Source organism: Melozone crissalis, unplaced genomic scaffold (assembly GCF_028551555.1).
Source record: "Melozone crissalis strain CALT ecotype California unplaced genomic scaffold, PUWL_Pcris_2 ptg000045l_1, whole genome shotgun sequence".
Lineage (NCBI taxonomy): Eukaryota > Metazoa > Chordata > Aves > Passeriformes > Passerellidae > Melozone > Melozone crissalis.
The window spans coordinates 4,044,505-4,183,939 of record NW_026535823.1 but is presented as its reverse complement, the minus strand read 5'-3'; the positions used below and the strand labels follow the sequence as shown (position 1 = coordinate 4,183,939).

The 139,435-nt window shown below is 42.4% G+C and overlaps 5 protein-coding genes across 6 annotated transcripts; 2 read left to right on the top strand and 3 right to left on the bottom strand.

Moving 5' to 3' along the window:
* Positions 1-11,181: 11,181 nt before the first annotated feature.
* Positions 11,182-14,039, top strand: LOC128943089 (14 kDa phosphohistidine phosphatase-like). The gene is made up of 3 exons (XM_054285882.1): positions 11,182-11,360; positions 12,193-12,317; positions 13,870-14,039. The coding sequence occupies exons 1-3, from the start codon at positions 11,231-11,233 to the stop codon at positions 13,960-13,962; spliced, it is 348 nt and encodes a 115-aa protein (XP_054141857.1). The 5' UTR covers positions 11,182-11,230; the 3' UTR covers positions 13,963-14,039.
* A 4,175-nt stretch (positions 14,040-18,214) lies between these two features.
* METTL18 (methyltransferase like 18) lies at positions 18,215-19,398 on the bottom strand. The gene has a single exon (XM_054285881.1). The coding sequence runs from the start codon at positions 19,304-19,306 to the stop codon at positions 18,266-18,268; it is 1,041 nt and encodes a 346-aa protein (XP_054141856.1). The 5' UTR covers positions 19,307-19,398; the 3' UTR covers positions 18,215-18,265.
* A 615-nt stretch (positions 19,399-20,013) lies between these two features.
* FIRRM (FIGNL1 interacting regulator of recombination and mitosis) lies at positions 20,014-36,989 on the top strand. The gene is made up of 24 exons (XM_054285883.1): positions 20,014-20,145; positions 20,664-20,703; positions 21,385-21,473; positions 22,708-22,812; positions 23,345-23,482; positions 25,257-25,419; positions 25,746-25,830; positions 26,351-26,489; positions 26,930-27,010; positions 27,349-27,413; positions 28,756-28,904; positions 29,408-29,516; positions 30,025-30,211; positions 30,528-30,610; positions 30,989-31,040; positions 31,309-31,398; positions 32,115-32,300; positions 32,941-33,063; positions 33,962-34,057; positions 34,472-34,585; positions 34,986-35,090; positions 35,364-35,444; positions 36,148-36,261; positions 36,540-36,989. Exons 1-24 carry the CDS (start codon positions 20,047-20,049, stop codon positions 36,723-36,725), a joined length of 2,679 nt encoding a protein of 892 aa, XP_054141858.1. The 5' UTR covers positions 20,014-20,046; the 3' UTR covers positions 36,726-36,989.
* Positions 36,990-37,068: 79 nt separating this feature from the next.
* On the bottom strand, positions 37,069-54,068 carry SCYL3 (SCY1 like pseudokinase 3). Of its 2 annotated transcripts, XM_054285875.1 has the most exons (14): positions 54,005-54,068; positions 49,974-50,248; positions 48,997-49,182; positions 48,270-48,383; positions 47,102-47,158; positions 46,319-46,421; positions 45,688-45,799; positions 45,287-45,364; positions 43,780-43,919; positions 43,308-43,495; positions 42,147-42,318; positions 40,219-40,362; positions 38,948-39,675; positions 37,069-37,802 (listed from the first exon to the last, which is right to left on the bottom strand). In XM_054285875.1, the coding sequence occupies exons 2-14, from the start codon at positions 50,136-50,138 to the stop codon at positions 37,740-37,742; spliced, it is 2,250 nt and encodes a 749-aa protein (XP_054141850.1). In that variant the 5' UTR covers positions 50,139-50,248; positions 54,005-54,068; the 3' UTR covers positions 37,069-37,739. The 2 variants fall into 2 exon arrangements, with proteins under 2 accessions (XP_054141850.1, XP_054141851.1); XM_054285876.1 differs by lacking the exon at positions 47,102-47,158.
* A 5,737-nt stretch (positions 54,069-59,805) lies between these two features.
* On the bottom strand, positions 59,806-125,711 carry KIFAP3 (kinesin associated protein 3). Its single transcript, XM_054285884.1, has 20 exons — positions 125,566-125,711; positions 121,781-121,912; positions 120,430-120,584; positions 119,295-119,350; positions 118,670-118,811; positions 117,477-117,576; positions 116,617-116,741; positions 116,091-116,189; positions 115,231-115,409; positions 112,978-113,140; positions 100,373-100,473; positions 96,048-96,156; positions 94,917-95,029; positions 93,823-93,988; positions 93,480-93,605; positions 93,159-93,257; positions 92,291-92,376; positions 83,730-83,919; positions 79,221-79,320; positions 59,806-60,178 (listed from the first exon to the last, which is right to left on the bottom strand). Exons 1-20 carry the CDS (start codon positions 125,595-125,597, stop codon positions 60,070-60,072), a joined length of 2,382 nt encoding a protein of 793 aa, XP_054141859.1. The 5' UTR covers positions 125,598-125,711; the 3' UTR covers positions 59,806-60,069.
* Between the last annotated feature and the right edge of the window lie 13,724 nt (positions 125,712-139,435).

The following is a 139,435-nucleotide window of genomic DNA, read 5'->3' as shown; positions in this document are numbered from 1 at the left end:
GTATGCACAGAAAATTTATAGACAACTTCAGGAGAGTTTTTATGCTCCCAGGCACCAAAAGGCAGAAAATGCTACGCCTTTTCCTGGAGATTCCCTTTTCCAAGTCATTTAATGAGCTTCCTACTGGTAAGCACTCATCCTTGTCATGGCAGAAACTGTGAAGAAAGCTCTGAGGAAACTTCATCAGAGCTCTTTTGCCAGTGGAATCTCCGGAGGAAGGAAGAGTTTATTTCATAGTTTACAGTAGTCTTCCTTTGCAGGGGCTGTCTGAGACCTCTTGTCTGCAGCAGATAAAGAAAGCCCCACAAAAAATAACAGAACACCAAAGCCTACAAGCAATGTGCTTGTAAAAACTCCAGCCTAAAAAAAGATCTGTTTCTTTTTGTTGGCTGTATTCCCTTGTGCATCATTGCCATGGGGCTCTTTTTGGTTTTTCCCAGGGAGTTCTGCTGTCCACTGATTGTATTCTTATTTCCCTCTAATGTACTGGAAGATGAAGGCAAAATTTTCAGGGAAAAAGAAAGCCTGAAAATAATTCTCAAAACCCTACAATAGAGGTTAAAACCTCACTATTAAAAGTCAAAGGCCCTTAAAAACTTCAGGGGGACTGGCATTCCTATGAGCTAAAGCTCATCTTGGATGCTAAACTACATTTGTATATCAGGAAAAATACCTGTGATACATTTTCTTAGGTTGAACTGGAGATAATCAAGCTAAAAATGCCATTTCTGATTTCTGTGTTACTTATTTATTCTCTTCTCAAAGTTATTTCACATTCATGCTTTTTTACTCTTTTGCCAGTTGATTTGGGGATGTAAGATCCTCATTTCTTGTGCTGTACAGAGCTGGATGAAGTTGTTGCTCTCTTCTTCTATTACATGAGCAGAGATGTAGTTTCTTAAAATTAATACAATTCCTCTCTGCCAGAATAACAGGAGATTCCAAAGAAAAGTTTTTAGAAATGCTGAACACTTCTTGTTCCTGTACACTCCAGAATTTCATTTGCACAAGTGAAGGCCCAGCTTTTTATAGGGAACACTCCAGATTGCCTCTTTTCCCTTACAAACAGAGGTGAATTAACAATTATGTTGCCACAACTGATTTTCCAGTTGAAAGGTGCACTTAGGAGGCCACTGTGAGACATAAAGGGTAAGAAAGGACTTTATAATCATATTAGGAATAAAAACAAATAAAATCCAGCCAGGTCTGCCATTTAAAGGACAGCAATTGACAGAGGACATGTCAAATGTCATTTCTTTCTATTTAAAGTTAATATTCACTGCAATAGTGTGGGAAAAGAGAACAGGTCAGATTATGGAGTGAAGAATATTTAGATTGGTTACAACCAATCAACCTACAGTTAAAAGATCCAAACCCTGAGTAATTAACTTTGAGAATATGAGCAAAAAGATGTAAAAAAATGAACAAAAAGCAAATATTGCCTCTCTGTATATCAGAAAAGAAGATCAAGGTAATTAGAGGCCAGACCTTCCATGTGAGCACCTAGAAAAGACATTAGAATATTGAAAAACGTTAAAGAAAACCACTGAAAAATTAGCAGAAGGCAGCTAGGCTGTCAAGAACAGCTGACATTGAGGTCTTTGATCTGTTCCTGGTAGATCAACCTGGCTTGTGCCTCAAGGCTGTGTCAGTAATAAAGAAACAATGGTGCACTGGGGTTTGTAATAATTAAAATTTTTAATATCGTCCCATGAGACATTCTTATGAGGAAACAAGTGAAACAATGCTTAGCTGAAGTCACCATTAAATGAGCACACAAGGGATGGAATCAGAACTCAAAGGGCAGATTTTCAAACAATTCTGTCCAAGAGAACTGTTTTATTCCCACCCCACTGTAAAAAAAAGGGTGCTGGAGGAAAGAAATCTTTATATTCTACTTACAAAGAAAGAAAGAAATCTTTGCAATCTTCTAAAACCCAAAAGGTGTTTTAGAGAATTTAGGAGGCAAGTGATCAACAATGTTTCACATCCACTTGGTGCATAACAAGAAGTGGTGGATTGATTTGTAGGGACAAAGTTTTAATTGAATTTTTTTCAAAGGGGCCATGAATTGCTAAAACATGGGTTTTGTAGAGTCTGCCTTTCTGCTGGAAATTTGTAAGTTTTGGTTTGAGAACCATTTTTTCAGTATCTCAAGAAAATTTACCGCAGTGAAAAATTATTTTACTTTATCTAAAGCTCTGTTGGACTTGAAGAAATCACAAATTCAAGACAAACAGAGAATGTGGTGGGATCTCAGGTAAACAGAGTATATAGATATACATTTGTACATGCAGAAAAAGACAGAGATTAATTTCCCATGTGTTTTTTAAAGACTGGTTCTTTATCTACAAGATTGCATCTGCATTTATATATCAACAGATAAAAATATACCTTTAAGTGTCTCTGAGTAATCCAGTTCCATCTCTCCCCTAGAAGATATTTTTGTCATTCCTAAACTAAAACACTTGATAGGCATTTATTTCAAAGTGCTTTGTATAATGGACATTTATCCCATGGCAAAGAGTCATAGAACCATTTGAAATTTTGAAATAGTGGAAAAACCTCCAGCTTCACCCACAGTAATACTAGGAGAGGCAAAGTAAGAGATTTAGCCAGCCTGGAGGGGGGAAAAGGAGTTCTAGTGCCAGTAGTGAAGGTGTTTCCTGTTTGGAGAGGAGCTTGCAACACTTAATTCTTTAGAAATTAAGAGACAAAGGGTTTAAATCACAAGTTTTCCCTGAGGTCCAGATGGGAAGAAAAGATAATTTCTGAAAACATACTCATCCCTCAGCCTCTGTGTGTGATTAAGTGTGAATAAGGTAGGCAATGCAAGCGCTCCAAAGGCGCTGGAATTTCTCAAGGCTGCCTGAGGCAGTCTCCACTCTGTCTGGAGTGGAACCCCAGGAGTCAGAAAATCTTATCTCCACTTCTCATTTCGGGAATTCTGATGTGACTCAGAGCGCTCAATTTCCTCCAAACAGGCGAAAATACACACTGAAGAATCTAACCTGGGGCTGAGGGGTCACTTGCACTGGCCAGGTGTGATTCAGAGCATTGAGACATGAAACAAGAACCAAAAAGCAGAGGAAACAACAACTCACACCTCCGAGTTAAGATAAAAGCAGGACCGGCCTTAACACCACACACTGGCTGCCTGCAAGTGGAACTGATCCCATGCAGAACTCGATTCTTTCTAATTCCAGTGCTGGAAATTGTGGCACAGAAGCTCTTGGAGCCTTGCCACCCTTCATGTACAGATAGAAAGAATAGAGACAGAAAAAGATACAGATAGAGATAGAATAGAATATATATATAATATGATATGATGTACTATAATAATAATATACTAATATAATAATAATATACTACAATATATAATAATAAATTGATATAATATTATATAATATAATAATAATATGCTAAAATAATAATATACTGCAATATATAATAATATATTGATATAATATAATATAATATAACATAATATAATATAATATAATATAATATAATATTGTATTATATTATATTACTATATTGTTATAAAATTATATGATATTATATTATATTATGCATTATATATAATAATATATAGAATATAATAATAGCATCTATAATAATATATTGTATATAATGATATATAATAATAACACATATAATAATATATTATATAATATATATAAAATAATATAATAATGTATATAATAGAATTCTATTTTATATATATATATATATATATATATATATAAAAATATAAAAAATAGAAACAGAAAGAATACAGATAGAAACAATAAGAATATATTGCATAAAAGTGGTCATCATGAGATGCAGTTTTTGTTTTGCAGATTCTTTGCAGAGCTTCTGCCTAGCTCTGTTCCATTAAAATATTGTGTTGACTTATCAGAGAGCATGTGAGCTTATCAGCAGCACTGGATGGCTGACATGACCCACCAGTCCTCATTTGCTGTATCAGGAGGAAGAGGCTGCAAAAAAAAGGAAGAAGATGCAGCAGCTTTACTTCCTTACTAATGCATTTCACCATGGGTTTATGGATTCCAAGCTTCAGGTCTGTTCTCTTCAGTGCTCAAGTTCAACTTCATTTTTATACATCAATGGACACAATATTTAACATGTTTGAGTCCTTAACTACAGCAGTATTCAAGAGCAATGATTAAATTATTAAACACAGCATTCATTATAACAAATATAACAGTCATGAAAGGTCCATCACCAAAATTAATGGAATTCTGTGGAATGAGAACTTGCCATGGGGTATCTGAAATCTTCAAGGCAGAAGACCAAAGCACAAGGAACAAGCACAGCACTGAGAAGTAAAACCTGACCCAAGAACAGCCATCAAAGTGTATAATTTATACCACTTTTGACTTTTCTCAGTCAACAGACCATGAGAGAACAGAAGTTGAATTCTGTTCTTCTAGAATTCAAGAGTCCTTGAATTAAGGACTCTTTCAGAATTTTTTTTTTTTTTTGCCACAACCATACCATCTATGAATTATTCAGAGAAAGAAATTTATTTCCATCAGCAGAATAAGTAATTACTTTTTAGGACAGGCATTTTAAACACAGAATTATTGGTGAAGTCTACTTTAATTGCTGCATATAACTGTTGTTTCAAGAACAAAGAACTCTGCACTAACTTTGAAAGCAATAATGTTAAATTACTTAATTTTATCACTTCCCACAAAAAAAACCCCAAACAAACTGGCGCCACAAAGCCTTTTAAAGTTCCAGTTAACTGCTACCAAAAAAATTAGGACTTCCCTTACTTCCAGGGCTTGAAAACAATACTTTAACTTTTCCAACAAAGATTTTGCACTTCCAACACTTTTAGATTTCTTGACTCATCAGGAAGGATGACCTGTCACCTATCCTGAAATTGTTGCACTTTTATATTTGAGCCTAAGAAGAGATGCACAAAGTGGATTTTCTCAAGTGCTGAGCGTGTACCCCACCCTACAGACCCTGTTAATAATCTTTAAATGTTAATAAAGGGTTGTCAAACACTGGAACAGCCTACCCAGGGAACTGGTGGAGATATTTGGGTGCTTAGGCACGTGGTTTAGTGGTCAATTTGGAAGTGTTAGGTTTCTGTTTGGATTCTGATCTTATAAGGCTTTTCCAAACAAATTACTGATTCTGTGATTCTGTATTTATCCTTCCTGGTGCATACTCATTTTGCTTTTTTCCTCTCCTTATCAACAGGCATTTACCCATCATTTGCAGCCACATGATGGCAATCAGTAGCAGAGTCTGGTTATTTGGCCCACAGAAATAATATCACTTTCACAACAGATATTGTGTCAGCAGGAAGAGAAGGAATTGCCATTTAGCAGCTATAAAATAATACTGGGCTGGCATAAAACATTCTTAAATCAGGCAGTTAATCTAAATCCCCACAATGGGGGTACACAAATACAGTGGGGAAGCTACCCTAGTCTCAAAATAAAGTGAAAGATCCAGATTTATGGATCTTTCCATAAATCCCACCTGAAGATAAGTAAATTAGGAGTGCAGATGCTCTCTATCCTCTAGAGTCAAAGACAGACAAAGGTATATTTAAAGGTTAAGTCAAAGGACATAACTTCAATTTATATCCAGAATTATACTGGTAAGACTTCATACCATTACACTCCCCATCCATCTTCTTCATTCTGATTTTTTCTTAGGAGCTGCCATTCCAATACCATGACAAAAGGAGGGCATGATTTCCCTGCTGAATGCCTCCAGCCCTAAATCTACCAATCAAAAAACCCCTCATATCACCAAGAATGCAAAATGTGCGAGCTTATCTTGAAGAAAGGCAGCTGAAAGGCCCATCCTGATATTCAGCATGTCACATATCCCACATGAATGAACTGTGATCAATTAAACAGCTCATTCACACTGTTTGTCTCTGCAGAGCACAAAGGAACAGCTGGGCCTCAGGAACCATCACCTGCTCACTGCTTCCATCGTGCCCCCAACATATGGAGAGCAGGGAAGGACAACCAAAGGACAGCAGAGCCCTGGAAACAAACCTAGAAAGTTGTTTCATTGAACAAGGGGATTCTGGGCATGTCCTGTTCTCTCTCTTCAAACATTAACAACCCTCTGACAGGCTGGTGATATTGATGGTCACTCAGAAGGAGAGCCAGGAGAAGGACGCCTCCTGGTAGGAAAGTCCAGGTTTTCAAGGAATAGATACATGGCATGAGATCCCTTCTGAAGAAATACCTCTCCAGAAGCCTATTAAAAAGTTGTGTTTGGGGAAGAGGAAGCAGCTAGGAAGGCTCAGAAAAGTAAAGAAGGTGCTCAGAAGTTTTCTGTATATGGACAGATAGAGCTGGTACAAAAAACCCCAAATGGATAAAAAACCCTTTTGTGAGTAAACCTAGACCAGAAATTAGAGGGGGTATGTCACAGACATCTTTTATGAAAAATCCTTTCCTTAGGACTTTTCCTCCTGAGAAGCTGGGAGGCCTCAGGAACAAAATGTAAACATTGATTATCTGCTGCTGTGGAATGCAACAGGCGCATCTGTGATTGGTCTCATGTGGTTGCTTCTAATTAATGGCCAATCACAGTCAGCTGGCTTGGACAGAGAGCTGAGCCACAAACCTTTGTTATCATTTTTTCCTCTTCTATTCTTAGCCAGCCTTCTGATGAAATCCTTTCTTCTATTCTTTTAGTATAGTTTTAATACAATATATATAATAAAATAATAAATCAAGCCTTCTGAAATATGGAGTCAGATCCTTGTCTCTTCCCTCATCCTAAGACCCCTGTGAACACGGTCACAGGGGTTTTTAGCCAGCAGAGCAATGGGGTTATAAAACTGCCTTCTATGAGGAGCAGAACAAAACTTGGTTTTCCCCAGATCTTGTTCAGTTTCCCAAACGGATCATTATTTATGTCAGCAAGATATGAGGGGTCCAGAAAAAGCCCTTCACAGATGCCAAAGATGTTAATCCCAAGAGAGATAATGTTATTAACCTGCATTTGTTCTGGCCTCTTTGCTAATCTGAGGAGCTGCTAATCAACAGCTGTAGAAGAAGAATCTTTATTAAATCCTATTAAATTGAATGGGCCAAGCAGCAAAGAAGACCTGTGATCTTTGATGTCCATGGCAAAATTTAGAACAGTGCATTTCCTTTGTACAAGTGTGTTATGATCAATCTAATCAATCCCAGGGTTACTCATGCTCTGGAATAAAAAATAAATTTGCAAGTACAGCTAAACATCAGCCTTCATTTTACTTTCTCTGTTGTGTGAGGGTTACATGGGATGGAAAGCACCTACTTCAAAAGCCTTTCCTTAATATTTTCCTGTAATACAAGCATAGGCTAAATGTATCCTTACATCTTGTGCTCTCTGTCAGAGAGCTCAATAAAGGAGAAATTTATACACCTGGAATTCAAAGTGATTGCTTCCCTTTTCCTGATTTTAGTAGCCTGGATTGATCCAATGGCTTGAGAGAATCTCATGTTGAGTTTCACTTCAGTACAGTGTATAGTTAAGAGCTTTGCAAAATAATAATATAGTTTTTCTAGTCACTTGCCATTTAGAGTTTAAATTGCTAAAAAAATGAAGATGTTTTGGCATTAGGATATTCCTGTCTTACAGGATCTGATGATAGGAAGGACATGAACAGAGCAATTTTATTCACTTGGGTGAAATCCAAATCCTGCAAACTGCAATGCAAAACAAGACCCAAACAATTGTTTTTAGGACTCCTCTGCAAAGAGACAAGATGTCCCTTGACCAAATAAATAAAAAAAACCCTCAATTTTTTCAAAAAACAGTGCCAAGCCCAGGACAAAAGGAAAGTCCCTGTGTGCAGTTTTGTTGGAGACAGGCTGTGTCTGGCTGAGGACCCCTGTCACCCCGTGCCATCCTCTCTGCACCCCTGAGGCCCACAGAGTGACACACCAACAATTCCCACCAGCAGCGGGGAATTTTTCTCTAAAAATGGCCTAAAAGCCAAGAGGAAGCTCCTGTACCTGGGCATGGCATAGGAAACTACTCTTGGACAAGATGGGTGCTCGGGAAGGGTGAAGCATTCAAGAGAAATGGACAAAGCTCTGCTGGGATTATTACTAAATCACAAAATTATCATGTAGGGTGAAGCCTGACGCCTGTCCTCCTTGTTGAGAGCAAATTCCTTTCAAGTTTAGCTTCTGAGGTATGCCACAAGTATTTCCTTTGCCATCCTCACCACTATTGTTTGTTGCTAGTTCCTTTCGTGCATCATAACTGAAATGGGGCAATAAAAGTTTTCACAGCCACGCAACAGATTTCTGTGCTGGAGGAAATGAAGGAAATCATTCCAGTGAAAAAGAAAAAAGAGGTTTTGCGCAAACAAACAACTTCCATAAGCTGTGTTAGTACAGGATAAATCAGAACATGAGATATTAGGGGTGGTTTGTAAACAAAGTAACCAACCACAACCAAACCAGACCTTCCAAGATTACTGGAAACAAAACACCAATCCTACAGGCCTTTAGGGCCAGATAAAGCAAGTTTAACAACCACCTCAACTCCACAAGACTCTCTAAGCCTCATTATCCTAACTAGGCACTGATTTTATCACTTTCTCTGCCGGCCTTGAAAATCCCAAACAGCTGAGGCAGGAGCTTGGTTTCTACTTAAAGCCCTTCACACCTTTTCATCCCTCTAAAATTTAGTTAGCAAGGGTTCAACTCCCTAGGGCTCTGGGCATTTTTTTCTTTTTTCCCTTTCCAGATTTGCTGTTGCTCTGTGCACAAACTAGGTAACTAACAACAGTTTCTGAAATAACCACATGCTTGAATTTTTTAAATTAAGGTTTATTGCAGTGAATAAATTAGCTCAGGAAGCAGCTATAATTGTAAAGTAACCAATAATAGTCTAACTAACCACTAGTCTAATAACAAAATAGTCTAACTAGCCACCAATTTACATTTACCTTTGCAGTGTCTCTAAATACTATATTTAGATGATATGTACTCTGTTTTACTGATGTTTTTCAGTCTCTTAATTTATGTGGCATTTTGTTTGTGTATTTAGAGGAAGTACTCAAGTACTAGTTTTAGATTTTAAAGCTACTGTTGATGGAGAAATTAATTTCAACAATAACTTAACTATTTGTATGCATGAAAAGAATAAAATAGTTTAGTTAGAAGTGATCTACAATGTAACAAAATGTAGTTATGTGGAAGTGCCTGATGTTTTGAAGTTTTAAAAAAAATTCTAGTCTTTAAAATCTGAAATTTGCCAGATTTTGGAGTAACCACTTTGTGAAAAATGCGTATTTTATGATTGGCTTTTTGCAAATATTAGAATGAATATTATATGTGTTGTTTTAGAAAGCTATGCTGTATTAATTCTCCTAAGTAGTGTGTTAAATATAGTTTTAGGTTATAACAAAATGTTAAAATACAAACTATGCTATGTAGGATATTTGTTTTTCTAAAGAAAGGAATCACACTGAGATAGCAGCCACAGGACACCTGAATCTTTCAGAGAAAGAGAATTTATTGCTCCATTATCAGAAGAAATGAACTTCTTCCTGCCTGGCTCAGCCCTGGAGATGCTGTCAGTATTCAGAGCAAGAAGCTGACACTGACCAGACAGAATCCTGTGTTTGAATGAAATTTATACATATGAATATGCAACAGACTGTTGCTTTTAAGGGTTAATCCTCTGTGTCCTTTACTGGGCTTATTTTGCCCAGAAAAAGGTACCCGGACATCCATAACGCTTTGTTTCTATTGTCTCATATTGTCCTAATTCAAATTGTCCAAATTATTATTACTCTAACTGTATTACTATTTTTATAACCATTTTATTACTATTAAACTTTTAAAATTTTGAAAACAATGATTGGGTGTTTTTCACAAGTCTATGCAAAATACTTCATTTCTCTGCTTTTGGTGCCTTGATGATCACAGAGGAACTCAGGTAAAAGCAGAGTTTTATTGCCATGACGGGTTTTGTCAGGTGGAGATCCCGAGGTCAGATGACCTCAGTCACAGGTCAGAAGTTAAAATATTAATTATATTGGTTTAACGCTTCTCTTGACTTGGGGATTTGTTGTCAGACTCTGTAACAGAACCACCTTAGTGTTTTATTGAAACCAGAGAAATGGTCATTTACTTCTTTTTAAGCAGATCCTGTGCTGCTATTTTTAAAGCTGGATGTGGTGTGAAAAACACCAATCACTTGCTTTTAAAATTTTAATAGTTTAATAGTAATAAAATGGTTATAAAAATAGTAATACAATTAGAGTCATAATAATTTGGACAATTTGAATTAGGACAATATGAGACAATAGAAAGTTACAGACATCTGGGTACCTCTTTCTGGGCAAAATAAGCCCAAAAAAGGACCCACGTTAACAGAGGATTAACCCTTAAAAACAATAACCTGTTGCATATTCATACACATCATACATGATGCATAAATTCTATTCAAACACAGGATTCTGTCTGGTCATCGTCATCTTCTTCCTCTGAATCCTAACATCGCCTTCGAGGCAGGAAGAAGTTCATTTCTTCTGATAACGGAGCAAAAAATTCTTTTTCTCTAAGATTTAGGTGTCCTGTGGCTGCTATCTCAGTGCGAGTCCTTTCTTTAAAGAAAGTATCTTACATAGCACAGTTTCTATTTTAACATTTTGTCATAACCTAAAATTATATTTAACACACTACTTAAGAGAATTAATACAGCATTACTTCCTAACACAACGCATATAATACTCATTTCAATATTTGCGAAAAGCCAATCATAAAATACATGCATTTTTCACAAGGAGTATCAGGTAAAAGCAGAGTTTTATTGCCATGAGGGGTTTTGTCAGGTGGAGACCCTGAGGCTCAGATTACCTCAGTCTCAGGTTAATATTTTAATTATATTGCTTTAATGCTTCTCTTGACTTGGGGATTTGTTGTCAGACGGTAACAGAACCACCTTGGCGTTTCATTGAAACCAGAGAAATAGTAATTTATTTCTTTTTAGGCAGATGCTGTGCTGCTATTTTTAAGGTTGTATGCAGCTACACAAAAGTGATCTGCAGCTTTGCAATTTGACATAACGATGGAACTCGGCTCGTTTTTATCGGCGGGCACCTGAAGGCGCCCACAGCCGCTGCCGCCCGTCCCCTCAGGGTGGGCCGCCCACAGCCCGTCCCGCCTCACGGCCGCCATGGCGCCCGCCCCGCCCCGCGCCTTCCCGCCCTCACGGCGGCAGCGCCATGGCGGCCGTGCGGGACGTGGAGATCGACCCTGAGGGCACCTTCAAGTACATCCTGGTGCGCCTGCAGCGCCCGGGCGGCGGCGAGCAGCGCGACATCGTCCGCGGCACCAAGGCGGCCGAGTTCCACAGTGCGTGACAGCCCGCGGGGCCGGGCGGGCAGCGGCCGCAGCGGGGCCCCACCGGCGGTGGGACGCGGCCGCCGGACCCCGGCGGGTCTGAGGCGGAGCGGGAGCCCTGCCCTAAACAGCTCAAAAATTCCCTTTTCTCCGCTTTCTGCGTCCCCTGGGTGATAGGAAAATTTGGGGCTATATATCTGTCATGTGCTGTTTCGGAGCCCATTTGAAGGGAATGAGGAGGTGTCTTTGCAAACCGCGGGCCTGAGGGTAGATTAGGCAAATACTGAGAGGTGAAAGAAGGAATGGAGGGGGAACCATAAATTCCTATGGAATTCCACTCATTGACACAGACTTGCTCAAGACTGTGTTAAATCCCTGGATGTGCAGAAAAAGAACAGAGACAAAAGGAAAAATAAAAAAGGTGGGGGGGGTACACATTAGAAGGGGCATCTGTTAGGTGACTGGGCAAGTCTGAACCTTTCAAGGGAAAGCGAGAAATGGAAAAATTAGGATAAAAAGGAGGCTGTGTCTTCTAACAATTGGGGAGAACCCCACGGGAACTGCCCATGACCTCTCCCTCCATTCAAATAAAGTTACAGGACTCCTCTGTATCCTTTGTGAACATAAACCTCTGGTATTAGTGGATTAATTTTCCTGTAAAATCACCTTAATTTTGGAGAACAACATACTAAATAACAAACTAAACAGCTTTAACTGCAGCTTTTCTGTGCCTCTGAAGAGAAAAGGTGCCTCATAGGTGAAATAAGAAAGTAGCCAAAAATGAGTTCTAGACTATGTAATGCCTAGTTCCTGTTCTAATGTCTCTCACCATTCTTTTGTGCAGATCATATATTTGAAAAAGTAAATCCTGAGATGGAAAAGCTGGGATACGAATGTAAATGCCTTGGAGGAGGGAAAATTGAACATAACAGCAAAGACAAGAAAATCAGGGTATTTGGGCTCTCAACAGTAAGTGCATCTCTCATTTTCCTTCAAATGCTTCTGCCTCTGATGCTGTGGGATTTTTAGTTAATAGCATGATGAGTGTTGGCAATTTACATCACATTTCAAACATTAGCTGGAAAACTTACCTGGCTCACTTGTGAGTTAAATTAGAAAAACAATGGTTTTAAGGCAGGAGAGCCGTATTATTAATCTAGCTGCCAAATTAAGTGTTAGAGGCAGCGGTCAACTCATGCAGTCTGAGAAACAGACCTTATCCTCTGCTTTTGGTGCCTTGATGCTCACAGAGGAGCATCAGGTAAAAGCAGAATTTTATTGCCATCAGGGCTTCTGTCAGGTGGAGACCTTGAGGCTCAGATGACCTCAGTCCCAGGTCAGAAGTTAAAATATTAATTTCATTGGTTTAATGCTTCTTTTGACTTGAAGGTTTGGTGTCACACTCGAAAACAGAAGTACCTTGGTGTTTTATTGAAACCAGAGAAATAGTTACTGACTGCTTCTGGAGCTGTGCTGCTATTTTTAAGGCTGGATGAGGTCTTCAAAGTGGTTGCCAAGGCAAGAGTGAGCCATGGATCTGTTGCTTTCCAACTGACATAACTGTATTATCTGTTATTTTTGAAAAGCTTGCATTTCATAATGCATCAACTTTGACCTTTTCAGTTTAAATGCTTGTTTATTTAAGCTGTTCCTCTTTGGGGCTGTCACTGATGAATAAGAGTATGTTTTGTTTGATAATACAACCTTGGACTCTTTTTTTCAGTGTTCCAAGTAAACTTTCATGTGAAATGTTAGGGGGGAAAAATAACCTGTAAATCAGAGATTTCTATCTGTGTACTGCACTGTTGTTATGTGTAGTTCTGAAATAAGAAATCCAGATAACTCTGATCATGTAAGACAGTAATGGAGAGGCCACTTGGACCACAACTGCCTTAAATTTCAGTGAAACAGTAACACTGTGACCAGTGATTTTTAAATCCTAAATTTTAGATTTTTAAATCTAAAATTTAAAGGGCTAAAAACCACATGGGTCATCTGACCTTACCTGGGAGTTGCAATGGCTGAAGAGCACAGATACTTAAAATTGTGCTATTATCAGCTGAGGCAGGATGGGAAATAAATAAAACATGAAGGCTGTGATTTGTTTAGTGGCCAGAGTAGTGCTCAAATGCTCACACTTGTTTGCTTATGCCCTTTCCCTTCAGCTGAGCCAAATCAGTTGTTTGTATGCTCACACATTAAAGTGGGTCAATGCAATCTCTGTGGTTTAAAGCAACATTCCATAAATACAGTGCCTGATGGGTTGGGAACATTTTAAAGCAAACTTTCTGCTGGAGAAATTGTGTAAAAAATGCATTTTATATGTGACTCTATCTCATTTATTTTCTGGAACTTCAGTTTGGGGAGGAGGGAAGTGGAGAGGATAATAGAAAAATAAAACATAATACTACAAGAGTATCTATTTTAGAACTTTTGATTTGCATGTGAACAATTTTGTGCTGATAAGAACTGAAGGGTTCTGAAGACTCAATGTCCATGTGCAATTTGTTCTGTCTTGCAGGGCTATGGAAAAGCAGATCACTCAGTCACTGTAGAGATACTGAAGAAAGAATATACAGATTATGAAATTACATGGTCAGATGACAAGAAATAATCTTGTGAGCACAATGAGCAGTTCCAACCTGGTAAATGTGAGCTGCACTTCGATAAATAAAATTGAATGTGTGTTCTATGTGTGTAACCATCAATCTGGAGTGAGTGGACTCTGCTATAGTTTGTAATATAATCCTCAGATATAGCTTATTTTTTAGATCATTGTGCAGAATCTGGAGTTCTAACCCTTTTTCCTTTCCTTTTCATGTGCCCTTTAGTTAAATACCCCCACACCACCTTACCTCTAATTTGTTTTCATCCAGTCCCATTTCACTGATCTGTTGTAGGATACTTCAAACACCACTGGGCCAAACCTATTCACTGGTCTTCAGTGTTTTCAATTTGTTTTTCTATTACTCTTTAGGCTTTTCATCTTTCTTACCCACATTTTTTTAAAAAAATTGTTGTGGAGGGTGCACTTGACTGTTACAGTTCTTCAATGATCCAAATCTTTGATTTACTCAATGATTTTAAAATCTAGTATTCTGCAGAAGTAATAGTCAAAATATTTGATTTTCCTGTAATAACCTTCCCTAGAGCAGACTGGTGGCAATGTAAAAATTCTGACAATGCTTCTTTCATTCTGATTCCCCTGGACTGCTTTGATTTGTGTGAATTTAATAATGCTTTTTTCTTTTTATTTTCTTAGCAGTAATTATTTTAAACTACCTCCTCAGTACACCTAGACAAGTGTCTGAATTAGCTGACATCACCCTCCTGTTGTGACAGGATGTTGCCTTTTGTTTGTTGTAAATTTACTTGTTAGTTTTCATGCTTTTTGTTTCATGATACTTTTCATTTAATTCATTTGTGGATTTATTGACTTGCTGTCTTGAAGGCTTGCTGACTTCCAGAGGTAATTCTGGATGATGATATATTCTGGGTGATTGATATATTCTTCCCTTTTCTGTGATTCCTACAGCAGTATCTGGTGGTAGAGGGAAGCCTTTTCAGCATGCAAGTGACTCTAACAGTACAAACCAGGAAATCTGAGACACTTTAGGCCAGTTTCTATCACCAAAAATCCTGCTGTTACTCCCCTCTTACAGTTGTGATCCTTCTGTGCTTTTGTTTCAGTTGTGGAGAGGAATTTTCTGTTCTCATCCTCAAACCTTTCACTCCAGTCCTCACCAGAGGAGTTCCAGGGTCTCCACCCCAATAATCTCCTCAGAGCAGAAATTCCTAAACCTGGTGCTCCAGGTCTCTTGGTTGGCACCACATTCCCTCACTTGCAGCCTGGATTTTCCCCTCCAGCATCCTTGCCTGCTTTTCCATCTGCTCTTTGTGCTTCTCTTTGAGTTCCTGGTTGTCTGGCTGCACTTCAGATACTGTGGTAATGATGACAGGATTGATTTTACTTAACAAGATTTTGATTTGAGTGCCTTAGAACCAAGAATAGCACACAAATCAGTAACCTGCAAATTGGGCACTTCCCAGTTCCATGATCAAGGGCTTTTTTTCCCCTAAGCTTTAGTAAAACAACTGTAGCTGCCAGTATACAGACCTGAGTTTTAAATAGCCTCATTTCCCAAAACTGGCAAATAGTCTTCAAATGGAAGTCATCAGTCAGGGATAATTGTGTTAAAACAAACAAGCCTTTCAATTTAGTTTCCTGAGGTATTTAATGACTGATTTTAATCTTTGTCTCTACAATAGTTACAGGAAAGACATAACTTACACTGGATTTATTATTGTAATGACGCGTTCAAAATGTGAGGGGAGGAAAAACAGTGATGATTTGGAGTGAGCTGATCAAAATTGAGTTACCAGCTGATCTCTACCTTTCATTTCTTCATAGAAGAAAGATTTTAATGTGTCATTAAAAAAGAAATACTTTGAGGGACCTCCCAATCCAGTTATTTTTTTAGTGCAATGTCATTTGAGGCAATTTGATTTCCTGGTCATTAAGTAATATGTACAAGTGTTACAAAGGAATGAAAAGTTTATTTTCTTCTATTCCAGTTTTTGAAGAGGAGCAGGACTCTGGTTACTAGGGTGGTGAGGATTTCTCAGATAGTGCCAGCCTTAACATAAATGAGGGAAATCAGTATTATTTGAAGTTAAAACATCAACAACCTACAAAACTAAGTGTTGAATTCTGTTTCCTCTCAGCATGTACCTGCTGAATTCTAACAACACAACTCATCTCAGATATGGAAATCCCAATGCTAATTGTGCTGTTTTCACCTGAGAAAAAGCATCTTCCATTTTCTAATCAGATTCTGAAATTGGAAGCTCATTATACTGTGTGGGGGTTATTTGTTTTGCAGGTGTGCAGTCACAATAAGATTGTGGCTCTGCCCTTGTGGTTCTTCCCTTGAAGTCCTAAAAATTCTGATTCTGTATTTGCACAAAACCAGCTGCGTTTGAGCCAAATACTGAGTGAAGGCACAGTAATTAAACCAAAGATAGTGAGTTTGATAGTGGAATATTATCAAGAGGAGATATTATACAAGATTTTAAGTACCTTCTTCATTTATTCATCCAAAATTACATTATATTCTTGTTCTAAACATGTTCTTTGTCACAGAGGTCAATATTTTTTATTACTTGAGGCATGGTTCTCTGGAACTGCACTAGACTAGCAGGTGTAGAACAACCTATTCAGTGCAAGCCATGATTTATCTTAGGATTGAGTTTCAAAAATGACAAATGGTAATCCATTTGTTTCCAGCTTCTCTGTTTTGACAGAAAAAATAAAAAGAGCTGTTTACAGTACCTTCTTGACTTGCCAAATCTAAGACTTTTTTTGTTCCTCATTCTGTAGTCAGCAGTTATCATTACTAAGTTTCAGAGCTGGTGCAGAAAAATTCCAAAGCACTGTGGCAGTCATGGCAAAACTGACTTTGTTCCTCCCTCTCCTATCCTGAGAGGCTAAATTCAGTAGTTTCCAAAGCATCCCTTCAAAACAGCCTGAAACAGTAGTGAAGGCTCTTCTGTGAAGTACAGGAAATCCTTTACAACTCTCTCTTAATAGCAGCAGGTTCAAAATAGGAACCTTGGGATTGACTTTGGGCCCCTTCAGTGATGGAAACGTGATGGCATAATTAAAGTGATTGAGATCACTGCTGTACTAAGTTCCTTTCCATCCTCTCACACTGTTTCCTTCTGCTCTACACTGAAGATCCTTGCATCCAATTCACAGCAGTGGTCACTGCCTCCAAATTTATATTTCTGCAAGGGCACATGATAAAGCAGCTAAGAGCTTTCTGTCTGGTTTTGGCCAGGGCAGAACATGCAGTGGATTTCCTTTTTTTTGTTTTGTTTGAATTGCCAGTGGCAGTGAGTGCTCAAGACCAGGTTGTGTAGTTCTTTGGGGCTTTGTCTGCAGTAATTTCTTCAGCAACATCACTGAAGAAATTTCCCACTTCTTCAGCCTAGGGAAGTGCCTTGTATTTGAGGCTTTTCTGAGTGCTTTCTGTCCTGCCAAATTGTGTAAAGATTGAAGAGGTGTGGATGGATGTTCAGTAGTACTCCCAGCAAGTTTAGACAAAGGGGAAATTAATTTCTGGAAAAATCATGTTATCTATTAAACTCCTGTAATAGCACAGTTTATCTCCTTTTCCAATTATCTCTAAAGCTCAGTTCATCATCCTCCAGTATTTCAGTTGTAGGCTTGTTGGTTGGTAGAAGGAACTTACCTTGTGTAGAATATTCTTTCAAGTCAGCTTCTAAACCAGCATGGCTTTTTCTAATTCCTCACTGAAATTTTCTTAGCCCATGACAGAATCTAAATATAAAAATTTACAGACTACACTAGTTAACATTGTTACACTCTTTAAAGGGCTTGAATAAGTTATGTGTGCATTACACATGGAAATATTACATGGATTTCTGAGATCCCCACGAGTGATAAATACAATCACAACTCCCTCTGCTGGCAAAGCAGCAGAGCTCAGAGGAGTGTGGTCCCTGCCTGAATCTGGCTGCAGATTGAGAAAAGCCCCTTGCACTAATTTTGGATGCTAAATTTACCTCATTCAGCCACAATATGTCATGTATGTCATTCCTGTGATGTACAGTTCTGCTGCTGACAGAGAATGTGAAAGCCTGGCTGGAGAAAATGACTTGCTTAATCTTATATATAAATTAATTATCATAAACAGGTGCTGCTTTAAATAGAACTCCATGCAGAGTTAACACCAGAAAAGTCTCTCACTTCTAGTCAAACACTAGAATTTGTCAAACATTTCCACAACCACCATCCTTAATTTGTTAAACCAGAATAAGAGAGGAAAAAGCAAAGAGAGACATGAGGGTTAAAACATTTTTGAGTTCTATTTTGGAAGATCATTAGTTTAATTTTAACAGGAATTTTTAAAGGCAATTTCCATAATGCATCGCTGCAGGCCCTGATCAATTGTTTTAACCAAACTGGTTCTAAACACATTTTTATCTTCAATGAACTTCTCAAAGAGATAGACACCACCACCAGCCCCAAAATAATGTACTTTGCTTGCTAAATACACACGGCCATTTGCATCCAGGAGCTGAGCCAGTGTGTCATGCAAAGCACTGTAGTAGTCAGGGTTATAGATGGTCTCAGAGGTGAGAATTATATCATACTTCAAACAGGGTTTGCTGTTTGACAGGAGCTGGCTGACTTGAGACCACTCTCCAGAAAAAAATCTGCATCTGCTGAGCACATCAGGTGAGCTCTCTGCTTTCCTGGGCCTCTTTGAAGGAGGATTGCTGGCTTTTCTGTCCTTCCCACTCCTGCCTTCACTGATACAGTTGGCCACCACGTTAGGCAAGGTTATTTCATCAATCACTGTGCTGTTGTAGTCCTGAAAATGGACTCTGGCAGCTTCACCCTGCAAAGCAACAATTCCCAACAATCCAGCCCCACAGCCAAGATCCAGTACAGTCTTGTTGGTAAATTCTATCTCAGCCTCAGACAAGTAGTCCATGAGATCAAAGGTGCATTCCCAGATTTTCAGCCCTCCTTCGTAGACTCCTGGGATGAGATCAGAGTGAGAAGAAACACTTTTGGACACAATGCCTTCGCTGTCAGCATCACCTGAACACGTCCTTTCCACCACAGATAGCTTTACATGAGACAGGCCCAATACTGTTTCCATGACTTTATTTTCCAATACTTTGTTGAGATCTTGGGGAATGCTGTGCTCCTTGGCAGCTTTCACATAGAGGTTTTTCTTCAAAGCTGCCCCATCCTGGTGCTTAGCAGCAGCCAGCTTCGGGCTGGGTTTTGCTGCAAGATCAGCACTTTGCCTGCTCTTTTCTGTAGATTCCTGCTTCTGTTCTGGAGAGCACAGCAGCAAGAAGTGAGCATCTGCCTCGCTGTTCTCATTTTCATCAACAGCAAAATTAAACTGAAAATCCATTTTCAGGAACTACGATTTTTAAAAGCTTAATTTATTACAGCCAAGCTTTTATGTAGGTATTGTTGCAGGACAGAGTATTTCACTGGTGCAGTATCAGAGGCGCAGTATCAGATGTCTTGCCAAGAGCCAGGTGAACTGCTGGAAATAAGAGTAAATAGTTTTATGTATCATTAATATCAGCACAAGTCTAGTTTGTCTAGTTGTAGCATCCTGATTTTCATTACCAGGCTTCCCCGGAAAGCCGTGGAGTCTCCCTCTCTGGAAGCATTCCAAATCCACCCGGATGCATCAGGGACGCTGCCTTGGCAGGGGGGTTGGACCGGCTGATCTCCAGAGCTCCGTTCCAACCCTAACTACTCTGGAATTTTAAAAACGGCTCTCTAACCACTTAATTTTATTAAAACACAGCGTCACAGCTGACCCCATCCCACATACCAGGCAAGGGAATTAGGACAGCTGCCAGCTCGCGTTTCAGACTCCGCGTTTCAAAGGGGCGCAAACCCAAGGCTCGGAGCGGCCCCGCAGGCCGGGCTGGGGGCTCCGGGAGCGTTTCCCACCCCGCTTTCCCCGCGCCGTGCCCGCACCCACCCGCGGCCGCCGCTCTCTCCGGGCCACGCTCCACCATCCCCGCCGCTCCCTCACGGAGCCGCTTCCGCTTCCTCGGGCGGGCGCGGGGCCTTGTGGGAGCGAGGCCGCCGCTCCCGCCGCTGCCCCGCGCTGAGGGGAGCGCGGCCGCCGCCATGTCCCAGGCGGACCCCGAGCAGCTCCTGCGGGAGCTGGACGGCTGGGACTGGGAGCTGTGCCGCCGGGAGCTGCCCGCTGTGCTGCCCCGGCTCCTGATATCCTTCCCAGCGGGGCTCGGGGTGGCTGTGGGAAAGGCATACGAGTGGTGTTGGAGGGGGGGTTTGCTTCCTTCGGAGTTCCACGGTTCGAGAATGTGTGTGAGGGAGAGCGGTGGGACCTTTGTGAGGGGCCGGGTACCGGGAGTTTCGCTGGAGACGGGTACAGCCTTTCCCTGGAATAAAAGATTTACAGAGTCTGGAACATCGCGTGTGGTACTTTAGGTAATCCCCACACACCTCTCGCCTACCCCTCCGAAAACAAAAGAAACCCAACCCCTTAAAAAAACCCAAACTACACACCACTGATAAAAAAATCCCATGAACCAACCCCTCAACACTTACTCTCTAATACATTTTGGAAATACTTTGTTGATCCTGTGGATACTCCGGGCTGTCAGCCTACGTTGATTGTGGAGCATCCCCACCAATTTCAATAGAAATCACTGTGGTTTCTGCAGATGCTTTAAAGTTAGCCTTTATAGCAGAATAAGTTTGATTTTCTTTAACGTTTTTACTCAATGTATGCAGAGTCTGAGGACTGGACTGAGCATATTCGTAAGTAATGGCTAAGAAATGCCTCTTCCTGTGGAGCCCTGTATTGCAATTGCATTAAAATTAAAATCACTGCAGTGCTTAAAATGTTTCTGCTACAACTTTTCGGAGCCTTCAGCAATCCTGCTGGGCCTTGTATATTCCACTAACTGCACATTGAATAAGCTTTATAAATGCCCCTATAGAAACTCTGCATCTAAGGCTGCTTTTTCCTTTCTGCTACTTCTGATCTTTAAATACACAAAAAAAGTGTTTCTTATCTAGTGTTTTATTGTCTTTTGGGCCGTTATCTTCCCGGTGACAAAGCTAATAGTTAAAAGAAAATTAGGCTTTTTTGTAACTGTTTATGAGTGTTGCTAAAATTGTTACATTGCATATTATGTTGCATTATAAAACTTGCTACTGTTTGCAGTTTGGAATGTGGCAAATTGTGGATCTGCGGGCTTGGCAGTTGTGCTCAGCCTTCAGCTAAGTTTAGTCAGGTGTGCTGCTATTTTTGATGGGTTTGTGCATGTTCGAGCTATTACAGGTCCTTGATTTTTCAGGTCATGTATGTGTGTTTTCATGCATTTCAGATAAGGCAAATGTACCTGATTTGTTTTTGCTTTCTGCAGTTCTTTATTTCCTCTGGTAGGTTGCTGTATTTTTCTGAGAGTTACACATTGTAAATGTTTTTCTTTGCAGGTATTTTGAGGATCCTGGCTGAAATGTTTTTGCCACATATCAGCCTTGAAGATGTGGAACAAAGTTTTTTCTCAAAAGTATTACCTAAGGTAGGACAGCTTCAGTTAACTGTGGAATTTTCTGTCAGTCCAATGTTAGAACCTGCTTAGATTGCAATGATTCTTCTTTGGAGTTGCAAAATATCCATGGGATACAAAAATTGAAATTTACTCGTTAAGATTTCACAGTGTTGTGTTGAATTGTTTGTGTGATTGTTCTTGTTCTTTACAGTAGGGAGAAAATCAAATATGCAATGTTCTGCTTTCTGTATTCAGCAATAAACTTGGCTTTTATTTCTTTCTGAAAAAATTGGGCTTTTTGTAAAATGACCAAGGTGGAGAATTTTTAAGTGAGGGAGCTTCTCAGGACAAGTAAACTGAAGAGCTCAACACTCCCATATCACAAATGAATGTTGTGAAATTTGTGAATTAATATAGTGAATAATGTTTTAGACCACACTGACCTCACAATATGTATTCTTTTTTGATTAATTTTTTTGAGAATTTTGTGCCATAGGTGTAGTAAAATCAGTGCTTGCATTTTAAATGGAATAAAGAAGTGCCAAGTTACTGATTTAAGTTCTAAGACTCAGTTTGTCCATTTTAAGAAGCCAGTAAATGCACTTGATTTTCCTTTCTCATATTTTATCTCAAGTAACAAGTTTTTGAAGATTACAAGAAAATTGTCTCATAATAGGCATATCCTGAAAAAGGATCACTGTTTATCCTGCATGTGCCTCACTGTCTTTGCAGTCTCAAAAGTAACACTCATCCAAAAACCTCAATTAAAGTAGAAATAAATGTTGTCTGTATGTCACAGACATTTTTTTAATGTATTCAAAATGTTAATAATAATTTTCAACAAGCAAATATTTTTTCTGAGACAAAATGAAAATATTTTTTAAATTATGTGGTTTTAACTAAGTAAAAATCTTTGGTAGAATAATAGAATATATTATATTTAATATATCATAATAAATAATATATAATATTATTTATTATACATTATCTGTATAAATTAAATATATTATTAATAAATAATATATAAGACAGCTAAAATGTCTTCTGTCTATAATATATGCATAAAAATGGTTTTTGCTTCTTGTTATATCATTCTTTATGACTGACATGCTGAAAAGTGTTTTCTGCTGTGAGTTCTCTCTGTGCCTCCATGCCAAGGCAGCAAGCAGGTATAGAATGGTGTTATTATTTGTTTAATCCTATTATTTATTATTATGTGTACTTTTGTAAGTAAAATGTTTCATTTTTTGTTGTGTTTTGCCAGACTCTACAGTTCTTTGATAACTTGATGTGTGAATTATGCAGCAAGGCCAAAGGACTGACCAGCCAGAGCACAGAGCTATGCAGTACTGTAAGGAATCTGCTCCAGGCAAGTCCCATCTCATAAGCTGTCAAAATAATATTTACATCACTCTTTGCTTTTACCTAAACTGCTAAATTACTAATTACTAAAAAGGTTTTAAGATGTTTTTGGTGGTTAAAATGTGATTTAGTCTTCCTTTGTAGTTGAAGTTCAGTTAACATTCTGTGAATGATTTGATTATATCTAGCATGTGATGATAATAATAATTTTAAAAAATCATCTCAAATTCTGCTCCAAGTCCCTCCTGCTGATGGAATGTGACTCCCCATATTTAAAGAGTGAACCTGGCCCCTGTTTATACATATGTCACTTCATTTTGAATTTTAAAATTCAGAATAATAGTGAAAGAAACAGGAGTTTTCATGAAGGGTATGATGGGTATGGAGAAAAGCTCTGGAGCTTCATTCATCTTTTACAAACTTATTTATACAAACAGCAGTGAGCTTTAAATGCCATAAAACCCAGGTGTATCTCAGCTCAGAAAAGATGCTTTTGGAGGCATGGCAGGAGTGTTGATGTTGTTCAGTGTTGATCCCAGACGGTGGTGCAGCTGCTGGAGACGCTGACGGGCTGCGTGCGCTCGCTGTGCTCGGTGCAGGAGCTGTCCCTGCGCAGCGTCCGCTCCCTGCCCTCCTCCCTGCTCTGCGTGGTCAAAAGCACCTTCACTCACTGCAAGGTAGGGCTCTGCTGGCAGCACAGCAATCCTGCTGCTCCTTGGCTTTTGGGAATGTAAGAATCCATGTCTGGGTGGCTGTTTGGGTCCAGGCCAGCTAGCTATGGACCCCAGCCCGCACCATCTTACATGGACAAAGGTGAAAGACCAGAAACTTTTCTCCACATGGGGACAAATGTCCTCAGTTTGTTCCCAGGAGAACCACCAGATGGAAAGGACCCACAGGGAAAAAAGAGGCCAGGCCAGCTGCCTCTAAGGGGTTTTAAGGGCTGGGAAAGGGGGCTGGAGGAGAGGGACTACAGCCAATGGGATACAAGTGAGGAGGGGTGACAGGAGGGGTAAACCAGAGAGAGACCACACTGACACTTGGGGTCCATGGAAGACCATGTGGTGATAGGATACAAATCACTTGGATAGTGCAAATTACCAAACAGTCAGTGCAAACAACTAAATAACTAATGCAGTACAACAGGGAAACACTCCAGAAGATGATCTTATTTTGAAATCATGCTGTTGTTGAAGTATAGTTGTAAGGTGACTCCAATGTGGGGAATAATGTGCTCTGACTCCATGATTCAGAAGGTTAAACAAGGTCTTATTAAGGTATACTATATTATACTAATACAATACTATATTGCATATTAAAGAGATACTATACTAAGGAATATAATTATGATAGTTTTGATATAGTTATCAAAAGAGATACTAAAGAAAAACCTGTGACTGTCTGAAACAATCAGGACACAGCTTTGACCCAATTGGCCAAGGAATCAAAACAACGTCCACTGGTGTCCAATTAACAAATCACTTTGGGTAAATCTCCATAACACATTCCACATGTGCCAAACAGGAGTAGTGAGCAGAGATAAGAGTTGTTTTCTCTTCTTGTCTGAGGTTCTTAATGCCTTTCCCAGGAAAAATCCTAGGAGAGAGAATTATGTCTCTCTCTGTTCAGAGAATGTGAATACCACATTAAAGTATTATTCTTTAATTTTAGCTGTTAAGTTGTTTTCAGACTGCACTGAGTGCACAGGTACAGAGATGATTTTTCATCTGTCTGCCCAGCAAATCTGACCTGCTGGTGAGAAGCTCACACTGGGCTGTTTCCATCCTTTGCATCAGTGTTAACTGAACATTCTGCTCATGAGCAGAGTGCTCTGAGACATCTGTGCAGTGATGGCTGCAGTAGTTACAGAGCTACAAATGGCAAGTTCCAGAGTGGATTGAAAGCTGAGATTAGCAGGTTTATGTTGGTTACAGTGAGCAGTGTGTATCAGTTTCTGATATGGACTGATCTGGATTTTCAGGTGCAACAGTAATTCCCTCCAAGCATTGAAAATAAAACAAGATTAGCACACACTAACTTTTGGTTGCCTTTCATTTTAATATTTTTAATACTTCTTTCTTATGGGAGCATTTACATCAGTTTTCCATGTCAGGACTCAAACTCAGGTGCCATATGTTTATATGGTAATTCTAATATGAAAGTATTGGGAAATCTTTGGAATGCTACTTCCTTTGCTGCTGACATTGTCCTGTTTGGCTCAAAAATATGGAGGCCTGATCCAGCCAGACCTCATTAGTTTCCCACAAGCTGCAGGTGAACATATTTTATATTGAGTGCTCAGGGGCTGTGTATTAAGCTAAAGTAGGTACATCTGTGCTTTGTTCTTTTTCTCCAGAGAAATGTATGGCAAAGCTCTTGGTGTTTTCTGCATGTGAAAAATCAGGCTGTGAGTCCTGAGCTGTTTTACAAACCTCTGCCTCCCCATTTCAGGACAGTGAATCAGTGTACTATGGGCACCTGCACTTAATTTCTGACCTCCTCCAATCCATGTTCAAGGAAACTTACTCCCTTCAGAAACAGCTGATGGAACTGGTTGATCTGATTTCCATAGACTCTGCTTCCACTGAAGATGACATCACATATATGGTGTCAGGTATGCATGGATTTGATACTTTTTTAGTCTTACTCTGTCTTTTTTTCTTTGGAGAGCATGTTTGAAATTTTAAAATAGGTTTCTGAATGTGCTCAGTTCCTGCTGTCCTGACCAGTTTTTCAGAAAGCAGCATTTTGAACCTGAAATATTTCCATTTTTCTCCTGAAGCTGTAGGAATGTTGTGTAGATTTTTAGGACAGGGGCAGCACCTAAACACTGAGCCATTTTCCTAATTCTTGTCAGTGTGCTGGTATTCTCTCAATATTCTTTTGGGATTGCTGTGAACTCATAAATCTGATTTAACTCTGCTGCTGTTATTTCCTTAGTAATCCACACTGTGCTGGAGATCTGCTCTGTCATTTCCAATATGGACCATGCTCTTCATGCCAATACATGGAAGTTCATCATCAAGTATGTAGCTAAACTCTTTGGGTTTTATTGTGGTGTAGTTTAAATAATGAATTAATCAATTGCTTTGTGCTCAGAGGTTCTAATAAAATTAAAATGAGAGAATTCAATGTAGCTATTAAGGAAATTTAGCTAGGAGGAAATATTAAAGCACTGCCAGTGAAAGTAGGTAGGAATTGGTATGAAAAGTAATAGAAACTTGATTTTCTGGAATTAAATGCACAAGAAAATTTGCAACACTGTTGTCTGAGTGATAACATGAAGAGGTCTGACCTGCAGTTCTGTTGATGTTTTTACCTTGATTTGGCTCTTTCAAACTTCCATCCTGCCTCTGCCCTGGGTTTCAGTCATGGCCATGGAGAGGGTTGTTCTCTCTGAGTTTCTGCTTTCAGTGCTCACAGGTATTGCACCAATCACTGCTGTATAAAAGGCTAAATTGAATAATTACTCATTTGGATTTGTTAGAACTCATTGTATGATCACTTCTGACAGTTAAATACCTGGTGATATTCCTGTCTTTCAGGCAAAGCCTGAAGCATCACTCCCTGCTGCAGTGCCACCTGAAGCACAGTGACATCCTCAGTGGCCTGTGCAAGGACATTCTTCTTTCTTTTGACTCCTGTTTGCAGCTGGCTGAGCAAATGAAGGTGTCAGAAGTACAGGTGAGTTGAAAAGCTCCCAAAGCTGCCAGTGAACTTGAGGAGGAGAAATTCTTTGTGCTGTATTATTGCTTGGAGTAAATTGGTTTGGGTTTTTTTGGGATTTTATTTATTTCATGACAGAATATCTTTGAAACCACATGAAAATGAGGCCCACAGCTTTGTGTAGATTGAGGATGTACACTAAATTTTCACCATACTATGTGAGAATTTTTTAAAATTTCCTAAATTGACAATATCCCAAGGTCAGGCAAATCCTTAATATTGCTCTGAAAGTGCTGAAGCATGCACACTAAATATTTTTAAAGTTTTCCCCCCTTAGCTGTAGAGTCTGTGAAGAATCAAATGTGAAATAGGGTTTGAACACTGTTAGCAAGCTAACTTTTATTTTACTCTCTATTAATTACTCTAAATTAACTTTTACCACTGCTTCTTTTGGGCAGGAGGGCACTGACTTCAGGCTGTTCCAGAAGACAGTGAAACTGTGCAGGTTCTTTGCTAACTCCCTTGTACACTACACCAAGGTAGGTTTTAATACTTCAATTCTATGTTAGTATTAAATTTAAGCCTCTGGTCTGCAGATGGAATAATTTTCTTCTATAATTATATAATATCTTAATGATTTACAGCTATCCCATATGGGCAGTATAATTAACATCCAGGCATAACCTGCTTTAGTTCTTCCACCTGTAAATACTCACAAGTCTGTGCAGGGTTACTGTTGGGATTTCCCAGAAAAATAAACTGGAGCAGGTTGTTTCATGCAGTAGCACTGAGGAGTTGGCAGGAGATGTGCAGTAATTCATGTAATTAATAATGGATTTTATTTTAAAATATCACTCAATATTGATGGCTTTTGCAGGAATTTCGTGCCTGCCTCTCTGATTCCTGTTCTCAGTTACATCAGCTCTTTCTTCAGATCTACAGGTATGTGAAGTAGAAATAATTGATTATTGATAGTATCTTAATAACATTTCAGTATTACATTCTTAAATTACAAATATTTTGATGTGTAAAAATGCACTTCTCATTCCAGAGTTGTTGCTATCTTTTTTCATGTACAGAAAGCTAAAATATTTTTAATAAATTTGGTGGTTTAGAGTTTTATAGTTACCTTAAACCCTATTCTTCATCAATACTGTGCATGTCCCATAATGACAAACAATTAACTTTGTTTCAACTATTTCTGCAAGATTTATTAACAAATTATGTGTTGGATATGCAGAAAAAAGCCTCTACAACTAAATGCAGGAGTCAGCAGTGCCTTTTGACAGATTATTTCTACTTTAAGACAAAGTTTGGGAAAATTTGTCCTGGAGAAAGAGGGGATCAGAAACAGAGTGTCCTGAAATTTTTCAGAACTTTACTATTGTGTTAATAGTTTTGTGGAATCTCACAGAAGGACTCTGGTTCTCCTGGAAGCAGATACTCTTGTAATGCCACACTTATAAATGGCTGCAAGAGTTTTATCACTTTTCTTTCAAAAAGTTTGGTTGCTGCAGTGGTTGGGAAGCATAAGAGAACCCAGACTTTATACTAATAATTGTTTATTTTATGAAAGGGCTGATTTCTGCCCTTTGTTGGATTTCAAACCAGGCTCTGTGGTGAGATGTGCACCTGAGTTCACTGCATGTTCCACTGCAAGATGGGATGGATGTTTTTTTTATGAGTTTCTTCTTCTAAGTTTACCTCCCCTTGTAGGTTTTTCCCAAGTGGAAGGTTGTAAACTTTTATTCACTCAGGGAATAATGAGCAGGATTTTTGAGTAGGAAAGCAGCATTTTTACAGTTCACTTTATAAGCTGCAAGTGTATAAGGTTATTTCATGATCTTTTCCTTTATTCTCATATTGGTAATTTTTTTCTCTTATTGCTCAAGGTGTTTTTTTTCCTCTTCAGAGAAGCTGTTTTAGGGTCATGTGTTAAGTGTTAGTGCTGTGATATTTATGGCTGTAAAATCATGTATAAAGGTGTTTTCTTGGCTTTTCCCTTTCACTTGACTCTTTGTGGTCTGATATGTTTCTTCTGAGAGATTTTATGTATTTTACACACATTTTTCTGTGAGCTTGTAAGGTTTTCTTTAAATGTTAAGTAAAATACTGGATTGTGATGCTTATTTTAAAGGCTGGATGAAGAGTTGTTACTCTTCATAGCATTCTAAAATGGGGAGCCTTTTCTGTCTTTTATTTCACAGGAACAAGGAAATAATGAATTTGCCTAAAAATGCTACTGAGAATATTTAACTTCTTTTTTTTTTCCATTCCCCCTCAGCAAATTTCCTCCCAGTCTTTATGCTCCAGAGATCTTGGAAGTTCATCAAGATGAAATATCCCAGGTTTTTCTTGTGGCTCTGGACCCTCTCATCACCCAGCTCCTTCCCTTTAGTCCTTTCATGGAACAAGTGTTAAGTGAAAATTTAGGTGGGTTGAAAGTGCAATCCCAGCATTGACATTTTGACTTTCTGGACCATAATATTCTGTACTCACTTGCTTGTTTCTGCTTTTTCTGTTAGTGCTGTGGTAGAGCTGATTGCCTGCTAATTTGGGTGGATTTTATAACAGATAATTTATGTTGTGGCTGGATTCATCTTTTCCAAAGTACTCATAGCAACTGCGCTGTTAATCTGATTAGCAGAAATCCTGTCAATTCTGTTCTTTTGCAGAATTTCAATCCACATTTGCCACAAACTTTCAAAGATGGATTTTAAGATGGATTTTAAGACAGCTTTTTTTCATAAAGTAAATATTTTCTGTGAAAAGTAGCATGCCTGGGGGAAAATATCAGTTTTTTATTTCAACAAGCTCTTCTTGATTTCTGCCCTCACCAACATCTCACAATTGTGAGATAGCTCATCAATTTGCCTCTACACTTGCTTACAAGCCAGTTTACACACTTTTCACACTTGAAACCCAAATTTCTACAGGTCTCCCTCCTGAGCAGCAGCTGCCCCAGTGTCTCCTCCTGCTTACCATAATGGACAAGCTGTCCTCTCAGCCAGAAGAAGTGCAAACTCTCTGGAACACAGGAAAAAGGTACAAAAAAGGTTTTTGCTGTAGTTCTATCACCACAGCAGTCAAACAGGCAAACAAAGGGGCTCAGCTGCTGCAGCTTCCTTTGCAACTGAACTTGGAAAATTGTCACTATGGATTTCCATCCTTATGCCAAGACTAACAGGATCTGATCATTGCCTCAGGAGTGAAGGATACAGAGACAGAGATGGCTTTGTTTTTTCAGGGAGGGAGTGGTATTTAATGTACTTGTAGGGTAGGAATAAGGCTCTGAATGGAACTAAGTTAAAGTCTCACACTTTTATGCCTGAACCCTCTAATAATCACCTGAATTGGTAAAAGAGGAAGGCAGTCAGCAGCATGAATCTGGCATAAAAGCACTGAAGTTATTGTTATCTTTTCTGGCTGAAGACAAAGATTTTGTAATACCAATGTTGCTTGCAGGATTTGGAACTCAATATCTGTAATTAAACTGTTCTCTTTTTCTCTTTTTTGTTTTTTGGTTTGTTTTTTTTTCCTTTCCCCCTTGCAGCCTGTCTTTGTTGTCAGCTCTCTTCCTCAGTTTCCAGCAGTGTTGTGGGGAGCTTTCTCTCCCTGTGTGTTTGCCACAGGTGCTCAGTCCAGGACAGCCAGCAGTTCCCATCAGCCTCTATCACTATGTCTGTGTCCACCTGTGCTCCTTCATTGCTTCCACACTCCCATCACACTTCCCTCAGCTGGTAAGATTGGCTTTTGCTTATCAATTCTTCAGCTGTTGTGATGCATAGGTGCTGCTTAAAAAGAATGGGTTCTTTCTAATGAAAAGATGCTCGGAGAGAACCATCTCAGAGATGGTTTTGTAGAAATCAGCAGTTGCATGGCTGGAGTTCAGTTACACAGCAAATGTCACTTTTGGGAAAAGGGAAAAGAAAGTTTATGAGGACCTCAGTGGTCTTGCCAATTTTTATTCTCTTTCAGAGTAGGGAATGTTATAAAAGTTGAATGCTTTCTTTTCTGTGGTATTCAGGCTGTGTTGATTTTGCTGTTTCTCCTCAGGAGCATGCCCTGCTGGAAGCTGTGCTGGGTTCCAGTATGATCACATCTCTGCTGGCAATGGACTCCTGGTGCTTCCTTGCCAGGTAACATGCTCCTAGCACAGTCAAGCAGGTTTCTCACAGATCCAGTTCATTCTCTTGTTGTTGTACATAATTTGCAGTTTGCTTGAGAGAGATTTTTGTAAGACAGAATTGTCCCAGACTTGGATTATTTTCAGATACAGAACGTATTTTTAAAATTAGGAGTAGAAGTAGCTTAGCCATTTTTATGTTCTTGCAAGCAAGAGGAACACAGCTTCTCTCTTTAATAACTGATTTTTGAAATGGTTGTCTCAAGTAAATTGTGTCTGCAAATCAAATTTAAATATGTTAGAGGAAATTGCAATTTCTCAGACCAGATTTATGCTATTTAGTCTGCAGAAGAATAGGAAGATTCACAAGCTGCTGTCTCTCATGTTTCAGGTATGGAACAGCTGAGCTCTGTGCTCACCACGTTAATGTGATTGCCCACTTGGTAAGAACCACAGTTTTAAGTTTCTTGAGTTTCTTGAGTGCTACCAGCAAAGATTCAAATAGAGATTTGAATTCTTCAAACTGGCTGAATAATTAGCAGAAGCAGTACAGTGAAAATACAAAGCAATATGCCCTGCTTATTTCATTTCCAGTGTAACTGCTATGATCCCACACAGCAGCTCTCAGAATATCCTGTACAGAATTTGTTTGCTCAGTGGTGATTTTTCCCTCAGTGTAATGAGGTGCATTTCTCTTTTACCCCAATGCAGGTAAAGGCTTGGCCCAGTGACTGCTGCCAGGTCCCTGCCCTGGCTGTGCTGCTGAGGAGAATGCTGTTCCTGATGGCTCCAGAGCATCAGGCAAGTTCAGCACCAGCATCTGCTGCTCTCACTAGAAGAGATTTGAATCAGTGCCCTGTGTTCAAATATTCCCTTTCAGTTCTGGACAAGTGACAAGATGTTGAGTGCTCACTTGCTGCACTTGTTATTACTTAGTCTAAGTTATTAGGTCACTAAATTATTACTTATTGTGTGTCCCATTTTGTGCAGGTGTGTTCTTTAAAACAAGAAAAGCACATTGACGTTTCTAAGAGTCTTGCTGGGTAGCAAGAAAGTCTTTTTTAAACAAAGTATGAAAACAGCACATCTCCCCAGATTGGCTGAAACTGTGTCCTGTCATTGCATCTGTGACATCTCATGACATCAGGAGTCAAGAGGAGTGTCCTGTCCTGTCCTGTCAGTGCCTCTCTGTGTACCCTGGAGGGCCTGAAGCCACTTCTACTCACTAGGGCCAATGCTTCAAGCAGCTGAAAGAATCAGTTGCTTAATCATTCTGATGTCTTGTGTGTGACAAGTGGCAGTTTCTAAATGTTTTTCAAATAAAAAGATGGATTTTATATGGATGGATTTATATATGGAAATACTTTACACAAATTGTTTAGCATAATTAATCTGAAGCAACCCAGCTTTTTTGTTTTCTCATCTTTTTGGTTTTATCATTTTGGTTTGGTTTCTCATCTTCCGGGCTACCAAATTGTTTTCTGGTCTGTTTAGATTCTCTTGCCTTTTGTTTCCAGGTGGAATTTGCTCATGAATTTCCCCCTGAAGAGGTGCAGAACTTGGCCGTGTGGCAGCACGTGTCCCTCAGAGCCCTGAGCCCTGACCTCAGGGCACAAGTGTTGTCTCAGCTGTGCTCGGCAGGGCTCCAGCGGTGCCGGCAGTGGCTGAACAGCGGCCGAGCCTTGGGAGGGCTCCCTCCTGTGGTAAGGAGATTTGCTTCTCTCTGGAAAAATGACTGAACTCTCGTTTTTCAAAGGATTCTGTTGTTGTCACCTCAGTTCTGTTATCAGTCTGCTGCACAGCTTTTTGCCATGCCTAGCTGGCATGTGCATAAGCAAGATCTCTCATTTTAATGTTTTCTTGTAGCATGCAGCACCTTAGGAGCTCTGCTGTGCTAGTGGAGGTTCTGTGATTCTCTGTTTGCTCTCTGGCTGAGCAGATCTATTTTTCTTCAGAATTTCTCATTTATGCTGTACCTTAGCATACAATTCCTCTTCAGTTTTAAAACCTGCTGGTTTTATGCAGCATCAAATCTGAAAGATGCTCACTGGTCTCTTTGATGAGGGAACATGAGAAGCCAGAAGCTTCCACATGAAATTTCTGCTGCCAGTGCAGCAAATGACCTGCAGTGTGTGTGAAACTCACAGGAGCCATGGATGGTTTCCCAGCTCTGGAATCTTTGCTGGCTGCTCTCCTGCTAGATTAGCTGTTCTGAACAGCTGAGGCAGCACTTTGGGCTTCTTGCCACCTTGTAGCACTTTACATGTTTCCTATGAGCCTGGGGTTTTGGGTTGGTTTGCATGACATGTGTTCTGGTTGGTCTCACACATTTTTTCCTCCTAGAACACTGCCCTTTCTGCCCTGCTGGCTGCCTGCAGTTCTGCTGATGGCACTCTGGAAGCAGAACTTCAGACATCTGTCCTGGGAGTGCTCAGTCAGTTCTGGTCTTTTCTCCAGGCTAAGCAGGTAAGAGAGTTTGCTGCTCCAGCAGTTAAAACATGTCTTGGTGCTGTTTCCTCAGGTTGTTGTTAGTCATTTGTTTCACTTGGATTGGGCTGTTTCAGTAGTGTACCAGTGCTGCCCATCTGCTCTCAGCTGGTTTTTCTGTAGGGCAGGATGAGCTCTGGGAACCTTGAGTTTGAATTTCCTGACTGTTACATATTTGGTTCCTTGTCACTCCATCTGTTACTCAGTGTCACATTCAGACCTGCTCAAGGAGAAGCCTGAAATACCTGATTTTGTTTCATACCAGTTACAAATTCAGTGTATTTTAAATATTCATCAGAATGTGACCAAAACTCAGGGTGATCTGATTAGATCACAGACCAGCACATGAAGACACACAGGGACAATCACCCTCCTCCCAAAGTGGTCAAGCAGTGTCCTTGTCACCATGGACATGTTCATGGCTGCAGCTGCATAAAGCAAAGAAAAAAAGGATTGTCAGGGTTTTCATGCTCCAAATTAAAAAATAAAATTTGTCAGAGGGAGTGAAGAGCAATCAATGTGCCCCTTCACAGGTCTTTTCAAACCTCAGCCATTCCGTGAGGACATTTGGCAACTGAAAGTGAAAAGAAAGAGTTCAGATAACCTTTAGGTGCTTATTTTAGTGAGTGGTGCAAGGAGAGGAGGGTTAAGAAATGTTCTTCACAAAAATCAAAGAAAATGGGCTCATAAAATATGACCCCCTTGAAATACTGATATGATTATTTCAATATTTTCTTTGCTGCTTACAGTGCAATGTTTTACATCTGTGAAATCAGGCTAACAATTTTGGAATGCTACTCTAACTTGACATTCTCTCCTAAGCAGTTACTCCATGAGCTAAAATGCAATGTTACTCATATCTTGTGCTCTCTTCAAGGTCTCAGATGAGCCATGTCTCCAGAAGACACTGTGTTTATTGCTTCACCTTTTGGAGGTTTTCATCCAAGCATTAGATGCTCAACTGATGACCCAGGTAAAAAAAAAATCCTAAAACCCCCAACACCACCTTATGAATAATTCACTACATGAAAACCAAGTTCTTTGTGATTTGTTGAAATCTCAAATGAGTTATTTCATGCTCTGGCCTTCTCTTAACAAGGAAATAATCTTCCTTGATTACTTTCCTGGCCTTCAAACTGAGCACATGGCATTTTGGGAATGCTTTTGAGAATCTCTTTCCTGTGTAAGATAATTGAGATCTAAGTGCTATAGGGATCATACTCATTTCTTCCTAAGATGCCCCCTGCAGCTTTATCCTGGCCAGTTCTATTGGAGGTGCAGCAATTCCTTCAGGTTTCTGAGCTCCCTGTGTTTGGATTTGAAGATGAGCTGCTCAGTTTCACCTGCAGTCAGTCTGATGGGCTCTGCTGGGGTTTGTGTCCTGCAGGTGTTTGCACTGCAGTCCTCCCTGCTCCAGCTGCATCCCCCGGATCATGTCCGTCTGGCCATGCTGGATTTTCTCTCTTCCATGGGAAAGGTGTTTATTCCACAAGAGGCACAGGTAAATGGAATGGTGGCCTTAGTGAAATTGCCTTGTCTTTTGATAAAAATACTTTTATTTTAATATACAGTTAAGGGATCAAGTTCATTAAATAGATACAGGAGTGCCAGGACAGTTGTCTTGGATTAACAGTCTGCAGCAGGTTTATTTTTCATCAAGGTGTGCTGAGTGCATGCAAGATGCTTCAAATGTCAGTCCTTTCTCACTGGTGAGAGGCAACAAGAAGTGAGAATAGAATGTCACCTCCCTCCCAGTGGTTCTTCAGCCAGCCAGGGCAGTAGCACTCTCACATTTCCCAAACCTGTCCCTCAGTCTGAAAGCCAGCCTTTAATAATAAATCGTGATGGTGAGATATGCTCAGCGAACTCTTGGGAACTGCTGGCTGTTTGTTCTGTTGCAGAGGCAGGTTGTGCCCCAGCTGTCCTGTCTGTTTGCCTCTCTGCTGGCTGACCAGACCTGGCTGATTCACCAGCACGCACTGGAGGCATTCACACGTTTTGCAGAGGTGAGCAGAGCACAACTCTGGCTGCAGGCATTTGGTTCTTTTAACTTCTCTTGTACACAAATTCTCCTGACTTAAATGTTTGCTGCTCCTCGCTGCACAATCTGGATCTGGGTTACACACTGAAAGTGCTGGGGGCTGGTGCAGGTGGAAGAGATTTCAGGAGCTGGAAGTGAAGAAGGGTTGGGCACTGGGTTGCTTAGATTGGTTACAAAACATCTATTTTGTTCCCTTGTTAGCATGAATGTACTGAACAACCAATAACATTTTTGACAGGAAACAAGACATGAAGATGTTGTTCCTTGGTGCCTTAATTCTGAAGAAACCAAGAACAAAGTTGTTAATTTTCTGGCTAAGGTATGTGTACTGTTTAACCATTTTACTGCTGTCTTAGTTGATGCTGTACATGTGCTATCAGCAATACACAGCATGGATCTACACTTGCATTATCTGCATGGCCATTAAGTAACTTTAAAATAAACTGAATGGTTGAACTTCTCTACTTGCTTTCATCAGCAGAATTAGCAACTGCCATTCCTATGCACACTGGTCCTCCAATACTTTCAACAAAAGCAAAGCATTTATCATCCTTAATCAAAAAATACTTACTAAATTGCACTGTTGTTTTTGAAAGAAGTTGCCTATTAAAAAGACAGGATTTGATAATTTGGTTTGATTTCCTTCCCCATTTCTCTTGGATCAGTTTCTGAGATCTAAATGAGCATGTATGAAACATCTCAGTGCCTTTTGCATATTAGGAGAAATCCTCTCAGGGCAGGTGGGTGTTCCTGCAGAACAGTGGCATTGGCAAAGGGGGGACAGCTGCAGCTTGAGACAGGGCTCTGGTTGAGCAGCTTTTGGCAAGCAGATAATTTACAGAAGAACTGGCAGTGATGCTAACCCATAGTTGTAGATAACCTCAGTCTCTGATCCACAAGAGTGTGTGAGAAATAATATTCTTTGAACTGCAAGTTGAAATCCCTCCCTCTCTCCCTTTTGTTCTGACCTATAAATTGTGCCTGTGAAGGTTTAGTTACCTCTCCTGGGGCTTTCTCCCCAGACAAGGCAGGTGGAGGAGACAAGAGAAGCACGAACAGAACGCCTGAAGCAAGAAAGGATTACCTGGAGTGCACAGGTTTTGAAAGTGGATGGAGAATTGGAGTCAGCAGGAGAGGTATGTGTGATTCTGTTAATTTCTGTCACTTCTGGGGTGTCTCTGAAAAGCTGAGCTGCTCTTGCTGCCCTCCATGTTCTAAGAAAAAGGTCACGTGTACTGCTGGCCCTTTGTATGATATTTTAATGGTCTGTAGTGCCTGCCAGGCAGCAAGAACCCTCACAGGACAAGGGACTCTTGCAGCTCTGCTCCACCTCAGGGCTTTCTTGCATTTGGATGAAGACTGATCCCTCAAGCACAGTATTACATTGATGTTTCATGTCTGCTTAAATCTGCAGCCTGTGGCCAAAAGAGCCTGTCACCCACCCTCTGAGGAGCAGTACAAGGCAGCAGTAGGCACCATGGAGGGAGCAGTGGAGGCTGTGAAGCTGCTGCTCCAGAAAGGGCCCCCCCCAGGCTGGCTTGCAGGGAAGCTGGAGGCTCTGCACGCAGCCATTGCCACCCTCAGGGACAGCGTGCGGTAGGTGCTCCTCAGGCCTTGGGGACAGTGACACAGCTCAGCTCCCTGGGGGAGGGAGGAGGTGCCTTTGTGCCAGGAGTGCTGCAGGGGAAAAAGCTGTGCCATGGGGCAGTGCTTTGTGTGCCAGGATGGACTGAGGGGGGCAGTGCCAGCCTCTCCTGCACGGCCTGATGGGTTTGAGTGCACACTACTGGACATGGGAGCTGTGGGTTTGTGTATTGCTTGTTCTTCTACTGTGTGGAGATAAACATTCCATGACATTGGATTCTGAACACTGAGAGGTTTGAATCTCTTGTAAAAGTAGCAGTGATCTTGTTCCTGTCACATGTAGGCACTCCACACTAGGGTGATCCTTTAAAAATAATCTTTATTGTTCTGTACAGTTAAGAGCAGAAAGAACATGGTGCTTAAGCAGTTTCTGGTTGTTCACTGAATGGTTCCCAGCACCTCTTGTGCCATCCATTGACAGAACTATACAAACAGAAATAAATAAGTTGAATAAACTGTACATTCATCTTAAAATCATCTCTTAGCTGAAAAGTTAAAAGGAGCCATTTCTAAGGGCTTTATTTTTCTGGGAAAGGGAAAAGAAACCAAACAGGAAAACCAAAGGAAAAAGGCACATTAACCAAGAAGCTCAGTGTGACTTTCATTTATTGTCAGCAGTTTTTCAGGGAAGGGGTGAGTTCTGGATCAATCTCCTCCACCCACCACTCTTGGCCTGCAGTAGCACATCAGCACCATCACCACCATCAGCTCTGTCTCTGGGAGCAGGGGCAGCACCACAGCTGGGCCTATTGCTGGAGTGCAGCTCACCCCTGCAGCTTTTGGCACACACTGGGAAGGAGCAGCCCTGGCAAGAGCTCAGGCCCCACAGGATCTTGTGGCTGTGCAGCAAGTGCCTGCCTTGTGGCAAAAGCAGTGCTGAGGTACTTTAATATCCATTGTACTGGGGAAGCAGCAGCTCCTGTCACAGGATCCAACACACCATCTATCACCTTGGTCTCCTTCAGAACTGTTACCAGTTTGTATCATCTTCCCAGTTCAACTCCTCTTCTTCACCCCAGCCTGTAGCTTCAGCCTAGAATCACATAAAATTATCAAGATTAAGGGATGTGGAATGTACTCGTGTGCTTAGCACAGCCCAGGAGCCAGGCAGGAGCCTGTGGGGCTTGGGATGGCAGAGCATGCATGCACAAGGCCAAAAGCCCAAAAATGAAGTGTCAGTATCTGCAGCTGATGCTCTTAAAGAACTTTGTCTTTAAGGTGATTCCTCCTGTAGTTCAAAAGCAGATTTAGCATGGAGTCTTTTTTTTTCTTTACTGTTTGTATCAAAACCCACTTCCCACTAAAAAAGGGATGCCATACATTAGATGATTTCTTTCCCCTAGGAAAGAGTTGTTTTCAGGTTGTATTCTAACACTAAGTTTGATCTCCCCACTGACACAGATCTCACTGCCTTCCCCCCACAATGGGGTTGGGGTGATGACAGTCACAGGACACTGTGCCACTTTCAAATGTCATAAACAACCTCAGTTTACAGCCCAGGCTCCTCTCCCCATGCTCCCTGCTGTCCCTGGGGTAGCTCTCTTGGGGCTGAATGAGCAAAACAACTTCAAGTCAACACCTGTTCCCCAGGGGAGTTACATGTTCAAGTGGGAACACTGCCTTCCCCTCCTAGCAAACAGCACTGGTCTTTGGAATCTCCCTGATTGGGCTACAGGGATTTATCTGCTTAAACAAACTCCAGTTTTGTGACTCCCCCATCTCTGAAACAGGGAAATGTTTCAGCTACTCTTTCATGAAAACAACACACCCAAAAAGCTTTACTCTGTAATCCAGAGGTTCAGGTTTCCTGGGCCTTAATTTAAATGCTATTATGTTTTGCTAGAAGAATCAGGAAAAACACTTCAGTCCTGAGCACTCTGTGCCTGAAAGCCCCTTCTGTCTGTGGATGGGACCATGTCTGTTCAGCAGCCAGGACCCAGCCTTGTTTTACCTGACCAAACTCTCCTTAACGAATCACAGGATTCCAGGATACAGCAGCACAGAGTAAAAGCTGCAGCTGAAACTCCAGAGTGCTTGTAGTAGTGTGCAAATGGAGCCCATTGCCTGTTTCCTAACAGAGCTCCCTTTGCTGTACCAAGTGCCCACTGCAGTACCTGTGCCTGCTGTGTGCTGAGGAGCCTCTCAGGGCTGCAGTCACCTAAACCTGGAGCCTCTTACCTCAATCACATCAGCTGCTGCAAATTTGGATGAGAACAGCACAGTCTGGGAGGCTCCTTCTCTGCTGGACAGCCCACCTGAGTGGGTGGGAATAACTGCTTCTGTCCTTGCCTCAGGTAAAATCAAGAGGGAGGAAGAAGGTTTAATGTCTGGGATCATGTCAGCAAACCAGTCCAGCTCTGGGTCTTGCACAGGTTTCCTCTTCACTTTGATGGTGAATTCTTCTCCCAGGCCAGACTCTGATGACGACTTCAGCCTTTCCTGAAAGGTTTTTGGCACCACAGTTTCTCCCAGTGGTTCCTCATGGTCCCACTTGTCATTGCTCCAGCTGTTCCCATGGCAAGGCTTCGTGGGGGGACTCATTCTGAGTTCTCTGAATTCTTTGCTCAGCTGCTGGGTTCCTGGCAGAGGCCTTTCAGCTGCACCAGCCTGTGTCACAGTGGGGCAGGTTCCTGAGGACAGTTTGTGACTGGGGCTCCTGGGTTCAAAGTCATCCCAAGGCTTCTCATCCACATCATGATCAGCAAAGTAAGGTCCTGTGCTGCCCTGCAGCTCCTGGGGCTGGATCTGGATGTTCACAGTTTTCTCAGTGTCTGCCTCCTCTGGCTCACTCCAGTCTGGCCACTCCTCTGCTGCCTTTTCTGAGGTAGTCAGAGAGCTCCTGCTGCTCCCCAGGGTGTTCATGCCTCCAGGAATTCCATTCAGGGGGGGCTCAGTGCCTTGCTCACCTGTGGAAGACAAAGGTGTTACACAGTCATTTAAAGAGAGCAGAAGTTCTTGGCATTACAGGCACCACCTGGCATGGGAACAAGCCAGTAATTGATTGGAAAGAAAGCTCCTCTTGGATTAGAAAGCAGGGACACCTTCCTGCTGGCAAAGGAGGGAATTCACCTCAGAGCCCTGGGGCAACACAAGCTGATTGCTGATAAGCACGAGGTGGCTGAGCAAAGGCCATGGAAGGAAACAGAATCAGCTCTGTCAGAATGAGCTGCTCTGTAAATGCAGGGTATCTGCTGAGCTGGGAGGGGTGAAAGCACAGCACAGAATCTGCCATAAGAAAACAAATTCAAGCCCAGGCACTCAGTCTGTGTATGTCAGCTTCCCAAACAGCCATTCCCTAGCATGCTAAGGATCACAATCCCCCTCCTTCACTGTGGCCTTCTGTGGTTCACTTTCAGATGAGCACATGGGGGCAACAGGCACATCTTTTCAAGCAACACTTCCTTGGTGAACACTTGATTTCTGAAAGGAAGCACTAGGGCAGGTTTTACCTGTCTGTGAAGCCAGGGGATTGTCCTGTTGCACAGGAAGCTTTTTGCCAGGTGCATTTGCAGAGCTGGGGAACGAGCTGGGACTGCTCTTCAGGGGCTGAGAGGTTTGGTTTCTCTGATTGATCACTCCATGACTGGGGGAACCTGCCAAGATAAAAGAAAAGAAAGGACACGAGTGCACAAGGTGTGCTGTCAGTCTGAGCTGAAGTGCCTGCAGCACTGGAATGTTCTTTTTGAACAACACTGAGGCCTGGCACAGCAATCCAACAGCTGCACCTCCTGATCCATATAGAACACAATGCTCCTCTGTTCCTGCTGCCTGCAGCTCTTGTCAGTACAAAGTTATGGCAACTGTACATGGTCAGCTTTGCTGAGATGTTCTTTCAAGAAACACACAATGAATAAACTGATTAGGATCAGAACAGATGCTTTAAAAATGCTGTTTGCCACCTGGCTGGATCCAAAATCCCAACTGCATCACAAATCCCCTGGTACCTGCCTTACACAAAAGCACTGCACTCACTCACAGCAATTCCAAGCATAACTCATGACAGTACACAAACCCTTCTCCGTGCCTGGGCATGGGCACAGCAGCTCCCTGGAATGAGAAATGAGAGTCTCTACTCTGAAAGCTGCCCTGGCAGTGAGGTGGGGTGGGTGGTGGGCAGCCCAGGCCATGCTTTGGAGATGCCCAGGGCAGGTGTGTTTATTTCCCTGGCTCACTGATGCCAGCTTGGCAAGCACATGGCTGCAGGCCCTTTTTGGGAGCTGCAGGGTATGATCAGTGCTAGTGATGGGAGCCTGTGCCACCATTTCCAAATGGCACAGTTTGGGCCAGGCTGCACTTCCTTGCACAGGGCTCATGTGTGTCCCCAGCCAGCTGTGCCTGCCTAGGCTGGGCATCACCAGTGCCACCAGACACACGTGGCCCACAGGAAAGGAACACAGGGAACCCACCCCCTCCCCAGTGCCCTTCATTAAGGGCACATCCTCTGGGGGGCTTGAGCAAACAGCTCAGTAAGCATCATAAGCTCAGCCTCTTGTGCTGCTTTTTGCAGATCATCACTCACTGCTGAGGACAAAGGTGGGGTTTTGTTGTTTTTCAATAGTTAAATCAGATCTGATTTTAAGTATGTTCTGAAAAATAAACCTGTGATCCAAAGTGGTTTATTTACTACAGTCTACTACAATAAATAATTAAAGAAACTAATGCAGTGAGCCATCCACAGATTTTAATGAAGGGTGGTAGCTGCCAGTACACACATTAACAGGAAGCAAGCACTTAAACTGATCTGTCATGTATTTCATTTGGTATCTCTACATCTAAAGTTGCACAGATGCTGACTTTTCCCTTGTCATAAACATTCTGAGTTTCAATATCCAGAGAAGCTTTCCCTTAGCACACTTGGTTCCAAGTTATCTAGCAGGTGCAGGGGCTACTGTCTTCACTTGCATTAGCTGAAAAGCCTCCAGAGAGCTGAGAAAATAGGGAAGTTGGTATTCCTTTTCCAATCTATGAATAGAAATTGGGGGAAGAACATGAGATTCACTGGTTTTAAGAACAGAAAGGACAGAGGGAATATTAAATAACTGCCTATGTAAGTCCTTCAGAAAGGAAATACAGTTTTTCCACAAAAGACACACTCACACACATACACTATCTGCTTTACTTACAGGGATTCTTAAAGAAGAGGTTTCACTTTTTCCCAATATATTTGCTATATTTAAAATACTTTTATATAACTCTTCTTCTGATATCAATTCTGTATCTGCAAATAACCTAACTTAAAATCCAAGTTTGGCTGCAAATTAGCTTTTTTTAAAATTAACCTGTCACCAGGAACAGATGAATAATCCAAGAAATTCTGCCTACACTGCTTGGACAGAACAGGCCAGCACCCCAAGAGCACTCTGACTGTATCTCTTACCTTCTGGGGAGAGATCAGCAGTTTTCATGAAACTTGGTGCAGAGCTTTTGAAGATCTTTGTTCTTTCTCCACCCACAACCACTTCAGGCCCAAGCAGGGAGACAAGGACAGCCAGGCTGTGCAGGGTTATGGCCACGATGGAGTCACTGGTGTCCCTCAGGCCCAGCAACACCTGCACCAACAACACACTGATGTCAGCACAGCACAACCTCTGCTTTTGCACTGCTTGCCTCCTCAAGTGCTACTTTTGCAGCACATCTCATTTCTAATCCCCTGCAGCTCTCAGCAGAGACTGGATGTTGTTTCAGAGCATAAAATTCCACTTTGTGCTACCAGTTAAGTAGGGTGGCTGATGCTAGGGGACTCTGAGCAACCTGGTCTAGTGGAAGGTGTTCCTGCCCATGGCAGGGGGTTAGGTTAGGTTAGATTAGATTAGATGGTCCTTCAAGTCCCTTCCAACCCAAACCATTCAGTGATTCTGTGAAGTCCCATATGTTGGGCAAGATGAAACAAGAAAACCTTATAAATATGATTGCCTGGCAAAAGATTTTGAGAATACAGAAACTATAAGTGAGATTGAAATGAAAGCAAGCTTTGAGATACCTCAGTTATTGAGCAACTGGAAAACAATGGTGTGGCCAGCTGAAGGTAATCCCCTTTTGATGGAACAACACCCTCTGCTTGCAGACAGGCCCAAGGGTCAGAGCAGACCCTACAGCTTGGCAGAAGGGGCCCAAAGAGGAGTTTTTAGGGTTTAAAATGTAACACAGTTTGGTAATGTAATGGATTATGTAATGGATAATGTAAGACTTGTATCTTGTATTAGACTGGTTAGTGAGAATTAGAATATTCAACACAGAAGATTTATGGTATTGTAATGGGAACTTCTCTCTCTTTTACTCTTCCTCACTCTCTCATCCTCTTTACCATGCTCTTGATTTCTCTCTCTTTACCTCTCTCTCCCTCTCTGGGGCCTGCTCTGAGCTGTGTTTGGCAGCTCCCAGCAGGGCCCTGCCCCCAGGCCCTTTGCAATAAACCACAAATTCCACGACCTGGCTGCAGAGATCTCTGCTCTCCATCCATCCCAACCATCCTACCCCCATACTCCAGCACACAGCACCCAATTCCAGGATGCAGCACCCCAGGTGTGCTGTCCCTCACCTGGGGCAGGATGATGTTCTTCAGCTCCTCCCGAGAGAAGAGCTCGGCGTAGGCGTGGATGTGAGACAGCAGCACCATCCTCACGTGCTCCTCGTGCACCTCAAAGAGCTTCAGCAGCACAGGGATGACGTGGGCCTGGAACAGGGCTGGTGACAGCAGGCAGCTGGGCTGGCTCTCCCCACTTTGCTCTAGGGAACAGAGGTGAGGATGGGAAAAGGCTGCTTCACCCAGCAGAGACAGCTCAGCCAGCAGCTGCTGAGTGGTGACACCAGATCACTGCTAATTCTCCCCCAGCAGCAGCAGAGCAGTGCAAAGGAGGAAGCACAGATAACTGTCCTGTCCAGTTCTGTCTCTTACAGCATTTGTTCTGTCAGGGAAACACCACTATTCCCTTGATGCAATGAAACAACTGCTCTGAATTCATTTCAAACTTGTCAGGAGTAATTATGATGAGGAAGTATTTAAAGGTCACCTTTCTTTGGGCCCAGCAGATGAGGAAGAAAACTCTTGACAGCTACAGGTTCTGCAAACACGAGCTGATTGAGCAGGAGAGGCACCAGCCGTGATGCAATCAGCTCCTCTGACAATCCAGCCACCCTGTCCAGCAGGAATCTGCATTCCAGGAGACAGCAATTAGTATCAAGGCAGCCTCCCATGCATTTATGCCTGTTCCCCTTAATATCATTTTCCCCTTTTTGTGTTTGACTCATCCAGAGTCAGTGTCCCACTGCAGCTTCTCCCTCTCTCTGCATTCTGACCTACAGAGAGAATCCTCTGCTCCTGCCTGAGGCAAAGGCAGCACAGAGCAGGAGCCAGAACCACATCCTGAAACACCCCACACCCGGACCACAGGCTGGCACAAGCACATCCAGCTGGCACAGGAAGCTGCTGGGGCATCAAACTGCTCTGAGCTGCTGGCATCCCCTGTGAGCTGCAGTCAAAACTGCAGCACAGAGTTCTCCCCTCACTCCTCACCCTGGGCCATCACAAGGATTTATTTTGCTGCTGCTTTGCAAAAGGCTGTTCTACCTGCCACACAAGGGAAGTTTCCCTTTTGAAACCACTTCCATCTAATGAGGCCAACAGATTGGGTTTATCAGAGCTTAATTTTGTGCAACTGCTCCTGTCTGTCAGATTTTCATTTTAAAGTATTAGTTATCAGTTACTGTTGTCTCTCTGTGCTTGGAGGAGACCAAGAGAAGGGTGCACATGCTGGGAAGGCCCCTCTGCCTGATGGAAGGGCAGCACTCCCTTATCTTTAAGGAAAGTCTTCATCCCCTCCCTCAGTAAACTCTACTGACACAGAGATAGTGAGAAACTCTCTGAATGCTCCTGCTAAGGATCCCCATTCTCCTCTTACTTCACCACTTAAACCTCAAATTAATTAAAAATAACTGATGTATAAAATAGGCAGGAAAACAGCTCTGTGAGAACACCAAAGGTCTTTTATATGGAGAAGAAAAAATCAGCTTCTCCCCTTTTCAGGCCTAGATAATGCCATGATTACACAGAAAATTCCCTGACAGAAAAATTCTTGGGGACCACAACAGTGGGATTTACTGCAAGATGTTCCACTACTGCAGCTGAGACATCCATTACAGGCAACAGCTTTACTCTTGGCACCACATGATTAATTCACCCAGCAAGTCTTACTGCAAACCCTCTCACTGGCAGCTGCATCCCTCTGGAGGCTGGGGAGCATCAGGGTGATGCAGAGCCCAGCAGGAAATGCTCCTCCCAAACACCAAACCAGTCACAAGGAACTGGGAAATGAGAGGTGGAGAGTCTCCTCTTTGATAGAGCTCTTACTTTGGCTGGAGTACCCAGAGTGTTACAGAGTGACCAAGGTTCTGCCAAAGCCACTAAATCTGCCCCCTGAGGAATTGCCTCTGGCCAGGAGCCTTCCCACAATCCATTTGCAGAAGGGTGCTTTATCATTCTGAAATAAGAAGCTTCCACATGACAGTTCCTTCACTTACTTGAAAAATTCAGTTTTCTCCTCCTCAGACTTTAGCGTCAAGGTCTTCAGAAAATTCACAACTTCCAGAAAATCATTCCTAAGCACAAAACCAAAAGCTGTCAAGTGTAATCCTTACTGATGCTTACACCACCTACTGTGAAGAGACTGAACCCCCCCCCCCCCCCCCCACCTTTAGAAGAGAAAACAGAGGGACCCACGTCAAATGCTGCTGGAACAAGAGTGCCAGCAAGGAGGTGACAGCCAAAGGCTGCTCAGCACCTCTTTGGGAGGGCTGGGAACACCTTCTTCATTCAAGTCTTTGTCAAGGATCCCTGCAAGAGGCAGGGATAAAGTCTGCACTCCCATCCCACCTTCAAAGCAGCATCAAGACCAAGAGAGGCCTGATATCCCTGTCCTTACCTGAAGAACTCGTGAGACAACAGGCTGGACAATGGTGGGCGACACTTTGGGTCTGGATTCAGCAGTGTACAGTGCAAGGTTTGCTGAAAGCTGGAGAGAATATCTGCTGAAACTGAAATCCAGAGCACCTACTGTTAGATTCCTCTCTCCACACTGAACAAGACACATTCAGGACTCCTCCATCCCCCACCAAACTTATTTTTAGCAAAAGTGCAAAAAAAGGAAGGGGAAAGTAGCATTTCCATTTCCCTTCCCAACCTGCCTGGCTACTGGGCCTCCAAGGAGTGCTACTGTTCTCCCAAGAAATTTCCTGCTGCCTCTCTGCTGAAGTGGCAGCCCCTGCTCAGCTGTGGCTCTCAAGGCCCCCCTGCCACATCCACAACCCTTGGCAGGACCAGAGCAGGTTTGGGAGTGCTCGTGTCACAAGGGCTGGTGACCTCCAGTCATACCTGACAACATCCTCACAAGAAAAGGGGAACACAGGAAAAAAGTCTGCAAACAAGGAACAACCCTGCCCACTGAGCCCACAACACTGCTGCCAGCTGCAGAGCAAGGTGGGATGTTCAACCACACCACGAGTGAACCACAGGGCCTGTCACCAGCAAAATAAACCAGTGTCATTCATTCTCACCCTGATCATGGAGAACTGTCAGGAGATTCTCAACTGTTGTCCCAAAGGCGTAGGCGTCCCTCGCGTGCCCGTAGCTGCTGGGCAGCATTTTGAAGTCTGCAGACTGAAAACAAAACAAAACACCAAAAAAAACCAACCCAGCAAGGCAGGAGCTTATGAAATATGTGGTGTTTTCCATAAGTCTTTATTCCCACCCCCCACTATATACACTCTCTAGTTCTTTTTATAGCACCAAAGCTCCACTGTGTACCCTACAAGTAGAATATTATGCTAAAAAAACCTCCACTGGGGAATTTATAACCCAAAGGAGCAACTCTATCATGATGAAACAACTCCCTGATGAATGCAGGCAGTCAACAGCTTTCAGCATTTCTATGGAAACAGGCAGTAATTAGAGAGCAGAAGCTGCTTCTTCAGCACAGGCAGCTCAAGGATTCTCAATGGCTGGGAAGTGACTGACAGGTAGGGAAAAGCCTGTGCTCAGAGTTACACAACCATGGGACCACAGTGATGTGGGCACTCTCAGCAACTACTCTGATTTTTGCAAAATTTTGGTGATTTAGAAGCAACACAAAGAGTTTGAAAAGTAGCATCACCTGTGCCCAACACCATTCTCAAAGCAGGGATGGGACAGAGCAGGGACAAAAGGAAACCTCAGATAATATCCAAGAGCCACTTCCATGCCATATAGGCATGAGGAAATACAACGTGAATGTAAAACTATTTCCTGCCCACCAGGTTTTTCTTTGCTGGCAGCAGGGAGCCCCTTGAGCTGGCACTCACCATCTCCTCGCAGGGGATGCACGACTGGTCTCGCACCGACCTCACGTGGCACAGGAACTGCAAGGACAAGGGGGGCCCATGAGCTGATCCCTGTCCCCTCAGTGCCAAGAGACAGCCAAGAGCTGATCCCTGTCCCCTCAGTGACCAGAGGGGCCATGAGCTGATCCCTGTCCCCTCAGTGGCCATGAGCTGATCCCTGTCCCCTCAGTGCCAAGAGGGGACCATGAGCTGATCCCTGTCCCCTCAGTGCCAAGAGGGGACCATGAGCTGATCCCTGTCCCTTCAGTGACAAGGGGGGACCATGAGCTGATCCCTGTCCCCTCAGTGCCAAGAGACAGCCATGAGCTGATCCCTGTCCCCTCAGTGCCAAGAGACAGCCATGAGCTGATCCCTGTCCCCTCAGTGCCAAGAGGGGACCATGAGCTGATCCCTGTCCCCTCAGTGCCAAGAGGGGACCATGAGCTGATCCCTGTCCCTTCAGTGACAAGGGGGGACCATGAGCTGATCCCTGTCCCCTCAGTGCCAAGAGACAGCCATGAGCTGATCCCTGTCCCCTCAGTGCCAAGAGACAGCCATGAGCTGATCCCTGTCCCCTCAGTGCCAAGAAGGGGCCATGAGCAGCCTCTGTGTCCCCTCAGTGCCAAGAGGGGACCATGAGCTGTCTCTGTGTCCCCTTAGCAGCTGTGCCCCTGCCCCTTCTGCTGGCACCCAGGGCAGGCTGTGCCTCACTGCACAGCAAGAAGCAGAAATCAAAACAAGAATTGTTCTCTCTGCTACCAAGCAGTGAAAATGCCACCAGCACAAGTTAAGGAGGCATTTAAATTATTTTTCTTAATGGCTTGTTTCAACCTGACTCTTCCTGCTCTTTTTTTATATCAGTCCAGAAGGCAAAAATTTCTCACTCTCCAGTGTGTGAGAAGAGCCAGCAGTGTCCCTTAGAAAAGCAGCTATGTTTTGGCTAATGGAGAATTAATTTGTGTGGACATTTTGTTTATAGTAATGGTGTCCTCAGAGCAAAGCTCCAGGACAGGGCTGGAAGTGAGCCAACACATTTAATAGCAAATCCAGCTCAGTGAAGGACTTGGGCCTTCACCCCCATAGGTGGCCAGATTGCACAGGCCAGGAATCCTCCCCTGGCCATCCAGGGTGCACTTGGCTTGGCTCTTACCTCTGGGGTGGCTTCACTGAATTTACAGACTGTTTCCATTCCTCCCAGCTTCCAGTGCCCGTCCTCACTCACAAACACAGATGACAAACAGACGTTGTTATGAGTTAGGTTTCCCTAAAACATAAAAACAAAAAAAAAGGGTTACTGACTTGGGGGATAGATGAAGATGTAGAATCTTAATCAGCACTAATTAGGTACTGCAGGGGGCTGAGGGAAAGCTGCCAAAAGACCACACAGCTCCTCCGGGGCTTTGTGGGTGAGCAGCAGGTGCCAGGCAGGAGGGCCAGGGTTTTAGAGCAGACAAAGCTTTAATTGTCACAGCCCTGCAATGCAACTGTAAATCCAACTGTGAACACAAAACCCCAGAGCTACAGTCTGAGCTGGGATTTACCTGGGCAAACACACAGTGCCCAGACAGGGCAGCAGTGACACCAGCCTCTGCCATCAGCTGTACACAAACACCGAGGCCTTGCAGTCCCTAAAGCAAGAAGTACAGGCAGATCCATGAACTGAGAACTGCTTCTTCCCTCATTTCCACAACATTTTCAATTAGCCTTCCCCCTCCAAAGCAGGCAAGTTGAGCAGTTTCAGCCTACAAGCACTGTGGGGCACGTGTCTGTCCTTTGGGAGGAATCAGCAGTGAGTCACCCACACAAGGCCAGGTACAACACTGTCACACTTCCTCCATGTCCCAGCAGAGCCCGATGGTGCTGCCAGGGGTACCTACCCTGTCATGGAGGAAGATGAGTGCCAGCAGCACATCGTAGATGCCTGCACAGATTTCTGCAGCAGAGAGTGTCTCCAGGACCATCTCCAGGGGCTTCACCCGCTCTGTGACCAGGTGGATCCCGTTGGCCTCCACGGTGCAGGACAGGAAGCGCAGGAGGCAGGGGTGGCGCAAGGTTTTCAGGTGCTTCAGGAACAAAGACGTGTCAGACCTGCTCTGAGGCAGCTCCTGCAGGTGCACAGCTCAGCCCTGCCCCCTTAGCCATGGCTTCTCATGGAATTCACACAGCCCATCCCTGCTCCTCACCAAGCACCCTGCAAGCTTACTCACTCAGACTGCAGAACTTTTTAAAATACATTGAAAACAGAATCATAGAATGGTCTGGGTTGGAAGGACCTTAAAGACCACCTTGTTCCATCTCCCTCCCATGGGCAGGGACACCTTCCACTATCCCAGGTTGCTCCAAGCCCTGCCCAGCCTGGCCTTGACACTTCCAGGGATCTCTGTGGGCAACCTGTGCCAGGGCCTCACCACCCCCACAGAGAACAATTTCTTCCCCTATATCCAATCTAAACCTACTCTCTCTCTCAGTTTGAAGCCATTTCCCCTTGTCCTGTCACTACGTGTTCTTGTCTCTCCATCTGCCTTGTGAGCTCCCTGCCAGCACTGGATGGAGAAAAATCTTACACAGAATAAAAGCCTTACTCATAGTAAATATGGTACTTTGGGTGGGATTCACCCAAGAAAGATCCTGACTTGCATCTGCAGGAGGAGACAGGACCTTGCAAAGGTCTGAACTGCTGTCTGAACATTGCTGCCCTCAGCACGACGACTTCTGCAGCTGCCAACCCCCTTCTGCCCCATGGCCAGGCCGGCTTCCACGTTCCTCCTGCCCTCGCTCCCAAGGGTTTGACCGATTCCCACCCTGCCAACAGAAGGAGGGGGAGCTGTGCAGCGCGTCCCAGGCCAGGCAGTACCTTGGCAGCTTTGTTGACCTTGTCCTGGCTGTCCCTCTTGTACATGAACACGGAGGCGCGTTTGCCATCCTGCAGCACGGCCGGGTGGATGCTGTGCCCGCTGGGCAGCGTCAGCGGCGGCTCCTCCAGGCTGTAGCTCTTCAAAGCACTGTTCTCTGAGCCCATGCCTTGCACAGCTGCCCTGCTCACCACAAACAGGCCCTGGCTGCACGAGGACTTGCTTTGGGCAGCTTTAGTTCCAGCAGGTGCTGTCCAGGTCACCTTCAGAGCATTTTCTGCAAAGCAAGGAACAGACATGAAGAATCTCCTCCTGCCAGAATCTGTCAGGACCCAGGACATTCCTCTGATTGCCCTGGGTGATTCCAGACCCTGGCAGGGGGCTCAGAGACCTTGGCACAGAGTCACAAACACCTGTGCCTTTGATTTTAGCCCATGGAAACAATTACCAACTCTGTGTGAGGATTTACAAGCCACAAGAGTTTGAGTAGAATGATAGTGAACTTGTCACAGGGTGAAAAAGTAGAATTTTGGGGGCTCAAGAGGCAAGATGGAGGAATCTGGCTGTGTCCTGTCGTTCTTCTTCTTCTTTTTATCCTCCATCTTCTGCTGTGATGGTGACACGTTTGGATTAGTTTAGAGTAGAGACAGAGTGTCTAACATAGGTGATAGGTATTGGAAAATTATTGTAAATAAAGTACACGTAGTTCTTAGTATAAAAATTTATCTACAGTCAGTTGAGACTGACTGTCTAATAGGTGATAGGTATTGGGAAATTATTGTAAATAAAGTACACATAGTATAAAAATTTAACACCACCCCAAGGGCAGGGACTGTGCCACAACCCGACCTACTGGACAGATCTCAGCAGGTCAGAGAAAGAATGGAACAGATAAGAGAAAATAAGCTTGAAAACCAGAGCTGAGGAATCTCGACTTCTTTGGTCATGGGGCAGGGGAAAAAAGACTTTTTAATAACTCAGGAGCCACTCCAGCAACACAAAACCCAAGAAGTATCCTCTCCTTGAGTTTTAAGGACAACAATGAAATCCCCAAAGTTTTAAGGACAAGAATGAAATCCCCAAAGTTTACTTTGTAAAGGAAACCCAGTGTCCACAAAAGGGTTTGGATCTACAGGAGCAGCTCTCAGCAGTGGGGCTTGGACTGCACTGGCACCTGTGTCAGCATCAGCAGCAGCTCTGACACAGAGCAGCACCCACAGCCCATCCCTGCCCTGGCTGAGACCCACCAAAAGCAGGATCCAGCAACAGACACCCACTCCAAGGGTTAAACTGACACTAAGCACAGTTAGGAAGTGTGACTGCCACTCCACAAGCAGCCCCTGGCCTTCTTAAAAACACCATTCCTCAATTCTCCAAGGCAGAGAAGAATTCAGTGAAGGAGGAAGGGTCACAAGCTGGATTTCAGGAGGTTACCTATAGCCAGGTACCCTGCAGGAGCATGTTTTCCCCCTTGATTACCTTCTCTCCATGTGACAAATATTCCTTCTGCCTGCCAACACTTCCTTCCTCCCACAGCCTGTCAGGAAGAGGCTGACACAGATTTCTGTGCCGTTTCCTCACACACAAAACCGGTAAAACAAACACACTGATTGCAGAGGCTTTTTTGGAAAACACTGACCCAGCACATGCTCTGTCATCAGGCTTGTGCTCACAGGCCAGGGGTGAGACCTGAACCTGTCTGCACACAGAAGCCAGCAAAGCCTCCTCAGGAATCAGAGGGACAGAGAAACCCTCAGCTGTCAGGAAAAGTGGGGGAAACTGCCCACCCCAAGCTTTTTATTTTTGGCAACTGGAGAATCGCTTCATTGTGGTTGTTCCCAGCCATGACCTGAGGCTTCAGGGAGGCAGCAACACAGGAGTGTCCCAGCCCCCCAGCAGAGCTGTTCCCCCCAAGCTGCTGCTCTGTTCCCTCACCTGTGTCTCCAGCTGGGTCTCCCAGGAGCCCTGAGCTCAGAATTGCTCAGAGCCTTTGCAAAGAGCTGCTTTGTTACAGTTCCCTGGCTCCTTCAACCCTCCAGAGGGTACAACCACCCCTGCAGCCTGAAATGGGGGGGGGAACAGGGGCTTTTAATTAATTCTGTGTCCTGATCCACCTAAAATCCGAATTAACTACAGAACTTGCAGCTCTCTCCCCTCCGGTGTCAGGCAGGGATCTGCACCTTTTCAGCACTGATTCCTTAAATGGCACCTTTAGGACATAAAGGGAAAGTTATGGAAATCTAAACTGCAGCTTCCCAGCACTACACAGAGGGGCTGACAGGTGAAAAGGAAACAAAATGCAGCAATAACACATGCCTAAAAACTGGATTTTTCTTTGGTGAGCTCCCTGGCACAAAAGCATTCATGCTGCCCCCAAACAGAACATTCTCCTCTCCAGACAGAGCCTGGGAGCTCTGCCCTGGCTGCCCCAGCTCCTCCTCCTCACCTGTGTGCAAGGCACCAGCTGCTGCTCCTGGGCACAGCCAGTGCACTTTTCTGCATTCTGCTCTTCCCAGCTGTGCCTCATTTAGCTGTTCACCTCAATGATTTCTCACTCAGGACACCTGAAAGTATCTGGGCTCACCTGATGCCTCAGGTTCCTCCAAATGCACACGGACATATTTGTCATCAGAGACACGCACAGTTCAGGAACAGAACCACAGAATGGTCTGGGTTGGAAGAGACTTTAAAAGCTCATCCCATTCCACTCCCCTGCCATGGGCAGGGCCACCTTTCATTATCCCAGGCTGCTCCAAGCCCCATCCAACCTGGCTCTGGGCATTTCCAGGGATGGGGCAGCCACAGCTTCCCTAGGCAACCTGTGCCTCACCACCCTCACAAGGAAGAATTTCTTCCCCACACCTCACCCAATTTTCCCCAGGTTCCATTTGCAGCCATTCCCACCTTGTCCTGTCACATTTCCTGATGAAGAGCCCCTCTCCAGCTTCCCTGGAGCCCCTTCAGATACTGGAAGGCTTCTGTGAGGCCTCCACGCCACCTCCTCCAGGCACAACAACCCCGACTCTACCAGCCACAGGGGAGGTGCCCCAGTCCCCTTATCAACTTCATGGTCTGCTCTGGACTTGCTCCAACAGTTCGGTGTTCTTCTCATGCTGAATATTGCAACACCAGAGTCATCCTCACGCCTGTGATGTAGCTGAGCCCTGCTGTACCAACAGCCAGCTGCAAACACACCGCCCCTCTCCAGGGAAACTCCTCTGGGGATCAAACACGAGCAGCCTGCGGCACCCAGGGCTTTTTTTACGGCTATTCAAACTCCAGCTGGCAAAAACATCGGCAAAGGTCTGTGCCCAGGTGTGGCTCTCCGGAGCCAAAACAAACCATTACTCACGCAACTATGAGTTAAGAGCATTAACCCTTTTGGATCTTATTTCCAACTAATTGTAAACGTGAATGTCAGATGTAATACACAGAACACCCTGGAAGAGACAGGAGCCCGGCAGGGAAAGCCAGAGCGATTGGTAGTAAAGGACAACGTGGATTTGCTACCAGAAAGAGATGGAATTCCCATTCAGCTTCCCTGCGGAGTGAATGACAGCCGCATACAGAGCATTCGCCTGGAACACACACACCAGCTCACGGAGAGGTTGTTCCAGGCTTTCCCGGCTTTCCAGGCGCCCTCCCAGGCCAGCAGAGCCTGCGGGAAGGGCTCTCAGCGGTGCCGGGGCTGCGCTCCCACAGGCTGAAGTGTCCCAGCGTGACAGCCCCAAATGCCCGCCCGCACCCCGCACAAGGGCCCCTGGCAGGCAGGGGGACCAGCAGCAGCCCCCTGGGAAGGAAGCCCGGCTCCACCGCGCTCCCCGAGGCCGGTCCGACCCCGGGCTCCGGGCAGAGCGCGGTGTGAACGCCCGGGAGTCCCGGAGCAGCACAGCCAGAGCCGCCACTGCGGGAGCTTCGCCCGCTGCCCGCGGTCACAGCCCGGTCCGGGGAACGGCACCGCGGCTGGCAGGGCCCGGCCCGCCCGTCAGACCCCATGGCAGCCCCCACTCTCGGCCCGCCTGTGTCCGTTCACCTGTGCCCGCCGGGCCGGGGCTCCGGTGCCGCTGGGCCCCGCCGGCCGCTCCGCCTGTCTGTCCGTCCGTCTGTCCGTCCGTCCTTCCGCCCGGCCGGCCCGGCAGCGCCGCCCGCCTCGCGCGCCCCCTGGCGCCCGGCGGCCGCAGCGCCCTCAGAGCGCCGGCCGCCATTTTGGGTGAGGGCGCGCGTCCCTCCGGGCCCCCTCAGGAGCGGGAGCTGTGGAACCGTCGGGGCTGGAGGAAACCTGTGAGATGGAACAGTGCAGCGCCACTGGAACCGCTAAACCCAGCGTGGGGTCCGGGCTCTTCCTAAACACCGCCGGGCATGGTGACTCCAGCACCCCCCTGGGCAGCCTGTTCCAATGCCTGACCGCCCTGACAGGGATTTTTATTTTTTTTTTTCTCCTCATATCTAATCTCAGCTCCCCTCTTTCATCTCTGCCATTTCCTCTCGTTCTCCCACTGCAGCCCGGCAGAACAGACCGAGCCCCCTGAGCTTTCCGACCTCCACAGCCCAGCTCCCGCAGCCGCCCCTCACAGGCTGTTCTGTAGCCCCTTCACGAGCCTTGTAGAGTGACACGCTGCTGCCCCATAATATCCAATTTAAAATAAATTTTTAAATACCCTTGCCCTCCCTGTGCCCCGCTCAAGCCCGGGCCGCAGGGTGGTCTGACACTGCGGCGTGAGGCGATCCATTTAATGCCATTAAATGTAATTGCTGTCCGCGCTGCGGCGTAAAGCGACCCGGGGGAGAGATTTCACGTGAGTGTTTTGGACGGCGGAGCCAAGGTTGAAAGGAAGGGCTCCAGGGCGGTGGGAGGTCTGAGCTGTTCACACGCAATTTTCATATCGCCGGTGTTATTCCAGTTTCCTGCAGCGCCAGGACGTGAGGATGTGGTTTGCTCGGTGGCTCTGAACAGCAGCACAGCCCAGCCCCGTGGCCTCGTCTAGACGCGGGTTTAATGGCCAGGGCAGAGTGTTTAACACAGGTGGTCTGAGCTCTGCAAACGCCTTGGCTTTCTGCAGTAACTCAACTCCACGAGTTTAACCTGCGCTGAGTTTTGTGCTGCCAAATCCAGCACGAACTGTGTAGAGTGTGTTCTTTATGCTTTCCCCCTTCCATTTCTAGGGAAGCCTTCCAGGGCTTGGACAGCACGGATGATCCCAGACACACAGCTCTGCTGGACATTGGCTCATCAATGCACAGCTACAGCTCTGGATAGCAAAAGGGATTCCCTCAGATCCACAGCACAACCCTGCTCAACTGAGCCTTACCTGAGAGAGGATTTCTCCTGTGACTGCAGGGGAAGAGCTGTAAGGTGGCACATCAGGATATGCTGGTAGATTGATGATCTGGGGCTTTTTTAAAAAAAGAAGACATATGATGGGAGGAGCAGGGTGCAGGAAAGTGAAATGGGTCACAGTATGTAGTACATCACACATTACAGGGTAATATAATGCACACAGGAACAGAAACTAAATGAAGTTCAGGTACACCACCTCTATCTGTCAAAGGTAGGAAAGATCCAGAGTCTTTGGCCCAAATGGGACAGACACCTAAAAAGATCCTAGCCCCAAAGTACAAACTAAAAGAAACTGTGTAATGTTCATTAAGGTGTACATTAGTCACCAGTTTACTCAAGGTGCCAGGTGTGGGTTTGTATGTCCTATGTGTGTGTGGCAGGGCAAAGGCAGAAGGTCAGAAGACACGAATAACTGGAGGTAAAGATAAAAAATTCTTAATAAGCAACAACTGATTTCTACTCACAGCCCTTGGCTCCAGCTTCAGGCTGTGGTGTGATTCATGTGGCTGTCAGGAAGAAAAAGCAAACTTTGGCTGTTGTGCATCATTTCTGGTGTGTTTCCTTTGCTGGGCTGTCTCTGTGGAGCAGCATTTCTTTCCTTTACCTGCTTCTCCTGAGTGATCCTGCTGTCCCACACAGGCTGAAGTGGCACTGAGGAGTGTGCCCTGTCCCCAGGTGCTGCACAGAAACCCCAGCTGGGTTGCTGCCCCAAACTTCACCCTCTGCCTTTCCCAAACACAGCCAGCGTGGGCTCCTCCAGAGAACCACCCAGGGATTAGGATCAGGGAGGTGTGAACCCCTCAAGGGCAGAGATGGAACCAGCAGGATTACAGAGCTCCCAGCAAATGCCTCATCAGCATTGGAACTGCTTCTTTAAATCAGCTGTGCAAGAAAAGATTGGCATAATGGACAGAGAGACAGCTGGTGACTGCAGAGGGGGATGGGGCCAAAATCACTTCAGTGGAGTGGAGCCTGTGAGGCCTGAAGGCACAGCTGGGGAGCACTGCCTTAGAATCCCAGAATGGTTTGGGTTGGAAAGGACCTGAAAGCTCATCTCATTGCAACCCTGGGCAGGGTCACCAGGCTGCTCCAAGCCTGTCCAGCCTGGCCTTGAGCACCCCAGGGATGGGGCAGCCACAGCTCCAGCCTGCCCAGCACTCAGGGCAGCTCTCAGGAGTGCAGAGCTGTTCCCAGCTCTTTGGGAGTGGCACAGGAACAAAGGCTGCAGTGGGGCTCCCACTGATGCCTTCTCCTTGATGTCCCACTCCTGCATGGCCATGTGAATGACAACTACAGCACAGCAGCCTTTTGCTTCCAATGATATTTCTCAATTTCTTAATAAACAGGAGTGGATTTCTTTTTTTTTTTTTTTTTAGGGGGAAGGGACCCCAGCATATTTTTTCCAGCTCTGGAAAAATCCATGTTTTTATTCAAGTGGGTGTCCAGACCAAGGGGCTGCCAACACCACCTTGTGAGTATGAAACCCATGCAGGGGAGTGCAGCCCTCCTCTGTCTGTGCAGCTCCCACACCTCCCTTGGCACCTCAGAGCTCTTTCAGAAAAAAACTCCACAACCTTAACCTGAAGGAAAAAATGAGCAGATCACAAGAGCTTCAAGGCAACACAAATTGCAGCAGAAATCAGCTCAGGGTATTCCATGGGTTCTGAGGATGGCCACAGAAGGAATGGAGGCTGTTGTTCCTCTCAGCCTCTGGCCATGGTGAGTGGACAGCTGAGGGCTGCACTACAGGAATTCCAGTAAAGAACCTGCCAGAGGAGCCCAGAATCTCCTGTATCTAAACAGAGCTTGTCCTGCTTATTCCAGAGGAAGATACATCTTGTTCCTGTGTCATTTAATCCAGAGTGGATACAATTAAACAGAATCAGGCAGTCTGATTTCAGAATGAAATGCACATGTTGAACTGCAGACAGCTCCACAACGTCCTGGTATTTGCAAGACCTTGACTCAGGTCCTCCATAAGCTCTGAGGGAGGAGAATATTTGTTTACTTTTGCTTTCCCCCACCCTGTTGCCCTGGAAAGCTCCTAAGCACTGGTGTAGCACAAATAATAATTTAACACAAGATCTTAGGTGGCTGCATGGAGCAGATTGCTCCTCGAAATGAGCCTGTCCATGTGCACAAAGCCTCTCTAATAGCTACCAGACACAGGAGCTTCTCAGCCATTGCTTATTTCATTGTGCTATTAACTTTACAGCCTCATTATATCTAAAACACTTGCCTAACCAAACTCATTAATTAATTAGCAGCAGGCTGGGAAAGAGGATACTCCTAGGATGGGTCAGGATTGCTGCTGTAGGGAAAGAAGAGAGATCTACAAAGCCTGGAGGAGAAAACAGGAAAAAGAGGACAAAAGTTGCAAAAATTGTTAAAAGAAAGCAGATCCCTCCTCACCCTGTTTTGTGCAGTGTACAATACCCAGGGACTGAATCCATAAAATACAGATAATTAAACAGCTCAGACTCTCCCATCTTCCTCTGACACCCACAGGAAACATGATATAGGAAATGTGAAAAGTCTATGTGCTCCTATCTTTTTTTTCCCCCCTTTCTGGCTCAGGAACTGTAATTAAAGGGAAAACCAGCCTCTCTCCTGCCTTGGAAGTGCAGTGGCACAGCTGGTTTTCATCTTGGCAAGCAGGCTCTGTCCTCAGGCTACTAAGTGCTGAGTAATTTTTACCAAGCTCTGTTTGCAGATAAATGATGTTCTTTTCTTAGCTGCTGCCAGGCAAAGCTACAAATACTTGATCTTTTATTCATTTCCCATAAACTCCTAACATTGAATACTAAAATTGCAGCCAGAGATTTTTTTTTTTCCACTGCCATTTATGCTCAGCATGGTCACAACTGTATTACAATTACAGACACCCAGCCTTCACTGGAGCTCCACTGCAGCTCCTCGTTAACCTGAAGCTTCCAATTAAAGGCTCCTTCAGTTTCATTGATAGTTTGCATATACTCCAAGGACCCACTTCATCTTGGTTTTCCCCCAAAACACATTCCATGAGCAGGGCAACTGCTTTAAATAACTTCACACTAATTTCTGGAAAAGCCTGACAAGTGAGTGCCAGGCTCAAAGAATAGCCTGAGTGTGCAATTTGGGGGATTTCTCTCACAGCTCTAACTATAAAAATATCTGAAAGCTTTTGACTGAACGTGGCACAACTTCTGGGCAAGTCCAGTGTGGACTCAGAACAAAGGAAATTATCTAGAAAGGTACAACACTGGAAATCTGTTTGTGTAGTTCAAGTTTTCTGCCATGTTTCTTAGAAACTGTGTAAGAATTAGTTAATAGTGGAGAAAACAATCTAAAAAATACTGCCTAATTTTGGCAATGCTGTTCTTCCATCTACCTCCAGTGCGTGAAGCCCTGAACAAGAGGCCAGCCCAGAGAGAAGGCTGAAAACTGCTATGAAATACCATGGCTAATTTTAGACTCATTTCCAGTCATGCAGCTTGGAACACAGGGAGTAACAGTGCTTATAAAAGTACTTGCACACTTTGGAAAGATAACACAGGGTTTCAAAACAATTTTTATTTCAAAGGTATTTTTGAAGTATAAGACTAAGAGTTTGTCAGATTCCCCAAACAATCCCATGCCTTTGAAGATCACCTTCCCAGCACAGACCTCATTTTTATGGAATTACTAGTGACTGGTTTTGTAGGCTCAGCCCCTGATGAAAGTCAACTTTCTGTTTAACCCATAAAGGAGAGAGGAAGAAGGAGACAAACAAATCTGCAAATCAACAGGCATTAACAAAAGAAAAAGGATGAGGTAGAGGTAACTTTTCTTTTAAAAAGTGAAAATTTGAATTGCTGCCTTGGTAGCTGTGGCAGAGGGGGCATTATCATCCCTTTTTCTGTCTGTTACAGTGGGCATGCACAGCTGAAGAACAGCTTCAGCCTGAATTCTGTTTGCAGGTTGTTTCAAAGCATGACACAAAACAATCACCACACTGGGAGTGCAGCATGAAGGGGTCCTGGCCTGACTCTGCTTAGGTCCAGCTTAAAGCCCAGAAACCAGCAGGACAGGATGGATTTGTGTTTCCAGATAGAACAGCTGGGGTAAAGGCTCTGCTCTGGGTTCTGAACCAAGGTACAATGTTTCTTGCTCTTGCTGGCCCTCAGGATAGATGTGGCTGTATTCTCTCAGCCCACAGAGCTCTGTTTAAACACTAGGGTAAGTAAAGATATTCTCTTGGGTAGTTTCTAATTTTAAGTGTTTTCAAGCATTTTAAATGGACTGTAAATGTCTGAAGCTCCAGGGGAGTGAATCTGTGCCATCTTTCCATTATTGAAGTGGTGACCAGGACTGGACTTTGATCCAAGCTATGTGTCAGGGCAGTGCCAGGAGATGCTGGGGCTCAGTGCTGTTCTGAGAGGGAAACAGTCCATGTTAAACACGCTGCACATGGAGCACTCTTCTTAAGTGCCTTGTAAAACCCACAAAACATCTCTTAGAAACACATTCACCACTGCTGACCACACAGGTTTTTCTATTTAATAGAAATTAAATTAGTAGCTTAATATACACAATGTGACACTTTCCAGTCCGGCAGTTTCCAATTCCCGCTTTCAAGTCGCAGTCACTGTACAAAAATAACAACAACAACAAAAGCAACCCAAGACTAACCACGGTCACAAACACACGGAGCCAGGAAGGCTAAGTGGAGCTACACATGCCAAAGGATACAGGTGCTGGAGGCTGGGGTGCAGCCATGCAGGAGCAGCAGTGCCTGGCCCTCACCGTGCCCCGTAGCCGTACAGGAAGGGCTCCTCTGGCCGGTAGCCGTAGGCGGTCGCGGGGCGCCCGGGACCCCCCGTGCTCGGGGCAAAGCCATCCACTGCAAGGCTGCAGAAATGAGAGAGAGAGAGAGAAACTGCACAGCTCTGTGTGCCGTGGGAGGAACAGCAGTGCTGCTAGCTGCAGGTGCTGCTGGTGCCTATTTGGGCTTGCCTAAAATAGAGGTCACACAAAATAAACAGCAGTTCTATTTATTGAAGGGCTTTCAGGTGCATTTAAGGCACACAAAGTCCCCCAGAGGCTACACCCAAAAATGGACCACGGATCACAGATTTTCACACTTTTATAAGTTTAATTCCCAATACGGAAATGGACCAATCTGCCAATTACAGCTTCAGCTAAGGAAGTCATTTACCCCAAGTTTGCTCCCCACAACTCACTTTTGTTTCCATTTCTTGTGGCCTGAGGCAGTGAGGCATCCTTGATTGCCAGGCCTGGAGAGGAATTGTGTCTGACCAAAATGTGAAGCCAGTAGCTAGCACTGTATATGGAGATAGAGCTATACACTAAAGAACTGCAGGATTGCAAATATATGAAAAATACACAAGCCAAAATCCTAAGGCATGATGGTTTTGTGAGGAAACTTTGCCAGCTGCGTTCCCCTTCTGGACACCACTTCTCTGGTGGAAATGAAATGCTGTGGAGACATCAGTGCAACTCTAATCAGGGAAAGGCTTTCAGGTCCAAGAGGAATCCCAGGAGAGACCAAAGTCTTCTCTTCCCTCCTTTCACAGCTTTACTGGCCAAGCACTTTCTTCCATGACTCAGTGTCTCCCTGTGTACATTACAGTTACCATGTCCTTCAGGCTCAGGCAAAACCTGCTGTAACCCTGCCCTGCACACACATCTGAGGAGTCTCTTTCCCTGCCTTCAGTCCATTTCTGAGGTGCATGGAGAACACCAGCTAAAAGAAAGAATATGTGGTGAAAGATGGTGCTTCTGGTGGGATACAAGAGTGGCAGCAAAATGGCAGAAGGAATTAAACACATACTGAAAAGCTATGTACTAATGAGACAGAGTAATTATTTTTTCATGTAAAACAGCATTTTTTACACCTAAAAAGTCCCACAACAATGAGTTAGATACTAAAACACAAGAACTGCATAGGGAAAAGTGGCACATATTTCATGCTCAACAATAATTCATGCAGGAGGTAGAGTCAAAATGAGCATTGCCTAAGACACTGGACTGCTGCCTACTCATAGCTATGTCACTTCTTAGCTTCCCCTTCAGTAGGGGACAAATGGAAAAGGATCCTGATTTATTGTCTGACTAAAGATGCATTGAAAGGAGCCGAACTTCCCCTCTGAAGACTGTCAAAACACAAAGAAGCAAAGTGCTTTAGGAGTGGGGAAAAGCTGAACCTCATTACTGCCAATTATCCATATGGAACATGGGTTATGCAAGAGGCAAGGCTGGGAAAGAAGGACCCCTGCAGAAGATGTACAATGGGTGGGCCCCAGGCCCTGGCTCTGCAAGAAGCTGGCACAGCTCAATTGGTTGGGCTGAAAGGGCTCAGCTGCATGGGGGGGACCACGTCCATCTCTGTCCTCACAAAGGCACTTTCCTTGGATTGTGTCTCAGTGAGGCCCTAGAAAAGGATCCCTAGTGTCTGTTTCTCAGAAAACCAGAGATATCCTGGTATCTCATGGTATATCCTGATAATCAGGTGAAGGTGGAAGGTCTGAGGCTGAGATTTGTCCTCTGAGATAGAAGAGACACAATCAACAGCCAAGCTACAGAAAAAAAATAAATCACTGTTTTACTTGAAGTATCTTGAGAAATGCTGTGAGCTGAAAGTGCTTTTCATTTCCAGTGTATCTGAACTGGCAGCACCCATCTCCTCACCCCTGCACAGAGCCCTCAGCCCCACCCTGCAGGCTGAGCAGCCCTTCAGCACAGCAGAGAGCAGCAGAGTGGCCCTGGTGGATCCTGCAGTGGTGCACAGCTCTGTGAATGCATTCCTCTCACCACCCATTCCTGCCTGTACCCACTCCAAAGCCCTCTTACCCTTTTCCAAGCCCATTAGGAAATGAGCTGGTGACCTCTGAGGCACCTTCCCCAGATGCCTCCTTTGTACCTGGCAAACAACAGCTTTCTCATTATCAGCCCTGAAGCTTTGAAAGACTCCTGAAAGAAGGGATTAAGAGAAATCCTGTTACTTTGTGTTTCTCTCTCATCTCCAGAAACCCCAAACCCAGCAGTCACCTCAGCCAGCCCCTGCCTCTCCTGTGTCACTGCTTTCAGTGTGCAAAGGCACTGACAGACAGACAGACAGACCTCACCCAGGATGCCCTGGGCTGCAGAGTCTCCATATCAGGCCCAAAACTCTTGTGAACAACCCAACCAGGACAAGCATGAAGCTGACCAGTTTGTTTGGCACTTCAGAAAACAAACCATTTAACAAACTTCTATAAACCAATGCCAATCCTTCAGGGTTACTGTCAGTGCCACGAGTTAACAATGTCCTAAAAGGAGGCATAGTGGGAATTGGGACTGCAGGCTCTGGTTCTGCTGTGCTCCTACAAATTCCCAGTGACACCAGAGATGTTACACTGCAGAGAAGCAGGACCCTTTAAGGCTACCTTTAAACTTAGGAATTTCATTGTTTGATCCTTAAAACATCTACAGCTGATTTGTAACGAAGAGCGATTTAAACAGAAAATGCTTTTCTGGGTTTGTCTTTCCATGATGTTTTCTGTGAGTGTAACAAGGTTAGTTGTGGGTAAGTTTTATTACAAGTGTGGTAGAATAGGGCCTATTTGCATTCCTGCAAAGCTCATTGTGGAATGATGTTCAGGTGAGTGAGGAGGCTGTGGCTGCCCAGGGCTCGCAGCAGCCATACCCAGGCTCACAGCAGTGCCACCCTCAGGTTTCCTGTGGCAAAGGGACACATCAAAAACAGGAGCCTGGAACCTGTCCCGAGCTCCTTTGAACCCCAAGCTGAACCACCACGGGCTTTGGGGTGAGGTGCAATAACGCCCTGAGCCACGCGGTGGCAATGGGCCTCCATCCCTGCAGGCCACTTCCAGCTCGGTAATCCCCACTCAAAGAGCTTCTAAATGTATTTAACCTGATAACGAGAGCAGGGAAAATATGGTTTCAATCACATTCTCAACAAATCAGGTTTTTAATTTTTTTTTTATAAATGTGTAAGTAATTAGGTAAAGATCCCTAGAGTTTAAACTTTGAGGAGTATCAGTTATTTCCAAATGGTTCAGACATATGTTAGTGTCCTGAAGAAAACTGGAAGAGATGGATCAGCTGATAACTGCTTTGGACAGTCAAAAAAAAACCCTCAAAAAAAACCCAAAAACAACCACAGAAAAATCACATTAAAACACCTTGATCAAATCACTACTCCCTCCTATCGAAATATTTCCTTGAAGTAAATGAAGTCTTGACCATGCTTGAAAAGCACTGGCTTCATTTTGCACATTAGTGCTCCTGAAGCACAGCAGCTTTGCCTGCTGGATTGTTTGCACTGGCAGCCCGCAGCAGGGAGCTGTGGGAGCTGAAGGGAAGGGTCCTGAGCCCAGGAGGTGACACAGGGTGGGACAAGCACAGAGCCAACACGGGCCTGGAGAGAGAGCCTGGCTCACTCCCGAGGCTGCCAGGCCAAGGGCACGACCCACCGAGGTGAGGATGGATTTAAAAACAAGTCCTGATGAATCCCTGCCCCTTCTGCCAACAACAGCAGAAGGGGAGAGCCAGCAGAGATGGCAGCTCCGTGGCTGTAAACACTTGCTGGCCTGAGATCATGATCTGTGCCATGTGTGCTCAGATTTATATCAGCAATCAACCTCAAGACTTGCTCCTAGGAAAAACATTGTTGGTTTATGCTACAGCATCTACCAGGAAATTCAGTGCAAGAACCAAGCCTGTCTCTCATAATAATGATACCTTGACTCAGTCCTCACAGGGATGATTATTCTTGCTGGGAGTTTATGCAGAAGAGGAAAATCACCAAGAAAGGGACACATAATTGTCCATTGGGGCAACAATATTCATGCCTGAGTTGGTATTTATCCTCCCAGTGCTCACTGCTATGTATCTGGGCAGGCAGAAGTGCATGCAGCCCTGCAGCTGTGGGGTGATTTGGATGCCAGAGCAGCAGAGCAGGCTCAGGCTGCAGACACTGCAGGCAGCCCTGGCTCTCAGCACAGCCCTGCTCTTGTGCAGAGCTCAGCCCCACGCCTGGGGCTCACAGAGTTAAACAGTGAACAGCCCAGCTAATTACTGTGTACTGCTAACCTCAGTTGCTGGTTCATTTTGAGATCCTTTAAAATATGAACTGTGTATTTTACCCCTATGCACTCTCTTAATGATTTGTTTTTTTTAGACTGAAATCACTTCCAGCCATCAGTTATACTCGAGGTCTCTACACATGCACTTCTCCAAGCACAAATATTTCTTTTTCCTATTGGTCTGCCAGCCCCTGTCAGAGCAAATTTCACTTTAAACTAAATGCTGTGATACTTAAAACCTCTTGGATTACTCAGGCTGCTAGTGTGATCTATGACCTTCCCCAAATGACAGCTGAACTTTCCAATTTGCTTGTACTGCTAGGGAACTGAGGAACACATGCTGAAGAGGAAAACGTTCCTGATGTGCATGAGTGAGGAGAGATTTCTGAACAGCTCTGCTTATTGATGCTTCAGAGCATCCAAATTCACATACCCATGTAGGATCTTAGGTGCCCTGACAGAATTCAAGGTGTAAAGAGCAGTTGTGTCCAGTGTCCCAGCAGGAAACGGCAGCCAGCATCCTGCTGCATCCACAGAACCCTCCTGAACTAGGCAGAATTCATGGATGTGTGGAAGGCTCAGCAGGCTCCCACAGGGAGCACTCCATGGGGTTTCCTTCCAAGTGTCTGTGCTCCTCCCCAGGGCAGGGTATCAGGAGAGCTGGGTAATTAACAGCTGGGTAATTAACACCAGGGTGCAGAGTGACCGTGGCACTGCACACCCCCACCCTGTCCACACCAGTGCTCACACTGGGAGCAGTGCTGCTGCTGACAGGAGCTCAAACCACAGCCTAATTCCCAGGTACTAATTCCTCAGAAAGAAAAGTCCAGCATCACTGGGGAGATTCTTGGGCAAAACTAAACACCTGAAATCCAGCTGAAAGCCCCCAGTAGGATCCATGGATTTGGAGTGGTCCCAGCAGGAAGCACTGCCCGGGAAGCAGGTCTGAAGCAGTTTGGCACACACTGTACCAGACTGTCACTGCCTGTGTGACAGTGGCTCTGGAAAAGCCTTTGAGGGTGAAATATCAGTTTAGGAGCTCACACTTTAGGGACAAAATTTCATTTGTTTCTGCCCAAAATTAAGGCATCCTGGAATCACTGCTCCCTGAAAATGAACTGCAAGCTAAACACAGAGTGCTTCCACCAGAGCCAAGATTTCATCCCTAATTTTTTCATTCTAAACTACTTCTAAAACCCTGTCAAATCCTCCCTCCTTACTCTGCATCAACAAGCCCTCATGTCTCAGAGGCTCTCAGCTACTCAGTGGGGATACAAGATATATAAGCTGATTAAAAATAAAGCCTATTTTTTTTAAATCTATAGATTTTTAATTATGTAGATGCTCAGACCAGCCAAACACTACCTGCAACTCTCAGCTCATCAGCAGCCCTACCAATAATCCCAGTGAAGGACTCGCCCCCAAAGCTCTCCAATGCTCCAGTGAGCTGCCAGGAGGTTTCCATGCAGGTGTAAAGAGGCAGCCTCTGCTGACACATGTGGCACCTCTGATCACACCTGCAGCTCTCCAAAACTCCTCTTGAGGATCAGAGAAAGGGGTTAGAACCAGAGGAGTTCTGAGCATCTTTCAGAAGCCTGGTATCAGTACAGTTCACAGCAGTCCCACTGTTTCCTCTGTACCTTCTCCATCTATACCCTGGCTATTACTGTTCCTAAAAATCACTCTTCACTCCCAAGCCATCCCCACCTCAGAATTTCAGCTGCACATCACTGAAATTCTACATTTTCTGTTCCAGGAGCCCACTCATGTGTGACAGCACAGTTCCCATCCCATTCCCTTACAAACTCTGATGCCATGAACCCCTGGATTGCACAATGCTGGACTGATCCCTGTGTGTAGCAGACAAAACAAATCATGTTCTGATGAGCACTGGGGCTGTGCTTCCCCTCAGGAGGTGCCAGAGCCATGGGAGTGGCACAGCAGTCTCTAATCTCCAGACAAGCACAGCATTATAACCTGCACAAATGAGATGCAGCTCACAGATCAGAACTCTTGCCAACAAAACACAAGTTTGCCAGCAGCAAAGGCTGTATTTTTCCCCTCATCTCAGTGTTTTTGTTTGTTCCTGAAGTGTTGATGAGAGCTGGTGTGAGACAAGGACTGCAGTGCAGGGCAGTGTAATCACAAAGGGGATGCTCAGCCCCATCAGCAGAATGGTTGGTGAATGCTGCAGCTCCCTCCCTCCCTCTCTCCTGAGGTTTCCTCTGCACAGAGAGGCAGGGGAGCTGAGGCACCCAGCCCTGACCCAGTGCACAAGCAGGGATTAAGGCACTGCGTGCAGGTTTTGAATCCCCCAGAACACACACAGACTCCAGTTTCTAAAGCTGCCTGCAGGTCTGACACATTCAGCCAACCCTCTGCAGGTACCAAGGAACCTGCACAGGTGAGCCAAGGCTCAGAGCTCCTGAAGGCATGGACTCTGTGGCCTTTCTGCTGACAGTCCCTGGCAGCTGAGTGCTGGGTGGGACCCCATTCTCCCAACAGCAGTCATGGCAGGTGAAGGGCATCACAAAGGGACACAGGCCTGTTCCTTCTGCCCTTGCTTTAAATCCAGGGATTGAGATGATGATCCCATTTCCTCCTACAAGCCAGTTACCTCTGGTTTGCCTTCACTGACTATAAATTTTCTGTCCTTCAGAGCAAGAGCACAGACCATGGGTTATGGAGAAACTCCATACAACTGAGAAGCCTGAGGAAAAAACAATGTTTCTTTATATAATGTCTTGTAACTGTAGATTGCCCCACTGCTGGTAATGACGTTAAACTATAAACCACAAATCTCCTAAATTCTGCCTCTCATGACCCCAAGATGTTCTCCCCTATCTGTGAAGCTTTTTGTTTTCATGCTTTTTATTCTTCAAGCTCAAATGGGAGGGGAGTTTTGTGGCAGTGTCTGTGACTGTGCCCACTGCATCAATCACCCAAGTCCTTCCCTACATTAGCATTAATATCCCTTAAACAGTAATATTGTACCTGCTCACAAGACAGAAAATATCCAAATGAACCTGTGCAATAATACTTTAGCTCCCTCATGCATCATAACACAGCTTTTATGGATATGCTCATGTCTCTCCTTCCATGTGATCCAGCTTTCTTCAGTCTGCTTAATGACTTCAAGTTTCCAATTGCTTCTGGACTTGTTGCCCAGTTGTATCTCAGCACAATACTGCTGTTTCTGCCATTTAATTACAAACAAATGGAAAGCTGACAATGGTGGAGAAATGAGCACTGTGTCTTCTGTGTCAGGCTCCAGCTATGCACCAAGCAATAACCACGCCAAAATTCACTGGGGGGAGGCAGCATTAAAAAAAATTATTTCCCAAATGAATAGTAAGAAAGCACTGAACCAAAACCAAATGACCTTGCTTAGCCAAATTCAGTGTGAGCCTTGCTTGAAAGCTGTAGCTGCTGCCATCCCTGCTCTGCAAACACAGCCTGGGATTTGGCCTCAGTTTCTTGCTCTGTCAGTTACCTGCTGTGTGATCCTGGACAAGCTGCTCCTTTTCTCCATGACCTCAGTTTCCCACTGGAGTATTGGAAGAGAAAACACCCCAGACATTAAAGACAGCCAAATGACAAACTACAGTAATGAGAAGACTCAAATTAGACTGACATAGACAGAAAAGGCTTTAGTAAAAAAGATCATTTGTGCTCTGCTAGAAAGGCAACCAATCCCCAGCAGAGCCAGGGGGCAGAACGGCAGCTCAAAGGCTGCAGTTGTGTCCTGCAGCCAGGTTGTTCCTGTGAAGGGCATCAGGAGAGCTCCTGCAGCAATCCTGCAGCCAGGCTCACAGCTCTGCCACACAGACAGGGAGTTGCTCAGCCATTCTCTACAGGATTTCTTAAAAGGTCAAGTGCACAGACAGAGCTGGAACGGAAATCAAGAGCTCTGGCTTTCCATTCTAAGCCTGACAGAAACATCTCCTGTCCTCTTGGCTCAACAACTGTCCAAACCCACTGATTAGATACATCCATTTCTTAAGAATTAATTAAGAACTAAAACAAATAAAAAAGCCCCAAGGAACAGGCAGTAAAAAGCAAGATGTCCTTTCCTCCCCCTCTCTGCCTGCACAGTCCAAAGTGTCAACTCCATAAGCTGAAGAGAATATTGCCTTAATCTGAACTAGGGATAGGCCTGGCTTGGGGAGCTTTCACACCTCTCTTTCAATTGTCTCCAGCAAGCTCAGTGCCAGGCTGGGGACAGAAAGCTTCAGGAAAATGCCTGAGCAGAATAAGATGAAGTTTCACAAAGACGACTGGTGTTACTGCCCACATCAGGATCTGCTCCAGCTTCCATCAGCCTTCCCATTTCCACACATGAACTGTTCCTTGCTTCCTTGCAGAGCAGCTCACTGAAAATGTACTCAGAGACAAGCAGCTGAAGCAAAAATGCAGCTTTTTGGTGGAGAATTTTCCCTTTAAATGTTTATACAAACTCCTCGAGCCCAAGCACAGCCACTCAGTTCTGTCCATGAACACAAATGGTGACAAAAGTCCCCTGCTGTGCACCAAAGCAAGGCCACAGGGCACTGGTGACACCGAGCTGTCTGCAGGGCAGCCCAGTGGGGATGAGGATCCAGATGCTGGAGGGAAGGAGGGAGGGAGAGTCAAGAAATCTGTTCTGCTCTGCCTTCCAGCTGCAGCCAATAAAAGCTTTCAAAGCCTTTCTGAAAGTGAACATTGCTGGGGGATTTGCAGCGCTCGCTCCAGCACACACAGCAAATGCAGTTGCAGTGTTACTACTGATGAAGAAACTTTAAATATTATTTTACCACCACAGATGATTGTCCTGATTTCAAGCACTTTGATATATCAGCACAGGGCACTAGTGAAATCTTGTTGAGGTCTATCCCAATCAGCAAAGATTTTAGTGAAAATCAAGAAGAAAATAAATCTCAATGTCTCTCACTAATTTTTTTTTCTTAGGAATAACATTGGATATATCAGGAAACAAGGCAGATACAAATACAAGGAATGTGTTCTTGGAGATCTATATCTTGGAGTAGCATTATTATATAAAAAACTCAACTTAAACAGATGAAAAATCAAATGTTTCCAGACCAAAAAGGTTGATCAGGGAGTACTGGAAAAAAAAATTTAAAAAGCTCAAAATCCCAAAGGCAAATAAACTTTGTAGGCCCATTTATTATTTTTTTAAATCTCAGAGTTAAAAAACCATCATCTTGGTTTTTCAGAGGGAAAAGGGTGGGTCAGTCTTTGGAGTTGGATGGTTGAGACTGCTAAACACAGAATGAGAATAAAATTTTAGAATCAAAACAATTCTAAGTATTTGGCAAAGAAATTCATTTGATATATTAATTTTTATGCTAGAGACTTGCTCAGAGCACATGTTCAGTTCAAATAATAACCACAAGAAATATCCCACTGATATATGGGCCTTTTAAAAACTCCTCATTTTAAGTTTAATTTTGAATCCTGTGAGCATGCTTAAACCCAGCACACAAAACACCCCTCACTTTATTACAGTTTTAAATCTTTCTTCCAGATCTGGCCTTGCAACCACTTGTCTTGATAAAATAGGTCACTTGAAAAAGGAAAGCTCAATAAAATGAATTACAAAACCAACAAGATTAAACTGATTGTGCTGTTTTTGTACAGTGCAGCCGAATTCTGCAAATATGCTGCTGGCTGTGGTTTGGCATTTAACAGCATGTGATCAGTGAGAAGGAGGAAATTTTATTCTCATTAACTGTTGCAGATTTACTGCAGTGAAAAAGGGCTATGTAACCTGAGAAGTGACAGAATGGAAAGATCAAAGCAGCAGTCTGGAAACTAAATAAACCTTCTGGCTACTTCCTGCAAGGAAAATTCACTCTGGCAATGTAAAACAGAGTCCAGTTAAAAACTACTCTCAGTTTTATGAGCTGTCACAGCAGCTTGAGTGGTTTGGACCAGTCAAGTTTAGAACATTATATTTCCTTGTTTTTGTCTCAGATACTTCTGTAAGCAGTTTTATAGTTTCTTTTTCTTTTTTTTTTTTTTAATTTTTAAAGAGAAAAATAAAATTCTTTTCTTTTGGTTGAAATCGAGAAGGTCACAACTAAACTCATTAAAAACAAGCAGGTCTTCATTTGCACATTCCATTCCCCTTTACTGCATTTTAATATTTTACTTTGAGATTTATAAGCAATGTACATTTGCTTTAATAACTCTTCCTCATTCTGTTCACTTATTGTTTAATATAAGTGCAAATCAGTTTACAGAGCCCAGATGGCTTGTAAGCAGGGAGCCAGTCTATTCCTAGTAGCACATCTGGAGGGACTGAGCAGCAGACAGAACGTGGGAATTAATTAATGTTACATTTCAGAAGAGACAGGCCCAGGTTTGGGGGATTTTTTGGTAAAACATTCCAAAGGACTTGAGCTCACTGCTACAGCATTTGGGTATTCTTTTAAAATTCTTAATAGCCACCTAAACTATGATGGTTAAATGAGGCCAACTGCAGGTGGAATACAATAAAATAAAAAGCAACTGAAAAAATGTAAAAAAAAAAGTGACTGCAAGTAAAAGAGGCCCAAGTATCCTGTATTCCAAAAGAGCTGAAGTGCATTAAAACCTCAATACTTATTCTCTTCCCAAACAGCATCTGCAACTTGCTGAAAAAACTCTGCTATTTTAACACTGTTAAAATATTCCCCAGCAAGCTATTTCATGTCTCCCATACTGCTGCAATTGTTGGAGCAATTAAACCTCTCTTACAGTAAATGAAACAGGGGCAACCTGATCCTTCCCAGCTCCAGACCACACACCTTGGTGAGATGGTGTGGTCTGGTCACTGTGGGAGGAATCAGGAGAGCCCTGCCCTGCTCCATCCCTGGCACCTGAATCTCCAGGAGGAGCTGCCCTTCTCCTGCTCCAGATGTGGCACCTGAATCTCCAGGAGGAGCTGCCCTTCTCCTGCTCCAGGTCTGGCACCTGAACCTCCAGGAGGAGCTGCCCTTCTCCTGCTCCAGATCTGGCACCTGGATCTCCAGGAGGAACTGCCCTTCTCCTGCTCCAGATCTGGCACCTGGATCTCCAGGAGGAACTGCCCTTCTCCTGCTCCAGATGTGGCATGTGACTGTAGGAGGAACTGCTCCTTCTCCTGCTCCAGAAGTGGCACCTGAACCTCCAGGAGGAGCTGCCCTTCTCCTGCTCCATCCCTGGCACCTGACTCTCCAGGAGGAACTGCCCAGATGGCTTGTAAGCAGGGACTCTGTAGAATCAACTTCCCTTCTCCTGCTCCATCCCTGGCCCCTGAATCTCCAGGAGGAACTGCCCTTCTCCCTCCCTTCCCTTCTCCTCCTTCCTCCCTGCCCTTCTCCCTCCCTTCCCTCACCTCCACCTCACCTGTGCTTTTCTGCCCACCTTGGCTATCAGCTCTCAAGGACTGTGAGCATTGTCTTTGTGTGGGGGATACATGGAGAGCTCTTGGGAGCTTCTCCTCATGCTAAAAACACAGTGACAACAAATGGAACACACAAGTACATTCAAAAGTTGTTTTCGATCAAATATTGGATGTGAATAATATTGTCCTTTTATGGATATTCCTCAATTACAGCCCTAATCTTTCAGTGGTGCAAAAGTTCTCCAAACTGTGGGAAAATCTCATTGATGAATTGCCACAGGGTAAAATCTTCATACTCTGGAATAATCAGACTCCTGTCTTCAAAAATGCTCCAGTAAGTGCCCACAGCATAACAGCAGAATTTGGTCAGACACTTATTAGTGACACCTAAACTGGATTATATGATCAGGCTGCAGCACTTCTATAAACAAGGCTTTCAGCAGACAGTGTGAAAAAATAATGAAGTGACAGCTAGCAGGAATATGACCACTACCCAAAAAAAAACCAACCCAGAAAAGGACAGAGAGCTCTAGTTTAGTACTGAGAAATTGCAGCTCTCATTCAAAAGCTCTCAGCAATGAAGCCTTGCTGTTCTGGAAGCACCACTGCCACATGTCAGTGCTGAAGGGGAATAACTACACAGTGAATTTTGGGTCATTTTAGCTACCTGGAGCACACAAGTGAAGTCTTTCAATAAGCTTGTCCCAGACTGTGACCAAAACCCTCCAAAAGGCAGCAGTTCCCACTTCCTTCTCACATTTCTTTAGATGTAAAATCTCAATTCTTGTATGTAGGAATATGTAGCACCTGCAAAGACACTGAGGAACAAAACATCTCTGCCAGGTCCCCAGGAATAGTCAGTGCCTTTAACTTTATAAAACTAAACTTGTAGGCAGAGTTAGGACAACAGAATATGATAAAAAGATGACTCTGCTGCCACTAACAAGATTTTTGTGGGATTAAAAGAAAAATACATGAACCAACCAAAATAAACTCCCTTATTTGTGTCCAGGAACTTCATTGGTTCTGGGCTTTTCTTTAAGGCATTTTCAAATTCCCTTCAGTGGGATTTACAATTTGCTAATACTGATGTGTGATAAACTAATAAAACCTGCCTGCAAGGTTATAGGCCCAATTTACTAATAAAACCTAATTTAATTCTCCTGGGAAATGCAAATTAAATAGTGTCCAAATGGCAGAAGCTGAGTACAACTCTGCTGAACATATTGCAAAAGCAACTAAGTTGGGTTTTGTTTTTAAAATAAGGTTTAACTATGGAAAGGAAGAAATTCTGCCCAGAGCTGAAAGAAATAGCATTATGGTAATATGGTTCAAAGTAGAATCATCTTGTAATAGTAATTTATACACTTTCAGGTTTTCTTTCCATTAATTAAAAGATTTTATACTCACTATATGTCCACCTCTAAGACAGGGAAGCATCACTGCCTCTGTTCAAACGGGGAGGAAAGAGATGTGGGGACTCTCAGCACAGACCCTGCATGAGAACATTTTTTGTCTAAAGGAGCATGGAACAATTTGTTCTGTCACTGATCCCTGCTGCTGTCTGCTAACAGAGGGGTTTTCACCCTCAGAGACAGCCTGCAAGATGGTTCTTACCTCCTGAAAGGCTGGGAAGGGAATGTTCTAACTTCTAAATAAACTGTGCTGAACTTTACTGAAAACAGAGGGTGGATGAGACACACTCCCTGGCAGGGTCACCAGGATCACCAATTCCTTCAGCCCTTTCCTTTAGCAAATCTAATTGAAGATGAGGATCTATATGGAAGGTAGCTCTAGATGTCAAAGTAGGATGCAAGTTACAGGTACAATAATTTAAAAGTATTTTGATAATCATCACAAAGTGCACATTTGCAGTTCCTGTAGCTGCCCCAGCTGGGAATTCACACCACAGTGCAGCAATCAATGGCAGTAAAAGGCTACAGCTCTGGGTTGTTCCACCATGAAAGCTCCCAGGTTTCCAAGTGAAAAAAGGCCATGGACAGGAGCATTCTTGCCACTCAGTGTGGCCTTGCAGCACATGCAGACATCACACATGCTTAGCTCAGCTCCAGATGAGCCAAGTCCCACTGAGAGTGCTGGAGCACCAGGAGCTGCGGCCAGGTTTCCATCAAGGCCAGACACAAGAGCCTGGCTGTGCAGCCTGGAATTTGCCAAGAGCAGCCACAGCTTCCCTGGGGGAGCACAGAGCAGGGCCTGGCTGCAGGCACTGAGCTGCCAGAACATCCCAGTGACCTGCCATGGCAAAAACAAGACATGCAGGCACAGCTTCAGGCTGTAAATCCAGGCAGAGGAAAGATGTCCCACCAAGGACAGAGACATGCAGTCAGCCCATAAAACTGGCTGTGCCTGACATGCCAAACCTCAGTGCTTCCTGGGAAGAAGCCTCGGTCAGATCTCTGCTGGGAAGAGCTGGGAGTGCACATCAACAGTGCTGGGAACAGCACACACAGCAAGGCCTTGTCTCACAGAAAATGAGATTGAGCAATGGCAGCCCTGCTGCATTTTATAACAAGGTTAAAGGATCCTGCACTGGTGAAAAACTTCCTCAAGGGGGGAAAAAAAAAAAAATAGTTCTGGCCAGCTCTAGCATTCCTAACTATTAATCTTTTCAAAGCTACAGACTGAGAAGATTTGAGAGCTCTGTTGAGGATATTAACCAAAAATTGGCTTTTGCACTCACTGTTTGTACCATTACCTAGCTGTAGCTGGGAAAGGTTAAGAAGTTGCCTCTTCCCCAAGGGGCAAGAAAAATACTGTGGCTATCTCTATTATAAGGTATTTAGCCATCACTATTATGTTTGCGTCTTAAGAAAGTAATTAGTCTCCAGAAGGTGATTAAAATTTGATGAATGACCATAGATTCTGGAAGATGTCTTTCAGCTGCTCTTTATCCCCTGCAGCTCAGACACTAAGCTGTCATCACATCAGCCAAAGGTGAGGGATTTTTGTTTGCCACAATCATAAAACTTTCACTCAATATTAAGCCTTATCAGAACCAGAAACCTTGAATTCAGATTTTAATAACAGATGAAAATTTCAAATCTATGCCTAATGCCCATCTGCTCCTGAAAGACAGAAAGATGATTCAAAGCTGGTAATCTAATCATAAAAGTCTTTTCCTAGCCAATGAAAAAAACCTGGATAGAAGCTGTCAAAACAACCTCTTCAGCCACATCTTTTCTGCTGAATGGAAAACATACCTTACAATCTGTCTGCATTATGCTCCAAACCTTTGAGGAAAACAAGAGATGCTGTTTATGGGCTTTATCACTGCTCCTGTGGATGTAACATTCTGAAATAATTCTATTTATAGGCCTCATAGGTAACAGTACAACTGCACTAAGAATATAGTTCATGGATAAGAGCTGTAAACAGAAGCTGCAGAACACACAGGCTAGATCCCCAGAAACAGAGCATTTCCCAGGGTGGCACTATCAGAAAAAAGGCAGCTGCACAGGTCTTCACTTTTGTGCTGCTTCTGCTTCATTATGACAAATAACAGAAATAACAATTATCAGGATGTGGACATGTCCAGAGCAGCAAGCAAATCTACAAAGTGAATTCGGGGCTAGATACTTTTACAATTCCCTTCAAAATTAAATTCAGGGCTAGATACTTTTACAATCCCCTTCTAAGTTGAATTCAGGGCTGGATACTTTTACAATCCCCTTCTAAGTTGAATTCAGGGCTAGATACTTTTACAATCCCCTTCAAAGCTGAATTCAGGGCTAGATACATTTACAATCCCCTTCAAAGCTGTTCCTTACTTCACAGTGCAAGATGATGTGAGGTGGCATTCTCAACTCCTGAGAGTAACGCTACTCCAGGTTTCAAAGGAAAAGACACCCCATGAAGGGAAGGCAGTGTCTTTGAAAAAAAGCCTCTTTCCCCAGATCAAGAGATGTTTTTACTGTCAATGCTGCCACTTCATGTTTCCCTCCTGAAAATGACCAGGAAGAACAGCCCCAGTGTGGTAACCCAGTGAGTGCAGATGCCTATCCATAATTCAACCATTTTGAATTCCTGTTCTGCTTGAGTTCACAAAAGCATCTCCCTACCCTCCCAGGACTGTGCAGCAGCTCTGGGTGTGTGCGTCCAGGGGCTCCTGGGGCAGGGACTCCACAAGAGATGCTGGTGGCATCCCTGCTGCATCACAGGAGAGTCAACCACTTCAGCAACTGCACCTTTGGACACAGCTGCGGCTCCAATTGCCCTGAATCTTCCCAAATGAAGCAGCCTGGAATTGTAATGGTAGTGTGTCCTGGTTTGAAAAGGAAGTGAGTTTTCTGGGTGCCCTGGAGCTCTGCTAGAACAGCATTCCCCAGCCAAGGAAGTTCACAATGAAACTGGAGTAACAAAAGGACACATGACAGGGGGTGTGGGCTGGGTTATCAAAAAGAACTTACAGGGAAAATCTTCCAGACAGTTTGAGTTTCACTGTGGTCCTTGACAGCCACTCCTCACAGACACAGTTCTTTGGCTTCAAAAATTAGGATGGTGATCAGAACACACTCAAGGTCTGGTAATGCACTGAGGGCACCAACACCAGCTCAACACAAACTCAGTTTCTCAGATGTGCAGCCACTAAAAACGTGGGATTTTCTGGCTGCCGTTTCAGCCCTCCTGGAGGCAAGGCAAAGTCCTGATCCACACTCTGAGCACATTGCAAGGACAGGAAACAGCCTCAGAGAAATTAAAGAGGTAACATATCCTCATTCTTTCTCACAGGAATGCAGAAAGGAGAAGAAAGGATTAAATTATTCAAGGCTAAGGAGCAAGAAGTAAGCTCATAGTTGTTACCTACCTCAAAATTCACAGGGTGGTCTTAAGTGGCAAAGAGACTCTCTCTTAAATTGACAAAGAGACTTCAGAACTCACCCCATTGCTTAGCAAAAACTGCTTCTATTACAGAATTGAAAAGCCTAATATAAAAGGCAAAGACCAGAAGACAAGGCATAACAAATAAATGTATAATAAATGAAAAAGTATAACAAATTAAAAGACCAAAACCAAGAATCTACTCATAATTACCAATCTCTCTCTGAACTTCCAAGACATGTTACTATTAACTGACTTGCTAATTGTCTATGAAAACCACAACTCAGCTTTCTTGCTAAAAAAGTTTCCTGAAAACATATTCAAATATTATTAATAGAAAAAATGAACCATTTTTTATAACAAAAATCTTGATTTATTAAAAGCTGGAACTGGTTAAAAATAAATCCTTGACATAAGGTTCTTGTTAGCTTTAAACTGTAAGCATAAAAATCCCCCAGAATTATGTTTTGCTATGGCTGAAATGTACACTATATAACACATAAAAAGCGCCTTGACTTGCTGCTATTATTTTTAATTAGGCTCTGTAGCACGTATGGTTTTACCTTCCAACACCAATTCCAGTTGGGAAAAGGGAGCTGCAGACCCATGGGACTGGCAATTCCATGGCTCATGCCTTGGAGCACTAATGCATTTTACATTAGGTCTGAGCATCAGGAAATCCTGGCTGCTGGCGCCAGGCACTTCCAGCCCATAATGATCCACATGTGAGAAGTCAGATTCACCCCTCAGCTGCCACTATCTATTCTATCAAACAATTCACTCCTGCTCTGCTACAAATAAGACAGAACATTTGCAGCACTCCACACTGTTTCCAATTAGTCTGTGTGTCTGGACTGCAGATAAGTCCATGGAGCAGTCATATTGAAAGAGATCTTCCTAGAAAACAGAAATTCCAATATTTCCAGAGGCCATCAGCAATGGGCCAACCTGCAGAATTTTCTTGCCTTGAAACATGCAAGGAAACTCTACCAATAGAAATTCTACCAATATTTAATTTAACTAGGTATACACCAGATGTATTTTGCTACTCATGTTAGCTGGAATACAATCAGATTAAAAAGAAGATTACTATTGGAGCTCCCTGATGAGGGTCTGCAATTTGAGGCTGACTGATGTGCCTTCACTTTTAACCAAGGATATTGAAGATGGTTTTGTTTCCCAGCTGAAAACTCTGTTTTCAGAGTATCTTGACTGGGACTTTCTCTAAATTAACTAAGAAAACTTCTCTAGGAGTCTACAAGCTCTACCCTACACACCTTTCCCCAAAACCTGCAGGGAGCAGCCTCCAATGTTCTGGTGAGCAGAGAAATCCATCACCTCGTGGTTGTGTGTCTACTGTGAAGGTAAAAATGGTGAGTGACCCACTGAGACCCCAAGAGCAGCACAGAGCTCACACTTACCTCAGTTTCTCTCCCACCTGCAAGCTCTGCAATAAAGGTTGAACATTTGGAAATGATCAGCACAGGCACCAGCATCCCCCTTCCCAAACACAGCCTCACACTACTCTGAATTTGATGCTTACTGAGTATAAATATTTACTTTTTTCAGAAGATCCATCTCAAATCCTGCTTTTTTTGTTCCCTGAGCATGTTAGTTATTTTAATTTGTCTCTGTATTGTTACCACCACTCCAACCCTTACTCAGTGTTCAGCTTTCTGGGGCATCACAGGTAGAATAAACCAACCAAAGTAACTGTTCACCACCCTTGATTAATTACAAGAAGCCAAAGTAAGGGAGGAAAATCTTTTTTGCTTCATCTGTACACACTGTGAATGACTTACATTTTACAAATATAAGGTGTTAGTGGTGAAAAGAACATTCTTTCTCTGGAAAGAAACAGCTTCAGCCCCAGGGCAGGGCATATCCACATAGCTGGATCCTGTTGAAGTGAATGCTGTACCTTGACTATCAAGTGTTTGAACTATTTCCTGCTCATGAGTGCACAGAATTAATGTTTTTATAAAAGGCACTTCCTAAACTCTACAGCATCAGGATTTATGAAGATTCCATTCTTGGAAATGAGTGTTTTTTATTTTGAACTCATGGGAGAAGTTTATTCAGAAATTCAAACTGGAACAGCTTGCCAACTTTGAGAGGGAGAGGTCTTTGAGCAGAGGGGAAATTCTGAGAAAGATCTCCAAGAATATCAGCAAAAGCTGATGCCTTTTGCCCCTGTTCCCCATTTTCAGGAATCTAGCTGAGAATACCTTGGGAAGACTTAGGTTAATGGAAAAACACCAAAAACCATCAAACCCACAGCAGCTGAAAGACTTCTTTTAAATTTAGGAATATTGGAAACAAATATCATCTGGATGATCAGCATCTCAAGCCTCTCTCTAGATGTTTCCCAAATACTCTGAGGAGTATTTGAGTAGTTGTCATAACAGGTGGTGTATTCTGTGTTATTATTCTATTCCACAGGTTTTGGAAGCTGTGATGTATTACAACATGTTAGGATGTTAAAACAGACATGTCATTCAGACAACAGACTAGAACTGCTTGTGCAGTGTAAATCATTCCTACTGCTATGGGGGCAAAAATTACTGAGCACTACAAATGAAGCCCTAAAAGAAACTTGTTGGATGATAAGAATTCTTCAGTAGGAGCTACTTACTTGGCAGAGAAGGGGTGCTGCCCAACCAGGTCTCCATTCTGCAGCTGGTAATCCCCAAAGATATCAGGACTCACTGCTCCATCAGGGACTATCAGCCCATCTAGAAAACAAAACACAGCCACTTGTCAAGAGCAGGATTGAGGGAAAGTGGCCAAAACCACCTGTCCTGGTTTCTTTTAGCAATTCAAAAGGAATTTAAGTTACAATATTTCTGTGAGGAACAAAAATCAACAATAATACTGAAACCCAACAACTGCAAGTACAAAGAAGTCCTTACTGGGACTCCAAGGAGCTTCAGCCCACTGCCCTGAAAAATGCTGTACCTAAGAAATATTCTCTTAGCCCTTCTTCCTTAAGACTATAAAAGTTTTTTCAAGACAAATCTTGTCTCACCCATCAAAGTAAGCACAGAAAACAAGTAATGAGAAAGGTAAAACATTAATGTGGGCCAGCAGCATAAAAATAAAAAAGTAGCAAAGATCTTAATTGTTCAGACTCTATACTGCACCACTGTATCTCTTCAAACTTGTGGAGAAAAACAAGAAAGTGACTTCAAACTTCTTTATCTTGCCCATCTTTTAGTATCTCAGAGCTCTTTCCAACAAGGGCAGGCCTCTCCTGTGATATCCTCTCAAAAATACAGGTTACAGGTTTTCCGTGCTCCCTTTACATTACAACACTGGCATGTGAAGATGCAGACATTTGTAAAGCCAGAAGTAATTCCTTAAAGGCTTCACAGTCTCTGCCTGCTTTATGAGGAAAAGAAAATCAGGAGCTAACATCTTCCTTCTGTTCCATCAGTGTAAACCCAGAGAGTGTCTTTGAAGTAAAGTCACTGAAGTGACCCCAGCTGAATGAGAGCCCAGCTTAACTCTTTGCTGCTCCCATTCACAAAACACATTTCTCTTTAATATTAAGGGCACAGTTCTTACTTGGTAATTAGTATTAGGCTCTAATCAGATAAAACAAGCTCTTTCATTTAAACAGCCCCTACATCAGTTTGTCTCCAGCACTGTATGAAAACCATTCCAGACCTGAAGTGCAGAAAGCATCCCCATAAAACCAGGGCAGAAACAGGTACACCCAGACTGATACATTAAGAGTTTAAGAGAGGGAACACAGAGATTCCTAATGACTAGGAAGTTACAAATGCCATTCCACTCTAAAGAAAGAGAGATAAGATCCAGGGAGTCACAGGCCACTTAGCTTAACCTCTGTGGTTTCCAAACTACTAAAACTGCCTGCACAGGAAGCAGTGGAAAGTTACTTACAGACACAAGGGCTTAGAGATGATGACTCTGGCATTCAAACAAATCTCCCCGTGCTTTATGAATTTACCTGATGTTTTTTGAAGATAATATAGTGACAAGTGATAAAAGGAATAGAATTGACACATCTAGATTTCTAACAGACATTTGATGAGGTGCTACAGAGATTCATTTAGAAGATAATACCTCATGGGAAAGTGACTGAATGCAAGGCAGCAGATTGCAAATGAAAAATGCCAGCCATGATCAGACCACATTTTAGCAGCATCAGATTGCTGTACATGGCCATGTTCTAATTGCAGACATGTGTGTACAGTATGTGAAGGAGTATGACTTGACAAGCAGGAGTTCTGGCAGGGATCAATATTCCTGTCTCTCAGCATGTTCAGCAGGACAGGGGTGCCCTGTGACATCACACAAACAGAAAATGTCCAAAGAAGTGAAAGGAAAGTTGAAATAGCCTTTATTAAGGCTTGTGCCTAATTTTTCTAGCTCACCTCCTAGTCTGTATGCTCCACTGAACTGAAATGAGGAGGACCATGATCACTTTAATACCTGCAGCACTTCAGATCAAAAGCAATCCATGTAAGTGATTATGCATTTTAAATAGCCAGGCTAGGTTAAGAGAAACTGAAATATAACATATGTCTCTGAATTAATAAAGCAAGCGCTACATTTTAACTCCGAGGCTACTGCTACCACTACTTAAAGTGTCTTCAATCAAGAGTGTTAACAGTCAAACCATAACACTCAGAGTTATGGCTCACATGAATTTACAGGAAAATGAAAGCACACGGAGAGCATCAGCTGCAGAAAATGTGATTACACAGTTAAAGGACATCTGTTGTTATGTACATTTCAACATAAATTAGGTTATGTACTTTCAGAGCAAGAGAGGCACTGAGCTCAGGAAGGTAACTTCAGAGATTCTACCACATTTTTCATGTAGATTTAAATTCCTGTGCAAGAGAGAGATTGGTCTGTCATGAATTAAGGAACTCATCTTGCCATCAGCAAGCTCAAAAATGATTATGGTCAAGGTGGGACTTGTGCTGTCAGCCATCAGTGTAGATCACTTCTAAAATTATCAAACTGAAATACAAGTATTTCATTTCTGGCTGCACAAAGATTTGTACTTTTGGTGGGTTTGGGTTTGGTTTTTTTCACTAAGTAATGATCTGTCCTTCAGAACCCAAATCTGCTCCAATTGGTACCTTAACCTTAACTTTCAAAGGAGTATTATGTTCCTTTTGAGATGCCACATTTCAAAAGCTGAAGTCTAGGAAATTGCAGAAGCACACAATTACTGGCATTTGCTGCAATGAACCTGAGAAGTGAACCTACCTTTTGAATATAACCACTCTTTAAAAAGGGCTACCTTTAAAACCAAAAACACATTTCAAACATCTGCAGAACATATCACCAGAATTCTACCCTTCCTTTCCAGTCAAGTATCAATTCCAGCACAAAAAATCCAAAAGGGAAAAACTATCACACTAAGAGGCAAGTAGCGATGGCAGAAGAAAAAGAAGCTTTGTGTTCTGATATCCTTTGAGAACAGTATTTGAAATGCTACTGAGATCTTGCACAATTATTTTCTTGCAGCAGCTATGAGTGAAGACAATGGGGTTTAGTGGTTTTGTTTTTCTAATTACTCTTCCTGCAAATTGATTCAGAGTTTTGTGACTCATGCTTCGTGGCAGAGGACTGGACACTTCTGTGGAAAATGAAAAACACAGACTCAAACCCAGCAATTAAAAAAAAAAGGCAAAAAATTCATGTACTCAGTTATCCAGGAGTTTGAAAAGGATCTAAACCCACAAGTTGGAGAGGGTAAGCCAACTCCTAGTTACAAAGTTATGAAGACATTTATCCATTGGGCCAAATTATTTCATTATTGTCTGCTGCAAAGTTTTATTGTACCCTCATCCTGAACAGCTGGCAACACTGGATTAGATAAATCAGCATTTACACAAGAGATCTACACACTTCCATAAATCCTAGATATACAACAGCAAAAAAATCATACAGATAGATTAAAGTTGTGAAATGATGGCCTCTGCTAAGGAATCAACAAGTTTGCTGAGAATCAAATGAAGTCTTTCATCAATATCTGCAATAAAAATCCCATTGCACAACTAACACAACAGGCAGAACAAAATTCAGCATAAATCCCACAGCTGTGAATTTAACAGGGATGAGAGGGTTTTGTTTACAGAGCAAACAAACTATGGACACAAGAAACAGGTGGGAAGAACAAGGCTGGGCCATCTTTACTTGACTCCACTGTCATGGTCCATCAGCTATCTGAGACAGGTTTACACATATTCCTGCAAACCTGTAACATTTTCTAAAATCATGGATATGCAGCACTTAATCCATCACTAACACCCTGATGCCTTAGGATTTTAGATTTTAGATTTTTCAGATCCTGTACTGATTTAGTGTATAACTCTAAATTCTACATAGACTCTCAGATGCTGTCTTCACATTTTGGTCAGACAAAACAATCCCTCTGGGCCTGAAACTCAAGGACACCCTGCAGCTTCAGGCCCTGAAAAGTATAAACAAAAAGTGAAATGGGGAGGAGCAAACTGAGGGAGTATAACTTCACAACCTGAAGCTGTAATTGGAGGATTAACCCCTGATATGTGAATGAACAAACTTATAATTGTCTGAGAAACTTGTGACCATTGTCCATCCTGGGTGTAGCTCTTTGGAGGCTTCTGGCTGCCCAAGGAGGAATGATAAACAGATTTTCCTTTGCACTTTAATGTGGTTGCCCTTTAATTTGGGCTGTAATAGGGTTCATTTGATGTGATTCCTCATACTGAACCAAAACTGCTGTACAAAAAGTACAAAGCTCATTATGTTCAAGGCTCTACATAGTGATTTGTTACATTCTTCATTAAAAACCTACTGTTTACATAAGAGATTCAATTAACCATTTATTAAGAAAGAAAAAAATTGATCTTGTCTAGCTATTCAAAAGTTAGGCATGTGATTTTAACTCTGTGCCTCTATAAACCAAGGAGAGAAACAGATGCCCAAGGTATATTGAAGGTCTTCAAATAGCTAAACACCCACTTTTATTGTCTTAATCTTGTTCTAGGTAGGCATTCCATGGCATCAACCCCAACAAGGACAAACCCAACCGTGGCTGAGTCAGGCCCAGCTCAAGCTCCCACTGCAAATGCAGAGGTGACAATCCCAGTGTTGAACACTGACAGTGCTGCTTTACCTGCATTGTAGAAGAGGTCAGGTCTCTCCAGAATGTCCCCCTCATGGATGTAGGGCTCGATGGGGTCATCCCCATACAGGTACTGCTCGCTGTCGTCCATCTGCCGGCTCTCCACCATCTCCAGCCACTGCGAGTTGTGCCATCGGAACTTCTCCGTCTGGATTTTTTTAGCCCATTCCTCATCATATTCCTGGTAAAAATCACCACACACTGTTTTAGGATCAGCTGTAGACAAAGCTGGTGTAACAGGAAATGGCAGGGTGTCACCCTGATTTTTTAAGATTCTTTTCTAAGCCTTCTGATGTTGACATTCTTGCAATGAACTTTCTCACGCACTTTCCTTCTTTTATGGAGGAGGAAAAATTTGATGGATTGTTGGTTTGTCCAGTGTCACTGGAGAGATGTGGCACTTTCACCCTCCAATCCACTGTCACTTTTAGAAAACTACTATCTGACTCCAACATTTATAAACTTCCCTTTTTCTTCACCTTGAGAGCAGCAGTGTGTGTGCTTGTGTTGTTTTGTGTCCTACAGTGACATCAGGGGAAGCCAACATCAGCAAAAATGCCAGCTCAGGGCCCAGTGACTTCAATGCTCTGCTCAGCTGCATGTTCTTTGACCAAAAGGGATTTTGCAAGCATTGGGCATTATTTGGATTTGTGCTACAGCAGTACAATCTTCCCTTCATGGTTTGGAACTTCATCCAGAAAAAACTCCTGCTTTGAACAAAACCGTTCCATCAGCAGTCTCTTCATTTGGTTTAATTATGACCCAGTTACTGCCAATCTTAGGGGATTTTTAGTAATTAATTATTAACACTGGCCAAAACCCCTGCACATCTTCATTAGATGAGCACTTCGTAGGACAACTAGTTACTAAAAACCTCTATTAAGAAAACAAGCTGTGATAAAACCAATAAATTTCTTTCCTTTCACGAGCTCCAGCAAGAATTTATTTTCAACTTCATGTCAAATTTTATGTATAATGTCTAACAACCAAAAAAATGGTAGGCAAGTAAACTCTGAGGGGAACTTCTCCAGAAAGCTGAGTAAAACAGGATATAGGTTCCAGTCACTATGGAAAAACATGCAGGCATGACATTTCAATCTGGATTACAGCCTAATTGCACTCAATGATGTGATATTCATGTAAAGGAGCATCAGCATGAAGTGAGATAGCCTATGGTCACTGCAATCAGCTGTTCTGAGAGGGATCTTCTGAACAGAGCAGATTTAGGGCTGGTGATTTCCCATGGGTAACACTCAGCTCCTCAATCCTGCTGGAATGATAAGGCCCAGCTATCTCTAGGAAGCTCATCAACAAATGAAATCTGCAGATAGCATCAATTTGGGAACAGTCACAAGTAATGCACCACAATTTGTGCTTTTTTAAACCAAAGTATTGTGAGCAAGAATAATATCCCTAGCCAGAATGTTTCTTCTTGTGGGAAGAAATATCCTAATGGAACACATCCCACTCCACTTCTGACCTAACTACAAAGGAGAGAAAAGTTGAAAATAATTTCTGAACTCTCATGATCTAGACAGACTTTCCTCAGAGAAGTTTAAGGCTTTAAAAATCTGTTTCACTTAGCCCTGAAGATGTCACACAATTAGTGACAATGCCTTGGTTGTGGAATGGGAATTTCTCACATGCCAAAATAAATATGTCTACAACCAGAGGACAAAAATTGGCAGAGAAGGCAGAATCAGCTGTAGGAGCTCAGGTTAAACTTCTGAAAGCTCCACAATCTGAACTACAGGTTTTTAACTGACTTAATACTCAACCAGCCTTGTCTTCATTGCTGTCTATGTGTTCCACAGGGAACTCTCTCTGCCCTGTGCCTTTTTTGTGTAATAAGACAAAAACCAGCTGGCCCTGCCAGTCTGGCAAAGGCTTCTCTGACATTGCCAACAGGTATCTAGAACATCCAAGATTTCATTATTCTCAATTTCTCCAATTCCACCTATGATCAATACTGATTTCTACACCTTGCTAATTCCACTCCTCACCATCTGACACTCCTGTTTAGTGATCCTGTCCTACACCTGGTGTCCTGCACAGCTTCCACACCCAGAGCAGGTACCACCTGTGGGATCCATAGATATTCTCAGTGCCTAGGGAAGCAAAATTCCACTTTGTGTCTGTCAGCATTACTGCAGCCTTAGGGAGGGAGAAAAGACAAGCTCAAAACCCAACAAACACACACTTACACCTCATACTGTTTGGAAAAGAACACCTCAGGCTATTTCTTGATTTTTTTCCCCCTCATTTCCACTCTTGATTATAAAGAAAAACTAGAAGTAACAGTAAAAACTTGGAAAAAGCAAGCTCATCACTGAGATTTATAAAATGACCCATAAAAAAAGGACAAGGCATGACTTTCAATGGTGACATCTGACCAGCACCTTGGAAACAGCTCCTTTGCTGCATCTGCCAGAGCTAACCCCTGGGCTGGCTGTTTTGTCACCCTCCAGCAGTTGGGAATTACTTACAAAATTTTGAGAAACATCTTGTAACTGCCAGAAATCATAGTGCACTCTCAAGAACGCTATTCCCAGAAGTCATGATTGCAAAGAAAAGGAGGAAAATAAACAAATTTAACAAACAGCAAATTAGATTAACCTCTGTGAAAGCTGAATCCCTTTTACATTATCCTGTTTACTTTTCAAAGTTCTCAAAAGCCAAAAGGCCATAAGCTAAATCACCTCATTCACATTTACCATCAATGCACTTGGAAAAAACTTGAATATTCCCAAAGTTACAACCCTAAATGTATCCTACTTCCTGACATGAGAGTACCACACACACCACTGTCTGAACATGCTGAATGTCTGTCAGAAATGGACATCAACTTCTTATATCCTTTGGCAAAAATCATTTTACATTTCTCAGATTCTGATTTTTCCTTCACCTGATGACAGCAGGGCAGAATATTCCTATATATTCTACATTTCCCATCCTATATTAAGAGGTTTAAGACTCCCAGATATTTTTCCTCTATCATTCATCTAAATTTTGGAAAATTATTAGCAATTATTTTGGAAACGTATTACTTTGGAAAAGTATTAGCAATTGAACAGCAATTACTTAAAAACCACAATTTATCCATTCAAGTACTTTGACAATTTTGTTCTTGTTCATCCTCAGTGAAAACAGCAAGGTACAAATGTTGCAAAGAAGTGACTGCCCCAGAATTAGATCAATGATCAGTTTTGTCAGGAGTTTCATTCTGGATGCAATCACAGAAAAGGAAGATTTGCAATAATCTAGAATGATTTACAGAACCTCAGCACTAAAGAAGTTCACTTCAGTAGTGCTAGATCAGGGATTTATCTGTAGATTTTCTATGGAAATATGCAGAACCACCACTGGGTAAATGATTAATGGAATAACATCAGAATGGAAGAAAAGCTGTAAATGCAGGACTACAGCCAAAAGGCACAAAGAAACCAAATTAAAGACATTTAGAGCAAAACAATTTCCTAAAACACTGCAAGTCTTCCAGTAATTATATTTTCAGCTATTAAAATTTTTTTTATTATTATTTTGTAGGGGAGGGTTATTATTTTGTTTTGGTTGGGTTTTGGTTTTTAAACACATGAAGCACTCCTCCTTTACAAGGGAATTTGTGCAAACATGAAACCAGAAAACTAAAAATTATGGAGATCCAGCTATAGCTTTGAGCCCTCCAGTGCTTTTAAATGTCAGGCTACTGGAAAAGCACAGCAAGGGAGATGAGAAGGTGAACAGAATGTGCCTATTTTCCAGCACCACCCCCTTCAAACACCCCAGTCATGGTCAGAAACTTAAAAGGAGGAATTCTCAAAGCTGATTTTATTCTCTTTGGAGCTCCCTGACATCACTGCTTTTAACATTCGGTTTCCATAAATCCAGAAGTGTCATAGAAGATGTATGGCCTGACTCTGGGAGGAATGTGCCATCCTTTTTGAAGTTCTCCTTGCAGCTTTGTTTACTACTGAAGCATTGAAACATTATGAAGCGTTAACTGGCCCATTATCAGAGCGTGTCTGTTCCCTATCAGGGTCCCCTTTGTCACTGGCTTCCGTCACACCTTGTATCTGATTAACACACTATAGGATAACACAGAGCTACACAGATCTGCTTTGTGTTCCCTCACAGCTGATGAAAAACAGATTTTCCTTTGCACTTTAATGTGGTTGCCCTTTAATTGGCTCTGTGATAGGGTTCATTTGATGTGATTCCTCATACTGAACCAAAACTGCTGTACAATAAGTAGAAGCCTCATTATGTTCAAGGCTCTACTTAAATGATTTGTTACACTCTTCATTAAAAACCTACTGTTTACATAAAAGATTCAATTAACCATTTATTAAGAAAGATTTATCTTGTCTAGCTATCCAAAAGTTAGGCATGTGATTTTAGCTCCTCCATAAACCAAGGAGAGAACCAGATGTCAGGGATCACCTTCTGCAGGTGTCTACCACACCTACCTTAGGATAAATACCACTGCAGGGCAATTGCTTCACAGGGCAGGAAAAAAAAAATCCTTCCACCCTTTACACCTGTGCAACCTGGAGTCACTGCTTCACAATCAGCTTCGTTACAATAAACTCAATAAACTTATTCTGACAGTAAGCTCACAGAAATCTGATAGATGAAAATAATGGCAAGGCAAAGAAAAAAGAGTAACCATTGATGCTTTCTAAATTTAGGTGGCTCCATAAAATGTAGGGCGCTCTCAAAGTTCCTATATTGGAAGTAGCAGACTGGAGAAACTTTTTTTCTCTCCCTTTTGGAGGAATGTAAGATATCTCACTGGCAAACTGCTTTGCAAGTAACACATCAGGGGTTTGGCTCACCTTCCCAGTCCCACAAAGCCAGAGAGCAGTGCTGAAAAGGAATCTGTCCAAGGCAGGTTTTATGTGAAGACAAAAACAATCAGAACACTCCTGCCCTATCTAAAGCTGCCTGTGGTTACTCTGCTGCAGGCAGAGCCACAAAAAACAACCAACACCAAAACAGGCTGCTGGCAAACTGAACAATGAGCAGAGGAAACTTCAGCAGCTCAGCTGCAGCCCCAGCCCCTCACACCCCTCTGTTTTCATGTTTACTACAGGGTAACAAGATGCACCACAGAAAGGGGTCCTGTCAAGTGAAGGGAGAGCCTTTTTTCCTGGAGTGACTACAGCACTCTTCATGGAAAGAGGACACCAAGCTGGTGTCAAAGGTTATCTATTTTCAGAGCATGCTGCCTATTCAAATAAAGCCCACACCAAATCCCTGTGCTCTGCTCCTCCTTGACTCTAAGAGAGCTGGCCAACATCTCATACAGCTGGCCCCAAATCCCAGAGCACAGAGGGTTCACAGCACATTCCTGCTTCTTTAGGTGAAATTCCAGCATTCCCAACATGGGGGATTTCTATCAGGGAGCTTAGCTAACTCACAAAGAGGCAAGCTGTTCATTAGCAACGAATTTCATACGAGGCAAACATTATTTGCCATTTATTACAAGGGCAAAAAATGAGAGCTGGAAAATCACCCTAGGCATGAGGACCTTCCTAAATCCCATGGACAATGCTGTAACTATCTGAAAGATGTTTTACTGCTGCAGGAAGTGTTGTGGTCCACTCTTGATCATAAGAAAAACAAGATGGTACAGCAGGTCTGGATTCAAAGCTGCAAAGGCACTGAAGAGGAAAATCAGGGGAAAGGGAGAGGGTCAGAATACAGAGTCCTAGGAGCTGATGATGGTTAATTAAATATCCTTTGAATAAATGAGGAAAATAGTTTGACTGCAATAAAACTCAGCTAGGAGCAGAAAAATAATAAGAAACCTGAGAGATTAGTGGCTCCCTTGGCTCTTGATAATGTTGCCTAAAGTGAACAGAATAAAACCATCTCAGGTAAGCTGACATCTCTTTCCACAAGCTTGGAGTTGCAGTTCTCCAGGCTTCTGAAGCAGGGGAAATTGGAAATTAATTTGCTTGAGACTCCTATAGCAGCTGCTGATTCCAGGCTTTCAGCTAAGCCCTGAGAGCTGCCCCACTTTAGGGGTACAAGAACACTGAACTGGCTGCTTGCTGCCAAAGCTCAGCACATGACTGAGACTGAAGCACTCCTAAATCATCAACTCAGACTTTTTCTGACAAAAGGGATCTCTTGCTTCTCCCAGTGCAAAGCTGACACTGCCCAGTATATTCTGTGCTAAAGCAGCACATCTGTTTCAGTTCATCAGTGGCAGAGTCCAGCCAAGCTATATTAAACAAATCATCACTAGTGTAACATTTCCATAATTTCTGGGACAATTACTTTACTACAGAAAGCATTTCTCCCCTAAGGCTTATAAGCCATGTGATTTTCTCCAGTGCTATTTCAATCACAGTATATACAGCTCATTGATGAGTGAAAGAAGCATTTGTCTCTCTGAGTAGAAATTATTTTCAAATCTACTCCCCAACACTTATTTTCTGATTTCCATCAGAGGACCCATTCCTGCCAGCATGAGTGCAACAAGACTGAGAAGTGAAGGTTTGCTTGTTGTGGATTTAGCACAGATAAGAAGTTCCACCACTCCTGGAGACTGTTCAGACACCTCAGCAGGCACTGCTGGTGTAAAAGTGCCCCCCAACCAAACACCTCTGTGTTTACAGCCTGCTGTAACATTCCTTTAACACCTACCCAGATCTGAGCTTCTGATAACCTTCTCTCTTATAATTCCTATCATCACTATTTACAATACATTGCCTTTTTTGCTTGTGATTTTTGGTACTGAGAGATACAAGTGCAAGCAGATTCCAACATGACTGAGAAAGCAATCAAATAATTAGTGGTTCTTTTTCTCTTCCAGAAAAGAGAGCACATTATGCTTCCTGTTCCCCTCAGGGGCATGGTGTTTATGCAGCTTATAGCCCCAATACCCAGATAATAAAGCCAGAAAACCTTCTTGGAAAAGGAATTCTCCTAACTCACCAGCTAGCACCACTCTAAGTGTGGCATTGCTCACAAGCAATGAAAAATATAATTTAGCACCATGCAAGCAGCTCTCAGTGTGTGTTTGGTGTCTCCTCCTCCACCCCCAATAACCAGAGTGCCACATCACTTCTTCCCTTTATTCTTCCTCAAGAAAGAAGGAAGGAGTTTCCTTCCTGAAAACCCTGTCCAGTGCTTTTTGCAAGTTGAGAAACCTTTTCTGACCATTATCTTAGCACTCCTCACTGACTCATGGTGAGCATAAAGATTTCATGTTCTTAGGAAGGGAAAAAAAAGCCAAGTACATTTTATTCAGATGGTAATATTGGATATAAAACTGTATTTTTATATGTTTATTCTTCTAGTTTCTATAAATTTTGCTTAATAATATTACAACACACCTCACTGTAAAGCTTCCCCATAGGAACAAATCAACATGTGAGTCACTAGGAAACTGCACTGGCCTCAAGGTAAAACAAGTGTTGGATGCACTCAAGATTGTGCAGCCTCACCCAGAAAATGAAAAAAGTCCTTCCACTGTTCCCATTGGAGATGTTCCTAGAAACAGCTGATTGTGTTAAACTGAACATGATGCCCATCATAAATAAGTACTAAGTGCAAATTCATCTGAGTTTAAATCTAGTCCTTAATGAATATCAACAGCAACTCTGCCTCTGGAGCAAATTTTCATTCCATACCTCCATGAAGAAAAGACAGAGCCACCTAAAAAGCATTCCAGTTCAGAAAATGTTATTTCACTGTTAAATTAGAAGACATTATTAATGAGTATAACAGAAGAAGCCAAACTAGACTACATGTAGTATTTGCAGTGTAAGTTAGGCTTAAACTATACTGAACTTTTCAGAGAACAAGCTGCAATACATGTAATTAAACTGAAAAAGGAACAATATAGATGACTGAAAAAGCCATAGGTACTGCTGTTAAATTGTTTTTGACTATAAAATTTAATTTCATGACAGCTACTCTATACTCAAAAGGATGTAGAGTCACTACAATCCTCAACATCACTTGATAATTCAGTATTCTTTCTTTTTTCCAATTTTTTTTTTAAATTCCAATTTTTCCAATCCCAAAAGTTGACTGTGATCCATGGATAGCTGAACAAACTAAGTTATGTAGCTAAAGGAAGCCTATCCAAAAGGTGAACACAATATTAGAGTGTCTGCTCCCTCAGCAGGGAACAGCTAGCATCAGGATTGCTGCCACATTTTCTTTTTGAAACAAATATTGGCACCAGGCAATGCAGAGAAGCTGAATAAAGCTGCTGGGTAACAAGAGCCATTTGTTTGGAGAACTAAGAAATAATGAAAGCTTGGCATGCTTATGTAATGTGATTAATTTATAAAAGCAATTTTAGAAAGTGTAAAGTTAACCTGTATGAATTTTCAAAGTACACACACACTCCTTGATGCACAGCCTAACGATTATTATTGTGCCTTGAAAATTCATCTTTTATCCATATGATTAAAAAGCTGCACAAGAAAAATACTTTCAATTTGCAATATATTTCTTTTGGAATATATTTAGTTCTTTTGGAATTCTCTAGTGCAAAGAGGCTCTGGGAGGATGAAGGAAGGCAGACCTACCGCTATGATATCCAGAGTGTTGTCACAGACCTTGCGGATCTCAGCGTTTTTGTCGTGCATCAGGTCTATGAGGTATGCTGGAGCTTCTGCACAGCAACTGTTAAGGAGAAATTTTTTTTTCCCTCCCTCACAACTCTGGGTTCTTCAAATTTCACTAATTTGCAGGAATTTTTCATCTCATATAGCAAGAAAGCCATTTTAAATGTTGCTGCTTTATCGTTCCAGAATTAGCAAGAGATGCAAGTTCTTATCTTTAATTTTTTAAAGTAGCAACCTAGGAGTGCACACAGGACACAAAGAACAACCACCAAAATGGCTTCTCAGATATTCCACAGAGATTAAAGGCAAAAAGAACATGAAGAAGTGTTCTTTGTATTGCTAGCAATGTAATCACTAATTTGCTATCCCTCCCAGGGCTCATTCAGCTCACTCTGAATGCTTCAATAAAATTCAACATTCAGTTAAGACCCACAAAATTTAAGACCATGCAACATATTTGTATAATTGTACAATACAAAAAGTTTGCTTATGCTCTACATATGTTCTTCTATGAACTGTGAATTTCATTATGATTTGCAAAACAAATATAGACAGTAAATCAGATTGGATAGCAACTAATGAGTCAGCTGGTCTAGGGATCCCCTCCTACTCCCCTCCCTGCTTCAAAGCAAACTAAGTTTTAATCCTTACTATTAATCTTACAGTCCCTTTACATGCTTAGGTTGCTTGGGTTTTTTCTTCAGCTGAAATAAACATTTACAAAGAAACCTCTGAGATCATGAGGTTACTGCAAGAGAAACAGAAGTCAAGCACCAGCAATGGCAAATTAAGTGCTGCAACTCCAAATGTTTAATCAGTAAAAAGATACGTGTTTCCTTGATGATGACATCTCTGGTGGCTTGGTGGAACACCATCTGATAAAACACATAGATGATCTGGCAGACAAATTCATCATCTTCCTGCTGAGCTGCAAGGAGAGGAAAAATCCAGCACAATTTCAAATCTCACAAATAGAAGCTTTTGATTGAGTTGTGAAGGTGTGGGAAAAGCCAAATCTATGGAACCAGCACTCAGAATCTGTCACTAACAGAGTAACTGCTGCTCCTTCCTCACACAAAGCCCAAGCCCTGCCTTGCAAGGGAACAGCAATGCCAATCACAGCTCCTGCAGTCACACATGGCCAGTTTACCATTCAGCAGCTCGATGAGGGCAGGGATGATCCCAGATTTGGCCAGCAGAGCAGCACAGGAGTCATCCATGGACACAGTCCCAATCATGATCACCACTTCCAACACAAGGTCATCCTCAGCAGAACCTGCTAAGGCACAAGGCAGAAATAGGAACTATCACCTCTCTCAGGAATTCTTCATCTACTGGCAGTTGTGTATCTATCTGCACACACGATTCTATTCTTCAGTGTTATGTTGTCCTAAACAACCACAAATTGTAAAGGTAAATGGACTCTGCTCTGAGCACTCTAAATAATCTTACAGAAAATCTGCTTTGGAAGCCAAACCCAATTTTGTACAGACCTGGTTTTAACTTATCCTTGAGATATGGAACCAGTTTGTATTCCTTCAGCACAAGTTCCCAGTCCAGCTCTGGTAAGGTCAAATTTGCAAGTGTTCCCAGGCATTCAATCACAAATTCTTCTTCTTCTGAATTGGATATTTGAGCTGCTAAATCACCAACATATTCCTGAAGAAAATACAGCAGCAAGCATTACAAATGGATAATTTGGGTTTCTGAAGAACTCGCATCTCAGCCAAACTAAAGCTAGTTCTCAAAAGAAAACTAAAGAAACTTTGCTCCTGAAATAAGGATTAATAAGGCAGTTTCAATTCCAGTTGATGAATAATCCAAGAAAACATTTCAGCACTCTTCCCCTACATCCTTTCACTTTCAAGGAATGTGGATCTTTGTTTCAATGTTCCAAAAGTAGTTACTACAGCACAGTTTCAAAAAGCTCTTAGCAAAAAAAGGAAAAGAAGATAGAGAAAACCATCCTGCATTACTGGTAGTAATGGAGTTCTTTACCTAAAGATTTTAATAAATAACTGTAAGATTTTCTGAGGAAATGAAAAGGGGAATAATGGCTTCTACTTATTTTATACTGCTTTAAGACAATTTGATATTCAATCCACATTTAAGAGTATGTTTAAAACCTTCATGCTGTGTTTTCCTCCTTTCTTTTGAAAAGGTGGCTTTACAGGATCAATATTTAAATATTAAATATTTTAAATACCCACAAATAAAACACACTTAGCACAGTGGGGAAAAAAAAGCACCAGATTTTTATCTCTAGGTCCAAAAGCAGAAATTTAGGATAACTTAATTGTTACGATGTTCACCCCAGCAGCTGGGGCATTTTTGTTTGTTTGCTTGGGTTTGTGTGTTTGTTTTGAAACTTACTGGATAAGGCTTAAGGCCTGTTTTCCCCTTAGTGGGGGATCCAAACTCTGATCTAGCAGCTGAGATAGCCTTATAAAACAAAACATAAATCACCCCAGGACAGACAAGGAAACAAACTGGACACCCTACAAAACAAACCACAGCAGCTCTCCAGAGCCAGACTTTTCAGAAGGATAAAAACCAGAGATCACATCAGGTAAGACCTAATACTTACAATAAACTGGCTTTTAGTTGGCCCATCATGCTGTGAAATATTTCTGATCATCTTCATTAACAATGGATCCTTAAATTTCAAAGCCCTCTTCATGAGCATTTTCAAACCATTTCCTGAAAAGAAACAAACACTTAGAAAAAAAAGGCAAGAACTGACTGATCAAAATCAACATGCACACAAACAAATGCTTTAAGCTGTAAAAGTTTAGAAAGAAAAAGTGCACAGCAGTTAGTCCAGGCACAGAGATTTCTCTCCCCATTCCATGGAATAAATTTGTTGTTAGGGTTTTAAAAGTTTATTTGCCAAAGATCAATGCATGGGAACAGATCTGAAGTAGCTGACCCCATAGAACAAACGCCAGTGTTACCATTATGTTTACTCTTTCCTACCTAAAAGGTGCTGCTAGCTTGAGTTTTACCTTTAATAAAAAATTAGATCTCCCTGCTCCCCCTTCTAGAGAGCTATGCACAGAATTTAAAAGTGGAATTTCATGCCACAGAACCTCCTGATTGCAATTGTCCCCTTTGAAGGCCAGTAAGTGACTGCAGCAGTTTTTGGGAAAATGTTGAGCACAAGTGAAAGTTGGAGCTACTGAGTAATATTGTTTCATTTAAAACTGCTATTATGAAAATAATGAAACTTTAAAAGCAATCCAGAGTTACTGAAAGAACATCAGAACTATCTAGACCATGAATCAAAATATTAGAACGTAAAAGAAGCTCAATTATCTTAAAAAAAAAAAGGAAATATGCAACTGACAGACATCACTGCTACTCATTTGAAACTGGCAGGTGAAACACCAATCAAAGATGGATTTTAGGCATGAGGCAGAATAAAATGCTGATGTCTCCATACAGCCATAGTTTTCCATAGCAATGACATCAGCCTGTTTTTCAGAACTGTGGGCATCTCCCTCAAGTGTCCTTTCTGCCACCAAGAGCAAATTATGATAAGGATGTGACCATTTGCCTGCAATCATTACACAAACACATGCATTTTATTTTTTAAAAACACATATATACATTTATAAATAACTCAAACATACATAATTTACATATGTAAGCATAAAAAAGGAAAATATACAAAGTGTTGTCATCTCCAACCCCCCCAGCAAAACCTCAGTCCAGTTACCTTCACAGATAAGCTGCACATTTCTTTTGTTGGCAGCAAGGTTAATACAGAAAGAAATCAGTTCCAGGTCAACTCTCTCATCAGGACATTCAAAAAGCATCTTCATTAACTGCCAAGAAACACAAGCACACTTGGGTCATTAATCTTTCAAAAACATTAGAAAAGCAGTGTTATGATATCAACTACAGTACCTTTTTTAAAAATCAGTATTCAGCATTTCTGCAAGAACAGTGAAAGTTACAGAGGTCAGGGGCATGACATGTATAGTTCCATTATTCAGGGATAACAATCCTTTAAACTGCCAAAAATGGCAATCACTCATCACTTTAAATTAACTTGGCTTAGTTACATTTTATTGCTACCACTGATATTTTTGTTTGACTGGTTTTTAGTATTTGTGAATGGATAAGTTTTGAAAGCTTAGGTGAATTTAATAGAGGAAAAAAACAACCCCACAACTTAATTTAACAGAAAGTCAGATTAATACCTATTATCTTAATAAAATTATCACTCTAAACAGGTAACTAAGTGCAAAATAATTTTACTACTATTTTGCAGTGTGTTACTCCATTGATAGGCAATTTTAGCTGCTTCTGCAGCACTGTTCTTTCTCTTTGCAGCTTCCACATCCCACAGACTCCTCAGCAGTAATCCTATTATTCATTAATGTAACATTAATGTAAGCAGACAATCACCTACAATCCTGTTCAAACTGTTCAGCAAATGTCAGTGAATTCCCAGGTGATTGCCAAGGCTCCTAAGCCATGGATTGCCATCATTTCACACACCTGGCCCTGCACTGTCCATTACATCACAGGCTGGCTATCCTGGCTCATTTGGTTCAACAGGAACATTGAAATGGCATTTGGAATACATGAACATGACTGAAATAAACCCATTTCTTTTCCCTCTGGTTCCAATCCTGGCAGACAAGCCCTGCACAACTTTAGGGCTGGGGGACATCACCCTGTTTGCTTCTACAACCCACTCAGTTCATCAGACATGGTTAGATTATAATGCAAGCCAGTGTGATGACAAGACTGAGATTACTGGAAGAAGAAACAACTAAGCCTAAAGATAAGCAGGACATAAGGTACAAAAACTGCAGCTCAGAAAGGGATGGGAGGACAAGAAAGCAAGAAATGATGATTAAATTTCATGACTAACTAATCATTAAATATTTGTGTGCTTGCCCCCTGGTGGAAAGACAAGTTTGCAATACATTAAAAGCTAGAGAAAGTAGGCGAAGAATCCATTTAAACAGGAGAAAATAAAAAGAAACAATAGGATTGCAATAGGAATTCCCTCCAAATTATTTTACTCCAGCCATTCTGTATGTTTACCTATTATCAGGTATCAGGCTCTCATTCCAAACAGAACCAAAAACCCCCGAAATAAAAACTACATTACAACACAGCTATTTATGTCTTTCCTGAGACTTTCAGGTACTCATTTAAAAGCTATCATTGATTTCTTCCTCCTTTTCTTAAAAAGGTAGAATCAGATTTCTCTAGGTTGTTTTAAGAACTTATAAAATCCCTGGTTTATTAAATCCTTAAGCCTGACAGTCACATAAGAGGGAATTAACAGAGAAGAAAATTGCCATTTAACAAGTAGAACACGAGCATTCAAAAATCACCCCCTGCAACTCTTCTGTTACAAAACTTTTAAAAACAGATTTTTAAAACCCTTCAAATAATTTGAAGGGAAACATTCTCATTACTTACACAATACAAAATCTGTGGAAATTAAATGTTTAACAAGATGGGATTACACTGTTAATTACTGAACTACTTCTCTATAAAAGAAAAAATATATCCAGTTTCAATTAAAGCCATTCAAATTTTAAAATAATAGTTTCATACGAGTTCCATGTTTCCCATTATGTCTTCATTTAATTTGATTGCTTCTTGTGCCACTTCAAAAGGAAGAGTAATTGCTGCCAAATAGGAAATATTAAAATTAAATTTGTTCTGCTTTTACTATGTCCATTGTCATCTTTTACTGATTTAACAGGAAGGCAGTAAAAAGACTGCAGCATGTGCAATGAAGAGGCAGTAGTGTTCAATCAGACAAGTCCCATATTGAGTATCAGATACCACAGACCAGCACTGAAATCACTGTGTCTAGACTCTCTGGCACCTGCCTTCACTTATTTACCAGTGACCAGAGGCCAACCCCCACAGCTCTGTGTTCACATACACCTCTGTCCAACCCCCTCCCCAAGGCCAGCTCCAACATCTTTGAATGATTATGCCAGAACTGCATGCCTCAGGAATCTCTCCTGAGCGGCTACTCCCAACTCTGCTGTTTGAAGTGATGCTCTGGTTTCTGAACTTCAGCAGATAATGGCGGACAGGAGCAAAGGGGGCTGTCAAGAGAGGACGTTTACCAGCATTAAGCTGAAAAGAAGCTTAGAGATCAAAGAGGGCCCAAACAGGACAAGCGTGGTGGAAAACATGTGGGCAGCTTTGGAGAACCTTGCACACCGCTCTGCGGTAAAATATTAAATATCACCATGACATCACTGCCTAACCATGTCCTTTGATTGGCCAGGTTATTACCAATAAAGGCTTTTATAAGCATCTGGATGGCATTTGCACCTATTTAAACAAAACACGCATTGCTGAGGTCTAAACAAGAATGAACTGTTAATACTCACTTTTAACTGTTACTAGAGTAGCACCCACTAACTCCTGCAAACCACGAGCGAGCCCTGGGCAAGCCCTGCAGGCAGCCACAATCACACAGGGGCTGCTTTCTGCAAGCACTTTCTATACTGCGAAACATTAATTAGTATTTGTTAATGAACACCTTTCCTCAAAGAGACAAACCCACACGAGGGTGTATAGCATTCTGAAAAGAGATTTTGGGTTTCTCCGGTAGAATTAGAAAGCAGGGAGCCCATTTAAAACAATCATTTTCTTTTCCTGATGCCTTACCCACTTCCTAATGTTTTCTGCTACCTGTCTTCCTTGATAACCATGCTAATTATGAGCATTCATTAGTAAAATTTAAGGTCTGGTTGCTCAGCTTGTTTTCAAACAGTGTGCAGATGTGAGCTGTGAAGCATCAATAGCCACAATAGCCATAGTTACACTTTCCAACTTTGTTGTTTATTTCACTAAAGCCCAGTGAAGGCAGCAGAATTGTTTGCTGCTCCACCAGTCTTTGGACACAGCTCTGTAAGGATTGGGGGTCCAGGAGTCACACCAAGATTCCCTAAAAGCACATCACAAGCAAGTCCTAAGACACCAGTGCAGGAGTTTGAGTTTGGCTGGTAACTGCCAGAACAAAGCAGGTCCCTTATATCACACAAATGCCTTAAAAGGGAATTGCTTCTTGTGGTAGAAATTACAGCAGGATGTTTACAATAACACTTTGTAACATAGATTAGTTATTCCCACCAGTTCTCCCCTCTCTATTATCCAAAATCATCTAGTACATGGAAAAACTTCACCGATTTTGCCATAAGGTAATGACCAGAAACACTCTGATAACTTTCCATGACAACTTTCCATTCTGGAAGTATTTGATGTAAAAACCTATTTGGCAGAAGAAGATACCATGGTGCAATTCTGAAGAAGCTACCAAAGAGCTTTTACTCTTAGGCAACACAGGCTTTCTCAACTCCAGCCTCACCAGGGCCGAGAAAAAGGTCAGTAAGAGAGGACTTGGTGCTTGAGAAAAACCAAAAACTAAAACAAACAAGAAACAAAACACATGCGCACAAAAAACCAAACACATCCACAAAATCCCAAACCCCATGACATTGTGTCTGCTTGAGTCAATGAGTTAAGTAACAAAATGCAGGCTGAAAGATTAGTGAAGAGCCTTCCACAGTCATCAAGTCTCCCTTGCTGTACATGCCTCAGTTGGAAAAGGAATTGTCATGTAGGAATGTAACCCTCCTTGGCTGGTTTCCAGCTCATATCCTGCAATACTGGAGACACTGACATTTTGATACCCAATGGGATCAGGCAAGAATGCCTTCTAAAACTGTTAAGGAAATACTTTCCACTCCATTCCCTAAGGAGCTGCTCTGCACAAGCTTTAATCTCTCTGAAGCATTCCCAATCTTCTGCAGGAATCCTCCGGGTCACCTGTAATTTCAGCAGTTCACTGGTGCAGCTCAAGTGTCAGCAGCAGTGACAGAGATCGGTCACCTCTGATTTTCAGGGGACCGTGAAAGCCCAAAGAACAGTCCCCAAGCAGCACCGTGGCTGTTCCCTTTGTCACCTGCGGGTGTCAGTGCGAGCTCTGCCATGAGCGAGGGAGGCGCTCGGAGCACGAGGGAAGAGGGATTTGATCAGCTCATCACGTACCTGAGGGATACAGTCTGTGTATGCAAACATCGATTTAAAGCAATCGTCCATGCTGATGTGATACAGAATGCAAATCGCGACTTTTTTGTTGTTTTCGTTTCCTAGAAGGAGAAAAAAATGTATTATTCTATTAGCTGTTGTTAAATACTCAAAAGAGGAAAGAAAATGAAAAGCAGAACAATCCTAGCTAATAGATGGAAAATTTAAATCAGAAATGACACCTTAATGAAAGGGTCCTGGCCTGGCCAAATGGACCACATATTAATGCAAAGAGGGAACCAGGGCAATGGTAAATATTCCTTCCTCTTCCCAGCATGTCAAAACACTTCCTTAACCCCACTCTGCAAGGTATTTATTTTGTGAAAGGAATGCTTAATAATGACTGGTCATCCAGAGAAAGGCTTAATCAGTTTCCAGCTAGAAAATTAAGATTTAGCTGTGGATATTCCTATTGAAATTAATAAAGAATTCACCAGTGGCAGAGAGAAAAAAATAAGAACTAAGTACCACTAAGAGGTGTTGTAGAAGGAATCTACTGCCTTCAAGCAAATACTGGTTGTTTTAAATAACAATATTATTTAAATACTGGTTGTCCTAAACAACAATATTATCCCATTGGTGCCTTTTGTGTTTCATACACATCAAAAACTCCATCAGTGTATTTTCACAGTCGTATTTACCAAAGACAAAGACTCCCAAGGAAATCTGGAGCAGTTAATGTGAGTGGGGTGTGAAGTATTTAACTGAAAGGTTCTATAAAATCGTCTTACACAAACATACAAATGTTTAAGAACAACAGAGACAAATTTGCTTCTGACTCACTGCTGAAACCCACTGAGCATTCTCAAGTTCTCCTCCAGCCCTGCACGAGCAGGATATTGGCTATATATGGGATAAACCCTGCATTCAATGTGTACCTTAGTGAAACCAGGATGTAATAAGGTCACCAACTCCAGATTCACTCACAGTTCTTACACAACTCATCAGCAATACCCCACCTCCCACTTCTATTGATGCTAAGTCAGAAAATATCTATGTAACAATTTGGCAAAGAACAAAGATTTCAAAAAGCAAAATTTCCCTTCTGCATACATCACTGGGGGCTGGAATTTCCTTTGAGCAGCAAGGATATGATATGATGCCTTTATCCTGAGAATGAGCCCTTTTCAAAACTGAATTATCCAAAGAGACCCATGAAAGCCCTCTGGCAGCTGCCATACAAGTGAGTGAAGCATTCTTAGCCATGTTAAATCTAAAATCAGAGCTGACCTTTCAAAGCTTTTTAGCCTTATCTGCTTGAAAAAATATAACTGGTATCACAATTGTCCATACATTTAATGTGGGAGGAAGGATAATGCCCAAATGTGAAAGCTACTCTGATAATTATGAAAATAAAAGCACAGAAAACAAAATGAAGTGTGTGCTCTCTTTAGTGCTTCTCCTGTGACTGGTCACCTTACCTACCTATTCACCTGCAGAACATTGGGAAAACAATACTTTCACAAAAAAAAAAAAACTTCCCACACATACAGGTAAAAGTTTATTCTATACAAATTTAGAAGTTTACAGGAGAAGTTATTCCTCCAAATTTCAAGGGTCTAAAGAAAAAAAAATCTGTTTATACTGCTCTTAACACTCCATGCCTGTATTTAGGACTTTTAAGACTCAATTTACAATTACACTTAGCTGATAATGCAGGAAACTGTGTGAAATAAAAGGTAAGCCAGTATAAAAGAGAGAAAAGCTCCCCAAAACACCAACAAGAAGAACTGGAATGAAGTCTGACCAGACCTTCAGCACATATGAACTGCCAGACCATTAATAAGAATGATGCTAAATGTTACTGTTTAACCCTCTGTCCTTTGTGGGTTTTTTCTTCCCCATCTTTGCAAGTTTTATTTGTGCTAACATAAAGCATCAGTGAAGGTCCAGTTTTATATTTGGTAAGCTCAGCAGCTCCCTGGTATTTGGCAATATTAGTGGCTTATTTTCAATCATAATAGGCTGATATTAGTAAAGTAAAAGTAAAAGATAAAGACCTTCTGTTTTCTTTCTTAGAGGAAACTCTGCAGGATTTTCTAACCCCTGTTTTTTCAAAGGTCTACTGGTCACATAAACCTTTCTGATGCCTGAACACCACCTTGGCTGTCAGTGCTAAATGACAGCACTATCTCAATTTCAAAACTACCAAAAATAGTCAAAAATACCCAGATACTCAACCTAAATTGTGAAGAATATCTGGAATCCAAATAAACTTATTTTATTTGAACAAACTCCTAAAGAGTTGCTTTCTACTGACCAGCACCTAAATCATTCTCTAAAAATGCATTCCACAAAGCAGATTTCATGACACACAAAAGGCAAAGACAGTTCTAGTTTTCAAGAGAAGAAACGAATTTAAATTCCTCCTTGCTGTGCAGTTACCTGACCAATTTTCCTGAATTGCCCTGTCCTATTGTCAACAGGGGGAACAGAGAAGGGTTTAAAGCATTTAAGTCACAACCATTGGACAGCCTCAGCAAGGAAGTACTTTTCAATTGTGAGTAAAACAAATTAATTCTTACTTGTGGATAAAAGCAAACTACAAAACAAAAGCTGAAGGCAAACAGTTTGCCATTAACCCATCTTTTAAGTATTTAATGGTATATGTGTTTTAAGTTTAATTTCATTTGAATTTCCCAGAAAGGCAGAGATTTCAGGCTGATGTCTGCAAGTTTCACTGTTCTACTTTCCCTATGGATGCACTTAGGAAGGAAAAGCAGAACCTTGTGATTTTGTCAGTTCTCACACAAAATTCAGGGACAATTCCTGATCCAGAGAGTAAAACACTGCAGGACAATCAAGAGGAGGTGGTTGTACCAAGCCAATTCTCATCCTTTTACACTGGTACTTCCAAAAACATCAACTGGCAGCTTACTTGAATATGTCGGTACCAAGCTTCCTTTTTTCTAATTATTTTCTACTCATCTGAATGCTAATTAATTAACCCTGAGTGAAGCATTGCATAAAGACTTGGCTGTAATAATGTCAAACCCTGCCCAGCAGCTGGCTGGAAAGGAGTTTTCCAAAGCACCAAGTGATACCTTTTCTGCTATTTTTGACCACTGCTGAAAAAGGAGCCATTGCAAGGAAGACTTCCTTATGACTGGGTAGAGTAAGGATCAATTATTGCCCTAACTGGAAAAAGTAAAAGGAAAAAAAAACCCAAAAAACCAGATTTCTGCCAAATGTGTTCATAAAAAAATCACCAAAGTTTTGGTGGAGTGCCAGAAAATTGTGGCCTACAAATGCTGGTAAGTTTTGAGCATCAAGCTTTTTATGACTGAAGGTGGAATAGCCAAATGGCCTAAAGCAGTAAGGGCAGCCCTGGAAAATAATGGCCTAGTCATTATGGATTCTTCTGGTATTTATAATAAAACATGAATCATAATGAACTCATTGGATATTAAATGTGGGGGTCATGAGCACTTTGATAGGATTTCCACAAGAATCTACCATTAATTAACCAAACAATTATTTGAAAGTGTAACTGAATTAGCTTCAGTTCTTATACAGCCATTCCTGAGAAATTGGTCATTCCCAGCTGAGTGCAGTTAATGCCTTAACAAACCAGTCATTAACTGCAGTTACTGATTTTGTGGGAATTATTGTGTTATAAAATACACTCAACAGTTTATAGAAACAATACTTAAGATTTTTTTTTTTTTTGCAGCTGTAGTTCAGCTGGAGCAGATGGGATGGAAAAATATCAGGTCCCTGGGGCTGTTTTCACAACTAGTTTTCTGCAAATTAGAGAGGGAAATAAATACATGATGGGTTCTGAGTTCAAAATGGCTTCAGATTTTTAGCCTTTGAACATTAATAAGAAGCCATGTGCCAGTTCTGGGGACCAATGCCTGAATTCCATGTTTAGTTCTTATTATGGTTAAAGATCTAAATAGTATTAGTAGCAGAGGCTAAAGGAAAAAATATGATTTCTTGATCACAAGACCAAGTTCTATATTTGGTTCACTTTGTCAGCTTAAAATAAAAAAATCCTTCATTAGCTCCATGACAAAAAGAGAAACTCTAAAGCTGCAAAACCGAATTGCCAGTCTCAGCAGTAGCATTCAGCTTTCAAATGCTAAAGTAAAAAGGAGAATATAACTTCTGGACTAAATTATTCAAATATAACACTATCAGTAAATCAAGCAGCCATCACTTCTAATGGAATAATCAATGTCTCCACATTAGATATGAAATATGCCCTATCCCACCCATGTGCACAACATTAACAACACTAAATCAAAACCAGAACACAAATGAGGATAAATACCTGATAAAATAGCAGAGTGAGTCTTTATTTCAGTTTCAAACTCTAACACCCTAACATGATCTGCTGCAGAATTAGGCAAGTCAGAAATCTAGATTATTAGGAATGCCACAAACTGAATATCAGACCTATATCTGTCTCACTCTAATGTCAGAAAACAGATTAATAAAGAATTTATTCAAATGTATCATAATTAGCAGTGATTTTAAGAAAAAAATTGATAAAAGGTATCTCCACTTACCTCTACCCCATATCATTCCTCACAACCAGCTCTGAAGCAGTTGGACTGAGTTAGTCCATGTGTGCTCTAGACACATATTGGTTTGATTTACATATGTAAATATAAATCAGATTGGCTATATCAGTTTATTTTATCAAGAGAAACTGAAAGGTTTTTCAAATCTGCTCAGACTCAAGGAGACTAGACATTGTAAATAAAACATTATGATAGTAATTACATACTAATAACCCCTCCTGTGCCTTCTTTATGTTATTTAAAACTGGCTTCATACCATAAGTCTAATTTAAAATTGCAGTGTTGTCATGGTTAGGTTTGGGATTTAGTTTTTTGGGATTTTTTGGGGATTTTTTCCCCTTCTCCCAAAAAACTCAGTACATGCCACATCTGAAACCTGGTTACAATTTTTTTCCTAGGAAACAAAAAAGGAACTTTAGTGATGAATCCTAAAGGACTAAAAACTGACGAATTTGAGTTATTTCATGTTGCAGCACAAGGAAAAACAAAGCTGCACGTCTGGAACCTCAGGCTTATTTCTAAGACAGACTGAAAACCATTCAGTAAGCACCTCAGTGTAGGACTGCCACTCAGAAAGAATGGTAATTAACACACTGCTGTAATTAGGTGTGTCCTTTTCTGAGGCAAAACATATCCCATTTGCTGTCCTTAGGATGGGCTATAACCAATCATACTTGAACTCCTGACTTCACACAGAAGCTGGAAGCTGATGAGTTGCAATATCCCATATACCTCACAAAGCAGAAAGAAATCAACTAAAAATTCAGATTAGAGAGAAATCAAGAGGCAATAGGATTATCCCTGAAAGAAGAAGGTAAAGCTGCTTCTCTTTTCTCCACAGAATATTATGTTTTGAGTTAGGCTATGACCAAGAAAGAAAGCAAGAGATAGAAAAAAAAGAGTTAAGGACTGAACTAGAAATCAGAACAGGTTCTCAGTCTGATTCAAACTAAGTAAACACTTCCAAAATAAGTAGAAAAAATTTTAAGCAAAGATCTTCTTCCAGAAGTCTCCACCACACTACATAGATTAAATAGAAATATACAGGACATGCATCATTTTTGTCATATTGCACTATGATTTCATTAAAGTACATCAACTGTTCTGATTGAAATTACTACAAATTATTGAGACTTTTTGGATCTAAACACACCCTTCTAATCTAGTTTGGCATTCAGAGGGAAAGGAAATAGGTGGAGGCTTTCTGTGCTCCTCTGGATGGATGGTGCAGCTGGATTCCAACATGCTCCTGCTTGGAGGAGGAACAAACCCAATGCAGGATGGGTTCTCTTGCCTTGAGAAAGGGATGGCTCACCACTCTGAAATGGAAACTGGTTTTACCTGTCTTGAAGATGCTGAAGTACAACCCTGAGGTTCAAATCTACTAAGCCCAAAAAGTGGAGTTAAATATTGGTTGAGCTTTTGAGTCTTCCAGATAGCAAGAATTGAACTCCATACTCTTCAAGCACCCATTTAAAAGGGTTTGAAGAGAATATTGTCAACTGACAAAGCATTTCTCACCTCAGCATCTGCAGATATGAGGAATCTACAGTTGGTTTCTTGGACTGCACCAAGCATTTGAGAAACTCTTCAGTAAGGAACAAACTTGTGAGTTAAGATGCTTGCACATGTCTTGAAGGAAAGCAGAGTGTAACCTTCTCCCTTACATCTGAATTTGTAAAATCCTCAGGAGCTCTAGGTCTACCCCAGCAGCAAAACTGTTCAATGTGGTGCTTTGAGGGTGCCCCTCTGCCTGCAGCCCTCACAACAGCTCTGGGGAAGGTGCTCCTCTCTCCCACCCTGGCCCTCTTCATGATGATGCTACCACAGATCAGCAGAAATGCCCCACCCCTTCCTTATGGGGGTTTTTCCAATAAACCAGAACTAGTTGTTTGTGTTCTGTCATGCTTCAGGCATCCAAGTTAAGCTCTGTAAAGCTTTCAGATGTCAACAGCTCAGCAGAAGATTTACTTTTTACTGTGAAATATTAATTTGCTCTTGCAATAAGCTAAGAAATCATTAAAAGCATTGAATTAATCAGTCACATCTTGTAAGCTCCACAACAGAAATACTGGCCCAGGGATCCTTTCCATTCCTGAGTTCAAAGAATTTCCAACAACTTGGCTCCCTCATTTTTAGATTGCTGCCATCTCTCCACTCCTGTCCTTGCTGCTGCCATGAGCATTTTTATTTCCAGTCAACACACATGAAGTTATTTTCTTATGTTCCACTGAAGTTATCCTCTTTACTAAAAAAGCCAATAACTCAGGTAAATTCACACATGCACTTACACACCACAGCAAGTTTTCACTCACCTGATACTGATGTGTCTCTACACTCAATTCTGTATTTCTCAAAATGAGAAGTCATCTCTTTTTTAAAGTTTGCTGTCTATATTCACATTTAAAAGTATCTAAATTTAAATGCTGAGTTCTAAAGTTCTAAGACACATTGTGCACCCCCCTCTCTTTATATCACTCAGACATGTTTAAGTCTACCTGCACTGCTAATAAGGATTTTGAAAATTAATATTAAGAGATGGTTTTGTTTTGTGGGGGTTTTTGTGTCGGGGTTCTTTTTGTTTGTTGTTGAGGGTTTTCTTTTTTATTTCAGTCTTGGCCATACTCACCACAAATGATAAAAAAACTCCCATTAAAATAAATCCCTTAATAATTGCTGCTTTCCAACAGACTGGTCCCTGTAGTTGAACTGTTACTTAATGTGCTTCAGCCAGCCTTCACTATAAAGGAATGGAGACACCCCAGGCAATATTCACACAAGCAGTATTGGAACCAGCTGCTGCAGAGCCACCTTAGGAAAAAAAGGTTTCTCAATTTAATTGGGAAAACAGGAGGAAGCATAAATTTTACTGCCATTAATAACTTCAAGCAATCCTGATATGACTTTACCTCACCCTGATGGCTGGACATGTGCTTTTTGTTAGGGTCTTTGCCACATCTGACCCTCATTGTTTGCTCACTTGATCAGGTAAGAAAATGTATGTTTCTTTATAGGATAAACGAGGCCTATTAAAGTCAGAAAAAACACTGCAGTAGCCTATAAGAAGCTCCATTTTTCAACAGATGTGTGAAGCTCCATAATAAGTTCATTACAAAAAGGCCAAGTGAACTCATAAAGAGAGCACATCTACTTTAAGCCTTCTTAAAAGAAACTTTCATAAAAGGAATAGAGCATTAAAAGCCCACAGCACTCCGTTAATTAGAGAGCAAAGTACTACTTGGCTTTTTAACCAGCAGTCACCTTATAATCCAGCTTGGCTGCATACCATATCAAGCCTTGATTGTTAAGAAGCCCAACACACAACTGTGTTTGGCAATTCTTTGATTGCTCATTAAACACAACTTGTAAAGAATGGAAAAATATCAGAGGAATTTCAGCAGTTCCCAGAAAAGATTCTATCAATGAATCCAGTGCAGACAGGCTCCTCACTGAGGGCTAAATGTGACTGTCAGTGCTCCTCTCTGCTCTGGCTTCTCCAGCTTAAATGAACAAGACAGAGAAGCCTGACTTACTCTGGAGTTTCCACAGCCCATGAATTTTTATCTAAAATTAGTTGGCTACTCCTTCTCATTGTACTTGTATTAAAGAAATTATGAACATCATGCCAGATGTTATTAAAGAAATGAACAACATCACATTAATGTAAGGCAGAGAGGCTGGGCACAACCTGTGACTGGCAAAACCACCGGTGCTACCTGGGGCTGCCCACACTGTATTTCAGAGTGCTGTGTTACAAACACTCATCTGCTTGGCTGAAACACAAATCCACAAGGCCAAAGTGCTTTCAGCCACTGTAAAACATAACCCAGGATGTTCCTCACCACCTAAAATCTTTTTGAGACTGACTGCCTTGGCACTGAGTGGCACTTTCACAACCCTTCTGCACTCCAGGTTCGCTTTGGGCCTGATTTGCAACCAGTCCTGTTTTGTGACCCACTCACTTTTCAGCTCACCAGTATCTGTGTTCAGTCTTTCATTTTTAAAAGCAGACAGTAATTGCAAGCAACAGAAGAGATACTTAAGTCTGACTTCCAGGCATGATGGGGTTTTATTCTTTCAACATGGCTTGCACTGGGGAGTGAATGAAAAGAAAATGGCATTTCAAGACAATATGTATTGAGTACACCTAAGAACTGTCCAGCAGCTCTGGGAGATGAACACACACATCAAAGAGATTATTTGTTCCCCACACACAGTCAGACTTACCCTTTTTACTCTCTGAGCAGCACCACAGTTCCTTCCCACTGTAGCAGCTTTTGCAGAATTCCCTGCAATTTGCACCCTTGGAGAGGGGTATCTCACTGATGGCAGGACAGGGATGCTGCCAGAAGCTGCTTCTCAACAGGGCTCCACCACGAGCTTTTCAGGCTTAACCCCCACAGCAGCACTCAGCTGGCTCTGCAGCACAAACTGCCTGCGGTTCTCATGGCAAATGGGAACTATTTGTCTCACTTCACAAAGGCTAAGGAACAACTCAGAGTCAGCAGAAAATAGCACCCTTATTACAAGACTATGCATCACAAGCTGTGCCTATATTTAACAGAGCTGTACTAAAAATTTTGTATTCAATTTGGCCACTTAACTGAAAAACAAAGTGGATTTGGTCCAAACAAAAGTGAGGGGGTTTTATTTTTCCTTGAATGTTTTCTTCTGTTTGCTGCCAGGGCATTTACTTTAGAAGCCAATCACACATCCAGGGGAAGAATTATGAAAAAGGGTAACATTTCCCTTATGTCCAACAATGGAAGAGCATTTCCAGGAATCAAGCAAACAGATTTGTATCCTGTTTTGAAGTTCAGCTCTGTGTTTCCCCCTTTCCAAACTCTACCATAATTGGAACAAGTCACTCCTGTGCTCCACTTCCCTTGAATTCTGCCATGCAAAGCACAATGAGAGCACCCTAGGAGTGAGGAAAACCTCCATGGAGTGGAGTGTAGCAGGCTGCTTTGGTATTTTACCAAGGGGATGACTGGAAGACACTGAACCTGTGTTTTCCACATTTCAGGCAAAAATGTAGTTTAAACCACTTGGTGAATTCACATGAATTCTCACCTTAGGCAACTCAAGACACACTTCACATATATTGGCACAGAAAGATGACTCTAAATCTAAGATGACTTAGAAATCTAAATGTGATTTCAAAGTATTAAAACAAAGCCACACTACAAAAACCATTCTCTGCAGGGCCCTGGTGATTCAACATTTAAAAGGTCTTCTTAAAGGATGGAAGTCACACAAAGCAAGAAAATCTCTTTTCACAGCTCCTAACCACCCTGTGCATGGAAAAAGCTGAGTACAGCAGGCTGTATCTTACAGGCCTCCACAGCTCTGCTCCAGCTTCAGATCTCAAATCTGAAGCCAAACTTCCCTCAGCTGCACACAGCTCTTTGAGAGTCACAGCCTAACAAAGATCAGCTGTGGCTGATTCATTTGGGTGCCTGCAGGGAGCAAGAGGAGCTTTGTCATATACAATACTTGAGACTTGTGAAGAGAAGCAAGTGGTGCTGACTGGCACAGCTACATGGGGAAGCAGGCATTGGCACTATTAAAAAGAAAAAGCTAATTAAAATGGAAACCAAGACTTAAGCAGAGTTTCTCATGTCCATGCTTTCAACAGCAACCTCAACACTCTGGAGTGTGATGGAAAGAAAGATGTTCCTTCTCCATTACACCCATGGCATATTTATTCCTCTCCTGAGAGCTCAGTTGGAGCCAGTTCATCCCCACTGTTCAGCCTCCACCTCCATTTAGAGCCTTCCTGCTCCCACACAATTCAGTGTCCCTTGGGAAAGCAGAGCATCTTCCAGAACTGCAGGCTGCATTCACCTCCATGCTCAGCCCTAAACCCCTAACAAACAAATCCTTTAATTCTTTGCAATCTCAACTCTCCCCTTAAACACCTATTACACTTAATTTGTACCCATCTCAAACCCAGTGCTAAAAACTCAGAGGCCCAGCATGCATAAATGCTAAATTTCAGGAGGTTGAGTCAGCACACTTGACCTCTTGGCATTAAGAGTTGTACAAGGACTTGTCAACAGCTGTTGTGCTGTGTTAGCACTTGGAGATGACCTGCAAATGTAAACTGAAGGGTACTGACTTGAATAATGTGTGTTTAATACCCAAATAACCTGTATAAATGGGGCATCTGGCACATGGCAGTTTTATTATTGAGATTGCAGACTTCTCTCAGACAGGATATGGCAAGTGATGCAATTGAGAATTGTTAGAATCACCATACCAAGAAAAGTCTCACAAACCCTAGTCATGGCTTAAAGAACTAAGCAACAGAATTTTTAGTACATCAAAAGTAAGTATCAAGCAATTCTACAGGGAGAAGCAAGAACAGCACATGCCTCTATGAAAAATTCAAATTAAAAAAAAAAAGAAAAAGAATGGTTGAATACATCCTAGATGAGAAAAGAAACACACTGGATATTCTGGAAGTACCAGCATTACTTGCAATAATTATCCTAACAGCTACAATTTAGCAACCAGTTCTTCTGAGCTAAACAGCCTTCACACAGGCCTAGTTACAAGTCTAAGAGAATGGCATTTGAAAAGCAATTCTCCTCTCCATGTTACAAACAGACACTAAAAGCAGATATTTAACTGATGAGTTCAGTCTGACTCTCATATTAAATGGAGAATTTCTGGGAGCAGGGACTTCAGTGCTTTGTGTCATTGCCTGGGGTGACAAATCCCCAGAAGCACCCCTCAAACCACAGCATTATCTGCTGTATGAACAAAAGGGACAAGCTCCTGCTCCAAAAACCTTACAACCCAAGCTGAACCAAACTAACCAGATCCTGTCTCAAACAAGAGGAAAGATTTCCCCATCAGCTTCCATTTCTCAGTTGACTTTACTACCAAATAACATTGTCTTGAGGATATAAAATAAAGAAGAGGGCTTTCAAATGCCAATTTTCATCATCCTAGCTCAGACCAGAGCAAACAGAAAGTATAAAAGGATGTGAGGCATTTCAGGCTGTACCAGGTAGCTGTTGTATAATAATCACCAACAGGATTAAGGCTTCCAAAGCACTCTAAGTTTTTATGGTGTTCAATAAACAGCAAAAAGGCTGTGATGAGGTTGAAGTAGAAATGAGGAGACAAACAACCCTAAGAGAATTCACAGCTAGAGGAGAAAGCTGAGATTCACCACTGCATTGCCCCTGCCCCAGCCAGGACCTGATCCACCCTCTGCACTGGATTCAGCACATCCCAAAGCCAAAGTGTTTCAGAAGACTTTAGCAATGTCTTGCATCAGTGATTCACACAAATAAGATCCTCTATTCCCACTCAGCAATCCCTAAAGCCAAAAGCTGCTAAACCTTTACTGTATCAACCAGAGCAGCCTCCAGGTCTGGCCTCCTCAGCCAAACAACACAAAAAGCAACAGAGTCCCTCCTCAGAACTCCAGCATACAGCAGTGATCAAACAGAACAATCCTCTGCTTTTTCCAAATTCCTTATTGTTTCCATGGCTTTCCCCTCAAGATAACAAAAAGTTTCACTTGTAACTGATGTACTTACATGATCTTAACACAAGACTGCCAAGCTGCAAGTGTAGAAATCAGTACTGCCTAGAATGAAAACTAACAAAATTGGGAGATTTCTGATCTCTCTGGACAAGTTCCAAGAGCTAGCAGGTATACCAAGCTTCACTAAATATTTATATATATAGTTTGTACCTACATCAGCCCTGTGAAGTTGCTGGCTGTTTTTCCTAGGTGCTCCTCCAGAATGACAAACATCACTCACGTGTCAGCTCATGGGGTTTTCAGGTAGCCACTGAAGTGATTTTTGAAGACTGGAAGATTCATTCTACAGTTTAAGAGACCCTAGAAGTAATTCTACTGGAAACCTGAGTGTGACAAGATGATGTGAATGCAGAGAAGCTCAGAGTGGTGAAGAAGTGGCAAAGACAAAAATGACACAGCAACTCTCAGGTACATCACAGCATGATGCAAAGAGCTTCACTGCAATGTCTGTGCTAGACCAAAAGAAGACATACCCAGGAGTGCAGTGAGTTTGGGAAGCAAACCAACATGGACCATTTTACTTCTCAGGCCTGTGTCAAAGGAGAGATTCAGCAAGAGTCGAAGAGTGATATTCAGCAGGTCTTCATGTTCACATGGCACCATTTTCACAAGTTTTTCAATAATATCCATTTCAACCTGTATTTCAAGGGAAAAAAAACCAAAACCATAATCCATCCAAACTTACTCTGGCTTCAATATCCAATTTGTAGCCATAACAGTGACTGTTACTGCAGTTTCATCTGAAGTAGTTTCACTTATGCCTTTGTGGTTGAAATCTTCTAGATTGGCTTACTGGGAAACATTGATTAAAAAAGGCTTTGAACTAACAAGTTCATATGTCTTGGAAACATTCCTCACTGTTGGAATACTGCAGGAATGTGGTAAAGACATCACCTGCAAAACTAGATTGGGGTAAGCAAACTCATTTAAACTTTAACACATGCAATCCTGCAGCAACTGCCAGTGGAGTCAAAGATAGACCCAACCAAGAAAGACAGAAAATTGGCACCCAAAAACAATTTGAGACCTTTCATTATGAATTTTAAATCAACCCCTAGCCAGAAGTGTGCATGTGCTCTCAGAAGAGGCATGCCCTCCTACATGTCAATTTAATAAAAGCATGAAAGTCATCTTGAAACATGTATCACTTTCAAATTAAAAAGTGGAATCCAGAAACTGAGAAGTGCTATCAGTTCCTGAGATCATGTTCACTTCACCAGCCAGAAAACACATCTGAACTGGCAAGACTTCAGAAAGTTTTTATCATGTTTTAAGCAACATTTCTGAGCTTTTATTTGACACAATCTTTTAAATGCATTCTTTTTTTTTTTTTTTTTTTGTTTCCCAGATCCTTCTTTGGCCAGAAGGAGGCACATAAAATTACTTGGCATTCTTCAGACTTCTCCATGCACATTACTAGTCTGGTTATAAATAGACACTGAATGAACACTAAGAAAAGAAACTACAGCTCTCCCCACACAGCCCAGTGCAATAATCAACAACTGCCTGGACAGCTTTGATCAGAAACAATCAGATAGCAACAACTCCTACCTCACTGCTTTGAATTTCATATGGCCCTGCAACAGCCAAGGAAAGAATGTGCTATAAATACACATGGATTATTCACTGGTACTCAGAATCAGGTGCTGAACAACTAATCTTGGTTCATTTTGCCTTGGACAGTTTTGTATTACTGCCCAATACAAATATCAGAACTTTTCCTTCACTGGCAGCTTTCCTTAATAATACCATGGAGAAAAAAGCATCATCTTTATTATCAGTAAGGAATGCTCACACAGCTGACCTGAAGCACACCAACATTTCCAAAATTGTTAGAACATTCTGAAATCCAATTAATTCAACAACTTTGTTTATCTTTCCAGTAAATCAGGAGGAATGGGGAAAGTGTGCCAGCAAATCAGTGGGCTGGAGAGCTAATTCTTATTTTTCTAACCAAGTCCCATATATAAATAAGGGAGATACTTCTTGTCTGCAGTGTTCAGTGCACATGCATGCAAAGGTCCAGTTAATTCACTGCTGCTTTTACACAGATCTTTTCACCTCACAATCTCTGTATACCCTCCATCTCAGATTACCTCTTGTATAAAGATAATGTATCATTTTCATCTAATTAATTGAAATAGAGGCATAAAGGTGAAGTCAAGTATCTAGTAAAGTATAAGTACAAGAGGTACTTGGCTAGAGTTTGAAGTCACAAAACAAATTATGCTACAATTTCAGAAGTGTAAGACTTCACAAAAAAAAATTATGAAGAATAACTGCCTCCAGTTCTTAGGAGGAAGGAACCAAACTGACACAGGAAATAAATAAACGAGAATAAAGAGAAAAAATATCTCTCTTCCCAAGTCAATACATGGCAGAAACAACAATATGTTGTCACAAGAGTATAGTCTGGGGGCAGAGTCATGGGTATCCCCATAAGTGGGGATAAAACAAGACTCTGAGGTGCTGAATTCAAAATCTGGAATTTTGTGGACCATATTTTGCATCATATTCTCTATTTGAGATTTCCTCAAATGTGTTTGCAGTAGGTTATGACTGGATGTTGTGCTTTTCTTGCACTCATTTTACTTGTAACAAAACAGAATAATCAGTGATAGAGATACTCAGTGTGAAAACAGAGATGTTTCCCTCTTCCCTCCAACCACACAAAGTTTTCAGATCTCCAACCTTCCCAGCATTCAGTGGAGTGCTACAAGCCTCACCATATCATTTTTGTTCTCCATGAAAATGCTGAGTTTCTTCAGGAAGGTCACAACGAGGATGAGCAGCTCAAAATTATCGCGGTCCAGCGCTTTCACCAGCATGTGCACAATGTTCTTGTTCCTCATCTTCAGCTCAATGCGCGTGTCCTCAGCCAGGTTGAGCAGCAGGTAAATGGCAACTGGCAAAGGTCAACACAAATCACACCAACAGATCACACCCAACACAACAAATCTCTATTTATACTTGAAGTGCTGAAGACAAGACTTTCAGAAGCATTTTGCTCCCTTTTCAATGCATTTTGAAGGAAAGTGCCAGTGAATGCCTTTTTTTGGCCTCTTTAAGAAGCATTAAGAACATTAATTCTAATTGTGGCTCTGAAAAAAATTAGAATTATGATAACTAGAAGCTTTTTATGTTGTGCGATTTGTGTTTTTTAAAATTTCAATTCCAACAGGAAGCAGTAAAAAGCCCCTCTCAGGAAAGGTTTACCACTCGGATCATTTCAATCTAACATGAAGAGTATTTTAATACAAAAACTGAGATAGAATGAAATCTATTCAAAGAGTCAGATACAAGCAAAATTAGGTAAATTTTAAAAAATTTCAAATACCCAACTCCTCCCAAACCAATATAATAAGCAAAGAAGAGTGGATCACTTTTGCTTTTCTACTGACAAACGGTTTTTAAAATTATTAATAATGTCAAACAATCTGATTAAGTATTTGTCTTTTCCCAGTTCTTGGGCAACACTCTTCCATACTCATCCATGTTTAAGACATCCTGGTTGTAAAAAGAATCCCAGAGGATCCCTCAGCCATGTTTACCAACAAGAAAATAATTTGCTATTTGGATTTGGTACCTCTAAGCAGCTGCTCCTGCTTGACAACCAGCCCTTTGTATTTCTTGTAAGTTTTCTCATAGTCCTTTTTCAGGGTTTGATTTTCAGGATCTTCATCACGTGAATTAGAGAAGTTAAGGAGTTCAGAGAAAAGTGATGCAGGCTAGGTGACAATTGTCCTGGAAAGTGTTTCTCAATCACCAGTGAAAAGCAAGGGATCTATGGAATACCCAGTGTCAAAACTCTCCCTCACACCTGCAATCCAGGCCAGGATATTTTACACCCTACTAAGCAGCACAGATGTTCTAAGACATACTGCTGATAAAAGACAATATTTTTTTTCTTGTGCTGCTTTAGCAGCTTCAGCTTAACCTCTTCCACATCCCAAAATCTTCACTTTTGGTCTTTCTCATATCTGCAATTATATTTTTGCACTTTCTGGTAAATTCTACTGCTTTCACAGAAGGTGTTGTGCACTCATCTTGTGTAACTCAACAACAAGACAAGTCAGAAGCCATCAGGCTACAGCAGAATATCAAAAGGATATCAGTTTTCTTCTTTTTAGCAAGTTCTTCCTGCCAAAGCTCATGTCTCTTCAGTTCATGGTCTATGATATTCATACACAGAGCTCCAATTTTGTAATGTGTGATTATCCCATGAAACTGAGAGAAACTACATTGAAGAAATAATACTTGTGAGGAATAAAGGCCAACAACTCCATATCTACTGTGACATCTATGGTAGTAATAGTGCACCACATCAAATATTAAAAAAGGTATTTACAGTCTACCCCATTAAAGCACTTTCCTATTGGAAAATTATTTCAAAACAAGAACAATCCCTGCAAACATGAATATTTTCTCAACTTGTAGAAAAATAAGGAATAGTTTGTTGATCCAGATCAAAATAAAAACACATTTCAATTTTTATGCATAAAGGAAAAGATTTTCCCCTCAGCCCTGCCTTCCATTCTGCAAGTGCTTCAGAGCACTCTCCTCATCAAAAATAGAGACCTAAAATCAAGGTAAATGCAATTTCTGCTTGAATTATTTCTAGGCAGGGTATGCAGAAACACTGGCATAGCTAAATAAGAGCAAGTGCTCACTTCAGTTTTAAACAGTTTCCTCCCTTAGGTGTGCAGATGGAAATTAGAGGTGGCAGCTCAGCCACCTTTCATTTCTGACACAAAGCTGAGTCAATCTTTACTAGCTTCTTCCCAGCTCCCTTACAAACTGCCTCACCACGAGAGTTCTTTTTGTTATAAGTGATAAAACTGAGGCACAAGCATGTTTCTGTCTGTTCTTCCTGTTTCAGTGAAGTTTTGTAGCACAGAGCAATAAACAAATGAAAAGCCACTAAGCAGAGCTACATTCTTTATGTTCCTAAATCCAGGGACTCTGCACTCACCTTGAAAAGCAGAAGAAAATGTAAATTATATTGGTAGCCAGTTCAATGCTTTGTTTCCAGTCTTCCCTCAGCACTCTGGCCAATGCACCCAGGGCAGTTTCTGAAGTGAAACAAGATTTAGAGAAGCATCAGCATTTTGGGTCCCTCCTTCTTAGCTTGTGAGCCTCAGAATTTGAAAACACGTATCAGTTTTCTAGTGGAACACTCTCACAGGTGTCTCACTTTAACAGGCAGCACTGCTCACCAGTTCTGTTTGGAGGCAGTACCAGAGAGTGCCCTGGGTGGTCAGCATGTCTCAAGCCCCAAGAAGCAGCAGCATGGAAGGAAAGTGCAACCAAACACTGAATTCATCTCAAAACTACCACTAACCTTCAGATTCTGTGGCCTCTGCCAGCTCTGTGCTCCATATTACATCGTGTCCCCCGACTAAAACATTACAATTTTCACTTTCAAATCCCCTTTAAATTCTGCCTGGACAGACAATATTTCTCATCCCTCTTTCCATTTATTTTCCCCCGTGAATCCACTTCATATTATTTAATAATTTGGTTGCTCCTTGTCTTATTTAATTTCACTTTTCCAGTCATGCTCCCCTAGCTTGTCTCTATTCATGTTACACCACGTTCCATGATCACAAAAGCAGCAACTGGGAACTTGAAGCACTAAATATTTTCAACAACTCTTAGGGACAAGCCATTATTTCATGGCTCACCATTCCCATCCCACCCCATCTTCCATGGCGACACAGCAAGATGGGCATGTACTGAAGTCATCAATACATGAGGGTATAAGGGCTCAGCAAAGAGACAAAAAGGGCAAGGAAAGAAAAGAAAAAAATTAACTCATGTCAGCTTGCAAATTCTCTTTTCAAGGCAAGTTCCCTGATCTACTGAATATACCAATACATTCCCATCTCCAGCAATAATGCCAGCTGGAGTTAATTGAGCATCAAAATAACCAGGATCAGAAAAAAAAAGCTGAAGCCTCTAGAGGCCAGGAGGATTTCAGTATTAGCCTCACCTAAGACCAGTGTGAGCAGAGAAACCCAACAGAGCTTTGATGGTCACCTTATTATATACAGAGAAACAGAGCCTAGCAAACTAAAGACAATCCCAAATTAAAGGTGAGCTACTTTTCCCTGGACACAAATGAACAGCACATTAAGAGAAATTACCATTGGGTTTTAAAATTACCATTTATAAGCAGCTCTTCCAAATTATCAGGATTCCTGGCCAGCTGCAGGATGAGGGCAGAGCCCCGCACCTTGTCAGGAATGTCCTCGTACAGTAACTCAATGTACTCATCCATGTCATTGATGTTGGCAACTTCATCAATCTGAAAGCAGTCAGAGCAAGGCTTTCACTGAGAGACAGGGTAAATCAACACCAGCAATCACAATTCAGCTGTCACACCAAAGGGCACTCAGCTTCTGAGCACAGATCTTAGGCAAAAATTAAATACAAGTTGAAAAATCCCAACACATGCAGAATGACTGCCAATGAACAGCAGGAAATCTGAGGAGATGTAATTCCTAAAAATCAAAGGATGCTCAGGATGTCTCGTCTGATGTTGCAGTCCTCACTGTCAGTCCTGCTGTGTGCTATACTTGGAAGGGTAAGTATGCAAGTCAAATATTTTACCCTTTTTGGAGATAATTTTTTCCCATTGTGCAGTATTTCCAAACCAAGTTCTTTGTTTAAAAATCAAGAAGCAAAAAACCCACAAGAATTCAGCATTTCCTCTCCCCTCCTCCCTTTTGTAACTGCCTAGTGAAGTAGCAAACAAAGTTTGCATTTCTCTTTTAACATCAATACTTACCTCTGTTCCTTCAAATGGGGGTGGATCTTTTGGCTTGCTGGTTTTCTCTTTCCTTTCTACAAAGAAAAAGATGTGGGTGCAGTTAAGTTACACACAAACACAGATCAAACACATGTCCAGTGTTCTCATAATGAGTTAAATCAAGGTCAAAGTCCTTTGTGTCCAGCTGACCTACCACACTAACACAGGTTTCTGAACCCCAACAGTCCTAGGGAGTACAACAAATCCTCAGCTGCCTTTTGACAACTCAGTCTAAATGATCAGTGATAACCTTATCAGCTGGGGAGATAGAGAGTAATAAACCTTAGAACAAGCCCAGAGTGACAACACTCACTCCCACAGTGAGACATCAGCAGCTTTGATTCTGCTTGTGCCCTGTGACACACCCAGACACAGAAATGCAGAGTGAAAGAGGGTTAAACATACAAAGCTCTTACAATCAAACCCCATATATCACATAAATCTTCATTTTAAATTTGTCTCACTAAGAATCCAGTTTGAAAACAAAGCTTACCATTTCAGGGCTGCAAGAAACCTGGGTAACCACAAAGTAATGTAGAATCTTATGTTAAATATTCAACTGTGCCCTGAGCAGAAAGTTGAAGGTGAACTTAAGACATAAATAGGAGCACCAAGACGGAACTTTAGATGATGAGATGAGAGAAATACCCCAGGCATCAAAGCTTGTCAGGCTCTGAGAGTTTCCAGCTTTACACACAGCCCAAACTGAGCCTAGGCACCCTCTGTACCCTTGCAGGAGGTGATGGCAGAGATCTTTCTAGAAAGATGCCCTTAGAGACTTTTGATGTTACTGTAAGTGCAGATTCAATATGATGAGGCTTCACCCAATAGCCAAATCTGTACCTCTCAAGTCCTGCTAAAGCACAAGGCAGCCATTAAGAAGCATCAATACTAAATGTAACCAAATAATACAATAAATTTGGTTATTTAAAAGGTAATTTCCTGGCTTCAAGATCATAATTGTTTCCAAGGGTGATAAAGATAGTTTTCCTACTGTGACATCCCCAGAGAATTGGTACATCAGGCACACTGGGCTCTCAGCCAGGAACACCTCAGTATTTGCTCAAGGCTGAGGCACCCCAGTCCCAAGCTGCTTTGTTTCTGTATTTTTTACCTTTCCCTGCTGAGGAATCCCTGCGGTTCTGCAGGTAGTACAGCAGCTGCTCCACTTCTCCAAGCTTGGAGGGGTGAATGAGCTTGCATTCTTCAACAACCTTTCGAGCCAGGGAACCAATGTCTGTGTTTGCATTGAGGCTCTTCAGCCGAATTCTGCAACACAGACAAGTCTCTTTTCAGTTTTTACATTTTTTACCTTCAGCCTTTTGATTATGTTTATACAATCAAGAATTTCTCAAAGCAGAAATGATCCTGATACACCCAGTGCCCGTGCCTTTCATGTCCAAGTGGTGCCTCTGAACTCCAAATGCCAAGCAAGTGTCAAACAGGTTTGGTGGAGTGTAACTGTTCACGAGCTGACAAGCAGCAACATTAAAGGCAGCTGGCTGAACAGATCCCTTACAGCCATCTTAGATATAAAAGACAGGAATTGATTTGGATATATCCCATAAAAAGGGCACAGGACCACAAAGGAGCATTGGAGACAAAAAAAGTCCCAAATGAGAGACAGTTCTGGGTGTTTGTCTGCACAGAAAGGTTCTTTTGCAGTGCCAGGAGTCTCCCACAGCATCTAGGTCCACAAGCAAAGAGCAGGAAGAAATCTCTGTGGGCATTAACAACAGGCTGGAAAAAAAAGGAATTCCACCATCATGAAGATGCAAATTATGTTGATTCATTTGACAACACAAGTATGCTTCTGATATTTTCAAAAATTTGAGACAATTTAAAGATTCTCTTTTCTTTTTCCCTCAACACGCACTCACACAGGCAGCCACTTCAGTTCAAATTTTCAAAGAGAAATCAGTACAGAGATAAAACCCCCCTAGAACAGATCCAACCTTGCAGCTTGAAAGATGAAGTTAGGATAGTTCTCTCAGCTTTTCCAGTGGGGAATATTTTAATGGTCTTGAAAGAAATTAACCAGGCAAAATTGAAATGCAGATAAAGCAGTGAATTCACTGGTTGGGCAGATCAAAACAACAGGAGAGGCAACAGCTGGAGCACAAGGCAGTCAGGAGGTTCAATGGTACTCCTTGCTCCAACATGAACTACCATTTGCACAGGAAACAATCACTTTTCTCTGCCTCAAATACCCATCATGTAAAACAGGAGTCATCATTTTCCTTTACAAAACACCTTAAAGGACATGGCTGAAAAGCAGTTCACAACGTGTGTTTTAGATGTTAACCTTCCCAGGCACGTGTTATTTCCTGGCTTTGAAACCCTCTGCTGGTCCAGCACTAAGTTCCACAAAGATTATAAACTACAATTCCTCAGAGTAGGTGGTACTCTGAGTTATTGAATACAGAAAAATTGAAATAAAATATCAGAGCTTGCTATGACCTTACATTTTCTGACATTCCTTGCGTTCCCCCAGCATGGGGTCTCCCAGCTCTCCCAGAATTGTTGCTTCCACTTCATAATGGACAATGAGGGCTTTCTCAGATGGATGCACATCTATGTTACCTCCTTTTACCTTCCTGCCATAAAGGGAAAAAAACTGATTAAAGGAGAAGCTCAGAAAACACACCAGAGCAGAAATCAGGTACCTGTAAGCAGGCCCTAAACCCAAGTAGGGTTTGGGTTGCATATTCCATCCCACAGAAATGTACCAAAGCCTGGTGCTAGTGGCATATTCTTGGCTACTACCTGGAGTACAGAAATATCCAAGCCACTGGTAAAGCCTTACTCACAGAAATGAGGAAAGAAATCAAAGTTATCCTATTCCTTATCAACATAATGAATAAAAAGATGCATTTCACCAAGCAGGTGAATTTCCCAGTTGGTTCCCCATTACCCTGTCAGTATAGACAAATCTTTGTCTAATGCCCTTCACTTAGTGCAGTCCTCTACAAATGGAATTTTATTGTCATTCTCTTGGCTGACTCCTAGTAGTTACAATTCTCAGAAACTGAATTACAAATCATTTGTATTTCAATTGAACTACTCTCTCTTGAAACACAAACCTGTTCTTCACCTCATTGTGCCTGCTGCCAGGCTTGAGGGATTACAAAAACCAACAGCTGCCCTCAAAAGAAATAAATCCTGTCTGCCTGCTTTTCTACAGCTACAGATTCTTGGGAGAAGCATTCTGGGCTATGCCAGTGCCAAAAGGGCCTGTCCTGCTCTCTCCTCCTTTGTGCCAACAATTCTGTGTCCATGCAGATCCAAGCTCCTGAGGAAAGGCTCACATGGATGAAGACACACCTCATTTCTGTTTTCAAGCAGTGGCAGAACACATCCAGAGAATACAGGGACCTTTTTTTATTTATTGGTAAAGATGACACTTGTCCCTTGTCCACTTGGTACAGTCATGCCATAAACCAGACTGCTAAACACTGCAAATTAAAACCACCTCCAAAATAGGTTTGGCTTTTGGGATGTGGAGTGGGTTTTTTATTGGGTGTTCAGGTTTTTAGACAGATCATGTCCTTAAAGAGAATTACAAGTGGCTTCACCAGTGGTCATATCAGCATCTAGGAGATAGCAATGACATTGGGTCAATTAGATCAGGAAAAGTTACTTTAACCTCATAAAGTTGGAAATGTCAGCAAATCCAGATGCAGCCTGTGCTGTAACCACTGTCAGCAGAAAATGTTTGAAATGTGTCTCCATCTAATCAGCTACCCTGGTGTCCAGTTCTCCTTCTGCAGGTACAGTTGCAAAAAATACCTTTGTCTTGAGATACAGCTGCCCAAAAACCCCACAAACCACAGAAAGGTCAGGAAAGCAAGAGTCTAGTTCAACTACCAGCCTTGCAAGGATATAAAGCTACACAGAGCAAACAAAAATATCTCCCTAGTGCTGGAGGATAACATTTTCCATGAAAGCATGGCAAAACTCCCTTTATGACTTGAGATTTTTTGAAGAGACTTGGGTTTGTTCCCCTTTAGCAGTACCTTGAAGCAGGTGTTAATGTTTTTCTTTCAGAGGGATAGATGGGTAAACTGAAGAACTTAGAGCTGCAGAGACTTTCTGCCCTCTCACACTGACACACACCCTCTCTGCCTGAGCTATTTCTGAGCTCATGAAGTCACAAATCAACACACAGCCAAGCTCCCTCTCTGAAAATCCTGCCTTGTGAAATGCTTGAGGACCTGCACTAAAATGTACTCCCCAGCCACTGAAATTGGTTTTTATTTGGAAAACACTGCATTCAGACTGTCAGCATCACAAGGGAAATCTTCATTTACAAAAAAAAAATTCCCTCAAATCTACAAACACATTTACTGATTTTCTACACACCCTGGGTCTGTAAATCACCTCATAAAACATTTGAAACTGCAAATATTATAATGAGTAGAAACAGCAATGCACTGGGGAGCTCTCAAGCACATCAGCCTGTCCTTTCACTCCACTGCTTGCTTTGTCAACAAGAACCCAGCTCAGTTCAAGCTTTAAAGAGGAAGGCATTTTTCCACAGACAAAAGCTGCAAGTTGAGCTCACATAGCCAAAGCTGGAGTGTTAATATCCTTTATTAACTGATTCCTTTAGAGGGAAAAAGCAAAAGCAAACTGTCCTAATGAAAAGTGGCACAAAGCACACGTGGGTAAGGCTGAAAATTCAATAACAGATCCCAGCAAGTGAGGCTGGGTGGGAGGGGGAGTGCCCATGCAGGGTGACAAAGGGGAACAGGGAGCACAGGAGCACCAGACTTGCACACCACAAACAGCACAGCAGGTAGGTTTGGGTTTGTGCCCCCAAAAAAGAGAAACAACTACACCTGTTGCAGGGATGACTACAAAAAAAAAAAAAAAAAGATTCCCAGATTCCTACAAAATGGCACAAACTGAACAGGTAAGGCTAAAAAAACAGGCACTGCTCTAAAGTTACAGCTGTTGATTTAATTAAGGGCGGCATTTGATTTTTTTACCCATCATGACATTGCTATGACAGAACTGACATGCAAAGATTATCAAGAGGGGTTTTTCCCCTGCACTGTTTACAACTATGGAGCTTAATACGTGGCATGTAAGGGGAAAAAAAGTAAAATCTGGACAGTCTAAACAGGAAATTCTGCAAATACTAATGAATGGAAAGGAAGTAAAAAACAAGAGCAGGAACTCCTTAGGATTCAAGACAGGATGGATAAAATCACCAGCATGACAGGAGGAAGCGACACTGTCCATGTGTGACACAGGACATCTGCACAGAGGCCTGGATGAGCTGGCATCTTTTGGGATTGATTCACTTTTGCTCTGAAACAGCTGACAGAGATCCAAGAGCTGCCAGCTCCCCATTCTTTATGCTGACTGGTCTCACTGCCAAACAGATAAAAGGCACCATTCATTTATCACACCTGCAACACCAAATCCAGATCATACACTTTATACCCCACAGTTACCTCTTCGATTCAATACACCTGTCCTGCCCAATCTGCCAGGCCATACTGTTGACACCTCCTCCAGTCTCCCTGCTGCTCCTTGAACCTGGCCTTACTGTCACTTATCCCATCCCTGATCCCCAAAGCAGCCACCTGCACCTAATACACAATGATCCCCTCCACTCATCTCCTAATAGCACCGATTCTCCTCTCAACCTGCGGTCACTTCAGTGCCCCATCCCAAACACACCATAAAATGCCACCACAGCCACCCCCAGGCCAGAGCACCCTCCAAATCCCTCTTTCTCCTCCTCAGCAGCACCCACCCCACCTCTCTGCCCACCCTGCCTTTGTAACCTTCACTCATCTTTAACCTTCCCAGTGCTCATCCGAACCTTGTTCCCAACAGAGTGGGGCAGGCTGAGGGGGGACCGCCCAAACAAATCTGTCTGCCATTCCCTCACCCATCTCACCACAGCTTCCAAACCAGCCCCTCCTCACTCGCCATACCTCCACCCACCTCATCATCACTCTCCCAAAACACTCTCCATTGTCACCTCCCCAATCTCCCATCCATCCCCAAGCCAGTCCTCACTACAGCCTCAGCCTCACACTCCACCCCTCAGCTCCCCCATATTCCCCTGCAAACACCCCGCAACACCTGTGCCGCGCACCCCACAACCTGACACACTCCATCCACCCTCGGCACAACCTGCCGCGCCCCAACCGCCGCGACATCCCCCCCCCCCTCACCCCGTTCAGCCCCCCGGCACGAACCGCCGCCCCTCGTGCCCGTCCTCCCCGGTTACCTCTTGAGGTACCGGGCGTCCTCGCTCTGCATGGCGGCGGTGAGGGGCGGTCAGGGGCCGTGAGGGGATGGGATGGGATTGGCGGGGGGGGCGGCCCGGGCAGGGCGCGGCCCCACGCGCGCGGTGCTCGTTACCAGGGAGAGCGCGAGCCCCGCCCCGCGCATGCGCACCGCCCTCACCGGCCCCCGGCCCCGCCTTTGCCTCCCCGTTAGCGCCCCCTGCAGGCGCGGGGGAGGCGCTGCCCCGCCCGCTGCCGGCCCCTCACGGCACGGAACGGCCCGACTTGAAATAAAGAAGCTGTGTTGTTGGGTTTTTTTTATCCCCTAAATATGTACACAAAATTTAAGTTTATAAGCTTGAGAAACGCTGCGTTTCTGGGCGTCGATATGATTCAGATTATTAGACTTGGCCGAGAGTGAAAGGTGACCTGACCTCAGGACAGTAGAGGCAGGTGGATTGGTGCCCTTTACTTAGTCTTCTGTATTTGTTTAATTCCTAATTATTTTGAAATTGATATCACTGCCACCTCCTGCCAAATCATCAAATTTTTTTTTATTAATCAGCACGTTGTTTTTGGTCAGAGGTGCTTCAGCACACTGCCAGCAGCAGGACCTGAGGGAGAATCTCAGAACATTTACAGAATCACAGCACGGCTGGGTTGGACAATCTCCAGGACAATCTCTGGAGATTGTCCTGGCCAAGGCAGAGTCACCCCAAGCAGGTGACACAGGGATTCATCCAGGTGGGTTTGGGAAGCCACATTGTGAAATGGTTTTTCAATTACTCAGCAAGTTGGTTTTGGTGAGAGGTACTTCAGCAGGAGTGAGGGAGAATCTCAGAATGTTCACAGAATCGCAGCACAGCTGGGTTGGAAGGGACCTCTGGAGATCATCCTGGCCAAGGCAGGGTCACCCAGAGCAGGTGACACAGGGATGCACCCAGGTGGGTTTGGGATGCCACATTGTGAAATGGTTTTTCAGTTAATCAGCAAGTTGTTTTTGGTGAGAGGTGCTTCAGGACACTGTGAGCAGCAGGAGTGAGGGAGAATCTCTGAACGTTCACAGAATCACAGCACGGCTGGGTTGGAAGGGGCCTCTGGAGATCGTCCTGGCCAAGGCAGGATCACCCAGAGCAGGTGACACAGGGATGCATCCAGAGGGGGTTTGGGATGCCTCCAGAGAGGGAGAGTCTGCCACCTTCCTGGACAGCCTCCTCTGTCATGGTCAGTGCAAAGAACATGCTCATGTTGAGGTGGAATTTCTTGTGTTTCCATTCATGGCTCTTGCACCTCACCCTGCCACTGGACAGCACCAAAAATGGTCTGGCACCATCCTCCTGGCACCTCCCTGGAGACATTTCCATGGATGGATGAGATCACCTTTCTTCTCCAGACTAAGCTGTTCCAACTCCTGCAGTCTCTCCTCATCCAGAGATGCTCCACACCCTGTGTGCAGTATTTAGAGGAGGATTGAAGAAAAGCTCTTGTGGTGTCCTGCCCCATTATGGCCACCTGAGCTGGCCACTGGTCCTCAGCACCAGCTCCTTGCCTTGGTGTTTTGGAACATAATCTTCATTTTGGGTCACTGACACACAGAGGGCACGGGGATGACACAGCTGTAGCTCCAGACTCAAGCAAAGTGGCTGCAAATCCAAAATTGTGTTGGGAAAGTTACATAGTCAGCCAGCAACTGAATTTTCTGTCCCTTTATCTTGTCTCCAAGCCACTCTAAAGATCAAACAAACAGCATCATATCCCAGAGGTCTCAGAAAGAATCTTAATGGGCTGCAGTTTTCTGGAGTACTCTTTACAACTGAAAATTCTGTCTGCCCAGAGTCATAGGGGTAATGCAGAAATAAATAATAGACAACAAAGCTTTTGGGTTTTATTGTGGCAAAATATTAAGAATAAATACTTAATGTCTACTAATCCCATTAAAGACTAAGAATTTTTATACTTTCATAATCTGTAACAGAGCAGAATAAAATATTTTGTGGAATCCACACAGTGCCTGCCTTTGTTTTAACAGAAAATGGAAAAAGAAAGTACCCTGTGAAATATTAAGTGCTACCTTTGTGCAATGAATTTACAAAACATTGCTAGAACATAACACCCTTGTTACTTATTCTATTTTTATCCCAGTAATATTGTCATAAAGAAAAAAAATGCAGATACCTAATCAGAATGATAATTCTCCAGTGATTTCAGCAGCTCTCCTGATAAGCATAAGCCAAACATTAAACTCTGAAGCCATATAAATAATCTGATACTTACTGAGCACTAAATACCTGACAGTCTTAATTTATTTCACTATGAATTTATTTTATTTATCTGGTCACATATGCCTGTGAATGGAGTCTAGTTTTAGACATCTATAGAAAACAGGCCAAAGATTACAAGACGAGAATGATAGAGAAGAACGTGAGAACTGAAAAAATACAAGTAAAGGAACATTTATTCCAGTTCAGTGTGCCATGATGTTTGGGCTAAAACTTTGTCAGGACCTGAAGGGACAGCAGAGGCTGGAAGGTGTCCAAGTGAAATAAATATCTCAGCTTTGTAGGTATTGAGCCAACAAAGATCAGACAATTCTGCCAAATCAAACAATTCTGTTGGGCAGTGACAACCAGTTGATGCTGAGTTTAGAAAACCACGTGGCACAAACACCAAACCCCAGGTACTGCATGGTGGATTCTTCTAAAATTCAACTGCAGAGCACCTGTTGCCTGAGGTTTTGTTCTGCAGCCTTGCCCTGAGCTTCTGATGTTGTTTTGCATAATTCCTTACATCCTTGTCCTTACAGTGTGATGAAATTTATGGGATGGGACTCTGGATATCTCCTTACCTGCATAGTAGAAGTAAGAGGAGGAAAGAGAGGGTGGAATTTGAGGCAGAAGGGTGATCAAGTTGCAAGCAGAAGCTGGAATATACAAGATTTTTGTGTTTGTTCTTTTGTTTGGGTGTTTTTGGGCTAGTTTGGCTTTTTTTGTAGAATAGTTGCAAGAAATATGGTTCTGGAGTCAGCTTGAAGAAGAGATTTTGGTTTTTTTTTGTAGTGAGGGAATATAAAGGAGGGTGTGAAAGAGCTTGGGAGCTGCAGAGAAAATCAGAATAGGAAGAGAATGGTGGGGAAAGCTGCATGAGAAGAAGCTGGGCAAGTAGAAGCTGGAATATACAAGATTTTTGTGTTTGTTCTTTTGTTTAGGTGGTTTTGAGGTAGTTTGGCTTTTTTCATAGAACAGTTGCAAGAAATATGGTTCTGGAGTCAGCCTGAAGGAGAGATTTTTTTTTTTGTAGTGAAGGAATATAAAGGAGGGTATGAAAGAGCTTGGGGGCTGCAGAGAAAATCAGAATAGGAAGAGAATGGTGGAGAAAGATGAGGAGAAGCTGGGCAAGAGGAGTGAAGCAGGTGGGTAAAAATCAAGAGGAAAGAACTGTGGAGTGCTCCCATATGGTACATGTATCTATGTGTGTGTATGTATATATATATAGATTTATGGTAGAATAAGCACAGATGGAGTAACTAACAATATTTTTATGCAAAAACTCCCCAAATTTATATTTTTTTGGTCAAGCTGCAGACATGTTATGAAAATACACTGAGTGACACTGGAGCAACACCCACCACATTGCCTCATGGTAAACTTGATTTTATTTCTTCCTGTTTGTTTTCTTAGTATTGAAAAGTACTGATGCTAGCAGTGATTTTTAAGCCTAAAAAGGTGTTTCCATTGTCTTCAATAAACCTTTGGTATATGACAAGACTGCATGTTGAAAATGCATTGGGATTGGTTTCTTTTACATCACTGTAAAAACAAAATTCAACCAAAATAGTCAACATTGTTTTTCTGTAGCAAATGGAATGGTTGAAATGTAATAGACTAATCTCTTGTGTCTTGTGGAGTTGAGAAACCAAAGCAGCCCTGAAATTTGTAATCTATCCATCAAAGATTGCATCTTGCTCTCAGGAAAAAAAGAATCCAGAGAAAAAATAATGAATTTGGGACATTTGCCTGGACCTTGTAAAATGAACTGTGCATAAAACTCCTGAAGAGGCTTTATTAGCTAAAATAAGGTGGAGCACTCTGAAAGGATGACTTCCAGGGAAACATGTTCGGAGATTGGGCTGTGCAGCTCAGTGGGGGATGGAGATGATGCTGTCACACAGGAAGGGACTGAGGAATGGAGGTAATAAACTCTGGGCTTAAAAGTTTATACTGGGAGGAGGAAGTGAAAATAGGCAAAGCAAAATCTGATCTGCAGAGGGAAAGTCTGGCTTAACTCCTCTGGATGGAATTAATCTTGGAGCACAGATCAAGGTGACTCCTGAGTGCCTTTTTGATCAGCAGTGACAGTGATATCTGCATAGGACAAGGTCATTTTCAGTGTGACACGTGATTGTGCTGGCAAATCCTGGCTGCTTTTGTTATTCTTGAATGTGAGACTTCACAAAAATGAGAAGAAGAGAACAAGATCCTTCATAAAGAGCTTGGTTTGTATTTTATAATATATTTAAAATACAAAGTATTTAAAAATATATTTGAAATGCATTTTAAATAGATGAAATATATTATATATAAAAATATGTAAATATATATATAATATAATATATATTATAATTAAATAATAAAAATTACATATATCTTAATATGTATATTTCTATTATTTTTATATTTAAATATATTATACATATATTTTAAATATATTAATATTATGTTATATGGTATGATATGATATGATGTGAAAATATAATAAATGTAATAAATATAATATAATATAATATAATATAATATAATATAATATAATATAATATATATTTAATTATTACACTTATTATATATTTTAATATATTTTTATATATTTATTATTTCTATTTAAGTATATTATAAATATATTTTAAATATATTAATATTATGTGATATATGATATTATGTGATATTATGTGATAAGATATTATATGATATAATTAATTTAATATAACATAACAAGGCATAATAACACTGAGCTAAGTAAATGCATCAATTTTCATCTCATTCAAACCAGGGAAGAAAATTACCTATAGGTTTCCATTGTTTCAGGTATTAAAAGAAACATCTGAAGATGTGAGAAGAAGCAGATCTCTTCATACAGAGTTCACTGTAAAGCAGAGTGTGCTGTTTTCTTCTTTGGTCTATTGAAATCAGAATTTTTGCCTTCCATGGTGATCTTTGGTGGCCTTGTAGCTCCTTCTGGGGCTGTGGTAAAGTAACCATCTCCATGGATTTCCATGTGCCTGAGTCCAGACCAGACCTTTAAGAGGGAATTTTGCTGTGAGGAAGGCAGAACAGCACCTTGTACAGTGTCACAGAATCTTAGAATCCTGCAGGTTGGACAGAGTTTTAAGATCAAGCCCAAGGATAAACCTAACACTGCCAAATCCACCACTAAAGCACATCCCTAAGTGCCACACCTATCCTGGATATGGATGTTCAGTGTTTGTGCTGCACTAGGATTTGCATTCTCCATTTCTCCTCATTTCCTGGCAACCAGCCTGAAAAGATTCAATATGGAAGTGTCCACACAAGAAGGAACAGATGGCTTCTCTCTCTTTATGTCATCTTGTGACCCCTGATGACCATGAGGGGGATTTCTTGTGCAAAATCCTGGTTTTGCTGAAATCAGTGGGAGTTTACCACTGACCCCAGCTGGGACAGAATTTCACCTCTTAATGTTTATTAGATGCAGCAGGCAGAAAGCAGGCTCATAGCTATAAAGGCTGTGACATTTTATGGTTCTGACTCTGCAACCACTCAAGCACATGGTTAATTTTGCCACAGCAATAAAGTTAAGCACTAGCTAAAGTGTTTTCAAGGAGGGGTCTCTTTTACACTTGAACAAGTCTATATTTCATCATAAATCAGGAATTCCTCCCCTTCAAAAGAAAAGGATTCTGCATGTAAGCATCAAATTGTTTCTACTTTGCACAACAATAATTGCCTCTTTTTTTCAGTTTTTGTCCAAAAAAGGCAAGGGCAGAGCAAGGAATGAGTGCCTCAGCTGAAGTGGTGTTGCTCTGGTGACATTTAACTAATTTCAAATGGATTAAAGAGGGAAATATCAATTTTTCAATATTAATTCTAAATACTTCAGACACTTCATTTAAAAAGTGAATATTTTGCACAACACTTTGCAGCCAAAATATTTTTGTTAAGTTTTTTAACTGTCATGGACAACACCAGCATTGTTCTTCATACCCAGGAAAACTCTTCTAGTTCTGCAGTATTTTTGTATTTGTTTCCACCTAATTTTAGCCAAAGCACATCAGAAATGTAGCAGAATGGAAGTACAAGGAGAGGCATTCAAGCTAGATGAATTCAGACCTGAAATAAAGCATAAAATTTTACTGGGATAGCACTTAACACATGGAATGACTTACCTTAGGATTTATGAGTCGATGCTTCCCCATTATTACCAGTCTTTATATCAGGAGTTTAAGAAAGAGAATGTGGGTGAGTGTGGAGTAAATCCTTTCCCAGGGTCTGTCCTGATGCTAATTTGTTTTATTTCCATCGTGGAAGGAACCTAGCAGAGGCTGAGCTTGGGTTTGATTTAGTGCACTTGCCCCTTCGCCCTGCTCGGTGCGGGAAAAGCAGGAGAGCATTTGGAGCACCTGGAGGAGGCTGTCAGAGGGAAGGATGGTGATGGGGTGGGGTGGCAACAGGAGACCCAGGAGGTGGAAGGGAACATGGGGCATAGAATATTCCCTCACCCTCCCAGCTGTGCTTTCCAGGAGCCTGGAAAGGACTGGGGGAAGGAAAAAGCAGGAACTGGCTGGTCCATGAGTAAGAAAATAGGAGAAGTTCAGCTCTGGAAGTTACTGGTTCTCAGGAGCTTCTGGGTTACAATAATGGAGGTTTTACAGTGCTGTTGAGCTGTGTGTTGAAAAAAACAATCCTTCAGCTTTCAGCTAATTTAGTTACCATCTGCAAGCTGTTTAAGCCATTCCCCTTATTTCACTTTCCCCTTTTAATTTTGCTCTGTATGCTTTTTCTTCATTCCACCTCCTGTGCAGGCACAGAGAAGCACACAGGTGTGCAACTGAGGATTTTATAGGTGTGTAACTGAGAATTTTCTGTAGAGCAGGAAAAACACTACTGTCCCTGATGTTCTTTGTGGGCTGCATCACTGTAACCCATCACCAGACTGCTGGCATTTTGCTGTGGGCACCCATGGCCTCTTCCTCACACCAATATATTTTATATAGACACAGAAACAGTGAAATACATTTTTTAAAAAAGTGCTTTGTGATACAAAACTCCAACATTAGCATTAGTGTAGATGTCTGAGTTTTATTTTGTACAAAACTCAGTTTTCTACTGGATTTCAGATTTCAGAGGTAGCATGTTAAAGTTGTCCTTAGCTCACCCAGCTGAGCATCTCACATGTTTCATGAGATTCCTCTGAAATATCAGTTGTCCTGGCAAGGCATAATGAGGTGAATTAATTAGTAGCATTCCAACATATCCTGGGCTTTACTGGCTAGTAGTGAAGAATCCCAAAAAAAGGAAAGCACTGTAATTGTGCCAGATCCACCCTCTGTTTCCTTTAGTTTCACTCTAGAAATTTTTTTTCATACATATTGTCTCCATGCCAGTGCTTGTGGTCTCTGAAATTAAAAGCATTTCTCATAAAGGGGATTATGAAATTAAAAATATTGCTCGTAAAGAGCACATTGATCCTCACTGGGGGGATGACAGACATAAAACCATCAAATTACTGATGGCACTAAATAAAACTAATTTAGGAGATAACAGTACATTTTTAAACAAATAGTGGGGATGTATTGGATTTACAAACTGCAAGAATTTCCCTTCCCAGTGTGCCCATTCTTCATTTATCATTTTAGAAGGAAACCCCTTAAACTAAAAGTTAGTCTCATACAAATGTCACTTGCAAGCTTTCTTGCTAATCCAGAGGAAATATTATCCTAGTGGTCCCTGAGGTCCAATGTCTAGGTGTTGGATACATGATAAACTTACTTGAAGCTTTCTCAGTGAGATATAGTCCTCTGGAGACAGCTGTGGATTTAATTTTTCAAGCTTTAGTACAACCTAACCTCTTAAAAACAAGATTTAAGTTTCCCTTGTCAGGTCACTTAAGAGTTTCTTCTTTTATTTTGCTTTTTTTTTTATTTCCCTCCTCTGCTACTTGCCCAGGCTGTTAATCCCCAGCCTCTGGAGGAAACATTTAACCATCTCAAACCTTTCACATCTTGATCATTTTTTTGATTCCAAAGGACGGCACACATCCATTTGGCTTTTGAATTGTTCTAGTTTGAGAGTTTATCAAGAAATTATCAATGCAAAGCAAACAATTTCCAGTCTTGATCATGTAGGTTTCTACATCAGTGCTGAACAGAGGTTTTTGCAAATTTTTGAGCCACTCCTCAGTGTAAGAGCAGTATTTCACACAAAGAGGTGTGTTTCTAGTTTATGCTGTCCAGGAGTTGAGTTTAATCTAGTTTTCTTTGCCCTTGATATTTATAATTTAGTCTTTCAGAAATGGTAAATTTAATGTTTCAAGGCATGCACAGAATTTAACTGGCAAGTTCCTGGTATTGAGAAACTCCACACAACTCAGAGCCAGGTTGAGCATGAAGGCTGATCAAGCCAGCAATGTCACAGACACTGAAATGTGTCTGAAATGCAAGGGATATTGTACTCCTGATACTGTCACTGATCCAAAAGTGCTGCTTGCAGCTCCTGACCCCCCTCATCTCCCTGCTGTGCTCACACAAACACACTCACAGGCTTCTGCCACGCTGCTCCTTCTCAGGAGCTAAAGGTGCCAGAGGTCCTTCAAGGTCACTTGTCATATTCGTTCCCTACTGCCAACTTTTCTTTTTTTCCTTTCAGCTCGTTTTTCTTTGACTTCCTGAGGAAATTAGTTTTATCTTGCCTTACCTATCCGTGCATTCATCAGGTTTCTTCTCCCTCCCTCTAAATGCCCTCGTGACATGCTGGCCAAGTGCAATCACCACTGAAAGATGTGCAAGTTAATTAAGTTTCTGGAGGTTTGTGTGCAAGTCTGCAAGTTAATTAAGTTTCTAGGGGTTTGTGTGCTCTGGCTGCTGGGCAGATGAGGGAGAGACCTGTGGTGGGGACTGTGCTCAGGGAGAGTTAAGCAGAGTTCAGCTCTTTGGCAGCAGAGAGGGGTCAGTCCCTCTGTGCACACTCTCCAGACAGACAGACAGACAGACAGCACAGAGGAACTGCTGGCCAAGCTGTCCCACAGCAGCTCCTATTGTATTTGCTGGGAAATGCCCCAATGAAGGCAGGAATGATGAATCTGACTTCATGTTCTCAGAAGGCTAGTTTATTATTTTATGATACTATATTATATTACAGAACGCTATGCTCTACTAACTAAAGAAATACAGAAAGGATACTTACTGAATGCTAAAAAATTGTCAATGAAAACTTGTGACTCTTTCCAGAGTCCCAACACAGCTTGGTCCTCAATTGGCCAAGGAGTCAAAAATGAAACAATCACCTGTGGGTAAACAATCCCCAAACACATTCCACATGAGCAAAACACAAGAGAAGCAAATGAGATAAGAATTGTTTTCCTTTTCTCTGAGGCTGCTGAGCTTCCCAGGAGAAAAATCCTGGGCAAAGGGATTTTTTCAGAGAATGTGAATGACACAAGCTCCAGCCTGGCTGCAGTTTCTTGTCCAGGGTGGGTCTTTTCCAACAGATGGCAAGTGAGAGGAGCTGTGGGGCTTATTTCAGATGGAAACAGAAAGACATGCATCTAAAAGAAGCTCTCCTGTTGCTCTGTGGCTCACAGAACAATCTATTTTCCACTTTAGTTCTAAAAGTTCTGACTGATGTTCAACAGCACTGCTGTGAAATGTTCCCCTGTATCAGATCAGGGAAAGCCAGTCTGATGTTTGCCCTCCAAGCCAACAGCAGGGAGGGATCCACAGAGCTGCAGATCTGAAAGCCTGGATCTTTACATCTCTGCCTCTGCAAAAAGAGAGGCAGATTGAGAAGGTTAAATGGTCTGTCTTGTCCTGGTCTGCACAGAGCACTTCTTTCTGCAGCTCTATTGTTCCCCATGGCACTCTCTTCTTTTGCTCTTTTGTCAGGTTGTTCACACTCCACACAAAAGCTGTCTGTGAAAAATGCTTATTTTATGATTGGCTTTTCACAAATATTAAAATGAATATGATATGTGTTGTGTTAGAAAGTAATGCTGTATTAATTCTCTTAAGTAGTGTGTTAAATATAGTTTTAGGTTATAACAAAATGTTAAAATAGAAACTATGCTATGTAGGATACTTTTTTTTTTTCTAAAGAAAGGACTCACACTGAGATAGCAGGCACAGGACACCTGAATCTTTCAGAGCAAGGGAATTGTCCCTGCCTGACATCACCCCTTCCACATCACATCACCACTGTGTGCCCTGGATTTCCCACACTGGGGAGGCTTCATGCCTGGCCCTTCTAAGAGTTCAGGAAAATACCTGCTCTGGCTCTGTGCTAAGCGCTAAGAGCTAGCCAAAGCACACTTCCTGCCTAATGGATTTAGGCTGTTCCCTAAATCTGCTGCCAGTGGCTGTCAGACACAGGATAACGGGGCAGTAGCTCTGTGGTCTGAGCAGATGGGTCAGCCTCATGCCTTAGGTAGGAAGCATCCAGCTGAGAGGAAGTGGAAAGGCATGTTTTTCCTGGCAGTGTTGTGTGCAGAAGGAGCTTTGATGGTGTGGGTTGCCATCTTTCCTCTTGCTTTGGAATTGAAAATAAATCCTTGAGGGACTTTTCACCAAAGCATTTCTGGCAGTTGCATGCCAGAGCTGAAAGACATTGAGCCTAAATTATCTCCCACTTGCCCAGCTCTCCCTGAGGGGGTTCTGCATTGCTTTTTGTGCTGTTCCATGAGTGTGCAACATCCTGCTCACCAAACCATGATCCTCTCTGATCACTTCTAAAAACTTTCTTCTTGTGTGCAGTTTTCAATGGCCGAGCCAGGCAGTTTCCAGCGCCCCTTCCTCCTTGGTTAGAGCTGTGCTAATAAAAACACAGAGCTGTGGGGGCACAGGAACTGTGCACACTCACATGCACAAGGCTACAGCAGACTTCATCCTGCATTTTCCAAACCCCTCAAGCCTCCCCACTCAGGCAGGAGGAGAATTTTGTTAGCTTTCACTTCAAAAAGGAGCTTTACCCTGCACTTGAGCCAACAGAGGGCAATAGACTCAAAATTCAATCTTGTAAAGAAATGCTTTTAAAAGATGGCTCTGAGCAGCCCAGCCCTTACTGTATCTGGTGTCACATATCACAGTGAAAGGCAGCATTCCATGCAGGACCTAAAACCTTCTCAGGCTCCATCAATTAAACCACCACATCTGAGGTGGAAGAGACTCAGCAAGGAACTCTCACTAGGGTTCAATGAGAACCAGATGTTGTGGGCACAGCTGTCATGCTTCTTATCAAGAACAACAGAGCAGCCCCTGCTGCAGTTTCACCAGGAACCCTGCCCTTCCTTCCCTTCATCCTCAGCACCACTGAGCAGAACCAAATAAAATCCTCCTGGCCAAAGCTCAGGAGTCCTCCCCAAATATTGCTGTTTGTGTTAGCAAACTGTTCGTGGATCTGCAGATCTGGGTCCTCCTGGGACTCTCACTGGGCTTGGGACAAAATCTTCAAGCTGCCTCTCCTACGCAAGAGTGGCTTCACTCACTCCCTTTATAATGTAATTTATAATGTTGGCACCAGGGCTGGAAGGATTAGAGGGAAAGAAATGTGTGTTCCCTCCATAGGAACAGAGCTCCGGCCAATTTCAGTGACATTAATTTTAATATATATTTACCCATAGGGCTCAGATGCCGTGTTTTGTTGCTTTAGATGGAATTCCAGATTGCTAAATTCCAATTGTATAAACGATACCAGATTGCTGCTGTGGCTGCACCCATGGAAGCACATGGGAATTGTGCAGGATATGCCCTGAAGGCTTGTGAGTTCATCCTGACCTACAAGCAGTGAACTCTGCTTTGGAAATGTGGTTCAAAGCAAGGGTTTCTCCTGAGACATCAGAAGTCCTGTCCTCCCAAGGCTGGTTCTTTGCCCAAGGATTTGCTTTGCTCTGCATTTCCTTGACACAGAGTGATTTTGCAAGACTGACCAGTCTGCTGGAGACATTATTCTTGTTTGTACTTGTAAATGATAGGCTGAAACCAAATCTACCTGAATCTGATTACAAATAAAAAATTAGAAAACATTTTGTTTGGCCTGACACAGAAATTTTTGTGTGTGTGAGAAAAGGGCAATATTTAAGTTTCTCATCAACCCAAAGCACTCTTTTTATTTTTTTTTTTTTTGTCAATTCCACAGTCAACTCACAACTAAATTATTTCCACAGCAATAATTTTGAAAACTGCTAAGTCTGATTGGACATGAGTGGCGTTTAGGATTGTGGTGAAGAAGTCTGGACCTCAGCAAGCCAGACAATTTGTGCATCCACTGTCATATTGCTGTTTTCCAGCCTGACAGGGGCATTCCCTGCTGCTCTGAACGAGCCACCAAAGCTGCACCAGAACAATCCAGGCAGCAGTAAAGGTTACCAGCTGCCACCCAACCTGCAGCTGCTCCTCACTGCCCTCAGAGCTGCCCGTGTGCTCTCTGCCCCTGCCTCTTGTGTGGACATCATCCCCTGGCTCTCAGGAACCCTTAAAAACCTCTTGTCAAAGATAAAGCAAAAATTACTTGCTTTAACTGCTTCTATTCCTGACAGCATATGCCAAGCATGAGTGTGAGGCAGAGGAATGATTATAGAGGCCTTTTTAAGATAAAGAGAAATCTTACAGCAGTCCTGAGTGCTGTCTGTGTGGAAATTGCATACTAGGTGTTTTGTAAGCAGAACATAATCATTTAAAGGTAACATTGACCCTTTGTGATCTATTTGATATGTGGAGCTTGTGCACATGTTTTCATTTCTCTCTTCTGTGCAGCTGATGTGTTTCAGAAGTACATGTACAGCTCCAATCTGCAGGGACAGATGGTTACCTACTAATATAAAAGCAAGTCCTCCTTAAATATTCTGATGTCTCAACAAGCAGATCCACCTTGGATCTTGCAGCAAATCATCATAAACCGTCTGATACATGATTTTAATTGGGCTGCTTAGGCAGAGATGAGCTGCAGGTGTTTTAACAAGGAGCCTCTCTAGCTGATCCCTCATTTTAATTTCTGCTAAACCTCTTGTCACAGGACTGCCTGATCTCATGGGAAGGGAGAGGAAGGCACACAGAGGAAATGTTGGCTTACCCATATAAATACAAGCACATTCCTATTCTAGACCAAGAGCTGTTCAAGCCAATGACTGGCAGGCATTGTGGACTGTTAGTTTAGTTTCGTTTACTCCACTTTATCCAGAGCCCTGGATTCTCCCTACCACCAAGAAAAAAGCTGGTTAGCCGGCTTCAACTTCAGAAAGAGTCAAGTGGCCATTTGGGAAAGGAAACTAAGGTTGAGGTGTGGGTTTGCTCATGTTTCAGCAGTCACAGATAGTGTGGGTGTCATCGGGCCCACACTCAAACCCCACACTCCTTGTGAATGCAGATGTGGGATGTGTAACAGTGCTTGAATTGTTCACAGCTTCTGGGTGGACTGATTCTGCTCCTGTTCAGAATATCAGTGTAGGAGACAGCATGAACCACTTGTGAGTTGTTCTTAGCAGAAAATAATAATATGCTGTTGTTTACAAATAGGAAATGAAGCATCCATTTAGTGGAAAACCAAACAAAAAAACAAAACAAACAAACAAAACCAAAAACCAAAACCAAAACAAAACAAAAAACCCAACAACCAAAAAACCCAAAAAAACCCCAAC

What these genes read in the sequence shown, in the direction of transcription:
- LOC128943089 (XM_054285882.1), top strand. Translation starts at nt 11,231, where the DNA reads ATGGCGGCCGTGCGGGACGTGGAGATCGACCCTGAGGGCACCTTCAAG. An exon ending in CAAGGCGGCCGAGTTCCACA is followed by an intron (nt 11,361 to 12,192) that starts GTGCGTGACAGC and finishes TCTTTTGTGCAG; the next exon opens with ATCATATATTTGAAAAAGTA. An exon ending in GGGTATTTGGGCTCTCAACA is followed by an intron (nt 12,318 to 13,869) that starts GTAAGTGCATCT and finishes TCTGTCTTGCAG; the next exon opens with GGCTATGGAAAAGCAGATCA.
- METTL18 (XM_054285881.1), bottom strand. Translation starts at nt 19,306, where the DNA reads ATGGATTTTCAGTTTAATTTTGCTGTTGATGAAAATGAGAACAGCGAG.
- FIRRM (XM_054285883.1), top strand. Translation starts at nt 20,047, where the DNA reads ATGTCCCAGGCGGACCCCGAGCAGCTCCTGCGGGAGCTGGACGGCTGG. An exon ending in GGACTGGACTGAGCATATTC is followed by an intron (nt 20,704 to 21,384) that starts GTAAGTAATGGC and finishes TTTTCTTTGCAG; the next exon opens with GTATTTTGAGGATCCTGGCT. An exon ending in AGTGTTAAGTGAAAATTTAG is followed by an intron (nt 28,905 to 29,407) that starts GTGGGTTGAAAG and finishes AAATTTCTACAG; the next exon opens with GTCTCCCTCCTGAGCAGCAG.
- SCYL3 (XM_054285875.1), bottom strand. Translation starts at nt 50,138, where the DNA reads ATGGGCTCAGAGAACAGTGCTTTGAAGAGCTACAGCCTGGAGGAGCCG. An exon ending in AGGTCAACAAAGCTGCCAAG is followed by an intron (nt 49,183 to 49,973) that starts GTACTGCCTGGC and finishes TTGTTCCTGAAG; the next exon opens with CACCTGAAAACCTTGCGCCA. An exon ending in GAGAAAACTGAATTTTTCAA is followed by an intron (nt 43,920 to 45,286) that starts GTAAGTGAAGGA and finishes CCTGGAATGCAG; the next exon opens with ATTCCTGCTGGACAGGGTGG.
- KIFAP3 (XM_054285884.1), bottom strand. Translation starts at nt 125,597, where the DNA reads ATGCAGAGCGAGGACGCCCGGTACCTCAAGAG. An exon ending in GGATTCCTCAGCAGGGAAAG is followed by an intron (nt 119,351 to 120,429) that starts GTAAAAAATACA and finishes TTTTCTTTGTAG; the next exon opens with AAAGGAAAGAGAAAACCAGC. An exon ending in GCAGGAGCAGCTGCTTAGAG is followed by an intron (nt 115,410 to 116,090) that starts GTACCAAATCCA and finishes GACCTTTGCCAG; the next exon opens with TTGCCATTTACCTGCTGCTC.